This window comes from Diuraphis noxia, unplaced genomic scaffold (genome assembly GCF_037042655.1).
Source record: "Diuraphis noxia isolate RWA-SAM2 unplaced genomic scaffold, SU_Dnox_SAM2 contig0002, whole genome shotgun sequence".
NCBI lineage: Eukaryota > Metazoa > Arthropoda > Insecta > Hemiptera > Aphididae > Diuraphis > Diuraphis noxia.
This window is the reverse complement of record NW_028301712.1, coordinates 65,531,274-65,675,452: the sequence shown is the minus strand read 5'-3', so window position 1 is coordinate 65,675,452 and position 144,179 is coordinate 65,531,274. Positions and strand designations below refer to the sequence as shown.

The window sequence follows — 144,179 nt, the reverse complement described above, 5'->3', positions numbered from 1 at the left end:
GAGATTTTCGATGGCACACGAAAAATTTTCATTTGTCCATATTATATATTTATATATTTTTAAGTAAAATGCAATAAATTGCAAATATTAAAAATATATATTTCACAACGACGTATTATTGTTATCTTATCTTTACTATTATAAAATATAATTTAATCAAATCAAATAATATAAATCATTAATTATCCCGATTTATTTGATGTGCAAGATTTTGATGATAACTATCTTAATTGGATGGAATTAGAAAATTTAGAAATGCAGTTAATCGATTTGCAAACTAATCCAATTTGGATAAATAAATTTGTGAATATGCGAGAGCGTATCGAAGAATTGGAACGTCATCGAATAGGTACATAACGAAGGAACAAATTGTGGTGTTGACAACATAATATTAGAAGTATGGAATAATATTCCCGATAATTTTTATTCCATCAAAAAATTGGCAATTTCATTGTTAGCAATTTTCTCTTCAACTTATGTTTGCGAAAGTCTCTTTTCGGTATTAAATTATACACTTTCAAAGGCTAGGAACAGATTAACAGAGGAAGATTCGGCAGCTTGTATTGCCTTGCAATCAACATCATATGAACCAGACATAAAAAAGCTTTGAACCAATGTGAGGCAAAAGGTTTCTAACAAACAATAATAATAATTTTTTTACATTATTTCCATTTTTACAAAATTGTCTACATTATTATAAAATTTATAATCATTAATTTTTCGTTTGTATTTTTCAGTGTTAATAAAAATAATTATGGCACGGCTGAAATTTTTTTTTAATTATGTCATAAATTGGCTCGTTGAAAAAATCCTATCTGCCATCCATGCTCTATAGTCATTACATTGTTGTTATATTACTTATTTTCGTTGATGATAACATTGATAACCATCTATTATAATATGCATAATGCATTCATTTATCATATAAATATATGAGTACGTTAGTCGTAATATTAACTAATGTCACGGAATATATATTCTTTACATTAAGATAGTTTGGCAATTCAAAATTATATTATTATTAATAAATAATAAATTGAATTATTTCGGAATAAACGAACTGACTTAGAATATACAAAATTTACACTACTCAAGCTTCCATTATTTAAGAATATTTAGTATAATAATTAAGACAATTTATTACTAGTATACTGATATACTGTTTGTGTTTGAAAATTATTTCGTATATTTTAATTTTAAAATAGATTATAATATATTATTATCGTTACTGACACACACGCTATAGCCGACAAAAACTAACCGTCTATTTTCTAAAATTGTTTTCTGTATATTCATGCCTTTTCTTAAAATAGTGGTCACTTTGAATATTTAAAAGAGAATAATAACTTATGCTTAGTAAATTGTTCACAAAAAAATATTTTTAAAATATAAGCTACCTATCCTTTAGCTACGATTTTGCAGTAGACAGTCAACTATCACTTAGATAGTGTAAGAAAATTTGGTTTTGTTATAAGTACTTACTGTCAATTGAGACAAACAATTTTTTCGTACTTTATACTTTATTTTCTTTAATATCTAAAATATATTTTTTTGATTTGGTTACTTTAAATACTAAACTTTACTATAATTTATGCAAGGTAATATTAAATGTAATAAATTCTTTACAAAGGTTACTATATCTCTGAAATGGAATAATCTAATACTTGTAATGGAGTATGGGGTTCAATTAATTTACAAAAAGAATTAATAATATAGTTTTACATTAGCTATTTTATTAAGAAAATAATATATATAATAAAAACTATATTATTAATTTTTTTACGCCTAACTAATAAGGTACTTAGTTTATATTTAACCATTTCCTATTTTTTTTTTTTTTTTTTTTTTTTTGTTAATCAATTCGCTTCTAAATATATTTCTAAATTAGTTTTATAAATCTGATTAAAAAAAAAAAATTATTCCATTGTTGTTTATTTCTACTTGAGGTCCTATGATTTTAAATATTGGAAGTGTTTCTTTGGCAATTTAGAATCCATGTAGTAGCTTAGTTTGGCCTATTATTAGTCTGTAGTCTGTTTAAAACTGATTTCTTTTTCCTGTTTGGACTGAGGGCCAATTGCCAATTGTTGTTTTTATTTAATTATGTTTTAGGTTTTGTCTTTTTCCATCTTTGGTCCCTTTCGAATTATAACAGGTGTCTTACGCTATCTGTTTATATGTTTTATTTTATGGAAACACTATTTATTGCGTTTCCTGACAGAGTGCGCCACGATGACTGTAAATAAGCACGCTTGTAGAAGTTATAATCACTACACGTTAATTTATGTATAATATTTAAAAATTTTTGATAATAAAATAAATATAAATTAAAAATAATATATTTAAAAGTGAAAAACTAGCGAGGACAATAATTGTCGGAAATTATTTCCACTCTCCGACCAAGTAATTATCGGTGATTCAATCTTTTGTGTTTCCTTTAAATGGTTTGTATATTTTAAATTTGTTTAACTTTTATTAAAAACAATAAGAAATTAATGAATTTTAAAGCAACTAAATATGAATCCAAATATATATTTCAAATACTCATCCATTTGAAAAAAATTAAAAAGTAATATTATCTTAACATCAGCATCGCAAATATATGTACACATGTACCTACTAATAGTAACTATAACGAACGGACATAACGGGCAGTGGTGTAGACATGATTTCTGAAAGGCCGAATAAAAAAATAAAATTGACATAGCTTAATGGAAGGGGAAAATTTGAAAATTTCCCACTCAGTATTGTCTTACATATAAATAATAAGATATTAACCCATAATAAAATATAATTATAGTCATCATCGACGATTTCGACCAAATAATAAACATTACTTTGCTATGAATAAATAAAAATAAAACTATAATGGTATTCAGTATTGCCGAAATGGTCAAAATTCAATTGCTCAATAGATCATAATATAAAAAAATATTACATTATAGTGCATACACTGTATACAACGTAATGTAAGCAAAACCAAAAAAAATAAACCAATGGTAGGGGATATAAGGTGTGCTCAACTCTTATCTAGATACTTATAACATCATCATTCATCACATTAATGAGATTTATTTTATGAAAACATAAAACGTTTGGTATAGTAAATAATATTGTTTAAATTTAAAACAATGACAATTTTTTAGGGGTCCTGTTTAATATTTTTGTTTAGAAAAATGGAAATCTGAATAATTTTCAAATAGTTCCATATAAATAGTTAATACCACTTTTTATTTATTGATTAATTATTTCAATATTAGCTGAAAAATATAGAAACAAGTTTTTACCTCTAGATCATCAGATATTTTAGGTATAGTATTTTTGTAACTGTTGTAATGTATGCATGTGTAGAAAAAATTTAAAAAGTTAAATTTAAGTAAATGTTAACTTTTTAACTTTTTTAAATCAAAATTTTATTAACTTAAATTGTATCTTGAATGATTTTTATTGATATCAACTTAATAAATAACGATGAGTAACCTATATTTAAATTATAATATATATATTTTTGATACAAGTAATTAATTTTAGATTCTGAGCGGAGCGATGAATGTATTGATATTACCATGATGTGTGTTTTTTTTTGTGTGTGTCTGTCATCACGTTTTGGGGCAATAAAAGTAACTCGATTTTTGACTTCAGTACCTCGTTCGATCAGAAAGTAATTTAGTTGGTACTTTAGGGGGTCAAAAGTAAAACAAAAAAAGCGGGTAAGTGGGTATCGCTCTGCTGTATATTAGGGGGTGGGATGGACCTCTGACTAGGGTAGGTTAAATTTGAATGCAATGATTGGTATCATTGTATACGAAAAACGATTCTGAACGGAGACGGTTTATCTGTCTAGGATATATTATAGATTATAAAAAATTTTCAAATCTTAGATTTAAAAAGAAAATTTTTTATGAATATCTAGCTTAAAATAATTTGCGAATTTTCTTGATTTTTACATATGTTGTCAAAATTTTGTGTTGGTCGAAAACTGGTTTTGCGTAAAAGTTCCCATTTTTCCATCATTTTTTTTTTGTTTTTCTAGATTTTTTTAAAAACTGTTGGAAAATGTTTACTTTTGACCTCTATAATGCACCAAGGATATTCACTTTTCCATTGGAAACCACCCCCAAAGTTTGAAATTGAAGCATTATTTCGACTAGTTATGCTGTACACAGACACACAAAAAAAAAACACACATCATTGTAAAATCAATACATTCTCACTTCGTTCAGAATCTAAAATTCTTAATATTTTTCTAAATAATCGGGATAAACAAACTAAAAATTAATGGAAAAACGGGAAATTTTACGCACAATCAGTTTTCGACAGAATCGATTTTGGTTTTTGATGTAACATTAAAAAAAAATGACCATAGAAACATGAATTTTTCACCGAATGTTTATATAAGTATATTCTATCCACCATGCAATTTTCAAAAATTTAACTATTTCGACTTAATTTGAACTTTCATAGGTATTTGCAATTTTTGATCATTATTAATTTTTTTTAACTAAATATCGATAAAAATGAATTTTTTTGGTAGAAAAGCTTGAAAATTTAATACAAGGATCTTAACATATTGTTACAATAGGTAGCAGTTGAAAAATAAAATAAATTCATAGTCACAATTTTTTTTTATAAGCATTAAAATTTTAAATTTCGATGAAATACGTAAAAATCACAAAAATTCACAAATTATTTTAAGCTAGAATTTCATAAAAAATTTACTTTTTAAATATAAAATTTGAAAATTTAATACGAGATTTCTTACAAGTTTGTCAATCTTTATCACAAATAAAAAGTCCACCGGAAATTCAAATTAAATTTTTATAAGCATTTGAAATTTAAATTTTTACAACATTGGATTTTCACTTTGATAAAATTTTCAAAATACTTAAATTTGTTTTGAGCTGTTAACTGACATTTTAAATTTTCAACGTTTTTGATTTTTATGTTCTATAAATATTGATAAAAATTTATTTGTTGGGTAGAAAAGCTTGCAAATTTAATACAAGGCTTCTAACACATTGTAACAATAGCAGTAAAAAATATTAAAAATACATACGCACGATTTTTTTTTTTCATAAACATTTAAAGTGCACATTTTGACTAAAGACGTAAAAATCACGAAAATTCGCAAATTATTTTAAGATAGAAAATTCATAAAAAATTTTGTTTTTAAATTTAAGATTTGAAAATGTTTAATAATCTATAATTTATCCTAGACAGATAAACCATTTCCGCTCAGAAACGTTTTTCGTATAGGTACAATGATATAATATCATTGGATTCAAATTTAATTCCATCCATTACAGTAACCCACTTGTAACCTACTGTACAGCAGAGCGACATCCACGACTTGCCCGCTTTTTTTTTTTTTACAGTTATTTGAAGAAAAAATTATGGAGAACCTTGTGTTGGGTTATTTATCCTTAGGTACAAAACACAACAATTTTAAGAATTTTCAATCATTTGAACTTTAAATACTTATACACAATAAATATTTTTTTTTTACGATATACTAACTTTTGATAAACCTTATATTAAATTTTAAAGATATTTGGATAATCAATTGGTTTGATAGGCATTTTTAAAAAAAACTTCGAAAAATCGTCAATTTCGACTGTCTATAAATAGCTTAAAAAAAAGTATAAATATTTTGAAAATTTAATCGTAAATAGTTAACGCTCATATAAATATTTGGTGAAAATTTCAGGTATTTACAAAGATTCGTTTTTGAGTAAAATGAAAAAATCGATTTTGACGAAAACTGATTATACGTAAAAATGCACATTTTCTCGTTACTTTTTATAAGGGTATTCCTGACGCTTTTGAAAACTACTGGAAATTTTGGACTCCCCAAAGTACCAACTAGATTAATTTTCCTTTACAAAGAAAAGATAAAGTTAAAAATCAAAGCGTTATTTGTACTATAAAACGCGATGACAAACACACAAAAAAAACATACATAATTGTAAAAATCAAAACATTCCTCATTTCGTTCAGAATTAAAAATAAAATAACTTTGTTAATTGCAAAATAACATGTAATATTTTTTTTTTATTATTATTATTAATTAAGGCATCCTAGCTAGGCTCCTAGCTAGAATAGCTGTCTAAGCTTACTGATATATACAAAATGTTTACAGTTTTTTATTTTTTTTAACAATTTTTCTTTTATACATAATTGTGATATAATAATTAAATATTAAATAGGTTTAAGCTAGTAATTTTCTGGCATGATGCATTCCATATTGCGGTAGTTGGTGGTAGCTGTCATTTTCTGCGGTCGTGGGGTCTTCCTCTCTTGAGACGACAAATTTTTGGAGGGCTTTCGTGTATGTTATAGTGAACAGCACCATTTGAGTTTGTAAGTGAGTGAAAGAATCTATTTGCTATATGGTTTATGTGCTCATCGATAGTAGGGATTTTCAAGTCATTAGGCATGGCTTTGTTGCTCACAAACCAGGGAGCATCTGTTAAGATTGCGGAGTATTTTGTTTTGATAAATTTGAATTTTGTTTAAGTGGCTTTTAGCACAACTGCCCCATATAGAACTTGCGTATAAAATTAAAGGTCTCAATACTTGCTTATAAATAATAAGTGAACATTTTTTAATAATAGTAATAATAATCCTTTTTAAAATTGGAAAGAGAACCACTAATGTAATGTTAAACACATGAATGTTATGTATAACAAATTATATTTATACGTGTAAAAAAATGCTATTATACACTGAGTATTTCACATATCTATCTACGGTCATTCGTCTTGAAATAAATAAAAGAAGAAAATCGATAAATTATCTGAAATTGGTTTTGAGTAAAAATGTCCTTTTTGTTGTTTAATTTCAATAACTCAAAAACGCAAAAATAAATTGTAAATCTAAAGTCATCTCCAATACACATACTTGGACCTTGTATAAAGAAAAAAAAAATTTTCCAGATTGGAATACTTGATGATCGTTGAATCCAAATTTCAAATTTAATTTTGAGGCACCTATTCATTATTATAATATAGCTATTAATATATTTATTTATTCGTGATACTATTGTCTAACTAATTTAAAATAATACTCAAAATTATAATTTTTATTTTTTACTGATTTTCAAACTAATTTCTATATCACTAATTTTAATATCACTGTAAATGCTTAATTAAAAATTATTAATAACAACGATTTTAATAAAATACACTTTTTTATAAAATTGATTTACGCTTATAATGGGTTTTTAAAAAGGTAATTTTTTGCGCTAAAAAGTTATTTATTTTTGCATGTTTGAGTCATAGAATTTTGCGCTTATGGGCTATAGCCATTATTTTTAATTTTACTTTTTTCCAATAATGATGTAAGTATTTAGAAGTTACTATGTATTCCCATTCTTAACCTCCTCCTCATTTTCATAAGTACCGAATAAATTAATTTTCCTATAAGGTAATGGCACAAACACACACAATTATAAAATCAATACATTTATTGTTCCGCTCTGCAGAATCTAAAATGATTAAGCACAGAAATATAATGGAATATGTAGTTATGAAAATAGTTTTATATCTCGAGCGCAGGGAGAAAACTTTTATAATTTGTCATTTGCTTGTTGTATAAGTATATAAGTCGTCAATTTCATTAGCCACGACGCGACGACACCTCACAAATATTACACTTCGTGCGTAAAGGTTTGCCGCGTTCACGACAAAGGATACGACGAAAGTCCCTCGCCGAGGTCGTCATGGTAACACCGATGTGGCGTTCTCCTCCGAAAACTTTTTGGCGAGGGCCGGACTCGTGCACACCCGGGATTATAATATCATACTCTCGACCGTTGTCACGCGCATGCGCACGGGTTTATACTTTATCACACCAGACAATTTTATTCGGGGATGTCTTGCGCTGGTGTGTGTGCGCCGTGCGGTCGGCCGCCCAACGATAACATCGCTGCAGCCGCTGTGGCTCGTTCGATTTCCGCGGGCAACAGTCACGGGGTCTTTAGACTCGAAGACTTTCATCCCTCCCCACTTTCTGAATCCTTTCATTCGTCAACAATACGACTTGCGCAAACATTTTTTCCCCGTATTCTATGGGTTTCATCTTATTAAAATATTAGGTAAAGGTATAATTCTGCGTTTGAACTATGGGAAAAATATATCGTGGTACTTACTTGATGTGTTTTTCATCTTCAAGGGAAATTGAAAAATCATATAATTAGTATGTTTTTATTGATTGATATGCGTTTCGATAAAAATCAGTTATTTTATTGGTCACGATCAGAGAAAAAAAGTCATCGAACCAAATTTAGTAATATAATGTAGTCATACCTAGCTATTTAGCCATGCCTAAATGTATTATAGTTATGAAGTCATGTATACATATATATAAGATACATATAAAAAAATAAATTATTATAAAATTCGTATAATAGTTTTATAATTATAGGCTATAGATAACAGTCTTTTGAATATTACATATAACATATATAACATAGAGTACATATCTATATAGACTACATTACATAATCTATACATAGTTAATCAGAGAGTAAATTGTATTTTATCTGTCAGACTGTCACGCAACTCTAATATTATCAAAGAGATTCCAAACTCATATTTATAATATTATTATGTTTGATGTTCGCACTTCACAGTAACGCAGATTATTGATTTACTATCCAGATTATTCTTGATACAATGATATGTGAATTATAGTTCATATTGATTTCGGTCCATATAAATTAAAAAGGTTAAAACCAATTGACTATTTTTATTTTGGCATAGGCTTATATTTCAAAAAAATATCGCTTCATACAACTTAACGCCCGGTTAACTGTAATACAATAGTCGATATAACGTTATAACTTGCAATTGAATACTAAATTTTCACACTCTTATATAATAACATGGATGTGGTTTTGTGCAGTCTCTTTGGTAGATGCAGAATGCAGCTTATGATTGACAGTAGCCGCCGACGCGCGCAAACCACCCTTTGACCCTCCCGGCCATGATTGTTATAAGGGCGGCCCCGCGGTCTAGACGGTCGTAAGTTAAACGGTCGTTTATCATTGGGAGAGCCGCTGTCAGCACCGAATCCATCAACGCGGCGGAGGTGCCGGTCGTCACCGCATTTGATTTGTATCCGGTATGCCAAATTGTGGTTATATTATATAAACATAAGTAAAATCCGCCAAAAAAAGAGTATAATATCCTAAAGGTCCACGACATGATTGTAGGTACCTACTTGGGACCACTCATGATCAATAACTTCGTATTATTTTTAATTTGTATACGTTATAATAGAGCTTATAACTGTTTATTACGTATTCTAAAAGGTTATAATTTAAATGTTCAAACGTTCATCTGAAATACAGTGCAAACTGCAATGTACATTTTCCCTTTATTTCTTTATAACATAGATTTATAACTAATATTAATTATAAACTATAACTTGATCACTATAGTGGTTATACCTAATTGGTTTTGATTCAAATACGTGATTTTGAAGAACGGTGATACTTTTCTTTTTGAAATAGACTTTAAATACAGGTTTTCAAAAATAAATCGATATCTAGGTACTACGCACCATACCAGGTGTTGCTTTAAATGAAAATTATAGGCTTAGATAGACATTTTCGGCCGTGCAGTCTTCTAGTTTAAGTAGATATAACAATAATCTAAATTAAATATTAATATAAAATGATATAATAATTATGATACAAATTATAGACACGCAGCGCAGTGACCTGGCCTACCGCCGACGTTTCACAAATTATTTTCAACCCAAACCATTATGGCAATTATTATTATTATACAGTAATAATTAAGAAATTTAATTATATGAATTTTGCATATTTTTTTGGTTAATCCAGAAGATTGTTAAGTGAGATCCGTTTCACTAAAAATGCACTATTTCTATTTCATATATTTTTACATATTTGGGCATTTATATAAATAAATGCATATTTTAATATTTTGATATTTTATAGGTCATATTATTGATTTTTAAGCAATATTATTGCAATTAAACATTTTTATTGTCGGTTGTATTTGTTCTAGTCAATAAAAATTGCTAATATTTTATTACCTTTATTGACTGTCGTCGAAAAAAAAATCATATACCTATATATAAATACATATTTTAACTTTTAATTAAATTTTTTTTATTATCATATATTAATATTTTTAAGTTTATATTTTTGAGCATTCTATAATGGCACATTTTCAATACATAATACTTGCATATTTTAATAAGAACACATTTCATGGTTTTTTTAAGGCATAAAAACCCGTTCCCTAGTTATGTTTATTATGATTTCCATACCACAGTCTACGGTACTACGGTGAAACCTCCTTTAACGGATACCTCTCAATAGCGGACACCTCCAAATAACGGACGGAATTTTGGGAACGGTGAAATATGTATTCGCTGTATTTCCCTTCTTAATAGCGGACACCTCCAAATAGCGGGCGACGTTTAAGCGACTGAGAGTTTCCGGTATTTATAGGTTTCATTGTGTTGCTACTTAACTGTTACACTTCTGTAATGGCACGAATAAATAACTATCTCTTGCAGCCCTCGCCGTTTTTTAATACCTTTCACTCCATCTAGATATCCCCATCACTTTTTTCGGCTATTACCACCTTCGTAATTTTTTTTACATTTGTAAGGAAAATAATTAAAAAAGCAGGTAAGTCGTGAATGTCGCTCTGCTGTACAGTAGGTTACAAGTGGGTTAGTGTAATGGACGGAATTATATTAAGGAAAATAATTTAAAAAGCAGGTAAGTCGTGAATGTCGCTCTGCTGTACAGTAGGTTACAAGTGGGTTAGTGTAATGGACGGAATTATATTTGAATCCAATGATATCATATCATTGTATACAAAAAACGATTCTGAGCGGAGATGATTTATCTGTCTAGGATATATAATAGGTTATTAAAAATTTTCAAATCTTAGATTTAAAAAGAAAATTTTTTAGGAATTTCTAGTTTAAAATAATTTGCGAATTTTCGTGATTTTTACATATGTTGTTAAAATTCAAACTTTGAATGCTTGTAAAAAACATTGTGCCAATATTTTTCTTTAATTTTTCAACTGCTATTGTAAAAATATATTATGAGCATTGTATTAAATTTTCAAATCTTAGATATAAAAGGAAATTTTTTTATGATTTTCTAGCTTAAAATAATTTGTGAATTTTTGTAATTTTTACGTATTTTGTCAAAATTCAAACTTTGAATGCTTATAAAAAAAAATGTGACTATATACTTATTTTATTTTTCAACTGCTATTGTAACAATATGTTAGGAGCCTTGTATTAAATTTTCAAACTTTTCTACCCTACAAATAAATTTTTATCGATATTCATTTTTAAAAACTAATAATAATCGAAAATTGCATATGCCTATAAATACTTTAAAATCGCATGGTGGATAGAATATACTTATAAAAACATTCTTCGAAAATTTCATGTATCTATGGTAATGTGTTTTAAAGTTACATCAAAAACGAAATTTTAAATGAGGCATCAGTCATCATGTACTCACCTGGTTTTTAGAATGAATTCCTTGACGTAATATTATTAATTACTAAACAAATACATTTTATCGCTTTTTTTTATATACAAATAGTCTGTAAATATTAAAGTAGGTACTCATTTTTAGGTTAAACAAAATTGCGTATAAAATACAATTTATCTAGAAGCCTAAAAATGAATAATGTACAATATTCCGTTATTATCTCCATATGTAATTATCTTGAATACAGAATTTTATACCGATATTTCATATTTATAACCCAGACTTAAAAATGTCAAATAAAAAAATAAAAAACCATTTTATTTTCATGACTACAGCTATTATGGGTTGATTTAAGGTTGTATACCAAAAAATAAATCGAATTGCCGATAATAAAAAATTGTATTTGGATGTTTTTGCAATAAAAAGAATTTTGTTGTACCTATACTATAATAAAGATATTGTTTCGTTTCCCAAAGTATGAATTATATAAATTATAGCGATAACGAATATTTATTTCTCCGACCAAATCAAATTCACTAAATAAAATTTAGATTACTTAATACCAATAAGTGTTATAAAAAAGTGTATTGTTTTTCGAAATTTTATAAATTTTTACATTTATAAATATTACTGTAAATAAATGTATACATGAATGACTAATGAGTATAATTTTCATTAATATTAGATTATTAATAATTTAATTTACATAAATGTATGAGCACTTACGATGTGTCTACAATAAAAGTATTTGTAGATATCTATAAAGTTATAAATTACTTTATATTCGTCAAGTACGAACAATAATAATACAATAATCATAATTATCATCTACTCTTGAGTCTCTTAAAATACCTATTACCTGCGTATACAAAACATTAAACAATTTATAGCCAAATAAATTAGCTACAATAACGATAATAAAATAACATTGAGATTTGAATGATTGGATATACATTTTATAAAGCTATAAACGCTATAGAATTTTCAATGTTGTATGTAGGTAAATCTAATAAATCACTGAATTATTACGAAAAAATATTATTTTTCTTAATATAATAGTGACAGAGTTAAGAAAAACTCAAAACAATTTTTTTTTTATTGTTATTAACAACGGCTTAGTGGTTATAAAAACTCAACAACATAATAAGTATATAGTACATAACATTATAAATAGTATTAAGTCATAACTCAATAATTATATTTATTTAAAAAAAATAGAAATATATTTTTTACTACCCTTAAGTTTCTTATTGTGCATTCATAACAAACTCTTAAACTCTTGGGTCACTGAAAATTTCGATTAGGTATGCAAGCTGCAAAGAATAGTGCATCAAAAACATACATTATTCATGTGTATTAAAAGTTTTATGCCACACTTTGATAATTTATTTTGATTTATAACACTATATAAACATATCACTCATATAAACTAACTATATTCTACGTATATATGTATATTTATATTGATCAAAATGAAAATACTAAACAAGCCTAAGGTAATATTGGTAATAATAATAGTATTGTGAGATAATATTTCTTATTAGATACATCATATGGCCAATCATACACCAATAATACATACTCAAGTCTGAGTGTTATTCGGTGCTGAAACTAAATATCGTTTTTTAATTAAAATCGACTGAATATATATTAATAACAATCTTGAGAAAAATAAAAAAATAATTTAGCTCAAATATAGATCACAATGTATTAGTCTAACTCTAATATATTTACTATATACCTATCACAATATTAATTGTAATTATTAGTAAGTATTAAAGTTAACCTTTTTATTTCACAACATCATTTCTTTTTTTTTTTGTAATAATGCTATAATAATAAAATAGAACATTCACATTAAGTTTGAATCATTCATTGATCATGAAATAAATAAATAACTAGAGCTAAGGACTATATTATATAGTACTTATAAACCGGAAAATATGTACGCATTTATGAATTACTAAAAACAAGAAATATGAAGTTGATATTTTAAGTGTTCTAAAAACATTTATATTACGAATTTCGGTATTTATATTATACAATAAATATTAGTATAAGAAATTAAAATCAGAAGTTCACTTACAGTGTAAGACTTGAAATGTTCCAATGTATTTATACCTGATACATCGCTACATACAGTTCAGGGTTTTTATCTATATTATAATCGACCGATAATGTCAGCATCAAACTGGCTCGGTCTACCAATCGCTCATCATGATTGTCAACCGATTAAAATCGATGTGAGTCAACAATATATAGTATAATATACCTACCGCGATTAGCGTTCTACCATTTTTTTTAAATTTTTTTTACATTCAACCTTCAACTGTTCAAATGTGTACATATAATACATCCTCTTCATTTCAACAACATTTTAAACTTGAAATGTTTTAAAACATTTTCTTATTTATTTTCTCTAAATTAACTTAACTACCTACATCGAAAAATGGCAAAATATGATCTAATTTTTTTCTAATATACTCAAATATGCATTTATTTGCAATAAAGACAAAATATTCAAAAATAAAATATTCAATGTAACCACTTGTGTTATAAACTTATAAAGTACCTATACTTATACATCACTCACATTTTTATGTGACCTTTTTAAACAAACAAAAATCTATAAGTTCTCAGTCCTTGCAGTTACACAATAAAACGATGGCGATAATTCATGTTGTTGGAATAAATTATCATATTTAACATCCACAATAATTGTGAGAGAGGGAAGCTCTGAGGAGAAGAAATCCTAGCCTTAACCAAAGGCCTTAAATATTAAAAATTAATATTGAATGGAACAATGATTTTTTATATACAGTTTAGAAATCTTATACTTACTTTCGATAGTAAGTAAAATTTTTAGAGAACGTGATTTACAAAACGCTGTTTTTATACTATTATAACAACTGAAGTATGAAGACGATTACTACATTATAATCTATACGAGTATTTATTAAAATATAAGTCATGCAAATAAATATACATATATTTTTTTTTAACTTTTGCTAACGCAATTACAGACGCAATTTACAACAAATAGCAATTAACTAAGCCGGTGACCATGGTTAGTAAATTCATCATTGATTCAATTTCACCGAGAAATATCACAACGAATTCTCTGTAGTATTTATGGGGAAACTATTATTTTCGACGAATGAAAACGTAGCTACATTAGCTTTTATATATGTAAAAATATATCACAAGCCGGGTCGTTGAGCTGTTGCCAACTTTACTGTACACACGCGCAATATAACATTAAACTGAACACAGGTACTTACCTGTAGTGTATACAACTCTAAAAAATATGGATGCGCAGCATTTGCAAAAGGGTTGTGTGCTCGAATATGATACAAATACCATGCGATACCATGATTTTCGTCGTATAATAATTTTATAAGCTCTGTATTAAGGTATATATTGTATAATATGTACCCGTGTATACCACGGCGCATTCAGTCTGTATGGATATGGATTGATACCGAGTGTATACCGCTGCAGTGGTAGACTTGTCTGAGGGGTGCGAGAATTGCAACTCACCCCAGCAATTAATTTTTTCCTGTTTTTATCTACATCCAACACCTCATTTTCCTCTATATCTCTTACTTGTTCACACACTCTCTCCGTAACTGTGTGTAGCGACAGCTAGTACTACTGGATTTAAGTGGCCGACGACAGAAATATATTGTGAAACCCTAAATTACAATTGATTAATTTTATATCATAGGAGTGATTGCTATAATAAAACAAACAAAAAACAAAAACAAATATTTTGTTGTGCCTATAAATAGATAGGTATATGAGAATAAAATAGTAAAACAATTACTGGTAAATGTATACCTAATAATAAATTATAATAACAAAATTACCCGAAAACATTGTGGTTTACTCTTTTTTTTTTTTTTTTGGTTCTTGTAATAAAATCTTATGAGGAAACTTTGAAGAAAATGTTCATTCCTTATGTAGGTATTAAAGATTAAAAATCTTATGCATTACTAACAATTTCCTTACGAGGAAATTTTATCTTTTTACAAAGGTGCCACTTTAATATTTAATACAATAAATTGTTCAAAATACATGTTATAGGACTATATAGGTAGATATACCAAATTAAATTAATTTTAAATGAAAAATAAAACTTTAGGGACTGACTAAGCAGTTTCCAATGAAACATCATCATCATCATTGTACCAATAAATTGCCAACCCTTCTATAGTACTATTGAATAGTCGAATATTACCATGATTATAGATGAACTCAGAATTTGTATAGTAAATAAATAATAAATAATTTTTTTTTTATTATTATTATAAAGTGTTACAGACATACAGGGTCATTAAACTTATTGATAATACAATAGAAAATATAACATATATAATTGGTAAGCGTAAATGATTAATTACAATATTTACAACAAATTACAGTAATTTACAAATATTAATAACTAATAAGTATTTATTGTATAAATCTTACGTAATTATACTAATTTAATAAATTATTTAAAAACGAGACTCATTGACATGGAAAGAATTTTGAATCATTAAACTAAATTTAAATATTGTAATTTATAATATTTTAATAACGTAATCCGGTACGTAGGTACTCGTAGGTGTACACCAAATTAATTATTGGGAGGAAAGGTAAAGTTGTTAATCGTAGGTATCCAATATCTAACTATCCAAGGCTATATATCCCGTAGATAATATAAGATATATATTCTTATATTATCTATGATATATCCAGACAGTATAATATAGTTATTTTTAACTCAAATCAAATTTCATACTTTTTATAATTTAAATTTAATCGTAGAGATATTAAAACCGTTATTATTCAATCCACCCTCTGGCATTCCCGGAAAAATTCTATAGCCAAAATAAATTATTTTTAACCGTATTATGTAAATTTCATCGTATCCGGCCGCCATGCCTCGTGAGTCGTGACTCGTGACGCACGCAGGTCGCAGACCTCGAATCCATCATAATTTTCTGGTCGCAATCAAAGTCTATAATATTAAGTATAAATGTTAAATATATCGTTCGTACACAACGGTTACACGACGTAAGCTATATATAATATTATATCCTACAACGCTGACCTATTTTTAATTCCACTCTGTGTAAAGGTCATTTCGTAGTTACGTAAACGTGTTTCTGCGAGTAACAATTAAAACAATTATACTTAAATCGTTGTACAATTTATGTAAAATATTCGATGATGATAGTTATAAGATTTTAATTATTTTAAATATTGTTAAAATATCATGCAATTTCAGGTTTATTCGATAAAAATGTGTTGCCTGACAAATTGCGGGCAGATGGAGTTTAGCAATGAATCTGCGATGCTCGGATGCGCACATTACCTACATATTATTATATTACTAAAAACCGTATGTGGTAAATTCGTTATTGGTACATAGACCATACACACTTGGCTGGCGTGCAATAGAAATAATAAAAATATTGCTATTATACTATCGTATTTTATTAATTGTTTAAGTGACATATCTCACTGTTGCCGCTGTCGTTGGAAAACAAATTTAATCGTGAAGATCTAACGCGCACGGTTCTTAGCATATTCTAAACCGAAGATATATTATACCAAGGAAAATACCTACATATCGGGCGTAAGACCAATAAAAATAAAATAAAAACAGTGCAGCATAGCAACGAGAGTGCGATTTATTTATATATATTTATACAATTTAACTGTATGTATGTTTATATAGACGTATAATTTTCCTAGGGGTGTTTTTTATGTGTAAGAGTCTTCTATATAAGATTATATTATAGTGAGTCGTTACGGAAAATTGTAAAATTACGTACAACGTATAATGTGATTAAGACACGCAAAATTGTCAAAAACAGTACGTAGGTATATAATGTAATATATAACATGGTGCATGTTCTACATTATATAAGCCAACGTGTAGACAGAAACTATAATATTATAATATAACAAATCGAATGTTAAGTGTTGAATCGATCATAATAATAATAATATGTCAATATAGAACGTTAATATCGTTGAGACTCCAAAAAAATGTACACTTCATATATGTTTCGAACAAAAAATGTTTTATATTTTGGTTCATCGTGTAACAAAAAAGTTTCGGTGAAGTATGATAGCGCGCGTTTTACCTTTTTGGGCATACGATTGCGCGTGGTGCCGGAATAACAAAGAACATGCTTTTGAATATTCAAAAGCGTACGATTGCGCATGAAATTGGTTGCGACATTGCCAACTTATTATTAAAATATAAATAATTTATTATACTATAAAAAAATAACAGATGCTTTATATTCACACTCAGTCTACCTCATAAGCAAAAAAATATTCAATAAAAAAATAGTTATAATAAAATAGTATAAAATATTCGAATACATATCGAAAAAATATATTCATTAAAAAAATCGTTATAATAAAATGATTTATATAAAATAATTTAAATTTTAAAGCCCTGATACCTATTTCCAATTATGCCAAAATACTCAAGTAAGTTTTCTGGTGTTTTATTTTTTAAATATTCTTCGTATTGTTTACTCATAAATTCAATTTTCTTTAGTTCTTCCTTTGATTTTAGCTTGATTATTCCTTTGGAAATGGTTGATAATTTAGTGACGGTTTCTGCCTGAGTTTCCATAAGGGTACTTATAGGTACTATAAGTTATAACAACAAATGTCGGTGGATGAGCACTATTAAACTGGGCGTTATATGTTCTATGGAAACTTTCAGCCCCTACAACACGAACACAACTGACATTAAAAACTGACCAGTAAATACGTATATAGACATACAATGCGAGATCATAATTTAGATATATTCGTACATGTATGGGAATTTACAATAAAGATAAAATATTCAATATAAAAGTATGATCTAAAATATAATTACCTACTTCTTAGTGATGGAAAGTTTGTCTGGTATCGGCAATAATAAGTAATAAATAACGTCCAGATAGTCACATTCGGAATCTAGCCGAATATTTACCGTGAACCTATAATCTGTATATTTGGCAACGTTGCTGAGAAGCAAAAATAATTTAGCACGCGCAATCGTACACCTAAAAAGGTACCGTTAAGAACTGCGCGCAATCGTATTGTAGCCAAAAATTTGAGTAACAGTTTAATTCAAAAACTCGTTTCAAATTAAACAACATTTTTATGGGACACGTTCAGTTTAACATTGCATACTATTGAGTATTGATATTAAAAGGTTCGGTTCGTAGCCATAATTCTGAGTTTGACCCACCCCTAATTATTATGTTAAAAAGAAAGTTTGTATTTAATTCTCATATTTTCAATAATTTATAACGTTTAGAGTTCAGAGTTTTAAACGACAAAGTAAAATATTGATGAACAAACCTAATAATATATAGGTATATAATATCAAACAGAATACAGATAAATACGAAACATGGTTCTAACGATGTGCTAACATGAAATAACTATTAAACGGTGTAATTGGTGCTCTGAAGGAAACTCGGCAACGGAATAAAAAAAATAAGGTTTTGATAAGTACAAAAAAACCTTTGACATAGTGAGTATAATATATTTTCGGTGCCGTAACTCATAACAGTTTTATAAAACCTATATTAATTTTGTCGAGGTGCCCATTCGTTGCCGCAAAAGAGGTGGATTATAATATTGTTATAACGACAGCAATGTAATAATAATAATCACACTGTTCACTACGAAGACATTAGTCTCTCGAGGTGGCGACGGGAGACACTATGAGGTATTTAATTTTTTTCAGAAATCACCACCATCGTCTTCAAATTACCAAAGGGGTCGTCGCCCTTGGAATAGAGTTCTGAATTCTGATGCATAATATAATACTTATACGATATATATGACGTTGTATGAGTTAGATCAAAATAGGAAATTCTGGCATAAATATTAAATTATGGTTGTTTTAAAACTACATATTATACTATGCTCGAGTGATTATCCTCTGCCAAGAATCCTGTCGGAAAAACGACTTTTGTGTATATTTATAAAAAATTAATTTGATACGATTTTTATAATAAATTTGGTATACTGGGTGATTAATTAAACGTTATAGGTATTACACTTGTACACGCATTCTAGCCGTATATGTTATTATAATATAATATAGGTACCTACTATGAATGTTTTATTTATTATGTTCATTGTGTAGTGAACCGTGAATTCACACTTATATTATAATGTAATTATAAACTGTATAGAAATATGTACATAATATATTTTCGTTTGTTGTGAGCTGAAGATTTGTTTGTGTATACCTCTATGCCTCCGTTATTTTGGCGCTAACTTTTAATAATATTTACGAAAATTTTTTTCTAAATAGTAATAAACATGGCTTACATCCGCGAATTCATATACGAATATACGACATCGCTGTATAGAACTGTACACGACCCGTACGCTGCACCGAGTGTGTTTATGTACACAATCGTATTTTATACAAAATATATATATATATGATATACATAGTGCGCATTGTGCACCGGATGTATACAACCGTGCGCTATATCTTACCATTTACCAAGTACTATCTATATAACGCACAATAATAATATGATATCGATCCAAAACGAAAACGCGTAACATAATATATATGTATATGCACCGTAAAAGCCGTATACCGAAATCGCCGCGAACGGGCGAGAAGAACGGAGAGAAATGGTAAACGCGTAACACACACACACCCACATATTTATGTGAGTGTAGACCGCGCATTTACACTGCATTGGGAGTATACACACACACACACACACACACACACACATATATATATATATATATAAATGTGAAAGATTCTAGGGGTGTGAGGTTTGGGGGAAGGAAACCGGTGCGGACGGGCGGGGACGGGCAACTGTCACTGGGTCAAAATTTATGGTACGTACGCCCCAGCTGCCTGGGTATCCCGGCCAGGGGTCCCTATGCTGCCGCTGCATAACGCGCGGTGGTGTGTGTGTGCAGCGTGGAGCGCGTGTGCGACCGCGCCGCCGTCGACCCAAAACCAGTGTTATGTGACAAAACAAACACACACGCACACATAATGTTGTTATTATATAATATTTTTGTGCCGATGACTGCTGCTACTGTTATAAAGTCACTTACAAAATATTCGCATATGATAGGTATATGTACCTATATTATTATTTTAATAGATAAACGGGTCGGTATATAGGTATTTACTGAACGAATAATAATAATAATAATGTGCCTCCTAGGACAAGCGTAGATGACATTTGCGACCAGCCATGATGCATGATCAGATAATATTATTATTTTTATATAACGTATTGTACTGCTTTTACCATTTTACCTTAATGTCGACGCACAGTTGTGGAATAGTTGTGATTCGATACATACATTTTATCGAAAAACTTTGTACACAGAAAATGTGTTCGTTAGCAACTCTTATCGTGATTAATGATTTACCTTTGTAAATAAACCTACATTATTTATCTAGCTTATTGTTCATAGGTAGTGAACGTAATGTCTTAAACAAAAAATGTTAGGCTTTCACTGATACAAAATGGCATATCAATATATAATAGCTTAATTTATTAATACACTAGCTGATGTATCTTAAGCATATTTCCCATAGATTTAGGAACCTCAATCCTCTTTCCGATCTATTTTCCACTCTGAACTGTACAAAATCGAAAATATCATCCCAGTCCGTTGTTTTTAGACCGGAATACGGGTTAGTATAGGGTGATTTTTATATACGCAACAAAAGGACATCGCGATATCGTTATATACTGATATCAAATATATTAATTACGCTTGTGCACACTCGTCCTCACTATACAGCTGTAATAATACAATACATAATACGTACATAATATACATATACATTATAAAATCTATAATATCATATATCATTTTAAATTATATGTATAAATAATAACGACCGTCCATTAACATTAACCTGCGTCCTGCGCGCGTGCAAGATAAATGGGTTATCATATTTGGGAATAATAACTATTACTATTATTATTTCACCACTTTATAGCAGTTTATAATATTGTTTGCGTATCTACCTAAATAAATCATATCGACGATACTTGCCTGCTATACCAAATTTCCGAACGTCACGCGATGTCTTAAAAATTTATTCGAACTGCAAGCTGTTGATCAGGATTATTAGTAACGTTGTTACTTCTAAGGTAGATATATAAGATTTATATTATATATCTTACAATATTAAAATCCGTGATGGCGTCACGCGTCACGGATATGGAGAACGGACAGATGAATAAATTATTATCGTACACAGTGATCGAAATATTACACTCGTCACGATTGTCCGTCTATCAACTGGTTCTGCAGTATGCCTACATATTAAATTAAAATTAAACGATCTACAGTGATGAAGTTTTTGTCGTCAACGTCAGTTTATACCGTCGTGTCCGGCTCGGCGACTCCATTAACGTCTACGATGACGCCGCGGCCGTTTTTAAGCGTCGACGCTCAATTAGCAATAATATAGTTTATTATATTATGTATAGTATTGTTTCTATGAATTGTAATATTGCAAATTTTATCCATATATTATGTACGGTGAGTATAAATTCGACTATATACAGTAACTACGGTTCTTCACTGCTGCAGGGTTCAAGTTGCTATAGGTAAGTGTCACTCATGTATTATATACCTAGTCATATCGAAAAAGTTCTATACTCTTCATGTTCATATTCCATGAATCGTGGATTTTTTTCTTCATCATATTTACACATAATAACATTTACCATATTGTCGATAAATTTATATTTTATGGACGAATTAGACAATACATAATAAATTGAAAATTGAAAATAACGGTCAACATTCTCGATGCCATATGATATTCATATAGGTAGGTATTATAAATATCATATTCAAATAAAATACGATATTACAAAAATATAATGCAGTGAAGAAACTTCAATATCTGACCGAAACTAAGATATTAAAATGGCCTTTAGGCCAACCTAACCAATGAAGGAGTTGTAGCATTGAAACATTTTTCAGAAATTTGCATGCATACAATTAAAAACTTTTGTAATAAAAAAGGCGCTATCTTTTTACGCAAAATGCCCAAAATTGTAAGTACCAGAAGTACCTATATTTCTAACCTATCTCTAAACTGATTTAGCCTTTCCTTCACCCATTATACCTATGTGTCAGGATCCGGATACGACCACATTATAATATCTTCTCCCTCTTACACTAAAACTGATAATACAATTTTGAATTATGATATTATAAATATATCAAGCGTAATATTAAACTTACTGATTTTCAAATTTTATTCATGAGGAGAAAATCGAGATGACATATTTACGAAAATTCCGCTCAAATAAATTAATATTGCCGTCATGCACTCGTGCACGAGTGCAATCTACTGTATACACTGTATTGTGCATGACGCCGATCGGTTCAATGGTTGCGTTTGATAAACAAAAAAAAAAAACAGTTCTTCGTGCCTTATCACTAAATTGTAATACACAGTCATCCTCACGAGCGTGGTTAGAGAACCCATAACATTATATTTGGTTATTACAAGACTTAGCACAAAATATATTATAAATATGCATCGAATCATATTTTATTTTATTTTAAAAAATACATGCAAAAAATCTTAAAAACTATCAATACATTTTAAATAACGTATTAATAATTATTGTAATTTAAATCCTAGCTTTATATATGAATCCATATTAATCATTTATTATTAAAAATTCATTAGTACTTTTTTCATTTTTTTTTTTTTTTTTTATTGGTCTAAAGTCTATTAAGTATTAACACTATGGCCATTATAATTTTGTGGTGGGGGGATATGGTTGGGTTTGAGTAACACATGTGTTCTGTGTGTGAAGGACGAAGAATCATCGCTATAAATCCGGGTGGTCACCCATCCAGGAACTAGTGACGCCGGTCGATGCTTGACCTCAGCACACTGCGGCTAACCATTAAATCACCAAAGGCCCCATAACTCAAAAATATGATTATTATTAAAACAATTTATCATATTTTATGTATTTTATGTAATATGTTATAATATGTTTGTTTAAAAAAACTTTAAAACGTAGATATACTAAACAGATATTTTAACAAGAAAAAAGTGCATCCTTACACCATACATGCATATTTTTGATGAATTATATAAAAAAAAAATCTCCACATGATTATTCATTATAGTTTATGATTTATATCAACTTGGACATAAGGAATTCGTAGTTCATGTTAGTTTTTCATTTGCGTGCTATTGAATTATTTAGTTCTCGCATACAGCGTTTCAATTAACAAACACGATGATGAGTCGCAATTTATTTATTCGGAGACGTCGTCGCCGGTCTCGGTCAATTGTGTTTCGTTTAAAATGTTCAGTAGATACTAATTACAACATACATTGTATAATATTTAATATTTGTTTCGGGTTTTCAGCTGTCTGCTCGTTCAATAACGACGCGCATCGCTTGGATGTCATCTAATATAAATCGAAGTATAATATTCATAAACACAGTGATTCTAACACTTAGACGTAGGTACACTATTATTAGAGAATTACCGATGATACGTTATTATCATAATATACATTTAGGGTGATTTTTTTTTTACCACGAATTACTCGTTATTTCAAAAAGGATAAATGCTTAGGAAAATTGTGTTTTTTTACATGGTTTCAGGTCTGTACAAGTCCTGGTCGAAAAAAATGTATTGACAGAAAAATAGCATTGAGTATGATGCATCACCTCTACCTGAAATTTCAGTATTTGTATTATTAGATATATGACTATATTTATTATATTATTTTGATATGGGCTATGATTTTTGAAAAAGTAAAACAGCTAAATAATCAGTTTATAATATAGTATAGCCGCATACATTAGAATGCCTAAATTATTTACACAAGCATACTGCACTAAAACATAGGATTAGACTATAAATGCACATAATGGGACATGTCAATATTTGTCATAAATAACACATTGGCGTAGTATATATTGATGTCGAGCAGTTAATTGATTTAATTCGAACACATTCAATAAAGTATAGATAGGTTAGTTGATACATTTTTAACTATTGTAGGTATATAGTTAGGTACCTAATGTCAATAATAACCACAAATTTTCTATAAATAAGAAAATTATTATAAGAAGCTTATAATTTTTATTTATTTTATTCATTTGAATACAATTAATTAAAATGGATTTTTAATAACAGTAAAGTATAAACTTTTTAAAATATTATGCATATAATTAATATCATTTTTTTTACAAAATAAATATATTTGAGAATATTATAAATACATTAGAAATTAAGTTTATATTGCGTAGTTTATTCAGTAGTTCTATAAATACGATATTGATTATAATTTATAACTAATGTAAGAAAATTTTTTTTTAAATTGTAAGTTCTATAGTGGTAAATTTCTAGTGTTATTACTACAATAATCGTTTTTAATATTATCCTTAGTAATATTATTATTTATAATTGAAATTAAATAAAAATACAAAAGCTCACTAATAATTCAATAATCCTTTTTTTTTTTATTATGAAAAAGCCTCCTTGGTAACGTGACCATTGGCTTGTTTTTACACGATAATGATAATTTAAATTAAATTGTACAATTAAATACCTTTCAAAAATAAAATTATATTTTAGATGGATTCTTCGTCAGGGCCCAGTACGTCGTGAAGGTGTTCCGGTATGTTGTATTTTTGTTGGCCCCTTTTGTGTCTCTGCATTCGGTATTTCGGTAATAATATGTTTGATTGTAGTTGTAATTCCACATGTAAGGCATATTTTTGGTAGTTCTTTTTCATAAGGTGGCCATCACAGTTAAATTATATTCCACCAGGAAAATAATAAAGATTTTTAATTCAGAGCTATATATAGTATTATAATGTTCGATAATAATATAGAATCAATTCAGAAATTTTTTAGTATGTTTCCAACGTCCAATTCCTTAAAATTATTTAAAAATAAAATATCGATTCAATGCTATTATACAATAAAGTAAACCATATTATATTTTAGTACTTTATGCGACGTATTATTATTCTATAATCGATGTTGAGTAATTACTAATTACTTATTACTATAAGGTTAAATGAAACATAATACTTCTAATTAGATTATATTCTATTTAATTTATTATTTTGGTTAATTTACTGACGTAATAATTATGTCTATTGTTCAATAATGCTGACAACAGTTGCGGATATGTGTGGAGTATCCCACTTGCTGATTAATGTATGTCGCATATACGCTCAATTAGCAATTAACTATTCGACTATAAGATTGTTGAGACATGCCTAATTAAAACAATTAATACAATAAACAGTAATTTTCTTTTAAAGTTTTAACAAATATCGAAAATAGTATATGTATAAACTATAAAGCATTAAAATCATTAAAGATCAAATAATTGGTAGGTAGTAGAGAATCTGCACGGGCTGAAAATTTGTCCTAAAGAAACATTTTTTTTTTTTTTGTTAATTAACTTTTCCTGCGCTGCAGTGCTCAACTAAAAATTGTATTGATTAAGCACAGCATGGTTAAGCCCGTTATATTTTCGTCCGGCATGAACCTGGTAAAATATTTTGTGAAAAAGCTCAGTCCGAAATTTTTGTAGTTTAATTTAAGGAAAGTCCGGCCCAACCCGACCCGTGCAAGTCTTTAGTATGTAGTTTATTTATGTATGTGTAAACTTTGATTATTCTAGATATACAAATAGTATTAATTAAATAACATAAACTATTATTTATAACTATAATTTACTGTATGATGAAATATTATTTATATAAATATTATAATTCCTTACGATTCCATTAATAATCAAATTGCATGGCATTATTTTATATACCTACGCAAATTGCAATAACAATTTTTACTCAATAATAAACATTCGTGTAGTTCAAATCGATAAAAATAATTAATTTTGATTTTTATCCAACGGTTATGATTAAACCCCTCTTGTATAATTTTTAAATAACGACTGATATATAATTTAATATGAGATAAGGAATCAGTTTCTTCTTGATAGCTCATAATTTTAAATCCAGTAAGCTTAACGTAAGTATAAATAACGAATAATGATTGTAGCATAGTCATAAATAGTTTCTTTTAAAAGACGAACGTCCCCCCTCCCCCCTAGAATGATTTTCCAATTTTTTTCATAATAGTTATTTAGTATGGATTTTGTAATATTTTGTATGAATTTGTACGATAAAAATCAGAATTAATACGGATTTATTTTTTAAAGAATAGACGCAAACTTATGGGGGAGGGAAATTTGTTGTCTATTTTTCAGGAAACATGGCGAGTGAATAATATATAACTCGACTTTTTTAAGTGAAATAGTTATTTTACCACAATAATTTAAATACATATATATATATATATATATATATATATATATATATAATGAGTGTTTGTCAGCTAATACGTTTGCTATTTATAGGTCTACGATCAAAGTCTACTTGATTTTGCTTTACCTGTCTCTAAAATTCAGTTATTGACTAAAAATAATTTTAATCGTAAATTTACTACACATAATACAGTAGATTATGTTTGCTTACATTTGTTTACATTTATTCCATTGGATAGGAGCTAGGCGAAGTTTGTACTCGAAACGCCAATCGCGGTCATTTGGGCCAATATACATTATTACCTATACATAATAAACGTACAACGCGCTCATTTGCCAACGGTGACATATATTCTGTCGGCGCACGCGAACGGGAAACGCATCGTGAAAATATATTATATATTATAATATCATATTATACCGTATAGCGGTGGCGATGGTGATGCATGCGCCATTTTTTCGACTAGAGGGGAAGGGTGGTTTTTCGCGAGACGACTCGGGCTCGGTCGCGGCGGGCGTCGTTTCGCGCGCCATCGACCCGTTTTTGACGAGGAAGCAAGTGCGCCGCCGTCGTCGTCGGCGAGGCGCACCCGTGACAACCGCGGGAAAAGCGGCGGATGTGGTGGCGGGCGGTAGATTATGGTTTTTAATTTGTTCGTATAGCCATACATGCACCTATCTATAGATGCGTAGTGATACGCGAGAGGTAGTAAGCGCTTTGTAGACCCGATGGAGGTGGAGGCGGTGAATTTTTGGAGGAGGTTTATGCTAATGTGGTCGGGAGCTTGGTATAGTGGTGGTGGTGGTAGAGGCGGTGGCGTTTTTCGCGACGACAGAGGTGGCTGCAGTCACGCGAAAAGGGCGTTTTGGTGGTGTGGGGGGGGGGACTTTCGTTCTCGCCGACCCGAGAATCAGTTCAGCAGTTGTTACCTCTTGCAGAGTACCTTCACATAGGTGCATAGGTATAGGTTCACCAGTTTCCCTGTATAAACACCCGCACCTACTTACTGCATGCCACCGCGCAATGCCAAGCCGAACAACATAACCCACCCCCTTCCACGGTCGACCAGTGTTACGTCGCTCCTAGGCCCGGGATTATGATCTACAGTGCCCATAGGCCGTAAAAAATTTGGTGCCTCTATTTAAAAAAAATATTGTACACATTTCTCTACTCGATACTTGATTAAATAATAAAATATTATTTTATGTTTATTAGCCACGATATGTACATGTATATAGTATGTGAAAACAAGTAAAAACATAAAATTAAAATTAAATAAAATGTATTTTAAATTTATAAAAATATAAAATAATCATATTATAAAAAATAACGAACCATTAATTTATACTTTTCTTTTTTTTATTATTGATTACATAGATAATAAATATTAATAAGATTAATATTATATAACAATATTATATATGATTGATTATTACTATTTCAAATTTCCGATATATTTAAATAAAAATTTAAAATAACATCAGGATAGTATGCGGTGCCCTTGTCCCTAAATCCGTGGTTATGTAGGCTGAAGCCTACACTGCTTACGCCTTAATCCGGGCCTGATCACTCCCCTTCTCCGGGAAATCGGATGTGGCAGTCTAGTGGTAAGCGGGTAATTGGCTACGGTGGATTCCTGAAATCTGGATAGAATTAATAATCTGTGTTCCATCGTAGATCAATATTATTAGGTATATATGTTGACTCATTGTTGCCGTTGTCGGTGGTATAATCCTCAACATTTTCACTATCAGGAACCGACATTGTCAGTGATCCCCCGCACCTTGTCTACACTCTACATCAGCGTTTCCCAACCTTTTTGCAATGGCGACCCATACATTTAATCTTTATTAGGTACGCGACCCCCCCCCCCTCTTAAAAAAAAGTATGCCTTAAATAAATAAGATTTTTACTATAATCCATTTTATCATTGAGTTTTTTTATAAAATACAATACGAATACAATATACTGAATAATAATAACTTAATCAATAAATAAATAAAATAAATTATAAAAAAATACAAAAAATTAGTATAATAGAAAATTTAGTGTGAATATCGACTAGTCGCTAGTCATTAGCACATTTACCGATAAGATAAAAAAAATTCCATAATCATAATAACTTTACGTCATTTATTCTACAATACTAGTTATTTATACTATTTATCAATTTACGACTAAAATAGGTAACTGTAATCGTAACCGCGAGTCGCGACCCATCAAAAAAATTTCGCGACCCATGGTTTGGGAAACGCTGCTCTACATCATAGTGAGGAAGATGATGAAAATCGCAAGAAACAGTTTTTTGGAATTAATGTGTCTTAGACTGCGAGTTTGAAATTCTGAAAGTTAATACGCAGTCGTCATTCGTCATTATGTCGAGTGGATGAAATATTAAAATATAAAATTTAAGGAGCTTAATGTCTGCGTCCTGGGTTTTTAAATATTGAATCAGTAACTTTTACAACAGAAAAAAAAAATAAATAAACAGCTTGTACCTTTATTTTTTGATAGTAATATAATATGAGAGATCCCTTTTTCCACTAAACTCGTTCTTTTCGGCAAATCATACATTTTTTTAATTCAGTGATTACCTTCAAATAATTTAGGATAACTGAGTGCGCCATTAAATAGAAATATTATTGATACAAATTATTGTACCTATTTTATGGGAATACGAAAATTTAAACAATACGCGATTGCATCTAATTTGTAAAAAAGGCACCCGTTGGACGTTATTATAATATATTGATAATAATAATAAATATATTGATTGTAGAATAAAGTATAATATTATTATGTTACAATCGTAAATATATTTTTTGTACGACGAAAGTGAACGACGGAGCGGAAGAAAAACTACCACTGCAGACTATTACAGGGCCACGCTGCAGGTAAAATTATTGGTAAAGACTCTTTTTGGGGAGGATGGTGATGAAGGGGCGGCAATGTTCTCCTACGTTTCCTCTCGTCGTCGAGTAAACGCGACGAAACGCCGGGCGGCTTTACACATCTGTGACCCGAAATCCGCCGAAAAATCAATGCCCCGCCGGGTCGCGCGTATACCATACATATATATATATATATATATACTTGATCGGCGGGTGGACCGCGATTCCGCTCGTCGCAGTGCACTATTCCTGCAATTTTTCAACAACACTCGACTGTTATCGTCCGGATAGAACATCATCGTCCACATTCACCAGGACTTCTCTGCTCATCGTCCGTATATTGTGAGTGACACACACCGTCGGTACACATCTCACCGAAAGACAACAACAATATAATAATTATTATTATTATTATGATTATTAGGCAATAATAATGAATGTAACAAATAACAATCGCCTTGGACTAGAATCGGTCAATCGCGCGTATCATATTATTATTTCCGTGACGAATTTTTCGGACGTGAGTAGGGTCAGTCGCCATAATCATTTCAAACTCGGCCGCCCTACTTTTTACGCTTAAGTTGTGCCCCAGATGTCGCTAGATGTTTCGACAGAGTGTTGCAGCCGCCGATACTGGTATAATAAGAATAATATATATATATATATATAACAATATGGTGTACAGACTATGGAGGTATTAGGCATCTAGTTATCACGCTCGTCGCCACCTATATCACCACGACTGTGTTTTGATTATTAGTTTTATGTTAAGTTTGTTTTAACTTCTTTAAGATTGATATGAAAATGATATGACAATATGACATTATTGGTATAATATTACGACATCGTGCAGTCGAACTGAAAATGGAAATAGCTTTGAATTATTTTATGAGTTCATTTTATGTTTAAACCAATATTTATCGGTATTATTAACGTCAATAAATTTTAACCACAGACCATAAAAACGTATAAAAAAATATATTGAAATATGATACAGTGTACAAAAATATGATATAAATGTTAATAGTACAAATGGTTTTGAAATACTTTCGAGCAATAGTGTAATGTGTTGCCATTAGCGACGCATAAAACAGTGTTATTTTGTCCCTAGTTAATAGTTATACTATAGCACACGACGGGCATTATTTGTTTTTATCATTGTTTCGTGCGTGTTCGATATTATTATAATTTATAACGCAAGATGTAATTCTTATACGCTGCGCGTCGTGCGAGTTGTCAAACAATAATCCGAATTTAAAACATTGTTCAAAATACAATTGCGATCAAGTTTTAATTTATGTTTAATTATATTTACGTACAGGTTTAATGGTTAAACAAAATTGAAAACATGAACATTTAAAAATAAAATGACAAAAAGTACAGTGAAGGGGTCGATAATTCTAGCGAATTAAATGTATGTAGGTATTTTGTCTATTTCTCATTTTTAACGGCGTTTTATCATTGGGAAATTGTATATATATTGCCTACTTTTCTCGCCTTTGTTTCGTCAAACTTTCTCACACGATTTAAAATTTAAACCCCACGGTTAAAAATATAATTTCAATTTTATTTTTATTTTTAATATCATAACCAAGCGTCAATACTGAATCATTGATCGCTTAACAACCGATCACGTTATTTCAATATCTACATATTTTGTTAATCAAATTCTCATATTTACCACACTATACACAGTACCTATACGGTATGCTTAAAAATTACGATTGGTTAAAATAAAAACAAATAAATAACAGTGTAATACTATAACTAATAGTATACTATAACAGTACAATACATTTATACATATGTAATGTATATTGTGTTGTACACATAAACATGATATTACAAGGCATATATATATATTATGTAAATATTATCAACGCCGTAACGAAAAAGATTATAATATTATTTAAACAGATGTTCGAACAGGATATATATAGCATATAGCTGGTTTAAATTATAGTACCGTATAATTTTTATATGATTTAAGTGTTTATTAATTAAATCAAAATATTACTTAAAATATTTATTCACAGAAATCGTAAAACCCTGAATGGATAATAGTGGATAACGATGTTTGCACCATCCACAACTTATCCGTGGTGAGTATTTATTCCGTGCAAAAGGATTTGCAAGGTATGGACTGACTTCAACTGTTAATTCAACTCACTTTTAGTGAGTAAATGAAAAATAATATATTATATGGAATACGTTTTTTTTTTTTTAAACGTAGAATGAATAATAATATAATTACATTCTCTAAACGATTCTGAACTGAATTCTGTATGTAATAATATCATGTATATTATACAGTAAATTTAGCAGTTTTTGACAGTTTTATGTAATTTTCTCAAAATGAATGGTCATTTTACAATCTCTTGCAGTACACCCAGGCGAAATAGCTTTTACATCCAATTTTATACAACCATAATATTATACACTAATCCGGAGCACTTTTATTACTTCAAAGTTTTTAGTAACGGTAAAAACATAAAATATACACAATAATTACCTAATATGAATTTATTAATATTTAACCAATAACTTTAGTTTTCAGTTTTGGTTTAAAATATACCAACATTTTCGCCGCTTGTGTTTAAAATAAAAAAGTCTCAATCATTAAATTTTTATTCAATTTATAAGTGACTAAACAAATCGATGAATTATTTGTATTAGAAACATTATACTAGATGTATTTTTAGTAAAGTTGGAATATTTTACTGAGGATTTTATGAACACATCAGCAAAACACTTTTTGTTCGGCGAATATGTACTCAAACATTATTTACATCGATTTATATCAAGATAGAAGGGTGACTATAATGACTACACTGTTTATGACTAAGGGTACATATATTTTTATACCAATTACACATAGGGTAAAAATTTAGACTGTTGGGACACGTTATTCTTTGTTTAGACATGGCATCTAAATTTCAGAGAAAAACAAATATTGGTTAAATACATTATAGTTGTACGTTTAAATATTTAATTAACTTAATAAATAAGTATAGTTTTACAATAACGTATACTGCATAATGCAGTTTGCATTCAATGCAAACATTAATAATAATATTATTAATAAGCACTTCTTAACGATTTTAAAAGAAAGTCTACATTTATATTGTCAACTATAAAATACTTTTATTAAATATATTGTATACAATAATAAAAGTATAAATTGACTTGATGCTTAAAAGAAATAATTTCATATAGATAAATGTGTCTACATTTAAAAATGTAAATTTAAATTAAACCTTTTCATATTATTAACAATAGAGTATTCAGTATTTCAGTATATAAAAGGTTATATAAAAGTTAATAAAAATAAAACAATGTATATGAAGTACCTATGTATATATATATATAACAAACGATTAAAAAGACTGGCACTATTTGCGTGTAAATAGGCTATTTTGTTTTAAATAGGTTTTAGGGATATATACAATTTTAACATAATTCGAAACTACGTGATTTTTAAGAGTTTTTTTCTGATTAAAAATGTACGGACATGATACTTATTATTGACATGATAGGTACTTCGCTGGCCTCAAAGCATGTCAGTGTTACATTAGTTTCATTTATTATTAATTATAAAACTATGGTGGTGTTGAATTATCATAATATTAATTTTAAAAAATAAAAAATATTTATGTGATGGGAGCTAAGTTGACACTATACTTTAATTATTTATTAAATATAATATATTAAGTAAGATTATATTAATATTTTAGTTCTTGTAATGTATTTTAAAATTATGTTATCGTGAGATTTAAAATAATCATCATAATTCTAAACGTAGGTTTGTGTTGAAAGATGATATGTTTGCTATAAATAAATAGCATATTACAAATATTTTGATAAATATTAGTTTATCAGCTGTTGAGTTCAGCCCAAAATAATCAATTATATCATATAAAAATATTCATAGGAAAGATTAACAAATTAATTTTAAGTTAATTTATAATCATGTACTTTATTATTTGTAATTGTATATAATTCGGTTATTATTAAATTTTTCTTATAATATTACAATGCCTACTTCCTAGAATATACAAATATATTGTTAAAGAACCAAATTAAATTATATTTTATACATAAAATAACTGCAGAAAAATGTTTAGTAAGATTAAATATTATTGTAATCATTCATCAAAATTTAATGAAATTTGTGGACATTGTGTTAATATTGAATAGGACAAAACAAAAGATATATTCAGGTTTTACGCGCGTCATTTTAAAGCTACCCTTGAGTTCTATAATATTTAGAAACAAAAAAAACATCGTGACTTGCAAAGAAAACATTCCGTAATAAATAGCCACCAAAGTAAACTCGCTGCCACATTGATCTGACATTATATGAGTTACTGTTTTTCAAAATGATTGTTCGACGCTATATTTATGAAACATATAAATTATACAACAATAAATTATCTTTATTAGTTAGTCAACAGTTTCATAGTATTTATGAAAATGAGATAAAAAATTATGCCTTATTGTACACATGGATTTGCACACTGGCCACCGTCAATATAGCTTTTATTTGTTACGATGTTTTAATTAAATTCTTTAAATATTTTAATACTAAGAAAATAATGTTCCAATAACTGTCCAGATGTTGAATATCCTGGTTAAAATCTCATTGGTGAAAAAAAATAAACCTATGAATATATTGATCGGGTAAGATGAATTTCGTCTGAAAAAACAAATATTATCAGCCCCAATATTTTTTAGTGTCTGTCATCACGTTTAGGGGCAGTAAAAGTGCTTCGATTTTTTACTTCAGTGCCTCGTTCGATCAGAAAGTGAATCTAGTTGGTACTTTGGGAGGGTCAAAAGTAAAAAATCAGATTTTCTGGAGAATGGGTACCATATTTAGAAATTATTTCAAAACATAATCGAAGGTTTAGAATTGATCGAACAATATGGGAATGGGAATCTGATAAATAATCAATATTTTACAAAAAAAAAACTATTCATAAAAAATATATTTGACAACAAAATCTATTGAATAAAAAAAATTATATTTAATAACGAACTATATATTAATCAAAAATCTGTATTTGATTTAAAATACTATTCATTAAAAAAAATCTATTTTTGATAAAAATGCGTGAATTTACCTCCCCTCGATTTAAAAAGCTTATTGCGATGAAATAAGAAGTTCTAAAAACTTGTAAGATTAAATTAATTAATGAAAATAATAATTAAATACAATTAATATAAATAATGCCTCAAATTTACAATAGTTAAAAAACTAATACCCAATTAAAATTTTTAAAAATAGTGATTGCAATCTTATTGAAGTCTAATTTATGGACCATATGGAGGGAGAGCTTTTTAGATGCTAGTGGGCTACGTGAAGTTCCCCACCAAATATTATTTATAGCACCCAAATTAATGAGTTACAAATTCTAAAAAATGTGTTGCAAATTGTTACAAATGAGTTACAAGAGAATGGCGTTGGTTTGGAGTCGATCAGACAAAGTCGAGGAAGCCAACTTCACGCACATAAACCTTATGACTTGTATGGAAAATTGTTATGAATTTCTAACTCAGAATAATTTTCAAATTTGTACGAATTTTGTCAAAGTTAAATGAATTTACAATTACAGTGTTTTTTTTTTTAACTTCCACTTATTCAACTTATGAGAAACCTTGTGTTATATTTTCTATTTCTAGCTTACAATTTTTAGCTTACAATTAGATTATACATATAGTTGTGTACATAAGGGATTTTTACAAAGAAGTTTGAAAAAAAGTAAATTTTGTTAAATTATGTTATACATTTCAATGTTTTTTAAAAATGTGATTATTTTTTTGTGTCCTATAGCTTTGTATAAATTGTCTGGAATTTCGCATTCTTTTCTGGCCTCCGTCAAGACTTGGAAAATTTTTATATTGACACTAATTTAAAAAAAAAAATCCAAAATTTGATAGTCTATAGTTCTATACTCAACATGAGTCAACATTTTATGGTGTATAGAAAATACTATTGATTATCATTGAAAATCTCATGTATCTATGGTATTTTTTTTAATAGTTACACCAAAAACCAACATTAATTTGGTCAAAAACCGATTGCACAGGTGGTTTTCTGTTCTTAAGCCAATGTTTTTGAATATATTTTAATTTTTGACGTTCAGCCGTTCAGGAGCCTGTTGTAAATGATAAATACCCCTAGAAATATTTTCAATTTTGACATGTGTCTCTGACTGTATTTCATTCAACGTTTCTATTACTTAAGTATATAAAACAAAATTACAAAATAGTATATTATGTTGTAATATTGTCATATAATATGTTATCACCAAAATGCAATACGTTACAATAAAATACCTTTTAAACGACCTATGTGCAAACGATGTAAAAACCAAAAATCGAACGATGCGCAACAGTCTTATAAAAAAGTCAAAGATAACCATTAACCATATATAGTCTTGCACAAACGACAACCGCTGCCCATGCAACCATGGTTCAGAAAACTATACAAGATATGTCTAAAATCAAGATTTTAGTAATTTGAAATATTTTTTCTGTATTATTTTTTAAGTACTTACTGCGGAAAATTTGATTTTAAATACAAATACTCTACAATTTATTCAAGTCCTTTTTCAAAAGTCTTAAATACTTTTAAAGTCTATTCAAGTACTTTACAATAAGATTGTTATGGGTCAATTTTACTTGTGAGTTTTTGATGAGACAATTAGAAATAGTGCTATAACTAAATACGTATGTAGAAAAAAAAATAAGTACTCGTAATAAAGTGATAATTTCTTTTTGAGTGGGGGCTGCGGGATAATACGTGAAAGCGAAAAACGGATTTTCCTTGGAAAATAGAAAAATGTTGGATTCGACGTGAATCGTGCAAATGCATACTAATGGCATTCTAATGTTTGATTTGTGGAGGACTGGGGTAACGTTACACCAGCCCCCTAATAGATTTTTATAAATAACTCGTAAAAAAAGGTCGTGCAAATTCTTAAAATAGTCGTACAAATGCATACTAATGGCGTGCTAATTCGTGACCTAGTTTCTTGTATAAAAAGTTCGATGAAGGGGGCCAGGGTAATGTACGTAAATTCACCACCAAACGATCGGAAAATCCGAAGTCGGTAAATTGCGTCCCCCAAAAAAGGTCATAGTTATATACTATGTAAATTGCGGCCCTTGTACTTTTAAAATATACGTAAATTGCGTCCTGGGTATATTTGAAATGTACGTAAATTGCGGCCTGGGATATTCAGATTTCCGGTCGATTGTACAATTTAAAGATAAGTACAGTAAAACCTCGATAAAACGGAATCGTACGGGGCCATGAAATATTTCCATGTTAACGGGGTTTCCGTCTTCGACGGGGTTAAAAAAATTGAATTGAATTAAATTAAAGATTACGAACGACACGAACATAACGATATACGATTTGATACTGAACCAAGCAACTCAGATAATAATGTTGTATAGTGTATAATGTATACATATCGATTTTATTAGTTTTTAATATCATCGTACGAGCTTGTATATTGATTATCTATGGGTATCGACAGTACGATAATAAATTTATTACATGAAAATCATGTTGTATTTGCGTCTTAGTGAGCGTTTTCATCAACTTTCATTACAAAAATGTGTCCGTTTCCGGCTTGGCGAAGTTTCCGTCTTAGCGGGAGAAAGTTATATGTAATTTGAAACGGGACCAAAAAAATTTTCCGTAATACCAGGGATTCCGTCTTACCGAAGGTCCGTCTGAGCGAGGTTTTACTATATTAATCTTTGAATGATCGATACAGATAATAATAATATATTCACTAATATAATATATTACTAGCAGTCAGTGTGCATATTTTGATCAAAGACCTTATTTAATAACACATTTTTACTGACACATTATTACTAATTGGTAATAATATATTTTTTAATTCAAAACCAAAAAAAAGCGGGTAAGTGAGTACTGCTCTACTGTACATAAGGGGGTGGGGTGGACCTCTGACTACGGTAGGTTAAATTTGAATGCAATGATCGGTATCATTGTATACGAAAAACGATTCTGAACGGAGATGATTTGTCAGTCTAAGAATATATCTTATATATTTAAATATTGTCATATATTCTATTTTGAAACAAATATTTTATTTTTCAATTAGGACGCATTTTACATAAGGCATGGTTAATCAATTTTTCAAAAAAACGTTGCATGTAATTATCATAATTCATAATACCTTATATTATCATAGATATACATATACCTGGTTTGAGGATAAATCGTTATCGTTACCTACGCGATTTCATAAAAATTTAAAACTCAAACGCTCAAAACATTTTTCCTATAATGAAGCTTCAAATTTTCTCTATAGTTATTTGAAGCAAAACTTATATAAAACCTAACCTTTTTTTTTTTTTTTTTTTTCCGTTTTAACCGACGACGCCGCGAGATCTGCTTTCGCATTGCTTCCACGGCGCCGCCATCATTTATTGACATTATCAAATATTAATTACATTTATATAAAACCTAACCTAACCTAACCTACTTGAAGAAAAACTTATGGAAAACTCAGTGTTTAATTTTTAACCTTAGATATAAATACAAACAATTTTATGAATTTTGAACTACAAAATAATTTGCAAATATTCATGGTTTTAACGAATTTTAGTCAATATTTGAACTTTAAATGCCAATTAAAAAAAATTGTGCATATATATTCTTATAATTTTTTAATCACTATAAGAATAACTTATGAGAAATTTTGTATTAAATTTTCAAGTATTTTGATAGGGCAAAAAAAATTTTATCGACACATAAAAAAAAAATTTCCGTTGTCTATAAATACCTCAAAAAATCAGAATATTTTTAAAATTAAATCATGTAAAGAAAATGCCAATCTAAATAACTGGTAAAATTGTCAAGTATTGACTACGGCTTATACTTTTTGAATAATAACAAATGTTTAAAATCGTTTGAGGATAAATCGTTATCGTTACGCTATTTCATCAAAATTCAAAATTCAAACGCACTTAAAAGTTTTCCTATAATGATGATTCGAGTTTTCTCTATAGCTACTTGAAGGAAAACTTAGTGTTGTATTTCTAATCCTTAGTTATAAACGAAAAAATTTTATGATTTTTCAACTTCAAAATTGCTTGCAAATTTTCGCGTTTTCGACAGATTTCGTAAAAATTTGAACAATAAACGCTCTTAAAAAAAAATTGTGACAAACGATTTTTAATTTTTTTTAGCTTCAATAAAAGCAACTCATAAAGAACCTTGTATTAAATTTTCAAGTTTTTTTAGTCATTCAAAAATATTTTACCAACACTTCAAACAAAAATTCTCGTAAAGATCGAAAATTTCAGTTGTCTATAAATAACTCAAAAAAATTCAAAAACGTTTGAAAATTAAACTGTATATAGATAACATTAACGTAAACATTTGGTGAAAATTTCAAGTATTTACAGTGATTAGTTTTTGAATTACAACCATATAAAAAAATCGATTTGGTCGAAAACTGGTTTTGCGTAAAAATTCCCGTTTTATGTAATTTTTTTTTTTCTCGATTTTTTTGAAAACCGTTGGAAAATGTTAACTTTTGACCTATTATATATACCTATACCTATATTATAGATTATTAAAAATTTTCAAATCTTAGATTTAAAAAGAAAATTTTTTATGAATATCTAGCTTAAAATAATTTGCGAATTTTCTTGATTTTTACATATGTTGTCAAAATTTTGTGTTGGTCGAAAACTGGTTTTGCGTAAAAGTTCCCATTTTTCCATCATTTTTTTTTTGTTTTTCTCGATTTTTTTAAAAATTGTTGGAAAATGTTTACTTTTGACCTCTATAATGCACCAAGGATATTAACTTTTTCATCGGCAACCACCCCCAAAGTTTGAAATTGAAGCATTATTTCTACTAGTTATGCTGTACACAGACACACACAAAAAAAAACACACATCATTGTAAAATCAATAAACACTCCGTTCAGAATCTAAAATATTTGGGTAGAGAATAAAAATTATACCCAGGCCGCAATTTACGTATATATAAAATACAGCCAGGCCGCAATTTCCGTATGTGCAAAATATGCCCGGACTGCAATTTATATAAAAAATTTAAAATGGGCCGCAATTTACAGTGACCTGGAAAATCCACAACAATTGTGAGGCATTTATAACGGTGGACCCGTGGGAGGAGGTTACCTATAGAAAATATTATTAAATAATATAATCCAAATTTAAAGCTGTGCTAAGCCATCTCAACTTCACTACACCATTCAAGCTTTCCAGTCGATCACTCTCCGTAATCACCTTCGCAACTAGGTTTGTATCCCAACTCCACACTGTATGCCCTGACTCAAAAACCGAATTAGTTGACCAATTAGCCACCAAACACTATAGAACTTTTTACTCCAAACTAAATTCCCAACCTAACCTACTAGTATCGCAAATCTCATTCAATAGTCAATACTCATAAATCCCATCTATCGGCTGAAGAGAAATAATTGCAGAGATCCATTAACTAAAACACATTTTAGGTTGAGTTCCATCACTGGTTGGCACCCTTTCTCACATTATTCATGTAAAAATGTATATACATTTCACATATTTTGCTTTTTATGCTACTGTGATACAGATTGTAAAATATTCTTTATATATAAAAAAATAATAATAATAATAATTTATAAAATTTACTAAGGCCTCAAACATGTTTCTACAAAAATATAAATATAAATTTATAAGTATATTATGATGTGTGTATGGATAGATGGAATTTACAGAGTATACAAAGACGATAGTCTTATAAGTATAATATTGGAGTAATAATGATGAAAATAATGCGTACGAAATTATTCTTAACTCATATCTTAAATAATGTACCTACTTAAATCGAAAAACACGCTGCGTACAGTACATATTATGCATTGCTGTGATATAAGCCTTTATTAAGCATAGGTACACTGATGCTGCTGTTAAAAATTAATATTTTATTTTATTTTTCACTGTACAGATATTAAATGTTTTCTCTGCAAATATACTGTAAATATATGTATGAAGCAATAATAAACGATATGTATGAACCCTTAAATAATTTTAATATTCCGAGTAAATTCGTTAACTGAATATTATACAATTTTTTGCAACAAATAAAAATAAAAATAAATAAATTATACCTAAGATTTGTAAGCAAGTTTTAAATTTTACCTAAAAATGAGTTGTGGACTCATTTTATATAGTTAAATTGAATGTTGATATTTAAATATGATATGAATAACTTATGAATTAAATGGGCTTTGTGATACATAGTTGGTTGAAGATTCTACACATGTCCCCTAATAAGCAAAACATACCCACAGTTATAAAATGCTGTAGGGTACAACATTATAGGCATTATTCCAGTCAAAATCAAATAACCTGTTTTACGTTAATCTTAGCATAAATATACACAATTTTATGCATATTAACGCTTTAAATAATATTTTATACAAAATATTTAACACATAACTACCTACATAACAATAAACAGTAACGGGCATGGAAATCCTTGGTAAATTTGTCGGGAAAAAAATTGTGTACCAGAAAATATATTGGTTGAATATACAGGTAAGATATTAGAATAAATTAGCAAAATATAAATTAGAATACTTAAACGTTTTATTTAAAATTTTACTTGTAGTTAAGTACCTATAATATATTTTATTTTCATGAATGTAATTGACTTAAACTTTTAATGAAACACGATATTAAAAATTTATAATATTTAATCATCAATTACGTATTGCAGTTTATATTAATTAATTAGTGTTTTAATAAAAATTATCTCAAAATAAAACCAAATTTTTGGTATACTATACATGCCTAACCTCCTAGTCTTCTGGATAATTCTGATGAGCTAAACCAGGAATATAGGGGCTAAGTAGTTAATTAACTTAGACGAATCAGTAGTAAAATACAACTGCAATCTTCACCTACTATAGTTAACAAAGATACAAAATTCCCCTAAGCCCGAATTATCGGCTTTCACAGCGTATGACTAGTATGAGCATCCGCTGTGTATACTGAATACATGGTGGTTTTAAAATTATTTTATTTTTGTTCTGAAGTCAACATTTTTAATTTCATATACCTACCTAAAACTTAAAAATTACGTATATCTGCACTGAGTGCCAAGATAGATTATAAAATGAATAAATAAATAAATTTATAATTTAAAATACGCCATAAGTAACTAAATTATATAAAACAATAGCTGTGTAAACAAATATTCATCTACATTTACATTTAGAATATAAAAATTAAAGATAGAACGGATTATAGGCAGTTATTATATCATATGCCTATTAAAAGCATTAAATATTCCTATTTAGTCTTAACAAAAATAATCTCAAATTCATCATTGTATATTAGCGTTTAATAGACCAATAAGAAATTAAAAATATTATTTAGGAGTGATTTATTATTATACTATAATTATTATTATTTATCTAATAAAGATGTACCTAGGTACAGTTGATAAATGTGGCAAGTATTTGATGTACAGAAAAGGCGAAAAACAACTTTTTTCATATTTAGATTATTCTCACGCAGATACCTAAGTATAGATAATAATCTACACTATCTTGTCATCTTGAATATATAGTGATTTATTCACTTTAGTAAATGTACCCATAATTATAGTAGATAATACATATATTATATTTATTATATTGTATCATATCATATTATATTATATATAATAGTATAAATAGTATGTGTGTGTTTGCAAATATTTAATCCATCGAATTTTTGGTCTTGCAGATTTGGTACACTACACACTCCTCTGAGTGACCCTTTGTGTCAAGACGACAATATTCGCGCCGATCGATAGGTTATAGCCGTAGTCGACCACAGAGCGCGCTTATATGGGATGAAACCTAAACACAAGGATGCACAGCATATGCAGTCATTATGCGTTTGAATCTTATTTGAAATCTACCGACTTTACGCAAATTTTTTGAAAAAATACATAATTTATAAACCATGGTACCTATTATTACAATATATGTCAGAAAAATATATTATTATGGTTAAAGAAGAAGACTTCATAAAAAATTATACCTATACAGAGGACACATATTACGTCGTCCTAAAACCAAATTCCATCTGCAGTGGCGTAGCCAGGATTTATGAGATAGGTATGAGTGAGATGGAGGAAGTATAAATTAAACCAATTTTTTTTACAGTTTTCGTGTAATAAATACCTAATATTAATTGTACATTTGTTAGAGGAAAATATGCCAATGGGTGGGTCGAGGGTAAAACACTCAATTCTCTCACCTCGCTATGCCACTGTACATTTGCGTATGTGCGGTGTGCTTGAATATTTTATGAATAATCATTATTATGTATACCGTATACCTATATTCAAATAGATCTGCAAGGTGCCGACATAATTTTTTTTTAAATCCGCTTTTTAATTTTTTTTATACATACATAATTAGTTAATCAAAGATTTCACAAACAACCGTTTAGGCATAGTATTATTTAAATATTTATTGAGGGCGTATGAGGTTCAATAAATCACCACAATCAACAAATTTTCAATTATTTAACAGTGATCTAAATTCTAAATTGAACTTTTGGTTTATCATTTTATAGTGTTAAAAAAAAAATTCTCTATCCCTTATGTATTGGAATATATAGAACTATTAAATTTGGTTCAATTATTTCTTATCTCATCAGACATTCATACAAATTGCAAAATTAAAAAATTTCATCAACTTTACTGTAAAAGTGTAAAATCATTATTTTTCCCATGTAACACAACATTAGTTACTACTATCTTACATCCATTAAGTGAACAACCATTTACCATAGATTATATTTATAGTGTAATACCATAAACTAATAATTGTTTTGCGTTGAAATAAACAAAATAAAAAATTCTATCAACAATACAGCATCACCACAACCTCCAAATTATTTTAGTTTTAACATAATTTCACATATTTTTTTATATAACCAAATATTGTTTTCTAGGAAAGAAATTCAAAGCAAAAATGTTCTGACTAAGTCAAAAAAAAAAAAAAAATATTTACAATCAAAGGTTTATTATATTATAGAACTTTCTGGTTTTAAACTATTTTGAAAAATTATATTTACTATAGATTCTAATAAATTAATTAATTCTTACACTCTTACGATAATACTATGTGGATTTTTTGCTGACTTAAATTTAGGGGCTTCAATCTTAAGCTTTCAGCATGATTTATACTAACAAATTTATGAGGTTGGATCTAATAAAAAATAAAAATCCCCTGTAATTTTCAAAATAACAAAGAAAAACAAAAATAATACTTATGCAAACCAAATTTTAAAATCAATTTTACACCTTATTTATCGTATATTAAAGTGTTCTGGACACCATATAATTAAAAAAAAAAACATTTTGGGCTCTTTTTTGGTATAGATAAATATTGTAAATAGATGTAGGAAATATTGGCATTTTGATTTATTGACTTAATGTATTTATTTTTTTTTAGATGAAAAGCAATAAAATTTAAAACAACTTTTCTCACTTGAATAAAAAAATATTGAAAATAAATATCGACAGTTTTATTTTTTATAATTATTTTAACTTTTAATTTCGAATGTCGAAAAAATTCATAAAAAACATGTAAATTTGAAAATTATTTTTGTAGTTGAAAATTCATAATATTTTCAATTTCTATTACTCAGGATTGAAAACGGACTACATAGTTGCTCATAAGTTTTAGCAACCTAAATTCAAAAATACAAACCACAAAAATTATCTTCGTTGAAATTTTTCATTTTCTTGTTTCGTCATGCATAAGATTTGTAGGGGGGATACAGTGGAACTCATCGCCATGTATTGTATTATTATTATATAATATATTATAATGATAATAATAATATATTTACATATATATATATATATATATATATATATATATATATATATATATATATATATATATATATATATATATATATATATATATATATATATATATATATATATATATATATATATATATATATATAAATATATATAATATAAACGCAGTCCGTGCTCGTATAGTATCCCGCCCGGCAATATTATAATTGGTTATATGAACACACACATACACACCACGGCGCGTGCGCGCTCACACACGCGCAATTTAGACAATAGTAAAACCCTTTGTGGATGATTTATACCATTGAAAAATTTGCATTCCCTTTTCCTCCTTTGCCTCCCTCACTCTATCTCACTCCAATAAATATATATATATATATATATATATATAGTAACTGATGTGCAGCACTACCACTACGCGGCCCCCTCAATCTAAACATTAACTCCCCCGACACCACCGTGGCTGCTGCCAATCCAGTGCACCCCTAACGGAGATCGCATTTCGTACAACACTCACGTACATAATATCCTCGTTTCGCATATGTGTGTGTGTGTGTGTGTGTGTGCGTGTGTACAGTTTGAAGTATAAAGGGATGGCGATGACGCCGGCGTGTATGAATTCTAAAACCCGAAGCGGAGAAATTGCTTCGATTCGCTATACAGTGTGTTTCGCTGTACTCTTGTCTCCATAGAAATAACTTTTTTTTCAATACGCGAATTAAATATTTTCCAAATTCGTCACTGCAGATTAGATATATGAGGTATGAATAAAGACCGTTATTCGTCATTTTTCGTTTACCCAATATTTCAAAATCAAAACATTTTTATATGTATTCTTGTTTCTAAGATTTATATGGAGATAAGTAAGCGCAGTAAATAAACTAAATGCTTTAAAATTTACTTTGATATTGAGTTATGATAACTTTACTGTGAGTACTTCCCTATACTCGAACATAATATACTACAATTTTAAATTTGGACAAGACACTGCAGCTTGAGAAGTTTATATATTTATAATAATTAAATACGTCAATACGTATATACATATAGTAGGAAGACGGGTGTCCTACAAATTTTTACTAAATATCATATAATATATTATGTATACCTTATATGATCAAGACTAAAACTATGTGACGCCGTAGAGACCTGAGATACCCTGTATAAATTGTGTATTTTATACGACTGTCTATATTGGTGCATATAGAAAATATACCCAGAAAAACAACGATATTTCATCATCTATGTGTATAACAATACCGTTTATGTTTGAAGAGTGATGTATATATACTAACGTATATATTGTACTTTAAAATTTAAAAGCCAATATCTATTATATACCGGGCGCGCATACAATACACGTAAAGAAACTATTCCTCATAACGTATATGGTTTTCCTTATCTTTCAATGGCATAAAATCAGATGAAAACAATGTCATGATATATTTACTTTCATCCATACATACAAATATTTCTGCAGTCCTCTGCTCAATTCTGCTCGTCTGCCTATGCATTATAATATATTATTACCTACATATGCTATACCAAACACCATATTATCGAGTGCAACGGTTTTAGTGCACACGGTAGGGGTATTTTGTACCTTGTATAGAAATAAGTCTTTACTGCTATCACTGCTTTATTTTTTCCTGTAGTTTTTGCCAATATAAAAATAACATTATAGGTACTGTTATTTATGTATATTTATCAAAATTTAAAGTATCTTCTTTTTAAATTTTCCCTGGCTAAAACGGTATAGACTATAGGTAGTCAATATATTGGTTTGATTTATGTGAGACACACGATAAATAGTAATACCAATAAACCATAATACAATAGAACATGTTTACTATATACAAATATAATCCCATATTTTATATTTTTAATAATGTGAGATATGTAGGTCGTGTATACGCTTCAAAGATAGAGAAAATTGCATTCACAAATATAAATGTATAATATGTAAGTAACGTAAAACTTGAAGAATCTGTGTTTGTGTGTTAAATAATATAACGTGTATATATTATATATATATAGTAATATATTGTAGGTGTAATAAATTATTTAACACTTTAAAACTTGATGAGAATGAAGTAAAAAAAAGTTTCCAACAAACTTTTCAGTGAGCACAAAAAATAAAGGTGACATTCTGAATAAAAAAAATCCGGGATAAAACAACCAATCGCTGTTGACTCATTTCAAATTCAATTTCCGAATTATCGATTAAATCAGTCACACTATACTCGACGAACCGTGAATATTATTATTTGAGTTACAGGATTCATATATTATATCTTTTTTTTTTAGCTAGGTAAGTATTTCCACCAGACATATAATAATTTATAGATATTTGCAATTTTCAAATCGAATATTATTTACACTCTCCATTCTCCAATATCTCCTGTGGGCTGTGATCTACATTAAATTTTGCACAACGTTAAGAACGATCGGAAGTCGAATGACTACGGTAGTTTATACCTGATTAGTTAGATTTCGAAACAATAGAATCTTCAGTTACTTCACTATAATAATATATTATATCTTCAAGTTGATCTGTTTATATAAAAACATCTGAACATTCTGAACTACCTGTTATATATGCTTATGTGTGCTGGGAAAGTGGAAAATATAATATGTAAACTGTCAAAACATTTTGGGTTGATGGAAATAAACAAAACGACGAATGAGTAAAAATAACACTTCAACCGAAATGGTCGGTAAATACAGAGAGGATGAGCAAATAGTGCGAACACCTCTTTATAAAGAAAATATTTTTATAAAAATGCCAATGTATGATCTATACTTTTTTATACTTTTGTCTAACTGAACCGAAATGTACACGTTTTGCTCAACATCTATAAGTGTTATCTAGACAAATGGATATTTTCATGGGTTGTATTCAATTAGTTTATGTTGTAAGGACATTGTTGATATGTGAGTATTTTTATTGATTTTATTTATCGGTGGTGTCTTGTATAGTTACTTTTATATTGGTATATTTCTTGGTACCTAAAAACAGATAAAAAATTATCTTCATAACTACTTTTAAAAATACCATAAGTATCAAATTGAGTTGACTAAAATAATGATAAAATATACACATTTTTTTAAAATTTATCTTATTAATTAAGTTAGGTTATGCAAATGTTTAATTAATTTTAATTTTTTTCTAAACATGTAAACACATGATATATAATGAATAATGCCTATGAAAATATTACAAAAAAGTGAACAATTATTAATACATATTTTATAGTAACTATTTTCCAATACTACAATTATTTATTGTGTTAATTCAAAAAAAAAAAAAAAAAGAGGAAGAAGAATTAAAATTAAAAATATAAGTACACCAAAATATTTACTCTTAGATATTTTTTTCTTATAAGAAGTAAGAATAAAAAGGATTATTTTTTTAATAAGTTCTTAATACTTATAACATTTTCAAGAGACATGTTTAATACAGATTGTATTTACAGAAAACGTAATTATGTAGTTTTAACATCTTGAAAAATAAGTTAGTTAGGCAAAATTCTCTGAAATATAAATGTAAAATTAAATGAATTCGCCAAGACTATTGCAAGGAACAAGTTTCAGGTATGAAAAACAATAAAGAATTGTATAAAGTATACTTATATATCTCTATAGAGACACTTCCCTTCTTTTTTATTATGAATATAGACTTTTTCTAACGTTTTTAGAACAGTTTTTTTGTTCTTTACTTCACAAAGAGATTTTACTTGAAGCGTTAAAAAAAAGCAACATTTAGATAATACCTACATATTTTTATATTTTATCTAAAAAAGTTTTTTCAATGTACGTCAAACATTTGAGTTGGACACTTGCATTATGTTCATTTTTGTGTAATTAAAAACTATGAACTTACTTGTAATTTAAAAGTGCTTTTATATCATAAATTCTTTCTGATTAAAATTTTGAACCGTAAATTCGAGTGGGTAAACCCTAATATTTATTTTTGTTTAATTTTCATTCGTATTAATTCTGCTTAAGATAATTTTTGTATTGTTTGAACATTTCAGAAATATTTCCACGTTGATAAATAAAATTAAATGAACACAAAATAAATAATTCACAACAATGTTTGTACTTAAAGTATTATTTATACTCTTTATTTTAAACAAATTATAAGGTTTATAAAAATAATTACCAATATAATTGTTTTATCTTAATAAAATTTAACTATACTTTATTATAATGTTTATCTTTTTCAATCGATATAATAGCTTTAAATCTACATAAATTAGTATCGTTTAAAATAATCTTAATGAGATTCATTTTTCTTAAAAAAAATTTAAAAAAATTAAATATTTAAATAATTTAAAAATAAAAATAAATTTACTCAAAAGTATATTATGATACATACCTACTATGTTTATTTTAATAATAAAATGTATTGGAGTAAGTAGTTTCGTATTTTTGACAGATATCCTATTTTTTTATTCAAATGGGATAACATTTTTTTTTCAAATATATGATATAATATAGGTGGGTGCAAAAATTATAATGTATAATAGGTACATTATTTCTGGCAACTAGAATAAAAATAATTTTAGTTTTAAATTGTTTACAACATTACCAACACTATAACCTGACAAATATTTAAATCACATACTTTTTTTAATTAAAAATAAATTACAGATAATAACAAGTTAAAATATTAAATATTGTATTGTATAATTAATTTAACAATAATTTAAATTTACGGATTCCAACCAAATGGCACAAAATTAGAAATTAAATTTAGTTAGGCATACCTAAATATTAGTATAATAGAAAATGTAACGTACTGTATAGACAACAGCAACACGCTAACCACAACATTTAAGATAATAATATGTAATCAAAATTATTAAAAAAAAATTGGAAAAGTAAACCACTCTGTTGTACAGTTTAGTAGGTACGAGTGTAACCTCATCATTGAGTAAAGTCCAATAATTTTTGTGCACATTTTGAATTCAATGATAAATCATTGAACATGAATAACGACTCTGAGTGAAGACCTAGATTACAGCCTATATTACTGAGAAATCATTACATTCAAACAATTAAATAGACATTATGTGTGTGTGTGTTTTTTTTTTCAATAAATAATTCTCGGCGTCTATGGCCATTGGCATACAAGGAGTTTAAGGTTAATAATTTTTAAAGATACAGTATTATATAAACAAGAACAGATTATAAACTATTTATAAGATTGGTTTTAATTAAAAAGGTCATCATGTGACTTACACTGTGTGTATAAAATATAATAATATTATGTAAAAGTTGCAAGGACCTGCGAATAATATTTTTGAATTACCAATAATAGTAATAATTAAAATTGTTTTTCCTAGTTTAAATATCTAATTTCGTTTTAATTTGAACTTCAAATATCAAATGTCTATAAACAAAAATTGTGTATACACAAATATAAGATTTTTGGGTTTCAATAAGAACTACTTAAGAAATAAATCTTGTGTTAAATTGTCAGGATTTAAAGCTTTATACTTATACAAAATTGAAGATAGTTTGCAAAATATCATGGTTTTCAAGGGTTTTGTAATTATTTGAACTTTAAACTCATAGAAAAAAAATATTTATGCTCAGATTTTTTTTTAAATTCAAATAATAACAACTTATAGGAAACCTCGAATTAAATTATCAATTATCATTTATTCATTTGATACAATTAGAATGTAGCTTGCTGAAAGTAACAAATATGACAAATTAATATTATTTCGATGAAAGAAACCATCCATTTATTACACTTCCTATATGATTATTTAATCATTATAATATTCTTACAATTTTTATGAAAAATCACTACACCACTGCACTTTAAGCGTCTTGAGAGATTAACAGAATGGTATCGGAGGTTAAATTAATGATAAGGATATTCGAATGAGTTCTTAGGTCTTAGGTAGTTTTGGAATCTTTAAAAAAAAACCATTTAGATTCATCAGTTATAAACTATAGTTTTTACTATTTTTAGTTTCAGGTTTGAATATAGAGAAAAATTAAAGACGTTGGGAGATGCACTTGTTAACTTTCTTAGAGCAATATTTTGAAATGCTTGAATTTTGTTAATGTTTGATTTTGTCCCATTACATCACAGCTGCAGACTTAATAATATATGTATACATATATTGGAATATATTAGTTACAGAATTGATATCTATTTGAAGTGGTTTAAGCTGCAAATATTTCACATGCCTATCTATGTATGTACATATACAATGGTATCTGATCGCAGTTTCATGACAATCAAATGAAGTTTTCCACTAAGTATTCTAATTCCCAGCAGTACCTGGTACATTGAAATCGTTTTCAAGGTCTCGCATATACATCAAATATTCACATCTAATATGCCATAATATAACTGTATACCGCATGAACTCCGTCATCAATCTAATATTATCCCAGTAGTCGGTTAGCATTATTCTTGTTAGAATATTATATTTAAGTATTAAATTAATTTGTCTTCAACTTTTTATTTAAACTTCTACGTCAAATATATATATATAACGATTTATCACACTTTTATGTATTTATATATTATATATATTAAACTATACTGGTAGAAACCATCAGTATAAGGAGCATAAGTATACAGGAGAAAAAACCATATAATATAATAATATACGAAACGATCTTATCCATCCCTGCAGAGCCCATCACAGTGGCATTAAAGAGGTCGCTTTCAGGTTCTTGATTACATCAAGCCAATTAGCAAACCCACAAAAAACAACACAAAGGCAAAGACCAGTGCGCGTATATATTAAATATATATATATATATATATATATATATATATATATATATATATATACATGATTTCCCTTTTTTTTAGCGCCCGTTACCGCGGATGAGGACGACCTCAGAGAAAAACTCTCTCACAAAAATTCTACTACCCGACTGCCACCACAACGGCACCAAATTTCATTACCACCCCCTCACTCACCCTTTTTGTAGTCGTTGCCGAGCGCTTCGTGTATATATATATATATATATATATATATATATGTACATTATACACGCGTAGTAAAGTCTGTGTGTGTGTGTGTGTGTGATTGTGTGTACAGAGGAGCGGCTGTAGCACCGAGTGGAAGAGGGTCGAAAAGTGCGGATCGTGTGCGCGAGGGGCTCGAATATGGGATATACGCAGCAGTTGGCTCGAGAGAGGTAGGAACTAGGAACATGAGGAGAAGGTGTAAGAGTAGGAATGGGATGAAAAGGAGCAGAGGTATGGTGGTGGTATAAGAGGAGGAGGAGAAGGAAGAGGAGGAGGAGAAGAAGAAGAAGTAATTTACGAGCTTTGCATAAATATACGAGCGAGGAGGGTCAGATGATCGCGACGGTGGAGTGGTCGAGCAGCGCATTATGTAGGTTGGAGGGTGAAGGACCGAGCGTTCGGGCGGCGCGTGGTGGCTGAGCCGGTAGCAGCGGTGGTTAGCCGAACAGGACGAAGTATGTAGTGGACGAAATACGGCAAAGACCACGGTGTCGGCGAGGGTTATTTGGCGGGGTGAAATTCGGAGGGATGATTTCGGAAGGGTCGCCGATCGCAGGAAGATGCGTACAGTGGGAGTCTGCGTATGACCCCTATATGTGGCCACCAGGTGGCGCACCGATCGGAAATCGTCCTACCTCCACGCACGTCCTGCGTCCGAGAAAAGGGCGCGCCGCCGCCACGATCGATACAGCCCGACGCGCCGGGACCACCGAGCTAACCCCGAAAAAGCAACGCCCGATGTGCGATACTTCGACGACAGACTCAAAGCGGACAACACGGCTGTTCATTCACTTCAGTCTGGTCAGTGGCAGCCAGCGAGCTGGTCCTCTCTCGATCTGCTGTTGTCGCCTTCAGTGATGACTCACTCACCGGGGAACCCACTCCACTACTGCTGAAAAAAATGCTCCTACTATACAGCCGTACTGTACTGTGTATGGTAAGCATGAACACTTTTTTATTTTATTTCAATAATTTAAACAATATTTTTATTCGTTTATCTTTTTATTTTTTCTCAATATGCATTCAATTAACTTAACGTTTTATTATTTTATTATATTTTCATAAGATAGTATATTATACCAATATGTTGTACACTATTACTTATATAGTATATTTCCATGGCAATAATAATGTATTTTACATTATTAATTATATATAGTATTCGAACGCCAATAGATGAAAAATATTTTTGAACTTGTATTTTAGTTTTTGATTTTCAAAACTTATTACTTAATCGAAAACTAATATTTTGTTCGACAATCGTAATCTCACAAACATAATCCAATTATTAGTTTTAAGTATAGGATATATTACTGTAATATTGGCATATCATTAGATTTAATACACAAGATTATTATAATTTATACGAATCGAGTGCAGGTGTCCATTATAATACAAACATATTATTAAATTATATATATTTTTTATATTAATACCTATGTACATAAACGAGGGTTTGTTCATTTTTTTCTATTTGTATACTTAATATACATAACGGAAACCGGGTGGCGGTTAATAAACGTACGGATCGCGTGCGTTCGCGGAGATTAAGCGCGTCGCGAGAGAAGGGCTGCAGTTAGGGCGGTCAACAGCATGGTCACGGGCTGGTGGGTGGGTGATGAAGTGGCGTTGGGTGGTGGAAGGGGAGTACACTCGCCCGGCGCCGAGTAATTTGCATTCAGCGGCGCTCGTGCCCGATGCCGCCACCGTCGACGCCAACGCCTCGCGACACCTCCACCCCCCCCCCCCCCCCCCCCATCATCGTCGAGTATTGATCGTACGCACGATTCACCCTTTTCGGTAGACGCGGGGAGGAGTGCGGGGGCGTAGGGGTGTGTCGCGTTATACTTGCGCGCGTGTCGTGCTTTTTGTTTTTATTTCTCTATATAAACGATTTATCGTCGCGGGAGAAAGAGTAAGCGAGTGGTGGTGGTGGTCGTCGTCGTCGTCGTCATCGTTGTGTGAAAGAGAAACGGAATAATAGTAATAATACGAGAAAACGAGAATAAAAAAATTTTGCGGACCCTTCGCGTGTACGCGACCCTTTTTATTTGGCGTGCGTAATGCCGGGTGAAGGGAGAGAGTTCGTTGACACGTCGCGGTCGTGTGTAAAAAGGGGACGATGTCGATGACTAACGCAATGAAATCACGGACAGACAGCTTAGAGCTGTCGTGTGAATAACATCCGAGTGCACACGACCTATATATGTATACGAAACCGTTGTGCGTTTTAATTTTAATTTAGTTTTTTTGATTTTTATACTACGTCTTATCCTCCGCACATAATGTAGTCAAAATTTGGTGTTGTTTCGTATTGTTTCAGAGTCCCACTTGGCTGCGTGGACACTGTGCAGAGGGCCACCAATCTCCGTCTTCACACGGTGGTTTTGGAAACCGACCGTCTTCGGTGTAGTGATGCTCTACATCTACCCTGTAGATCCGAATTTGTTTGAAAAACGGCGACAAATTCGGTTCTAGAGAGGTTTGTGTGGTGCATATTCCTTACGACCAGAATTTTTATCGTCTATTCGTGGTGGCCCCGACGGCAGTTTAGTTGCTTTATATACCTATCATATATTATTGTCATTTGTATCTGTTATAATTATACACATTAAGCATGTTTATTTATGAAATAAACATTGATCATAAACGTAATTAAATTATGTTGTGTATTTTTTTTTTTAGTTATAATATTTTTGTGACTGGAAACAATTATTGTAATATACATTATGCACATACTTCGACATTTCAATTCAAACATTTTAAAATATTTATATTATAAAATTATTCGATGGTTATAACAAAAGACCATTTTAACGATAAATTTGTAAACACTATCTATAAGAAAATAATGTTTCGAATTGTAGTATTATATAAATATATGCATAAATACTTTTTGTATGAAACAATGTATTTAATCATAAGGTTTTGTAAAATTATTTTTGAATTTATATTAAATATCCTTTTATTCCATTATTTACCCATATTCTACAATAACAAAATAAAAATTTAATATAATATGTTACTTTTATTTTTGGGTGCTTTTTACAAGGTGAGCAGTGGTTAAATACGTTCGTGCCACTTGATGAAAAATATTCTAAAATGAAAGTTCATATTATTATATATAATCTTATGAGCGAGTATAATTAATATTCATTAAAAGTAACATATTATATTTCTTTTAAATATAATTTTTTGAATAAGATAAATTTCATTAATCAAATACATTCAATCAAACCATAGTTTTGATCATTGATAGTTGTATTAATACTTAATAGTATTAATAAAATTAGATTTAATAATATGTTATAATATGTTAATCTTATTTTTTGGGTACTTTTATCAAGTAGGTAATCAGTGTTTAAATACATACAAAATACATATAACTTGATGAAAAATATCCTAAAATATGCAATCTCTATATATCTTAATCGTTATATGTGTAATGAATATTTATTATAACGTATAAGGAACATAATATTATATTTAATAATATAATTTTTTGAATAGGATAAATATTATGTTTAAACATAATAACTTGTAAAGCCGCGGTATTTGAATTTATTTTAATCCCATTCAATTTTTATCCATTTATGATTCAGCCTTGAATTACCTATATACTTAATCAAAAATTCACTTTTGGAGTATGAACTAAACTGCTAGAAAAACATTTTATTAATATTCATACGAAACATGAATAATTTTATTCAGAGTATACGAAAACGTGCAGTGCATGTGATGTTTTGGAGGAAATGTAGATGTACTTTACGCATTCCAATTAATTTGATTTGTACTCCGATAATAATTTTGAAAAAATATTTGAATTTATTATGTAGTCTATTAGAAAACCTAAACAGCAGGCCAAACAGCGAGTGTAGTAAGTGTAACTGCGTAACGCAATACGCATTCACATGAAGTGTCATTAAAACTGCTAAAATCAAAATTATTTTATATTTCAGACATGAACAAGTTATTCCATCATACCATCTTAAATTTTACACAAATAATATTTTTGAAAACAGATTTGATTTTTTTGTTAATCCAACTCTGAATCATTTCATCCACACTTTTAATTAATATTATTTTTAATAATAAAATTCTCATATTATTATATTATTTTTATATATACATTTTTTTTAAATATAAATTAAAATATATTTTCAAAATTATTATCGGTGAAGGCGTAAAGATAATGGAATTGATTCAAAAAACAATAATGTGAATTCCCTTAATGTGATTACTTTTCTATAAAAAATCCGCTTATGGTACATTCATAATATATTTTTAATTTAAACTACTTATTTTAAATTGGATTTTTATTGACTTTACTACTTCATACAACTTTATCGATGACGTCATCCACAATAAACTCGATTACCCTATATACTGCAGACTCCATGCATATAATATTCCGTAGTGTCGTAGTGAGTAGTATGTATTTGTATGTTCACATGCAGCCAGCTTTTACGCGGTAAAAAAAATTTTTCTAGTGGAAATGTTCACCTCCGAGAACACCGATTTACCGCGTAACATACGGTGATTACACAAAATTGTCCGTCAATTTGCCGCTTACACGAAAATATTTACCGCATCAACCATTTTTTTATTAGATTTTCAGTTTTTTTTTTTAAATTTTTATAAAAAAAGTTTATTAAATACTTTGTTCTTTACTTGAAATATTATTTTTATAAAAATTAGTGATTTTTGATTGAAAAAATAAAAACAGAAAATCTAATAAAAAAAATAGTTGATGCGGTAAATATTTTTGTGTAAGCGACAAATAGACGGACAATTTTATGTAATCACCGTATTGTGTTACGCGGTAAATCGGTGTTCTCGGAGGCGAACATTTCCGCTTAAACAATTTTTTTCCTGCATAAAAGCTGACTGTGATTTTTTTTAAAATTTTTTCAATCAAATATCGTTAATTTTTATTTTTTTTTATCGAAAATTGAATATCATTTAATAAAATACGGATATCAGTACAGCAAACAGATGTTTATCCGTATCTACACGAGAGCTTTATTTATTTAGAAGGAATAATATCTGATCCTGATAAAGTGAAACTGTGTAATAATAGTTATTCATACCTCTTCGAACAAATACGATTATAAATAAATGGAATAGAAGTAGATAGCACACGTGTTCTTGGAATCACAAGCTCGCTGAAAGGATTCTATCTTGTACACCAGATAACTATAATTGTTACGAAAATTCTGTCTGGAATTTTAAAAATGGATCACAAATAACAAACGATAAAGGTGAATTCAGTGCTTGCATTCCATTGAAATATTGGTTAGGTCTGTTTGAAGATTATAAAAAAATATTAGTAAATTCAAGATTGGAATTAATATTAACTCGAAGTCATACTGATTTAAACGCGTTAAGCCTTAAAAGTGGTATAGCCGCTGCTTTTGGTAAAGTTGTATTAAATAAAATAATCTGGAAGGTTCCGCATATTACTGTTGATGATAAAGAAAGGTTAAAGTTATTGAAACTTGTAGAAAAAGAAAAAAGTTTGTTTATTCCTTTTAGATCTTTCGAAACTTTTGAATATCCTAAACTCGGAACTACTAAAAAGGTAGTATGGAACTTGAAAACCGCTTCAAAATTAGAAAAACCACGATTTATTATAATTGGATTACAAAAAGATCGTAAAAATACAATAACAAAAGATTGTAGTATATTCGATCATTGTAATCTAACAAACGTCAAAGTATTTCTAAACTCGATTGCATATCCGTATGATGATTTGAATTTAGATTTATCAAAAAATAATTTTACTTTATTATATATGTATACGTCGTTTCAAGAATCGCATTACGAAAAAAGTATACGGAACCCTATATTGAGTCCATCTACTTTTCTAACGAACGCACCCATAATAGTTATTGATACTTCAAAACAGAATGATTCGGCAACAGCCTCAGCAGTGGATGTTCAATTGGAAATTGAAGCATCGGAATCCCTTACAGGTGTAACTGCTTATTGTTTATTAATTCATGATCGTATTGTAGAATATTATGTACCTTTTACTAGAGAAGTAAGAAAACTTGTATAATTTTATTTAACAAAATAAAATAGTTTATTAAATAATTTGTATTCTTTACTTGAAATATTATTTTTATAAAAATTAGTGATATTTGATTGAAAAATTTAAAAAAAAAACTGAAAATTTAATAAAAAAATAGTTGATGCGGTAAATATTTTTGTATAAGTGGCAAATAGACGGACAATTTTGTGTAATCACCGTATTGTGTTACGCGGTAAATCGGTGTTCTCGGAGCGGAACATTTCCACTTGAACAATTTTTTTTACCGCGTAAAAGCTGGCTGTGAACATACAAATACATACTACCGTAGTGATATTAATTATAGACACGAGGTGGCAGTATTATACTGCCAGTATATAAAGTATAGGTACCTATACCTACCTATTGGCAGACTATACAGTATTATTATAAATTTTGTGATTATATAATTTATATTGTTTAAGAAACCTCTCAGCTGTTTCGAGTTAGCAGCTGTTCCCTTTAAGGCAAACGCTCATTTCTTTTAAAATATTAACATTTTTGGAAATATCCTCTTAACATTCAATTAGGTACAAAAGAATATTTTTGAAGAAAAAATTATGTTTTAGATATTGAAAAAATATTGATTTTACAATGATGTGTATTATTTTGATTTTTGTTTCTGAAAACACGTATTTTGCTCTTGTAAAAAAAATTCTGTGATATTAAACCAAAATGGAGCAATAATAATGGTAACGATAAAAAATGTGTGTCTTAAATTTTTAATAACTCGTGCTTATCTAATTAACTGTGCGAATATTTTCAAAAACTTTTCAACATGAGTATTTATATACTAATAAAATAATCACCCTGTATGTAAATAATGATCCAATAAACGCGGGAGTGCCCGTGTTTGTATGCGTTGTAAAATATAAATGATTATAAGAATAGATACGACTCGGCTCTATCAACACGCGTGCCGAAGTTTACGCACGCGAGCGTAGGTGGCCTAGCTTGGTACAAGTCACCGTCAAACCGTCGTTATTTTCCGGTACAGCTGTCAGGTCGGTGTGGCCGTGCGTGTACCACCGGTATACATTAGACCTATACAGTATACACCATAATATAATAACTAATAAGTGTACCTATCATAATAAGTAATTATATACATAACATTAAAATGCAAAATATACCGCAGCGAATCTTAGTCCCCCCCACACCAAAAAAAAAAAAATTAAGCATACTATGAATAAATCTTCCAACTCGCATAATATCAATTCAAAATGAATCAATAATAATTATAATAATACACAATGGATTGGCGAATTTTTTCGACACTGGAAATATGGATCAAACTGACCCAAGCACAGCAAATGTGACTTTCATCAAAAAAGGTCATAATTTTACTTAAATTTCAAAATTTGTTAGTTTCACCTCTAAATTAGTAAAATATAAAGGTAATACCTCTATAATTATAACTACAACAGTTTTGGGTTAGTGGGTTAGTCAGATAAAGTTAACTTATTATAACTTGAACTTGAAATTTAATCTTATTACCAACATTTTTAATTATACACATAAAATATCCTTAAATTTTTATTGTAACCACTAGACGTCCAATTTAAACTTTCATTTGATTATAATAAATTAATACATACATTCGATTTAGAAAATATAGCATGAATATCACCACATTTTTTTGCATTATTAATCATAAGTTTTTTTTTCTCGTACCTCTTTAGTCTTTAGCCCCACCTTTTTTGGTTTTACACTATTCACACATAATTTATATTATACATCGCAAAACGTAAATTTTCAATTGAAATTATACACAAAACACACTTCTGTCATTGATTTAAAAACTTGTTAATTTAAAAAATCCAAAAACAAAATATATACAAAAAATGATAAATTTATCAATGTTATCTCAGATTTCTAAATTATAAAATTTTTAACATGAATTAGAGAGAAAATAGTGTATACTATAAATAAAATTAGTTTAAGATATTAAAATAACAACTTTATAGGAATTTGATTTTTAATATATTTTATGCAAATTTTCAACTCTATACTTAGACTGTTATATCCCTGTTCTTTGGAAATTATCAATCATCACTATGATCCCCAAACCTGGCAAACCCCCCGACTCTCCCGAATTATACAGCCCATCAGTCTTCTTCCCCTATTTTCAAAAATGTCGAAACGAATTATCCTAAAACGCATCCTTACTACCATATAGAAGCCAGCATACCTAATACCCATTTTGGATTTCATCATAACCACTCTACAATATACCAATACACCAAGTCCATCATCTAGTGGATAAAATATCGTATATTCTTGAAAAAAAGCTTATTTGCACAGCTGCCTTCCTTGACGTATCACAGGCATTCGACAGAGTATGGCATAAAGGCCTACTCTTCAAACTCAATCTTCCGCCATACTATTTTCTATTATTTAAATCCTATTAAGAAAACAGGAATTTTGCCGTTCGGTCTGGCTTCTCCTTATCCAAAACATCACCAATCCACGCAGGGGTACCTCAAGGATCTGTAACAGCACCTCTACTCTTCAATCTATTCACCTCAGATCAACCTACCACCCCCAACGGTCCCAACACTACAACTGGTGGCATTGCCGACAACTAGGCGCTTCTAACTATCCATTCCAACCCCGAAATAGCCTCAAACCTCGTACAAAATCATCTCAAACTCTTATCAACCATGTATAAAGACTGGAGGATAAAAATTAACTAAATAAAATCCATCCACTGTACGTTCACATTAAGGCAAATAGTCTGTCCTTCCACTACCTCAAAAATGTACCTCTCACAACAACCCAAAATGTCAATACCTTGGTCTACATCTAGACCGCAGGTTAACTTGGGCAACTCACGCCCACAACAAAAGACTTATGCCTTAAATAATCGCTCTTACCAGTTAAGTTATCTCTTCAAATCTCAACACATCAACTTAAAAAAAAAAGCTACTATTATACAAACTCTTACTCAAACCGATCTGGACATACAGTATCCAACTCTAGGGTGCAGCCAAAAAGTCCAACTTAAATAAAATCCAAGTCTTCCAATCAAAATGTCTCCACCAAATAACCAAACCCCCTACTATATACCTAACGACACTACATAAAGATCTAGCCGTTTCAACAGTACAAAACGTCGCAAAAACGTTCTACAAACGCACATACTCCAAGTTCTACAGCCATCGTAATTCGTAATCCCCTTGATTTCCGAGCTATCCACCAACACTATTCCTGGTGATCCCAGAAGGCGCCTTAAACGTACCTGGTGTCATGACCTACTCATCTAAAATTATATATACCTCTACTTCCCCTTAATCTTGCATACTCTCTCTTGCTAACACATTTAAATCCTAGCCTAACATCCTAACCTTAAGTGCCTCCAATTGGTGGTTTCTTATTTGCTGTCACCTCCATCACATATGCTTATTGTAAAATAATATTTACAGATTGCGTATATGATAATATATGATTAAAAAAAAGCGTGGATATCGCTCCGTTGTACAGTAGGTTACAAATGAGTTACTGTAATGGATGGAATTAAATTTGAACCCAATGATATTATATCATTGTCTACAAAAAACGATCCTGAGCGGAGACGGTTTATCTGTCTAGGATATATTATAGATTATTAAAAAATTTCAAATCTTAGATTTAAGAAACTGAATAAGTAAGTGGATGTCACTCTGCAGTACAGTAGGTTACAAGTGGGTTACTGTATAATAGATGGAATTAAATTTGAATTCAATGATGTAATTATCATTGTCTACGAAAAACGATTCTGAGTGGAGATGGTTTATCAGTCTATGATATGTATTATACTATATTAATTATATTGTTATAATAACAACAACAAAACAAAAAAAACGTCGTCCGAAATTATTAATTAATATTATGAAATCGTGAAATCGTACGTTTTTCTCCTTTAACCGCTTTTACTTCAAAAATCGAAAAATGACCTCTCTAAAGTACCAGCTCAAGAACATTATCTTTCAGAAGAAATGCTACACTTGATACTTTTGAGCAAGTTTAGAGGGAGAAAAGGTGTATACAGAATAAAAAAGAAAAAGAAATCAAGATCATTGTAAAACCAATACATTCCTCGCTCCGCTCAGAAAAACTGACAATTTTGAATGCTTATAAAAAAAAAATTGTGACTATATATTTATTTTATTTTTCAACTGCTACTGTAAAATATGTTAGGAGCCCTTGTATTTAATTTTCAAATCGTAGATTTAAAAAGAAAAACTTTTATGAATTTCTATCTAAGATAATTTGCGAATTTTCGTAATTTTTACGTATTTAGTCAAAATTTGAACTTTAAATGCTTATAAAAAAAATCGTGCATATGTATATTTAATATTTTTCAACTGATATTGTAACAATGTGTTAGGAGCCTTGTATTAAATTTTCAAGCTTTTCTACCCAACAAACACATTTCTATCGATATATACATATATATAGAAAAAATAAAATAAAAAAGTTGAAAAATTAAAATATTATCAGTAAAAAGCTCAAAACAAATCAAAATATTTTGAAAATTATATCAAATATAGAAAATGCCTATATAAACATTCAGAGAAAATTTCAAGTATCTGTGGTCATTTGATTTAGAGTTACACTAAAATAAGAAAACCGCTAACTGATAAATCTAGTTAAAAACCAATGTTGTAAAAATTTAAATTTCAAATGCACATAAAAATTAGAATTGAATTTTTAATGGATATTTTTTGGTGATGAAGATTGACAAACTTGTAAGGAATCTTGTTTTAAATTTTAAAATCTTATATTTAAAAGGAAAATTTTTTATAAGAAAACATAAAATTTTTTAAACAAACTAAAAATTAAGGGAAAAACGAGAAATTTTACACACAATCAGTTTTCGATAAAATCGATTTCGATTTTTGATGTAACTTTAATACAAATTACCATATACATATATACACATGAAGTTTTCACCGAATATTTATATAAATATATTCTATCCACCATGATATTTTCAAAAAATGTTCACTTTATTTGAACTATTTATAGGCATATGCAATTTTCGATTATTATTAGTTTTTTTTAAATTAATATCGATCAAAATTTATTTGTTGGGTAGAAGAGATTGAAAATTTAATACAAGGCTCCTAATATATTTTTACAATAGCATTTAAAAAATATATAAATACATAGTAACAATTTTTTTTTTGAAGCATTCAAATTTTTATTTTGACAACATACGTAAAAATCACGAAAATTCGCAAATTATTTTAAGCTAGCAATTCATAAAAAATTTTCCTTTTAAATCTAAGATTTGAAAAATTGTAATAATCTATAATATATCCTAGACTGCAGATAACCCGTCGCCGCTCAGAATCGTTTTTTGTATACAATGATATAACATCATTGGATTCAAATTTAATTCCATCCATTTCAAGTAACCCACTTGTAACCTACTGTACAACAGAGCAACATCCACGACTTACCCGCTTTTTAAAAACATGAACCTTATATTTATATACGTAGATAACTTAAATTCCAAAAATGTAACGAACCCTTGTGTGGCTGTGTATAAAATACTTGTGGTTGTAAGTTATAAAGCCAAAGTATTTAATAGTTATGATAGCTTATAAGTTATTATTAATATTTGGGATAACACTAAATCATGCATAAGCAAAATATTAGGTATAGTTTATTCCCGAAATTCTGAGAAAGTCCACGTGAAAAATTTTCCAACAACATTCAGTTATTGAAATACTTGGACAGTAATAATATTATTACAATGAACCTTATTACTGTACGTCGACAGTACGTTCGATGTACCCAAAGATATTACTTGGCAGTTCGCAGTTGGTAGGTAGGTACCATATAGGACAATATGAACATTATGAACTATAAATGTTATAATATTATAGAAATAATTAATATAGAATGAATTTCTTTTTTACTGAAATCATCTGGCATCACGACGTCCAACGACATCTGCGATATAGTTACACAACTAAACTCGTTATGCGTGTTTCAGTAATAGAGAGCGCTGTAAATACAACCATTTCGAAAATAAATATTATTATTACCATACAATCACCCTACGTATGATTATTGTTGGCCATAGGTGTTATGTCGGGAGTAAAAAGGATGCACTTGCACCCCCTGGTATTTTTATGGCAGTTCAAAAGTATTATTTTGCAAACTTAGAAACCCTGAAATTAGCATAAATTTAAAGCCAAAATTTTGATGACTTTTAAATTATTAAACAAATATTTAAAATAAAAATAATTATTAGGTAATGTTGGTATCACCTATCATGTTTAATTACAATTTATAGCATTTTAACGTATGATAAAATTTTAACAGAGGTGGTTATTATCAAAAATTTTATTTTAAAATAATTAGTGACTTTTACGTTCCCATTTTTGAAGCTTATAAAGTTATAAATTATAGATAAACTTAAAATTACCTATATAGGCTATTAGACAATTATACTTATACCTTTATCATATACGACCTCGTTGGTGTCTTGGACTCTTGGTACGTATTTATTTTTATTTCGATACTAGACGGGAATTTTTTTTACCAATCTTTATAATGTTGTCTTCAATAGATATCAAACATAATATCCATAAAAGCCATAATAGATTAGATTCCAGTCAAGATTGCATGTACGAGCCACGTAATAGCTAGGATGGATTGCCCAATCTTTAAATTCAACTTACAGGCAGTTAATTCCAAATCAGCTTGAAAATGTTCTTGGGCATTTTGGTCAGCATCTTCATTTCCAAAAAAGGTATTTGAGGATTGGTATTCAAATACAATAAAATTTCAAATATTAAATACATATACTTGATCGACCAAAAACTTTTTGAGTATTTATATTTTAAATACTATTTTAATATATGTAATACAGAACATCAGCGTAATGAATAATTAAATATTCCTCCAAATACAAATCTTCATTTCAGCTTAAAATATTTGGAATTTTGGTATACAAATATGAAATAAACCATCTTTATCAAAATCTTTTTACGTAATGTGACTGCTATAATATAGTAGTTAATAGATAAAAATCGTGAACAAACAGTGTTTTTGAAATGTTTCAAACACAATATGTCACTGTGAAAATTTATCATTTTAATTTATTTTAAATAAAAAAAACTTACATTAATAAAATATGTCCAGTTTAATAGTTATTTAAAATTTGAATATATTGATAATTGGTGAAGAATTAATAATAAGCTGTCAAAATAAGTTTTCATATAGTAATTACGACAATAAATAATTATTTTTAATTAGTATTTTGTTAATAATTTTAATGTAGTCAAAACTTTCCCATAATTTCACCATGTTTAAAAATATAAAAAATACGAAAAGGGAAAAATGAAGGTAGTCTATTTGGACGTCAAAAAAATATATAAATAAATCAATAAAAAAGGCGGGTAAGTCGTGGATGTCGCTCTGCTGTACAGCAGGTTACAAGTGGGTTACTGAAATGGATGGAATTAAATTTGAATCCAATGATATTATATCATTGTATACGAAAAACGATTCTGAGCGGAGACGGTTTATCTACAGTCTAGGATATATTATAAATTATTAAAATTTTTCAAATCTTAGATTTAAAAAGAAAATTTTTTATGAATTTCTAGTTTAAAATAATTTGCGAATTTTCATGATTTTCGTGATTTTTACATAATATGTTGTAAAAATTTAAATTTTTAATGCTTGTAAAAAAAAATTAAGACAACTCATTTCATTTATTTTTCAATTTCTATTGTAAAAATATGATAGGAGCCCCATGTATTAAATTTTCAAATCTTAGATATAAAATGAAAATTGTTTATGAATTTCTAGCTTAAAATAATTTACGAATTTTCTTCATGATTTTTACGTATGTTGTCAAAATTCAAACTTTGAATGCTGGTAAAAAAAAATTATGACAATGTATTTTTTAGATTCTGAACGAAGTGATGAATGTATTGATTTTACAATGATATGTGTTTTTTTTTTTTGTGTCTGTGTACAGCATAACTAGTCGAAATAATGCTTCGATTTCAAACTTTGGGGGTGGTTGCCGATGAAAAAGTGAATATCCTTGGTGCATTATAGAGGTCAAAAGTTAACATTTTCCAACGGTTTTAAAAAAAATCGAGAAAAACAAAAAAAAAAAATTACATAAAACGGGAATTTTTACACAAAACCAATTTTCGACCAAATCGATTTTTTTATATGGTTGTAATTCAAAATCTCATCACTGTAAATACATGAAATTATCACCAAAATTTTATGTTAGTGTTATCTATATACAGTTTAATTTTCAAAAATGTTTGACTTTTTTTGAGTTATTTATAGACCACTGAAATTTTCAATTTTTTTGAGAATTTGTTTTTGAAGTGTCTGTAAAAAAATGTTGGACGACCAAAAAAATTGAAAATTTAATACAAGGTTCCTTATGAGTTGTTCTTATTGTAGCTAAAAAAAATTAAAAATCGTAAGTCCCATTTTTTTTTTATAAGCGTAGGTATCAATTTAGGTAGAAAATCTTGAAAATTTAATACAAGGCTCTTAACATATTATTACAATAGCAGTTGAAAAATAAAATAAATTCATAGGTACAATTTTTTTTTATAAACATTCAAAACATTTTGACGAAATACGTAAATATCACAAAAATTCACAAATTATTTTAAGCTAGAAATTAAAAAAAAAATTTCTTTTTTAAACTAAGATTTAAAAATTTAATATAAGATTCCTTACAAGTTTTTCAATCTTTATCACAAAAAACATGTCCGCCGGAAATGCAAATTAAATTTTTATTAGCATTTGAATTTCAAATATTGACAAAAATTCGTCAAAACCATGAATATTTGCGAATTATTTCGTAGTTCAAAATTCATAATATTGTTTGTATTTTTATCCAAGGTTATAAAATTCAACACTAAGTTTTCCATAAGTTTTGCTTCAAGTAGGTTAGGTTAGGTTAGGTTTTATATAAATGTAATTAATATTTAATAATGTCAATAAACGATGGCGGCGCCGTGGAAGCAATGCGAAAGCAGATCCCGCGGCGTCGTCGGTTAAAACGGAAAAAAAAAAAAAAAAGGTTAGGTTTTATATAAGTTTTGCTTCAAATAACTATAGAGAAAATTTGAAAAATTTGAAAAATTTGAAAAACCAAAATCGATTTTGTCGAAAAATAATTGTGCGTAAAATTTCAAGTTTTTCCCTTAATTTTTAGTTTGTTTTTCTCGATTATTTAGAAAAGTATTACTTTTGACCCCTCAACATTCCATCTAGATTCACTTTCTGATCGAACGAGGTACTGAAGTCAAAAATCGAAGCATTTTTACTGTCCCAAAACGTGATGACAGACACAAAAAAAATAAAAATAAAAACACACATCATGGTAAAATCAATACATTCATCATACACAAAATACCATAACTAGGATTCTGAACTCTCATTTTAAAATGTAATCATCAATTATTAGTAGTTTCAGCGAAGTTTTTAGTCTTGGATTGGCTCTTAAGACCATTCAAAACTCGTAGGTGTTAATTACAAATATAGTGTGAAAATAGTGCTGTCTGACGACTTCTTCCATTTCTATTAACTCTCCCAGCATTGCTCTCAAATCATTCAAGAATGAAAATTGTTAACATTCTGATAAATCATAACCTAATTATAGTATGGTATCTAGGACCAAGTCTTTAAATAGATAAATGGAAGAGAAACAAACATTTTTGTCAATATTGTAAAACTAGAATCATTTTTATACCTTGAATCAATGCACATTGCACATATTTTGTTCATTTTGATATAAAAATTTTTCTCCAAAATTATCCTGAATGTCATGATCCAAAAAGCCACAACCAAATAACAATACGTCTAAACTTCCATACCCAAAATACCTCATCCAAGAGGCTACATTCATTTATCCTTAACCTGGAAAAATATGATAAAAAAATAACCATATCTGAGACAAAAATTTACTAATTTATAAAAAAAAATAGCATTTCATTATTTAATTTGCTTTACCTTTTTAAAGTATTTGTCATTTTATTAATAATTAAATGTTTTTTAAAAGTGTTGTTTTATAACACTCTTGTAATTTCCTTTCCGACAAGACTGAGGTATTGTCCAATAATCCAAGGAACTATGAAGAGAGATATTATATTTTTATGATAGTTTAATTTGTTATTATTTTGGATGAAAATTGGTTGCGATGTTTTTAGTTTATGAATACTGCATCTCAGGTTGGTTAAAAAATCAGACATAATTAGATATGATTTATCTTTGTTATGCTAATAATTGATTGATTATAATTCTTAATAACTTATAATTCAATACTTTATAAACCCCTAGTAGCAATTTTAATAAAAAAAAAAGATGCTAAATCTATGCATTTTCTCATTTTAGTTTTTTTTTTTTTAAAAAAAATTTTTGTTTCATAAACACAGACATTATTTGAGGGTGCTAATTAGGGTGCCATGCTCCCTAAGTCCCCTATTTATCGTGGAACAGTGTAAATAGATTTGACGTCGCGTCGTGATATTATATAAATAATTTTAAATAGTTCTTTGCAGTTAATGTATGAACAAATTTGTTGTGTAAATAACTCAAAATTAAACTAAATATATTGAAAAAAAATTTGAACTAATGTAAAAAATAAAAATAAATAGGTACCTACTTTATATAACAAAAAAAATAGTGCCTACGAGTCATATTTATTACACTCTGAGCAAAGCAATGAATATTTTTATGTTACAACGATATATGTGGTTTTTTTTGTATCTGTATTCATGATAAGTATAGGGGACGGATTTATATGCCCAAAAAAAACTATGAAATATGCTCTTAAAAATATGCAATTATGCATTAAAAATGCCATAGATATTCTCGAAAATATGCACTTAAAAATGTTGATATGTGCATTTATTTCCAAAAAAAACCATAAAATATACATTATAATACAAATATGCTTTAAAACTTATATATTTATATTTATTTGATTAGTAATCGAAATAATACTCATGTTGAGCTATTTATAGGAAAATTAAATTTTCAATTTTATAAATTTTTTTAAAAATTATTATTGATAACAAAATATTTATACTCGGTCAAAAACTTGAAAATGTAATACAAGGTACTTTATTAGTTGTAAGTGCATGGAAACTAAAAAGAAATACAGAATTCACAATACATTTTTATGACCATCTGAAGTTAGAATTTTGACAAAATTCGTAAAAAAAACACAAAAATCCGCAAATTATTTTAAGTAAGATATCCATGAAAATTCTCTTTAATCTAAATTATTTAACTTAAATTATATTAAAATCTAATGTATGAACGACTATTAATTTAAATAGTATCAATCTCTATACTTTTGATATTTTATTATTTACTTATGATTATTAACTAGTTATTCATTTCTAATATGCATAATATAATGAATTGTATAGATAACATTATACTATACATATGTCTATGCATAAACATAACACATAAGTATATAATATAATGGTATTAGTTATATTAGTGTATTGATATTTCTAAAATGTATTGCATGCCTCAAATTATTAATATTTAAACATTTTATCTATCCAGGTTATCCATTAGATACGCCATTGATGACATCGCGTGCTCGTAGATTTAGTATTATTATTACTTATTATTAGATTATAATAATTAATATTGAGATATGTTTACCGCGTTGGCCTTTAGAAAAACTAAATAAAACATGATATAGCGGTCGATCTATTGTGTACAACATAAATCATAATTTATTATTGGCTATATAGACTATCGAGTATCCCGCGAGGATTTACCCATTGAGATACCGCCGAAATAATGGAGATATAAAAATTCTGGTTTTGTAATAAGACTCACAGTGATAATAACTAAAATTATTTCATATTTTAATTTATTTTAATGTTTTAGTAAAAAATTTAATAAATATATTTTTTTATTTAATTATATCCAAAAAAATTGACTATACATATATACTATATATATACATAATATAAACTATACATAGTCATGTTGTAGATGAACTTTTTTCTCCTAAAACACTTTATTTTCATTAATTTCGTGATTTTTAATTTCGAGAAAAATTGCAGATTATTTAAGACCGGAGTGTTATCACACTTGTGAGTATGTGACCCACTGCGCCGCGCGCATGCTTATGTACGGTCGGTCGAACATTTTCAGTGTGCCTAGTTATAATAATTATATTTTATTTTTTCAAAACTAGAAAAAATATTAAAAATCATGAAATTAATGAAAATAAAATTTTGAAACGTCAATATTTTCAGAAAAATAATCTCTACAAAATGTCCATCTTTAAATTTTTGGAAATAAAAAAATATATTTCTTAATTTTTTTACCAAAACATTAAAATAAATTAAAAAATGAAATAAATGTAGCTCTTATCCCCGTGAGTCTTATTACAAAGCCAGAATTTTAATATCTCCATTATTTTGTGAGTAATCGCAATGGGTGAATCCTAGCGGGACATCCTGCATAATACATCAGATATTAGATAGAGCTATGATTTTAATAACCTAAAAAATCTGAAAAAAATTACCTTAAAATAACCTAAAAATCACATAAAAAATGCCAAAAAAAATTGTAAAAAGAACTGAAACTTAAAAAAATACAAAAATGCAAAATGAAAACTACTTATTTGAACTCATAGATGATTATATCACATATTGTGCTAGAAAAGCTATATTCAGTATAATATAGTATATTATTAAAAAAAATGCAAAATAGCTCTATAGATATTACGTACCTATATAGTATTATTGTATAGCCATGTCTTAGGTTTTTATATCTAAAAAAATCTATAGTGTGTATTGTGTGCAATTGCTATGGAGATATAGGCATAATGCATGCAACATATTTTATTATATACTAAGTCGTACAATCGTATACATAATATTTACGTTTGTCTGTATATAGGTATTACGACGAAGGTGTGCGTTTCAACTTGCAAACAGCAATAATTAACGGAGAATCTACATTTTTTATTTTATTTTACTAATTTTTTTTTGTTTTGTCCATCGTCGCTACTTCTGTGTTTTTCATCATTACTATAATATATTATACAATTATTGTACCGTAAGAGGTTGACCTGTAAGGCTGTAAGCTGTAGTATTTGGTATTTCTGTCCATCGACTATCAAAATCTTAGATTAGCCATGTATAATAATATAATATGTATGTGTATGTGCGTGTATGTGTAATTAATTTAGTGTTTTAAAATATATAATTATACTTTATTATTTTAATGATATAATTTTGACTTGTGCGCGTACGACACACAAACACTTTAGTACATACCAATATAATAAACAATATATTTCATATAATCATATATACATACAGGACATGGCATAAACGTACGTGTTAAACGTCGCTCTCTCTAACATGCGATCACGACGACGACGACCGTATATTTTCTCATTCTTTATTTTTCCTCTCGTCGGCCCTTCGTTTTTTGTATTTATTTATTTATTTTTATTTTTATTTTTTTATTATTCCGTTTGTAACGTTCGTGTTTGCCGCCGTTGTGTTTAACACCAAGCGCGCAATGTACGTGTGTGCGTGTATGCATATACGTGTGTTCGTGTGTGTGTGTATACGCGCGCGAGACTACCTACACACGTATATATCAAACGACAATCATTAATCTTTTCCAGACGCACAGAATTAACTGTCAAATGCACATCGCAAACACCGAATGTGTACCACCCCACCGCACTTGCGCGGCCGGTCGCCCGTCAAGCGCCCGTGCCCGTCTCGTGGCCGCCGAGGCCGCCGCGCACAACAACCCCTCCACCGCCGCCGGACGGCTATGACGCGGACGACTACGGCGACGACGACAACGACGACGACGACGACGACGACTATTACAATACACACACACACACACACACACACACGTCACAATTGCCGCCGCCATCACCGCATTACCCGCTTTACGCTCGTCCACACATATGCACACTTACGCGGATACATACGCACGAACGTCACACAGTTGTAACGCCGCTGCGTGTGTATTTACATTATGTACGCATTGTAAATGTTTACGTGAGCGTAAATATATATCGGACGCGAATTTTGTTTTTTATTTTTCCGTACCCCCAAACAGTTTCCATATATACCGCTTTTATTATTATACATATTTATACTGTAACGATGTTCACGCCGACGTGTATAATATATGTATATATTTTATAATTTATATATAGCCGCATAGATCATATACGTCATATCATATTGTACCTACTCACAAAGTTAATTTTTTTTTAAACTATTTTACGTTTCAATATTGTCTAAAATTTATGCTCATATGTGGCCAACAAAAATGTCCTAATATCAACTTAAAGCGTCGACGATAAGAATATGTCTAGCGCTCTAATATCTGAATCCAAAAAAAAAATATATTTATGTAATTCAAATTTATTCGAAATTCTGCGGAAAGCTGAATTTAAGGGAATGGCCATCATGATGGCTATCATACTCGTAAAAACTATAATAACATAGCACAATAAACGTATCGTTATAGTATTATACTATACTATTAGTACAATCATATTACATATTTTTTTAAACCAATTGGTATTATAATTATTAGCTAATACAATTTTTTTCTATAGTAATGCAACAAATTCCATAAATAATATGATTTTAGTACAACATAATATCAGATAAAACTTAACATTAATTCAATTTTTTTCGTAGTATTAAATATATAATATAACCCAATCGAATTTCCCATATAAATTATGTAAAAGAACAAAGTAAATTATTTTCTTTATCAACAAAAAATAAATACTACTTTTTTATCTTTTAATCAAAAACCTTGTAATATTTAAGCCTCGCCAAATTATATTGTTAATGTTCCATAAATAAAGAATATATAACCTTCAAGAGACTAATCGTGACAAATCGTGCCATCTCTGTTTTAGTATACCTGCCGAGTTCCGACTCGATAATAGATATCGTTAGTATTATGTAAATAAATAACAATATAAGTAACAACATAAAATTTTCAAACAGAATCCTATATGTAAGTTTAAAAAAAATAATATATAAAGTTCTACATATAAAGTTAAACTTGTATTTAGGTTATAGGTATATTCATTCATGCAGGTAATAGGTACAATATCACTTATACTTAGGTTGTCTGAGTTATAATATCATTATAAGCGCATGAAAAATTGTAGATAATTTTAATAATAATTTAATGCATTTAGTTACTTTTTGTTAGTTATTGTTGTAATGTTGTTAATTTCGATTTATTATATATATTATGCCAATACCTTTATGGGCTATATGCTACTCTAAGGTAAGTGTATAATATAAAACTATTAATACATTTATAAATAGATACTTTTATTATATTTATAAAATAATTCAAGTTTTACCAATATAATACAGTTTCTTATGTTTTTTTTACTAGTAATATAAAACTTAACTAAAAATTATTTATATTTATCAGATTTACATATTACATGTTTACATAATTTATTTTCCTTCTTTGAGTGGGTGCTTGTGGTTAACGCAGATAGTTGAAGTCACAAAATTATAACAGATATTAAATAACAAATTAACAATTAAATGTATACAGTTAAAATATAGAGAAAGAAAAAAAGATTGGCGATAGTACATAAGATAATATAGGCCTTGTAAATATATATACCACAAATTATAAAATATGTAATGAAAATAACCATTCGAGCATAAGTTTTTATAAAATTAATTTTCCCACTTAAATAAATGTTTGTTTTTAAATTTAAAAGCATAGAATTATAATAGGTTGGTGCAAGATATTTCACAAATTTTTACTGAAAGATTTCTTAAAAGATTTTTTTAGAATTCATTTTAATCAAAATTCAGTGTACTATTAAATTATATTTATTCATTTTAGTAAATAATATTCTTATTTTATAGGTACTAGAATATAGGAATACATAACACAAATAAATATTTTTTTATTTTTGTGTGTTTATATATAATGCATATATATTATGAAGATAAGATTAATGTTTGTAACTCTGTGGTGTATATGATTTAAGTTTAAATGACATATTATATACGTTGGTATATTGTCACTTAATGGCATTTATATAATACAAATAAACATAATGTAGCATACAATAATAACATTGAGACATTTTTTTCACGGCACTATAAATCTTAAAACGGATTAACGTAGTTTATAAAATATATAAATCGATGTTTTAGTTCCGATTTACCGACATTCCTATTAAATTGCACAACAGGGAGATATTTTTCCTTTCTTTTCTTAAAGGTGTATATTATACCACTGCAGATATAATATATAGTATAACACATTTATAACGCAAAATATGACCCGGAATGAAAGGAAAAGTCCATTTGGAACCCAATGACCATTATTACATATATACGTAATGTCGACCTACTACTGCGTCACACGTGGAATTCGCACATAAACAGTATTTCTCTATTGTATGTTATGACTATCGATGCAATATATAGTAACAAATCGTTGGGAAGATGAATATTTTTTTTGCCTCTATTATTTATTTTTTTTTTCAGTAGATCTTAAGACCCTAAATCATCGCATGCGGCTATCTACAATAATACGCGATGACACAATGAAGTCAGCCCACTACCCGGGATACTGCATACTTACGATTTACGAGATGTTAAAAAGGTCACTCGAGGTAGCAACACCCATGGATATAATAATATATTACTATTATAAACTGCCATGTGCGAGGACACACAAGACGACTTAATGAAGGGATTTGCGAATCGTTGCCGTTTCCCTTCGCGCTGCGTCCGCGGGGTTTTATGGATTCGGGATGTTTTGCAAATAGCCACGATGACAATGGGTTGGACCTAAAGGTTTTGAAGAAAAAAAGGCGATATTTCAAACGAGGCGTCTCGCATACGCTTTTTTCATTTTATTTGTTATACAACTATGTACACGTCCTAATATTCCAAGTCCTAAACATTATTAACGTGATTGATTATACATAAGGGTATTATTATATTGATTTAAAAGGGATTACGATTTACGACATATTAACGAAAAAAAAAACCTATCGTTGCGAATTACATTGAACGCATTATGTCACGGTAGCTTATATATAATAATATAATGTATTATATATTATGTCATAGATGTATTAAACTGTATTATTATTGTTATCATTTTTTTTTTTTTTTTTTTTTTTTTTTTTTTTTTATGAAAATGACAGCGACAATAATAATATAATATTGTAATATCACTGTATATGGGTTTCTGCCAAGTAGTACCTATATATGATAATATTGTGTATTTTTTTATTATTTTAAAAACCATTAGTCAACATTCTACAATTATGATAGTTCAATAATTACAGTAAGTGTTGCTTATATCGAATAATATGGCTATAGATAATGTGGTGAATGGACTTACCTATAGATGGTACAATATGCTGTACGTTGGTATGTAATCTAAGTTATTATTTATTATGAATAAATTATGCATATTTTGTTTTAATAATATGATGTTATAATGTTCTATATGGTAACATAATAGCCAATAGGTAATGTGGCGTATTCATATAAATTTCAATCTGTTAACAGTCCAATTTATTGTTTATTATTGAATTTAGAATTTACATGTTATTCAATTGAGTATTTACAGAGTTTATGTTTATCACGATGAAATATGTGAATTTTAAATTTTAGTCAAGTGTAAATTCAACGTTTTTGACTATAAGTAACAATCGTCAATCGTTTTATGAAATCAAACTTATCATCAATAAAAGTTTTAAGTATGTAGGCACTAAACACTTACAAAATATCGATAATTTATACAAAAAAAATAAATTAAGCGTTAAGCAATATATATATATATCACTGTAGCACGTCCTTCTTCTAATTCAAACTATAAAGTTTAGATTATAGACACTTTGTATAAATGTATTGATTTATTCAATTGAATGTTAAGTATTAAAATTCTTTGTTAATACATTATAATATTGCAGTAAGGTGTGAATGTCATGCATTATAATTTATAATATTATACATATAATTAGGTTATAAATACCACAGGCCTACATAATACGTCACAAAAAAAAACTATTACTACTAAATTTTAAATTATTTAGTATCTTTATGCAAATTTTCGGTGAATAATTTAACGATAAACAAAATATTTAATTACTTATATTTAATATAAATAGGTTTATAATATTTATATTCATTTAGCGATAATTCATTAAGTTACAACCACTCTAGACGACAATGCATAGCCCTCCTCCCCCCCCCCCCCCCGAAATGTTGAGAAAATTATATAAAAGTCTATAAAAATCACTAAAAAATCTTAAATTGTATTATTAAAATATAAAAAGAAAATTCATCGCTATTTTTATTAGTTTTTCCTAACCTTGGTAAACCACCGCTGTGTAAAAATTGATTAGTCCCCCTCTGAATAAAAATCCTAGCTGCGCCACTGGTATAATATCAATACTCTATATTAGTATTTGAAATTTGTGAATAATAATTACTGTGTACTTTAAAAATAGTCCTGCTGTAGTGCTGTCTTACAATTAATGTTGATCTCGATAATACAGATATCAGTCATTTAAAGGCCAAAAGTTTGCCAAACTTTTGGATAAATCTTATCCACGATGTAGAGAAGATAATATAGTGTTCTTATCACTCACCAATGGGGGAAGAGGATGAATCGAGATTACCAGATTCATTTAGATATTTTTAAATCAAACATCTACAACTGTTCATAGATTGTGTCTTGCTTTTAGATTAAAAATACATGAGTGAATTGTTTTCACAGATACATATTTAAGTATCTGTACACTATACAGGAGACTATAAACACCACCTACTTGTTTGTAAAAATCATTATCTATACTCAATACTTGATTTTAAAAATAATGAATTATATTCTACATACTATTTATACTTGTTCTAAGTTGTTCCCTTGATAGGATTAAATCAATTATTTTAGAGTTATATAATTAAACAATCCATAATAATAAGCTTTAAGCAAAACAAATTTATATATTATAAGAGTTATCTATTATTATCATACACTCACACTCTCCGCCTGAAAAATATTTTATACATAATAATTCGAGTTTTACTCATCATTATTACTTCATAATTAATTTATTATTTGAGATAACTTATACGACTGTAACAATAATGAAAAATTAAAAATGTCAAAAGAAATTTCATTAAAAAATATCGTCTTGCATACTACCTAATTTTCCATTTGGTGCCTTTAAATTTAGTGGTTGCTTATTTATACAATGTATAGGTATTCTATAATATATTATGTAAGTATGCATAGATTTTTAGTTGTTCGGGATATATATATTTCGGAGTGCTGACGTTCGTCGTCCTTTGTATCTTAGTAATTTAGTATACGTCTGTATCAAATAAACGATACAAGAAAATTTTATACTCGTAAAATAATTTAAATAATTTAATAAGTAAACATAATTCGTAATTTTTGTGTTCTTTTTTTTGTCTGAAAGGTGTTACCATTACAATAGTTGACGTTTTCAAAAAAAGAAAAAGAAATAAACAAAAAAATTGTGTTGCACATAAGAAAGAAAAACTTATAATTTCCTTATTCCTGTTCATCAATTGAACATCAATATTTTTGACACCGATTGATTTCTAACGTTTTGTCGTTGTCTTTTTTTATACTGATATATCATACAATAAAAATAAAAAATAAAACGAGTAAACGACATAATATTATTAATAATTTTAGTATCACCGAGCCAATACATAGACACCAGCGCAAAATATTATTACGTAGTTTTTCACACCTTCGTGTCATTACTTATTATACGAGTACCCATTATACTTTATACCTAACTACACAGCCTGCATGATACCGAAATACTAGGCTATGGACATTCTAAAAATATAAGCGGTAATATATTCTTGGAGGAATATAATATTGTTACATATTATGTATGTATAAGTATAATGGTGAAACTGAATTTTTCAAAAAATATTAAAAATGTAAATTTCGTTAAATAGATTTTCCTATGCTTCTGGTATAATTTCTTATCAGTGACTATTCCATTTATTTTTTTTGTAGAAATACCATGGTTACCATGGCATGGTATACAGAACAGTTCGATGAAGAAAATATGAAATTTCATCTGAATATACACATCTACGAGAAACATACTAATCGCAATTTATTATTTACATTATACCAATGTAATATAATGGTAAATAATATAGTTATGCGTATTACATATTATTATTGTGACGAACCATGAACGTACATACATGCGTGATATTATCTGTAGATATATAATATTATGTATAATAATATCATATTTGCGTGCGCGTAACTATATAATATTATTACACATCGGACATGCAAAAGTAGGGTCAAGGTAATCAATTTCTCGTGATCCGGCGTTTACCGGTAGCCCGGCGTATAATAATAATAATCACAATGACGGTGTAGGCGGTCAGTGTTGACGGGGTGATTTTCAGTGCGTGTGTATTTATGTTTGCGTTCGTGTATATATAGTATTATAGAGATGATATAATATATATATATATATATTATGTTATAGGTGAAAACACGATAACTGTGTATGTGCGTGGATTACGGTCTTTATAGCCTTGTGTCCGTCCCTATCCTCTCCCGCGCTCGACCATTGTGCACATAATACGTGTGTGTGTGAGGCGCGGCTAACCCTTAATTAAATAGCACTCGGCGGCAAACTTTGCGGCTTTCGACCTTTCACCAGAAAATCTGACAAACTATAGTCCTTTTCCGACGACGTCACCTCTATACCACGGGTTTACTGCTTCACCGACAATTTATATAGAAATTACACGTGCATATAAAAATATGTTTATTATTAATATATGTGTTAGCACATGGGTTTGAGTATTCTTTAACTCAGGCACTGGCAACCCGCGGCCCTCGGAACTTTTTCCTGTGGCCCTCCAATAATTCATGGTGTTTAAAATTTTAATTTTTTAGTTTAAATTGTTATAAAATATATAAATAATATTTAATCATGACTAATGACTATTGTATAACAATGTGAGATAAGCTATGATCGAGAACGTAATCTAATCTTATATAATGTATATATCGTCGATTACGACAAATGCGTATCTGGTTATGGCCTTAGTGCAGTTCGTTTCAAAACATTCCAACGTGAAGTTTAAATTTCAACTGTTTTATAATAACCTATCAATTCAATGTCAAAAAAACGTAAAATTAGTGATGAACATCGTACATTCAACGAATCATGGACGGATTTATTTTTTTTTTATCAAAAATAAAGGTAAACTGTTATGTTTAATTTGCAAAAAAACCATTTTAACTGTAAAAGAGTATAATGTTAAACATCACTATGAAACAGAGCATAAATTAAAATTTGACACTCTCGCTAGTAATCTTAGACAGATTAAAATAATTAATTTTAAAAGTTCATTAACTAATCAACAAAATAGTTTTAAATTACAACATAATCAAAACGAATCAGGAGTACGAGCTAGCTTCGTAGTTGCTGAAATGATGGCCAAGTGTAATTGTCCATTCAACGACTCTGAGTTTATAAAAAAAATGTATGTAAGCCGTTGTAAATGAAATATGCCCTGAGAAAAAAAACAATTTGAAGACATCAGTCTCTCAGCTAGGACCTGTGTTAGACGTACCGAAGAGTTAGGAACAAATTTAATATTCAAACTGAAAGAAAAAGTTTCTAAATTTGATTGTTTTTCTATCGCAACTGACGAAAGTACTGATGTTTGTGATACTGCTCAGTTATTAATATTTATTCGAGGAATTGATTTGATAATATTTCTGAAGAATTAGCTGAATTATGTAGTTTGAAGGGAACTACAGCGGGAGAAGACTTATTTATCGAAATTGACAAAACATTTAAAAAACTTGATTTAATTTGGAACAAACTAGTTAGTGTTACTATACAGACGGTGGTAGAAATATGACTGGAATTAATAAAGGATTAATTGGGAGAATAAATGCGAAAATGGTGGAAGAAAGATATGAAGCACCTATGATATTTCATTGCATCATACACCAAGAGGCATTATGTTGCAAAGTTTTAGCATGGAAAGATGTAATGAATATTGTAGTATCGACGGTTAACTACATACGCAAAAATGCTTTGGCACATCGTCAATTTAAAATATTTTTGGAAGAATGCGATACTGAATATGGGGATGTAATATATTTTTCCGAAGTAAGGTGGTTGAGTAGAGGTGTGGTTTTGAAACGGTTTTTTATTTTGCGAAATAAAATAAATATTTTTATGTCAGAAAAAGGTAAAAATGTACCAGAATTATCAAATGAAAAGTGGGTTCTTAATCTGGCATTTTTAACTGATATAACAACTTTATTGAATGAACTGAATACGAAACTGCAAGCTAAAGACAAATTTTTGTCAGATATGTATTCAATCTGATTCAAATATAAAATCATTTCAAGTGAAATTAAAACTATTACACAAACATAATAATGAACAGCACTTGGATCATTTCGTATGTTGTAAACTTGTATTAGAATCAACCAAATCAACTTTAAATTTGGAAACTACAAAAATGAATTTTTTAAATATAGTTGAAAACCTACAAAATGAATTTTCAATAAGATTTTCTGATTTTTACGTACAAGAGAATAAAATCAAATTGTTTTAATATTTTAATTTTGTATGCGGCCCTCCATAAAAAACTGAAACAAATTATGGCCCGTGTAGGTAAAAAGGTTGCCGACCCCGACTCGGTAACGAGTTAAAGTTTAACTTAATTCGCGTTCATCGTCCTTCATACACGATTGAGATAGATTCGTATGTTATAATATGCAAAGACTAACGCATCCAATATATATAGGTACGCTGCAACGGCAGTATGGCACCATGCCAAATCGATTAAACATATACAATACCAATAGATACTTATATATTCTATATAACCACTAATAATAGGTTATTATCTACAATATACCATATCTATTTTGAAGGTAAGTACTGGGCGCATAAATTATTTATGCCTCTTATATATCTCTAATATGTATAAAAGTTATATAATATTATACTTATATATGTTACCTACACATAGTATATATATATCTAATATATACCTATAGTTAAATACATGTAGTTGCTTAAACAATTGATTATAGCCAATATATATTATTTTATCAAATTATAGAATACCTATTTACCTATCCATAATGTCTAAAACGTCAATTTTGTCCTCGTTTAATTTAAAAACAAAATTAATATAAACAATGAGCAATATTTATGGCACGAAGGGGAATAAATAAATTAGTATCATATAGGCATAATGTGTATATATATATATATACATTACCTTTATAGGTAATATATCTGGTATAGGTACTATATAAGCCTAACCTTATAAAAAGCTCTTAAAAACTTAATTAGAAAAATGTTTTTAATGATTGGATTACTCATTAATAAGAACAGACCTACACGATAACTTTAGAAATGAAATTATTAATTTCTGTAATGTTTAAGACTTTTAGTAAGTACCTATCATTACTCAGCACTAGTATTTACTATATACTTCAAAATCATATATAGGTACCTGATACATAATTTATACCACAAGATTCATTGTAGAAATTATAATAAATTATTTATAAATCGATAATTCACTTAAACGTCATATAATATAGTCGCATATTGTTTTTTAAATAAAAACCAATAATCATGTGTTCCTATATAGGTGTTATAATAAAGTCACATAAAACTATAGTTCTATTTAAAATAGTAACAAAAAATGTATACTTTTGTAAAAAAAAAAAAATGATACGAGTACTCATACAATAACTAAATTAAGACCAAACATTTAATTCTACGGTTTTAAAATAACAAAATAACAACAAATTGAGAGTGCCTATAACCGAAGAATAAACTATAATATTCCTATATAAATGTATTTAAGCATCATTAAGGAATGAAATTGAATATATGACAAACGATTGTAATAAATCAAATTATAATGATTTCATCAATACATAACGATAGAGAAGTAATGATGTATAATATGATCACAAGGCAGTCACAAAAGTTTCATATGAAATATATTTTAAGATCTGATAAGTAAATACGTATATTTATACAAATACAATGCATATTATGCATTATTCATATCATTGATATATTTATTGTACTACAATGTCTAATTCTGTTAAATAGTCTTTCGGTAGTTATACCCTGTGTAGTCTGTTTACACATAATAAGATATGATAATATTATGTCTAATAATTCAATATCTATCAGGTACCTAGAATTAATTGAAATCGAAGAACGAGAATATACATGATAAATATATATATATATATTCTGCGGTTACATATAAAGCAATTCTAACAATATGTAGTCTATATTTTTACCCGTGCCCGATCCCGATCATTTGACTAGTTAGACTATTTCTATATTATAATTTATAATTATCTACCCATTATTACAGTACCTTTACCTACAGTTGTAGGTATAATGTATAAATTATATAATACATAAATTAAGAATAGTCCATGCGTATATTTTCTCAGAAATCAGAACTAATTGTCATATGGCCATTTGAACATTTTGAGCATTAACTATTTTTGTTATCTATCAATGCATTATAATATACGATATTCGTTGACAAAATATCTCCGACCACAACGGTCTGTATTTCTGCATCATAAAACTACCCATCAGGCCAACCACGAATAAATGTTTTATTGGGATAGAAAAATCTCACTGATGACAGAATGCGTCGGTAGATTTTGCGGTCGACGACGCACCCAATATCGTTTGAAACCAATGTCCCGCGGTACTGGAAAGTGGAAATTCCACGAGCCACACTTCACCGGTGGCACTGTAGGTGGCAGGATGTGTCACAATGAGTGACGTTCGTTATTTACTGGTACCGAGGTAGAAACCTATGTATTTTATGTTGTACCACATAGCATAGGTTTTGTTAATCCCGTCATAATCAATTATGGTTGATTTAAAATTAACTGAAAATAAATTGCAGTTATATTTGTGACAGCTTATATATCATGCTGTTAGTTGACAAAAATAAAAATATTTTAACCTATCGTTACCTATTTCAAAAACCGCACGTATGGACCCCAAACTATATTATTTAGACGATAATTAATATAGAAACAAGTAATTACGATTTATAAAAAAAAAGCATTTGTTCGCTGATACGATAATAGGTACATCTCTATATTGACAACTCGCGTATGCGTATCACGTAATTGTATACTGCATCGAATAGTACCTATACTCCTGCGTTTACTAAATAACTTATTATTTGTATGTATCTTAATCGTATAATTTAATCGTAGATGGTTAATTTATGTTATCAAACATTGACATTGATAAGGAATAAGGGGTAGAAAAAAGTACCAGTGTTTGAACATTTAGAACAAGTATAATAATATTATGTCTTTGTAGTTGAATGGATGAGTGGGTGGTTACTAGTTGGTAAATTTGCTAGTGAATAATTTTTAGTTATATTAGATGAACTAATAATAACTATATTGTGATTGTTAAAAATGCGTCAAAATTCATATTAAACTTTTTTGTATATTTTAGGAAATGCACTTCCTGGGTATATCGTAGAAATTGTTGACACCCTTTGTAGAAAATCACATTGACTAGCCGCCAACCGCATTTTCCTCGCGACCACTACGCCATCTGACTCGGCGATTTCTTCAAGACTGACCTACGGCAAATAAAATATAAATAGTATGCTGCACCATGGTCAATATGGGTCAACTATATTTAAGAAAATTTAGAAAAGAAAACTTTTTTCAATATGCACATGATGTGGTAAGAAATACTCAAAATCAGGTACCTACCACAAACAAAAGTCATTCGTGGTCTACCGCAGCTTATCGTGCAGTAACCACTCCATTGTGAGATGACAGTATCATTTGATATTGATCAGTTCCAAATCTATTATTGTACTTCGTTGGTATTTGAATTGTAAATTATAAATACCTATAATAACGAGTAACGGCCAATGGCTATATTATATACGCGAACATCATTGCATCGTTTGAAATTTACTATTTGTAGAAAAATTCCGTGAGCACCTACCTATTACTATAATACTCATCTGAAACGACGCAGTGAGGTTTTCTGTTGGCTTGGTAATTTTTATGTAGGAACCATCGAAAAATTCTGTAAGTAAAACCTTCAATAATTATAATGAAGGACGATTGGATCAAAACCACTCCTCCGAAACTTTAAGACAAACAAAAAAAACTCATATCATTATTACTGTATAACTACGGCTAATACTCAATAAATAATTTTAATAAAACTAATGTATTTTTCATTTTATCTGTTATAAAATCGATGTAATAATGTTTACCTAAATCCGGCTAAATAACATACCAATACTACCACATAAAATTTTGTCCGATATTCTAAAACATCATTTAATTAAAATATTATGAGAGTTTTATAAGTTTAATATAACAAATCTGAAGGAAAAATAATACAAACATTATTGTAATACCTCATCATATTTTCATTTAATGGTGCTATATAGCCTATAGTGAGCTACATTTTGGTTTTATTATTTCACATTTCACTACCCATGTCTGTATATTTTTATTTTTGTAGTAAATGCTTTTCGAAGAAGCAACATTTTGATTTAAGATTTGTATAGAATGTATAAATCGATCACAGTCCTAAGATATAGAAATTTATGTTAAATGACTTAATAGATTTTCAGCAATATAATTCTCTAAATTAACAGTTACATAATGATTTCTATGGGTATTTTTATTTCATGTTAACATATTAACATTATTATATATAATATAGGTACTCGTGATTTCATTTAAAATGTATTTATTTAACTATTTTGAATAACCACGCCAAGTTTAAAATCATTCCCGTGCAAATAAGATGATTCATATTTATATGTACCTAACACCTATATTGTTCTAATATATCCTAATATTCGGATACGTATGTATATTAAATAGCAATACATAAATAAAATTTGTTATTTTACAGCCATGTTGGCCCACGATCAATTTTCAGATTTAATATGGTCAAAAATATTAATTATAGTAACTCCCTACTAACTGTATATAGGCATACTAGAATTAACTAATAGCAGTTTTATATTTTTATTTATTTATTCCGGCTAGAGAGCGTCACTGTTTTCCGCCAAAATCGACTTAACCGTTTATCGCCAGTAAAATAATATATATTAGAATCGGTCTTAACAACCTAATTTTAAGTATCACTGGAATACGTGTTCGTAAAATCATATATCTAATTAAAAATTGATTACCTAATTATTTTTGTATTTTGTTATTTTAAAAATCAATTATCAATTATCAATAACTCCACTTGTTTACATGGTATAAGAGGTTACCAAAATATAGAAATTGAAATTTGTAATGGTGGAAAAAATAATTATATATAAGTATTATTGTATTGGCTGTAAACAAACTTGTCGGTAAATGGTATAAGGTCGATTTTGGCGGAAAAGTAGATCACCCAGGTCAGATCAATACAATTAAAAAATTACAATAAATTAAAAATATATATTATAATATAGACTAATATATATATTACGAAGAATCATTAACATAATGATACATCCCACAAACTCTTCTAGAAAGTTCGAAATTATCTTAACAAGGTTCAGGATCGGATATACGCAAATTATTCATGATCATTGATCACCTATTGAGTAAAAATGTAATAAACTCTCGGCAATCTCTCGGTCACAACAGATCCTCAATCGTAGCTAGCTAATGTCGAGTTTATCATAAATAGCAAATCTTCAAAACAAACCATAAAAAACTGTTATAAATAAGTACAAAAATTTATTAATAATATTTTATTTATTTTAATATCATTAGAATTTAAAATTATGTTATCTTTGTATAATATGCCTAATACTTGTAGCCCGATAAAAAAAAATGGCTGATACGGGTACCAACTGATCTACAATCAATAATAAATCTAACGAAGGAACAATTTATCTTTTTAAATAATAATACAAAGGTATAATTAAAAATTGGTAACTTCTTAAATAAATAAAAAGATTTAAAAATGACATGTGTTTAAAAATTTTTAAAAAGTTTTTTAAGTGTAGTTTTTAGATAGGTGTTACTACACTTCTAGAGTTAGAATATCAGAGTTAATAAATCATAACTTAATTCATCATATTATTTGGTTTATCATACTATCCTTATTGACATTACTCCACTGGAATTATCTATACTTATAACTATTGCACATTTTAGTGAAAAATTGTGTTTTAATGCATGTACCTATATGCATCAGTTTTTGACGCATTTCGGCTTTCAGATGTGTTTTATAAAAACAACTTTAATGTTAATTATATATATTTTAATTTATGTTTTAAAACTCTTTATTTTTATATTTTAGAAATTTAATTTTACGAAAAATGCATGGTACAACTCCGCAGATATACGTATGTTGCCTTGTCATTTAATTGAAGTGCACTTGAGGGATAGGTCACTGTAATAAAACGAAACAACGAATTTTTGTAATTTTTATCGCACATCAGTAAAGTTTTATGTTTAATCAACCTATAAACAAATTTCAAAGAAGAAAATGAGACAATTAATAAATTGTTTGGCTTATAATAAAATGTTTTCATATAATAGATGACATGCATTATGCATATAAATTTAGTAGGTCGCTAGTAAAACATTGGTTGGCACCAGTTATCTGGTAAGTCACCTGATAAACGAATATCAAAATCATTTTTGTTGAATAATAAATTAGGTAAATATAATTATTTATTAAAATATTCAATATAATCTATACAGTTATTGTTTTAAGTGGGTACACTAATTATCTCGAAAAGTATTTACTTTTTTCAAAATATTTTTTTACATGGTTTCGAGTTGTTAAAAAACCAACGTTTTTATTAAAAAATTATATTTTTAAATATTTTTTATCCTTATCAATTTTTAAGTTTTTTACTTTTTTGAATGAGAACATAGAGTTTTAATTTCATATTCCAAAGCAGAATATTTTTCTAAGTATTTTGATACGTAAAAATCGAATTTAGGACGAGTAGTTTATGAGTTATATGTATTTAAAGTTTAGACAAGCGGAGTAGTGGACAAACATTTTGCGGGGTAACCCCGTACCACTCCACTCCGCTCATCAAACTTTAAATACCTATAACTCGTAAACTACTTGCCCTAAATTCAATTTTTATATAACAAATTACTTAGAAAAATATTCTGATTTGGAAATTGGAATATCAAATTAAAACTACATGTTGTCATTCAAAAAAGTAAAATACTTAAAAAATTATAGGGATAAAAAAATGTTAAAAATATAATTTTTTAATAAAAACGTTGGTTTTTTAACAACTTGAAACCATGTAAAAAAATATTTTGAAAAAAGTAAATACTTTTTGAGATAATTAGTGTAACCACTTAAAAGAATCACCCTGTATATAATATTTACAGAAAAATGGTTAGGTTAAAAAAAATGAAGTGTTTTAAAATAAATAAGCCTTCTCCTCTTCCTATTATAGTCAAATTTTCAATAATTCTTAGTAAATGTAATTTGTGTTTAGTTCTATGTAATACACGTTTTGATGTATATTCCCATTAATTTTAACTGAGTAAAACAATATATTATGTTCGGAAAAACTTTCTAAAGCTTAGGTTTATATGTCAAGCACGATACACGTCGTACTACATTATATATACGCACAGCTGTAGTCATCGCAGACATAAACGAGTTAACTATTATTGGAGTTTTTTTTTTTAAATAATATTACGTGGAATAGCAGTATGGTACCGATATAAGATATTCAATGTGCGTAGTTTACGCAAAGTTCCGTGAAAACGATTATCTATTCGGTCAAACGATATTTTGAAAAATGTTCGTCGTGATGGTAAACGAAGATGGTTATAATATGGTTGTTGTGTATCCAAATATAATACAAAATATTACAATATATTAATACCCATCATATTAGAGAGCATTGATATATCAAGCTCTATATCTGCTACTTTATTCCGAAAATTTTATCTCGACAATAACTATAATATAGTGCATTTATTTTTCTGGTGTTGAACGTACATGAAACGTTCTATAAAATATCCTCCCCGAGATGGCGATGAGAAGATGTGCTCGCGGTAAACTGAATGCCGCTGAGTCCGAATTTCTGAAGGGTGCGAAAAATTACGAGGAGCGAGACTTTACCCATGAATACGACTATATTTCTGCTACCATCACCACCACCACCATCTACTACAAGTCTACTACTACTACTACCACATACATGCTACCATCTTTACTACTGCTATACTACTACTACAACTACCACTATTATCTACTACAACTACATATTATATAATATACAATATACAGTTATACGACGTTGTCGGGGACGACTATACGACGACTACGACTACGACGACGACGCGTCTACTCTGTCGACGACGGCGGCGGTGGCGGCGGTGGCGGCGGCGGCAGCATAGCAGCAGCCGGGGAGGCGCATCATTAATCACTCGCCGCCGCCGCCACCAGCCTCTCTCTCTCTCGGTGCCACTGCCGTCGCGCCGCGGTGTATCTCTCTTTCTGGCTCAGCTGTTTGGTTTCAGATGGGACCGCCGAGCGTCTGACGGTTTTCAGAAAGAAAAAAAAGAAAAGAAAGAAAAAAACTAGAATCAAAAGGTCTCCTCCCTTCCGCCACAGCGACAGCAGTCTTCCTCTTTCTTTTTTTCTCTGCTCCCTTGTCCCCTTACCCTCTCCTCTTTTTTCTCAATCCGAGGGAATACATCCACCCTTGGTACAAGCAAGTAATGTAAACGACGTGCGCGCGAGCGCTGGTGTGCGTGTGCGTGTACCTATATAGTGATGAGCGCGCGCACCAAACTAAGTGGTAAATACCGTCGTGATCGGCGTCCCACGAGAAAAGACCTAACCCCCTGACGGTGGTATATATCTACAACTACAGAGCGACCCCGAGCCAAATAAGACGTCTCTCTTCCTCGGTTTGCACGCATCGCCGCCGTTTCACGACGATTATTTGTACAATTGTGCACCGCACCGGCATCGTGATGTAATAATAATAATAATAATAATAATAATAATAATAATAATAATAATATATCACGGTGTGATGGTGGTTGCGTAATGCGTGTATTCGATTTTACGGACGCGCCATGCATCGATCGATTAGATATTAATATTATGTATTGTAAAAATGTATAGAACTATTGGCTGTTAAATACGATTTTTTACGGATGCGTGACTGCAGTTAGAGTGTGTGAAAACGCGTTTGTTATTGACCCTACATAGACCAACGGAAAAACGCGTTTAAAAAACAGTTAGAAGGATTTTTTATAATTAAAACGATTAGAAATATTCGTGAACGTATATTAATATGTAAAACGTAATATATATATAAGTAGGTTTATTTCTAGTGCATGTAACAACTGACAAAATTTAATTACATATTTTATATTAATAAATGTTGAGTTATGAGATCTAATATTTAATAAATTCCATTTTTTTGTCATTGTTTGGCGTAGTTTTCTTTGTAGGTAAAACGCGTTTAAAAAACAGTTAGAAGGATTTTTTATAATTAAAACGATTAGAAATATTCGTGAACGTATATTAATATGTAAAACGTAATATATATATAAGTAGGTTTATTTCTAGTGCATGTAACAACTGACAAAATTTAATTACATATTTTATATTAATAAATGTTGAGTTATGAGATCTAATATTTAATAAATTCCATTTTTTTGTCATTGTTTGGCGTAGTTTTCTTTGTATATATATGTACAACTTCGAATATAGGTATATGATATAAAATGGTCTGATAAGTTATTTATTTTAATTATCCTTTCCTTTATTGCATTTTTATTGATTTCAGTTAACTTTTTTCAATAACTAGCATAAAAGTGTTATGAATGTTTAGTGGTACCTATTATGATTGGTAAAGATACACACCCACACACCTATTTATATTTTTAAATAATAATACGACACCTATGAGTGATAAATGAATAAATGCGATAATGATTACTTACTGATATGTTTTTATACGTTATGCATAATAACTGGTATATGCATATATTATGTATTCATTAAAATATAGGTATATATCACTTTAGTGATTGAGTAGCTTTAAATTTCCACTTATTTGTTTTGTATAGCTGCAGGTAACAATAAGGCAATATAAACAACCGATTGTTGTCCAAGTTAACCTTATATAGTTGGTTTATAAGTACCTACACAACTACACCTAACCGGTACTACCTATATACCAACCTGTTTAGACTATAACAAGCCCTGAGTGAAGTGTAGATGTTAAAGTAAAATCCTTAAACCACACCAAAAACATTTATGCCGTTAATTTCATTTTTGTGTAAATGAATAATATTTTAAAATGTTCATTTTAATTTATTTTATTCTTGTACTTAGTTGAATTTTGAATTTTTATACTAAACAGTTTTTTAATGTATAACCAATTTTTTCTAAACGTTATTATTATTGTTGTTTTAGTTAATTTTGTTAGAGTTTTTAATGTAATTTGTTAAGGATTTAAAGTGTTTTATAGACTTTACAAAGTTATAAAGTATTTATTATTTACCTAATTCCTAATTGGCTAATTAAATCTGTTTGTTTTTACCATTTAGTATTTTAGTTAGCTAAAATTGTAGTTCAAAAGACATATTTATATTTTAAATCGTTTTAGCGATAGGGAGTACAAGTTTTTTATAATTTATAAGGTATATCCACTCGGGGCCTTTTATAAAGTTTAAGATATTATAAACAAGTTTTAAAGTATATAATATATATATATATATTATAGTGGTGCGCTATATACGTTTAAACAAAAAAGGAGACTTTCATGGCGGGCGCAAATAGGACACTCCCATTTTATCATGTGGGTAGTATCGCAAATCGTCCCCTTGACGTGTAAACAGCAAAGAGGGAAAAATCAAAAAACGGAGGAAATTAGGGAAAAATATACTCATGCTGTGAATATACGTGTACACCATTTCGTTGTAGGTACTTAGTTTTATGTATACATTTTTTTTCAAAATCATTAATATGGTATGCCAAAAATTTGGAATAAATATAATGTTTGTTGGGTTAACATTTAACTGTTTATAATACTACATAATCGTAATAATTATTATTATTATTCATATTCGTAGAGTAATCGTATATCGTTTATTGTTTTGTCGAACGCATCGCGCTGACGCCGCTGGCTGGTATAATAAAACGTGAACTAAAAACGAATACCTACGTTGTAAGTACCCGCATAAGATTATAATTTATATTACACTTCGTGGTTTTATATAATATGATATGATAATAATATAATAAATTATTACCACGCCGGGGTTTCCTATATAAACATAATATTATAATTTTACCCTTAGTACTAGGTATATATATATATATATATATCATAAATATATTTGTATTTAATATAATAAACGGTCGTTGGTATATTATTTGCTAAGTTCATATCACTACTAATACACTATAAACGTCGTGTACGAAATTATATGGGGCACATAATCACATTTTGGTATAGTAATAATATATACTATCATAATATATGTGTGTGTGAGTGTGTGGACAGGGTGTGTGTTATACTCGGTGGTTACGGTCGCGGGTAAAGGGTGCGGTGGTGCGCACATCAAGAATCGCAACTGTCACGGTGGAGATATGACAATCCCAGGAATACGTAAAACTCTCGGGGGACCCAACGTATGAAAAATGGATTTGACGACGTCAGCGGGCTGTGCGACGGCGGTGGTGGCGCGAGGCGGTGACGGTGGAAAACCGCGGTAAAACGACTCGGGCGTCTATATAAAGCTTTTAAATCCATCCAATCCAATTTTCTTATATGAACTATATATAGTATATACACTATCACTATGTCACCGGAACGACCATTTTTCATCGCGCGAACAATGAGCAGACAACTCAATCAGCCTGATTGTACGCCTCCGGGATAAAAAAAATAATAATAAATAAATAAAGAAAAGAAAATACATATAGAATAACCTCGTGCGCAGCCCGGAAAAGTACCTATACAATATCCGCTTTTATATACATATATATATATATATATGATATAACTATAATATATTCTGCTCGAGTTCTCTGTCATATAAATTATAAATACATAACCATCGTTCGTCGCAAATCAACTATTTTTTCTAGTTATAATTTTCTTTTCTCTCAATGTTCTATATAATATTTATTATATAATATTTCAATATTCTTTAGTATTATAGTTATGTAGGTATATCTTTACGACAACAAAAAACCGACGTTTATATTTTAGAAATTACCTATTGATGGGTATTGATTTTTTCTTCGTCGATCATTAAAGGGTGTCCAATTTATTTATCCTGTTGAGTGTTTTGGTAAGTGTAAATATATGTTTATATAATATGTATCATGTTTATTAACTACACGAATGTACAATGATATTATAAACAAAAATAAACACATTGATTACCATTATCTATTTAACTGTTAAAATATTTTTAAGATTAATCTGTATATTATAACAAGTTTTAATATTTATATAATATATAGGTATTATGTAATAGTTATTTGTGTCATATTTGTTTTACAAAACCATGACTTATAACCCGAAAATTATTTGTGAAAAACTTTTTAAGACAATTCAAATGGTTCAAAAATTCGACTTATAGAATTCCGCTCAAGTTGAGAGAATCTTAACGAGCCTAGCTGGAAAATTATAACAATTCAACTGTAACAGTATAATAGATAGGTACATAGATATATTATGTATAGTGAGAAAACCACTTGATTTTGAAAAAAATTAAGCGAGGTACGTAAATGGTTAGGATATTTAATGATATGATATTTTAAATTATGGATCTATAACTCTGAATGTCAAATTTATTCAATGAGTTTGTTGTTTTCATATGACGTTTATATGAACCACAAATTTGTGAGTTTAAACAGTATAATAACAGCCAATAGGAAATAGGTACTAAAAAATGTAGTAAGTATTTTTTTTTAAATACATTTTCATAATATTATCTATATATTTATATAAACATTGTAAACTGAATAAAGCGAGATAACTACCCAAAATATTCTACAGTATCTGCAGTTTATCCACATCTTGTTCTTATATAATGTTTAATAGGTAGATTAAAAGTTGATAAAATAATATTATTTTTATTTTATAAATTGTTTAATTTTATATTAACTGTTATATAATACATAAGAAGGTTTCTTAAAAAATAAAGAATCATTCATTTTTCTCACATTTTTATTAAAAATAAGTTTTTTTTATTCATTTCCAATTGCCCCTACAGTATATGACTGTATAAATTATAATGGTTCTCATTTGCCCCAGCTCAAGTATTGATATTGCAGGGGCAAATGTAAAAATGAATGATGATTAAATGGCAACGCAAAATAATAAACTTATGAGAACCGAAGAACAATTGCCCCAGAGTTTTATCATACCCAATGAACACAAACTAAAGTATTCATTTACATTTGCCCCAAAAATATCAGGGTAAATGTAAATGGATGGGGCAATTGTAAATCCGCTATATTTAATAAAATAATTGAAATTTTTTTAAGTGTAGAAATCAAATTATAGTCCTCTGATGTGCAACTCAATGATAAGTCTAAAAGACCAAAAAAAAAAATGTATCCTAAAAGCCATAGTTTAAGGCCATGTACAAAACTTGTAAATTTAGTTTACAATTACCCCACTTGACCCTAGGTCCCTACCTATTATTTGTTTGTATAATATGTTAGTTTAACCGTCGAAACTCGGAGTTTGTGTTGCTTAAATAACGTACGTAAACGATGACAATTCAATATTTACTTTTTTTCAATAATATCATCACGCGAAATGTATAAATAATGAGACTTAAATATACAGCAAATGGATAACGGGCATAATATTATAATCGATCATCACACAGCCGTGGCCGCCGATCGATCAACTGCTAGCAGTCGATCATAATATTGGTAATGTATAAATCCGTTTTTACTGTATTTTTGACTTTTGTCAATCTAACGTTCATATAATATTATATCATAACCAAACCATATTTCCGTACACCGTATTACTACAACAGCCACTGTAAGAAGAAATCCCCATAGGAGCAATACATGCGAAGATTCACCTGCCTGGGATTATATACTATATATAGGTAGGCATATATATGTATAAATGTGTTCACAGAAACTGGTCTCTACTCGTATTATTTCTCTCTCTCTCTCCCTTTTCCTGTATGTCTCTCTATTACACACACACATGATCACTACTATTTTCCCTCAGCCAACTGTTGTGACCGCGATTTTGCCGAGTCACGCCCATGCAAACGATAGCGCAGGATCCCCACGCGGCATTCGACCATCACTATACTGATAAAGAAAATAAATAAATATGGACCAAGAATATTCAAACATGTGGGTGACTCATATTATTTCAATATAATATATACATATGATGTATATATATGCGGTGTATATATTTTACATCGTTTGAGAGATGGAGGGAGCGGGAGAGAAATTCGTAAAGGAAAAAAAAATGTAAAGAATAAAAATCAATACAGTCAATCGGGCGCGGGGGACGCGACTTTCTCTAGAAACTTAAAACGCGCCACCGCTTTCGAGCGCAAAAGAAAAGGGGAGGGATGACGTCATTTCCACTCCATCGGGTTTGTGTATTTTCGAAGGTGGTGGTGCAGGCGGCCGCCGGGAGTCGCACGCGGCCAAAAGGGGATTGATTGACAGCACAATTGGACTTGGGGAACAATAATAATAATAACGACTCTGGGGCGAAAAAAGCAATATTATTGTATGGTACCATCGCCGTCATTGCTCCCGTACATAAAAATGGGGAACCACCTAAAAAAAAAAAAAAAACAAGAATATAAAGGAGACGCGGTTTAGAGGATCGTGACGAATATTGCATATAAATAGCATAATATATTATACATACATACCTCGTGCAGTGTACGATTTGTTTCCTTTATACATTCTTATATATGTTATAATAATAGGTATAGGTACCTATGTGCATTATACTTAAAAGTATTCTATAGAAGGAATATTGTGCAATCGATTTCCCGCTGTTATTTTGTACTATTAATACTACCATAGATGTTTATTATTTAGTATTGCCTACATTTTGAATTCTATTATAGAATTATCGTGTATTATATCTCTAATATAGGTAGGTACTTTCTCTATTAATAAGTTATGATATCAAATTGGTAGTTAACAATATATTTTCACATTTTATATTGTACACATAAATTATGTTTGGATAGTCACGACATTTAAAAATTCACTGTATTTTTATTTTCTATGATAATTTTATTGATCTACTATTAGTACGTATTATTATAGACAATCAAACTCCATGTTTCAATTGGATAATTTTAATAATTTATTTCATTTTATTTAACAGCATGTATATGATCTTTATTCTTTATTAAGAAACAAATTAGTTCTTCGGTAAGTATATTATAATATTGTCAGTAAGTGTGTTGATAAAACGTTTTTGCAGCTCCGATAAATATCAATAAAAAAAATATTTTCGCTTATTATTTCTATCTTTATCCTAAAGAAAACAAATTATGAGTAAATACGACCACTCGTTAATAACCTCATTTTTTATTAAAACTTTTTTTGTAGCAGTTTCCTTAAGGTTAACAACAATCGATCACCGCTGGAATTTACGTTCCATAAATATTTACAGGGTGATATCTTTAACGTACGCAATACTCATGCGTAAGTAAATTATTGAAATTTTGGAACCAATTTAATTTATAATGAATTTATCTTAATTATATTATAACTAAGCTGCTAACTTGATGCAGGCAATTCAGCTTTAGTACAACTAAAAGTATCAAGATTCGTTAGTCCTCAAATTATATTAAATTAAATATGGCAAAAAAAATTAGTTATAGGTCTATACTTATATACTATATAGTATTATATATATAAGATTCAGACTGCTAATAAAAAACAAATCGTTTTAATGTAACTGATATTTTTATAGAAGTGGGTAAACATAATATTAACAGTTTAAAAGACAAGCAATAGCAAAAATAGCAGAATATGTTTTAATTATATATATTTATAAATTATAAATGAGACAATTTAAAATAATTATTTTTTTTAAATTTATTTTGATAGAATTAGTATAGCTTTCGATAATAAAAGTATACTTTAAGCAGTATGTTAAGTATGTACTCATACCTAAATTAATCACTATTTATTCATTATTTCATAAAATATTCTAACTCTTTATCTATCATTAAAGTTTAGTATTTAAAAGCAATAAGAAATAAGTAGGTACTATTATTATAAAAATGTTTATGAAGTATATTGAACTTAATTCGTTTTTATAAAGCAACTAGTTAATTTATCACTAAAAATTAAAAATATATAAATATAGATTCAAAATAAAAACAAGGGACAGATGAAGTAGGTATTAAGTACATATAATTTTAATGGCTGTGTTTATTTAAATTCAATGAAAATTGTTGCATAAAAAACTGGTCTAATCAAAGAGACGCCAGACTAATGATATTTCTTCCATACTAGGTATTTCTAAGGATATTTTATGATATAATTCCATATCAGCACCTATATCCGTATTTTCTTAACTTGTGGTAGGTTGAACTAATTATTTGTCCAAAACAACTAGCATATAACTTATGATACGATACCGATATACCATGTACCATAAAATAGGTATACATGAATATAAGTCTATATATGGGGTCTAGGAAAGCTTAATACAATGAAACTAAATAATTAACTAGTCTAAAATGACACAAAACATTCAAAAAGCACATAATGTTGTTGTAAAAACAATAGATATACCTTTCTCCACTTAAAAGTTTTAGTATGAGAAATCATTTATCACTATTCGAGTAATGACAATTTTTAACTACTTTATTCATACCTATTTTTTAATTTTTTTTTTTTTTTGTAAAAATGAAGTGTGACGCGACAATATTAATTTATTGTATAAAATTAATATATGTATGAAAAAATGGTTGAAAATAACGTTAATGCCGTAGCAAATATCGTAATATTTTTCATCTAAAATAACCACTAAGTATTTTAATATATTATATTATAATATACAATGAGTAAGTATATATTTTATTGTAATAATATACTTGTATAAATAATTCGATATAGTAGATAGCGCTCCACATCGTCTCTCCGTGGCACATTTTTTGTTTTCCGCGAACGATAGAACGAAATACTTTTGAAAATTGTTTCTTGATAAAGTTTTCCTCGCTGAGACGCTGCCGCCGCCGTTTCAACGAACAAGAAAATCCGATAACGACCCTTTATCCCTGCTGCTGCATTCGCCCCTCCAACCACGATTCTCACTTCGCACGTGTAATTAAGTTCTAACTTCACATTTCATTTAATCTGCCACCGCCGCTGTTTTCGTTTCACTCGTCTCCCACAAAACTTTTCAGGTCTCGTCTATCTCGTTAACCAATTGATACGCGACGTGACACTGTAAATAATATAATATAAACTTGTGTATAATATTATTACGTAGGTATATCAGCATCAGCTTATTCCGTATAGAAAACGTACTCGTGGTGTTTTCAGTGTCATGATCCGTGAGAACGGCAACTGGATAAAAAAATATTACTGCTTCTCTGCGAGAAAACCAGCATTTTAATCATTTTAATTTCATACCGTGTGTAATAAAACATGTTTTTAATGTACAGTTTTATTAATGGAATTTTATAAGCTTATAGATTTTATCAGTTAATGAACAGAGTCAACAGAAATGGTTTAAGCCTTAAAACTTCAGTCGACGTATTTTTTGTATCGTAATATTGCAAATATAATACGGTAAATAAAATAAATCAATAAAGATGTATACATCTTAAGTCTTCACCGAATTCGGAAAAATTACATGTCATAATATATAATAATAATTAACTCTGCATATACTCATATAGCTAAGATAAACGCTTTGCAGCGTCTGTGTGATATATGTGATATACCTACATACATAATACATATATGTTTATTACTTTATTAATAGTTTCGTTTCGATGTTAAATCTTAAATAAATTCTCAAAAATGTATCCTTCTATATATCAAAGCTAGTCCGGTTCGACGGGACGACCACAGATTTCCAGATTTCCCTGTGGCCTGGACTGATTCATATCCACCCTATAATTGGCCAATTTCCTATCATGACTAAAAAATTTCCCCAGTCTGAAATATCGTTCCAGTCCATCCCTGCCTAAACAATGGATAGAACACTTTCAAATGAGCTATCGGTCTGACCATCTGCCACTCGTAAACTTATTTATATATTATATACCCATGAGTTTTGGTGCTACGTACCGCACACATTATACGACATTGGACTTTAGGCAAAGTTTTTCGATGTTTTGTTTCCGATGTGTGGCAAGTGTAAACTGTAGGTACAACACAATGTCACGTATGCATTACGTAAGCCACATTTCTTATGATCACGTGAATAAATTATGATGTATGCAATACACTTTGTTGCATTTTATATAATTTTTAACGTTTCCGAAACTTACGCTGGCGTTATAAAAACGCGCTGTCTAGTGACATCGCGTGATCGTCCATATTGTCATTATATGATGTAATAATATAGTATATTGTTGTCGTATGTATATACCTACGTATACATATTTATATAGAAATAGAATATTATCTTAAAATGGGTCTTCTATATTATATACATGTACCTACCGAATATTATTCTAGCGTCGGCGTCGTCGCTTGGAGATTTTAATATAAGAATCGGGTGTGGAGCTGAAACGCGCGTTAATCGTTCCGGTCGCAAAATATAGATATACATAATACATATACTCGTATATTATGTGTTTTCAATATACCGCGAACGCATTGTTTAGTCCTTGTTAGGGCTCATATACGTGTGAGTGCGAGCATATTGTGTATAATATATTATATATAATAATATAATATATTGTGTGCGCCTTACTCTTACGATCGCTGCATGTGATGGCAAGGGGGTGTCTTATTTACGGGCAAGGGTGCGGCGTAGTGCTGTGAAGCTCGCAGAGTATATGTTATATAGGTTGCGGCCATGGAGGAAAATATTATCTACACATACATACATATAATATATGTATATTCATATAATAATAATAATATAATATAAAACGATAATGCACGGTGAAACAAAATTCTCCTCTCTTGTTACGTCGACTACGACAACGACGACGACGACGACGACGACGAAAATAAACAGAGCTCGTTCGGTGTTTTCCTTTGCCGCCCGCTGCAGCGTGTATATAAAACGCGCGCGCCGTCGTCGTGTGTAATTAATCACTCGCGCGGGCGACACTTCTTTACACCGACTATGTGTATAATACGCCGCCGCCGCTCCACCATAATATCATCCTTCTGCAGCACCATCACGTAACTATAGACGCCGCCGCCGTTAAAGATGATATTGTAACCTTTTTTTTTTTTTTTAACAATTTATATTATTATATAATACAAAATGTTTGAAAAAATAAATCGATATTTTTGAGGGTTCGTTAAAATATTATCTATATCATCTCGTAGATAATTTATATTCGACCCGCGTGTAGGTATATACGATATTATAATTTTATTATTTACGCCTACCTATATAATATAACCACTCGTTTTTAAGGATTGTGAAGTAGTCAAGTTTCACGCATCGCCCGCGAGTGCATAATAATTATTTTGAAAGTAGGCAGGTACCCAACCCCCCAAAGTGTAAAACATCACCGATCATACCTTTCGCTGCATTATTGAAACTAATAGCAGCATTCTCATGGTCTAACATAAAATATATTATGTAAACAAAAAATATTTCACTGTTCAAAATGTTCGGATGAAATGGCGATACCATTCTTCTTTTTAATACAGCCGCTTATAACTTATATTATTATGTGTAGGTTATATTTTTATAATACTTATAATCATATATGTGCTTTAATTTGCACATAGATGTATATATGAGTTAATTTAAGTACTTTTACGAATGGACAAATGAAAAGTTAAACATTTTACCTAAATAAGGATATTATACGATAATTTATTTTTAGCTATGGATATTATATTTTTTAGGATAAGCCAATATTAGATATAGGTACAATAAAAAATGCAGGTGATTCCTAATATAAAAATATACTGCTATAAACCTATTGCCTATATATCAGCTGGGAATTCAATGAGCACAGAATATATTACATTAATATAAAATTGCTCGTCATCCATATCTATTGATAAAATGTAAATATCGTTTTATAAAACGACCATATAGGTACATCTATATTTTTAGCATTCTTTACCTTGAACAATAATGAAATTCCATCATTTCACTATCCGAATAAATTTTGATCATTGATCGCCATAAAAAAGGCATGAATATCAGAATATTATGTAATCACAAAGTCGGCAACGCGCGACGTTTTAAAGCTATCAAAAAATTTGTTATAATAAACCAAAATATAGCATTGTCCGTTAATCGTTATTGGAATTAAATTAAAATACGAAATACAATAATCAGTCAAATATTTAGGATATAATTGATCATAGTATCTCACACAATACATATAAAATGTAACGCAGATATATTATATACATCATATCATATTATATGTGTAATGTTAATGCATAAAGCATGATACATTTTTCGATTATGTTATTTATACTATGATAGTACGATATATTAATATGTATAGTATAATCTAATTTAAGGTATTATACGTTTACCATATATACTCAAATAAATATTAAATCGGGTATACCTATGTATATCGTATAGTTTATATATATGAAAGTAAAATATCATGTATTATTATTATAAAAGCACTCCCACTGAAAACTCATTACAAAACTGTATTTCGCATGGATGCAACGCATATATATATATATAGTCATATAGATACCTACTACCTGTGTAGTTTAACAAATCAACTCGACTCCTGCAGGAAAAAATGACATTTTTTTCAGGTGAATATTATACTTCGTGCACAGCAGACTAATGCTCGTATTATGTACCTTACACGATGCGTAATATAACACGAAAGACATTTATACATATTTATTACAGTATTACGCGCATTATAAAGTGTCCGGGGAAGTGGTATATGATTTATATCCTCTTTAGGTTTCTGTCGGCCACACAATAGAACAAGATCACTTCGGGAACCAGCACAATTTTATTGTCGACCATTTTAACAAGTTTTGTTAGCTTACATCCGTTGCTATTAGCACAATTCGACACAATGAAGGCGCGCGTGGAGGTTATATTCTATTCGCAAAACCACGTATCCATATGTTTATTATATTATATATATGTTGCTCTGTGGAATGAGGGGGCCATAAATAAATTGAATCTTTCTGCGTATATACGCACTGTAGCGTACATAAATATCTATAATATACAATACGCCAGTTTATATGCATATTTTTATCGTATAACATAATAATATTAATATACATATAATGAACAAATTATCCGATTTTATATAAGATTTAAGGAGAAGAGGAGAACATAATATAAACCATTGTAGAAATAACGTCAACAATAGGTACGCTCTACTTACATAGAGGATATTAAATTTTGAGTGGAGTAATATATCTATTTTATATTTCATATGAAATAAAAATGCTTTTTATTATATTTTAAGAATTTAAAAATTCATTAAGTAACTTACCGAGAAACATATACTTATATTTTAAATTGTCATTTTTTTGGTAACTGTATAGATATAATAATAATGGGAGTTAGATATTTCCATCACCACTGTAGGTATCTGAAAATACTGTTTATACTTTGCACCATAATAATAAGTATCTATAAATATTCGATATTTCGATTGCTAACCTAACTTGCGAGATTTGAAGGACTCAAATGACACTAATAATTTTTAGATATTTCTAACTAAACACCCGCTTCCCTAGTCTGGTAATCATTACTAAGTTTGAACACCGATCCATTGAAATCGCGTTAATACTTATTACACAGTATTAAATATTTAAATTTATTCATTTTTGACAAAAATAATACTTTTTTATATTATTTATTCATTTAAATAAACACCTATAGTAGGCACAAGTGACAAGTATAATATATTAGTAATATACTGCAGATATAGATACATCACACGTAATAAATATAATAGCACACATAAGCTAATTTATCTAGAATAACAAGATAATACAGTTTAAGTACATAAAATATTCAATAAACGTAATACGCAATATATATATATTATATATATATATCTACTACCACTAGTTTAATTATTGACGATTTATTACAATATTATGAATGTTTTTCTTAATAGTAAATTATATTATTATGTTATTTTTTTTTATTAGTAGGGACCCACGGCAACATAAGTCATTGGGCATGATGGCAAGATAGGGGTTATTTCTGTGTATTTCTTTGTAGGTTTTTGAGTTGGTATAGGTTGTAACACGTATTTATGTATGTGTGGCAATGATATGCTGCTAAAAATCTCGGGTGATCACCCATCCTAGAACCTAGCATCTGCGGTCGGTATACGTACGCTCAGTGCGTTTCCGCAGATTGAGCGTACGACCACAAATTATAATATAATTGTTTATAAAGTAGCTTAAAAAATCAATACTGCAACATGATGTAGAAACCGTATAGAATTATGTAAATAGCTGTTAATGAAGTAAAAAACTAAAATGGAATATATGGTGTGTATTTGTTTCTCATGTCTAAACATTGTTTCAATTTTCAAAAATGTACCGGTGTAACTACTGAAATTTCAAAAAAGATATCATTAAGACTAATAAGACTAACATTATAATAGCTATACTCGTATTTTAGATATTCGTATAATTTTCGTTTTTTTTTTTTATTTTTTATAAATGATAAATAAGCCTCAACATCTTAGCTAAGACCAAGGTTTTTATTGTTTTGTTTTCATTATAAATGTTAGTAAAAATAATTGTTCCTTGTAAAACCATTTGAAAATTCAAAGTTCTTCATAACATGCGCATGTTATTAGTTCCTTCAATAATTTAATAATAAACAAATACATAGACAGAAGACACATTTTTTAAAGTCACCACTGTTTTTCGGCACTGTACTAGCTGTATGAAGTTAAAATGTTAATTAAATTAAATATATATTTTTTTTTTTCTTTATTTGTAATACACAATCTGTACACAATCGGCACAATAAGAGTATGAGCTAAGACAATAAAAAACATGAAATTATGAGCTAAGAAGCCACCCACCGATGACACTTATGTTTTTAAATTATTTGTTTTAACTTAATTATTATTATTATTATTATTAAATATTATTTTTTTTTTTATTTTTTTTTTTTGTTAGGGGTTAAGTAGGTCTCTACACCATTTACGCTTGAGGCGACGAGGGGGATTACCAGGAATGGTTAAAGAAGCCAGATTTCTTACAAGTTCGTTTGGATGATAATTGAGGCGTTGGTGAAATCGTTTGTAATAATTTTTTGCTTCTTCCTGAATTGTTTTCATATGAAGGTCTTTATGTAGGGAGTGATTTGAGACATATAGTGGAGAGTTGGTAATTTTTCTTAGAATTTTGTTTTGGAAACGTTGAATTTTATTTAGATTAGATATTTTTGCGTTGCCCCACAGCTGTAGGCCATACGTCCAAATTGGCTTTAAAAGAGATTTATAAAGAAGTAGTTTAATATTTAATTTAGAGTGTTTGTTGTTGACTATTAGGGTTTTGATTATTTGTAAACGGGAATTTAATTGAGAAGTTTTGGCTTTGATGTGGTGAGCCCAGGTTAGACGGCGGTCAAGAGTTATGCCGAGATATTTAACGTTTGGGGATGAGGGGATCATGAGTACCAAAAAGCGTTACCTCTGGGCATGGTGCTAATCTGAGTGTAAATGTAGTATGTGCTGATTTGGCTTGGTTAATTTTAAAACGCGCAAATTAAATATTTAAATGTAAAATATTAATTTTAGTTATTTTATATTTATTAAAAAAAATATTAATTGTAGAAATTATTTAAATTTAAATTTATTTAAGTTTTCCAAATTAGATGTATTAAAATTTTCTATAAATGTTTCTTCTAATAGTTTTAAAAATAATTAACTATTTTCAAACTGTATTTACACCACGAACCGCGGTATGTCGACATGATGTTATATTGACCTATAATAATAATCATATCAATCAATAGCGTATTTTAATACTACTATATAATTAATCTGATATTTTTTGCTAACATTATAAAGTTCAAGCTACCATCATATTACTTACATCAAAAAAAATTACAAATAGTAATAAATTATAATAATTAAATAATAAAGAAATAAAAGTAGATATCTTTAGAAGTAGATGCTGACAGACCGTTTCCGCTCAGAATCGTCTTTCGTATTCAATGATGCATCAAACGCGTATACCATTAAATTCAAACTCAATTAAAACAGACCCTCATCCTTTGCTATCGGCTCTAAATCGAAAAAAAAAAAAAAACTTAATACATCTACATTACAATGTCCTGCTCAATTATACGATGTAGATACACTCGAAAAATATTATTTTTATATAAATTATTGTAACAACCGATAATTAATAAGTCCTAAACCTATTTTATAGGTATATATAATATAGGTATTGATTCATTTGAATCTATTATCCCTAGTTTAATTTCTAATTTGTTTAAGTTATTTTAAACTGATATTTCTTTAAACATCGTCAACTTCTTATGTATTTATATCTTAATTTACATAGATTTTTTATATTTCACCTCAAAGGAATCTAACTACTCTAGCTTTTAACTCAGATATTTTTTCTTAAGTTTTCAATTTGTTATTCGTTTAAATTGCAAAAATTGAATAAGTAGTTTATCTTTTTTTAATAAATACATTTCTGTTACTTTATTAATTTCTATAAAACTCAATTGTATGTGTGAAATTATTTAGCGTAAGTAAACATTTCCACAAAACAATTTCAATTATTTTTGGTGAGAAAAAATCGAGACCAACAGGGTTGCCCACTTTATTTAAATAAACTTATAAACTTCAAAATAACAATTAAATTTGATCAATTTGATCAATTTGATAACTTAATAACGATAAATAAATAAAGAGACTGTGCTTACATATATACACATACATTGCCGTAACAGGAACAGGAGTATGGCCACACAAGACGGCCTTCTTCTAATCTTTTATAGAATACATTCACTGTAGTTGCGCATTGACCAAGAGATGAATGCCCTGTGTGTTTTAACAGAAGTATAGTGTTTCAATTTGACAGTTATGCTAATCTATATTTGCATTTATAATTTCGACTCACTACTTACTAGTTTTCTAGTTGTGATGACCCCGTTTTCGGCTATATTACCTAATTAATTATTGTTATCATGCTAAATTTTTGTATAGTGTTACACATTAATACTAGCTACAACATAATATATACTATATATACAGGTATACAATTTTTTTTATTTATCAATAACCGCATTAAATTGTGTATATGTAATGTAGTATACCTATTATATCGTTTTTACTGTGTATTTGTATATATTTTATTTGAAGGATGATTATTTAATAATGTGTTTTGTATATACATACATATATAGGTATACTAGCCGATACCAGTATTATATATTATATTTATGTCTATGACGCATTATACAAGCGATGACAGATCGAATTAAATCGTCACCTACTACAGCTATAGGGCTACAGCAATATAATATCATATGGGGGAATACTACGTAGGTAAACCATAAACGCAATACCTATTCGTGTGGTTGATAATTAATATTTCTAAGTCCACATACGCTGTAAACTTAATATATGGCAACCGGTGTCAACCGTGGTAATGAGAGTGCTTTTTTTTAATAACACTTAAATATAGGTATTATAAAGAGTCTAGCTTCTTCGACATTAATTATTTGGTAGAATGGAAAAATATTATGGTCTTGTTTAGTTGGGTTAAAATTAGAAATAAAAAACATGGCAATAGTATTATTTATTTAACTTGAAATGTTTAAATTTCTTTGGGATTAGATTTTTTAATCACACCTCATTATTGCAGTAAACCATAAATCCAAATATATTTGGGAAATGATTTATACATTTTTATTTATTTCTTTATATTTGTAAAATTATTGTTAATGATGAGGTTTTTATAAAATTAAGGATTAAATGTGTCTGTTGATAAAATATATTATGCGTTCATTTTCAATATTATTTTTAATTCTAAGGTTAGATTGTATAATCTAAATTCTAAATTATATTAGTTATATTACTAAACAAAATTAAATCATATTATATATTATATATAATAATTAATGTACTGTTGAATGTTATATAATACTTCATTTTATATAAAAAAATATACATATATAATATATATGTATATAATACTATTTATATAGATACTCGTAATGTTATTTGGGTAATTCTTTAATCATATCTATTTTGGATTAGATCTTGTTATTGGGCAGGAAATAGTGATATTATTCGAATATATCTTAATTTAAAATAAAATATTTATATTAATAATTATTTGCCGTTACTTGTCTGATATGTGTATATTATATATATATTTTTTTAACATTTATTAGAAAATACACAATCTGTAATAATATTTACAATAAGCATATAAGCTGAAATTACAATAATTACGAGTGCGTGAGGTGAGTAGCAACCCAGCACTCAGCAGTAACACTCGACGTATATTATATGGAAGTAATTTGTAGAATTTTTAGACTTTTGAATTTTACAATGTACCTACATTTTACATAATTTGTTATTAATATTGTTTTTGGTAGATAGGTAATGTAATATAGGCTATTTATATATAATATATTAGTATACTAAAGAACCTAAGTAGGGGGCCAAAGGCCCCTTTGACTTCCTGTTGCTGCACCCCCGACCCCAATGCTTCAATCTACTAATTTATTACAAATATGCGTATTATTATTTATAATTCAATATTCCTATTTACCTAGTGGAAGTATATATATACGATCGTCACGTAGGTACGTATATATATATATAGGGTATATAGAATAAGATGTGTTTGTATAAAATATTCACAAATTTAAGTGGTGTCATAATAAATGGAAATATATATAATATGTGTGTGTGAGAGAGTTATATCTCCCACACTGCAGGAATTGATGAGTACGATACATATCGTGAAGGATCGGACCGCGCGCGCGACCAATGATAGACGTGTCGCGAAAGCTGCTATAACGTTTCGCGCGAGAGTGATTGATTGCACGCCCATCGGAAAACGGTGGCAACGGTGGCGATGGCGATGGTGACAGGAAAAAGGGAATATAAAATAGTATAATGTATAAACGAAACGCGACGCACGCAAAAAGGGTGAGAATAATAATCATCATGATGATGATAATAACAGCGGTAGAAATATATATTATAATGTGTAAATGTGTGATGTATATAATATGTATATATATAAATGCGCGAAACCACTCTTTCTCACACACACACACACACACACACACACACACACACACATACATACACACACTCACATGCAAATACTTACACGGGGGAGAGAACGAAATGATCGACGAGTGAGTGTGTGACCAGAGTTGTGTTCGAGCTGCAGTCGATGTACTAGTCGGGTTCATTACTGTAATGAACGGTTGCGGCCGGCACGCTACAAAAACGGCAATGCAGATCGGCGGTCGAAAGGGTTTTTTCTGGTCCCTCGAGAATTATCATATACCTTCCAACATTATATATATATATATCGCTCCACACACGTACATATATATATATATGTATATCATTGTACGCTTTTAAATAGCCTGTAAGTATATATATATATATATATATATATATATATATATATATATATATATATATATATATATATATATATATATCGGTACCTATGTAATAAACGTGACTGGTCATTCATATATAAAAGTTTGTTTTTATGTATTTACCTATGCTATATATGTATAAGCACGCTTATTTAGATAGGTATATATATATTTATATAAAATATGTAGGTGATGCTGCAGATGTGTCTTTGGCTGCGAAAACGGCAATCCCGTTAATTGCTCGACGGTCTATATACAAGCGCACTGTATAGGTGTGTATATAATAATAAATGCTCTTAACGTGCTGGTCGTCATCGTTTAAAAGGATACTACATTATATATAATACCCAACGCATAATTATCTGCCACCACCCATGTTTTAATGTATATACATGTGTATACTGTATACTCAAAAACTTCAGCACACTCTTTTCCGAAGACCAGATATAAATAAAACACACACCCCACTCCAGCCATGATCATTTTGAGCGCTTAAGTTTAAGAAAATTTGCCATATAGTACTCGTATATATGCTCTAAACTTCATTAGGTTTATTTAATCTATAATGTTACACTAAACATATAGTATAATACGAGTACCTAAATTCAGTCTTATTTTATTGAATAATATTTTTTTCTTCCGTAATAATAATATATCATGTCGAAATATATCAACATAACTTCTTGTATATGCTTGATGGTTTTTTCGTTTTAATATAAGTTGAAAACTTATAGGTAGGTAGTAGGTACCTACACATTATTAATTAAACACAAACAATATATTCCTCAAATTAAAATATCATTAAATACATATTGATTTAGTACCTAGCTGTAATATCTTCTATGTAAATATAAAATATAGGAGTCTCGATTTTATGATGATATCTATCATAATATTATCAATTTTGTCAAAACAAACTATTGCACACTCGATACACCTATATACATTATCTTTATTATTTTGTATATAATGTAATTAATGTAAAAAGTTATTTTAATTATGTAGAATATAGATGCAGAAAACCTATATAATTATTACACATCTATGTAGATAATAAATTTAATATACCTACCAATAAAGGTACAAATAAAATAGTTAGTATAAATAAATATGCACATGCTAAATTATCTAATAAAGCAGCATTTAAATTACGTGCTTGTTGTCGATTGTCATATAGGGTAAATATACGTCTAATATATAGATACATATATAATTCATATTATATATTATGAAATAGTGTTATAAATAAGCTATATGTACATTATATGATATGATGTATATAAGCAAGTGACTATATTATATGTACTATGTGTATTGTGTATATATATAGTATTTATTTTTATGGTCGTTCTAGTATAACTAGAATGACGATGAAAACTGGATAAATACATATAAATACGACACGGAACATTTGTTATACAAGACTACACCGACTCCTCAAATAGGTATAATACCTATATATATATAATATATGAGTGTGTTGCGGTACTATGTAGGTTGATATATTATTATACGAGTACATCGTATACAAGAGGTTCCGGTTTACACTTTTATAGTAGTAACTGCATGATGATAGGTGTGTATACCTACATATATGTATAAAAATCGTGGGTAATCGTGTTTTACACGGATATTTGACGGCGTGTGCTGGACTTCATGGCGTCATTTACCGTCCTCTCCACGCTGTATATTATACCGCAGCTATACGCATATTTAAATTATTACAAGAAGGTAATCTATATTATAATATACTATGCACTCGCGGAACAAATCACGCACGGGCAGAAGGACGCCGGGCAGACATATTATATTGTATATAAGCGTGCACTAAAATATCATCTCGATAATATAATATATATATATAGATTTTTACAGTAAGCTATATAACTATTACAATACATTATATCCAAATATTATTATATAATATATATTTTAATTACACGCGTTTCTATAGCGTATAAGTGAACGCCTATTATATTAGAATATAGATATTAGATACACGTATTTGCAATGACGTTAAACATTATTGATACAATAATGTATATTATAGATAAAGGAGGCATATTATGTGAATATATGTAATAGGTATATTGGTGGGTTATATAGGCGTATGTATAGGGTATATTGCCGTGCTTATGGTAGAGGTGCATATTCTTATTTGCTAATGATATTAAAATATTTATTTTATAATATACCTACATATTTTATACACTTCATATCTCATTATATTACCCATACTTATATAATATGATATATGTTTAATTACTTGAAAATTATCTCAATAGTTTACATTAGATAATGTATAGAGTTATAAATTATTATAATATACCACTCTAATAAATTATGCTTTTATACGAAATGTAAAATTTGTACATATATAATAGATGGTTAGTTTTTCACAAAAAAAAAAATCAGCCTTTATACACAATAATACTTCTTGAATGTGTTGAATATTGTATTATAACTTATTAGTCCATTGCAGTCAATCACTATTATTATTATATATATATATATATACATAAACATTCATTTTAATTTATCAGTCGTAGGTAATTTTAATTTAATTCACATATATACTCGTATGTATACAATAGCTATATATATGAACATTTTATAAGTCTATTATATGATATGCAAAATAAAGCATATATAAGTATGTATAATAGGTAGGTACCTATTACCCATCTCATATTCAATGTTATAGGTTTTATCTATCAAAGCTATTAACATTTTAGTAGAAATAGGTATAATACCTAGCTGTGAGCCTTAAAATATTTTTGTTACATATACCTATATATAATATATGTACTATGTACTGTGCTTTCGTTCAATCAACTACGTGTCTATTTATAATTTATATATATAAGCTATTTCTATTATATATACCTATATAGCTAACTTTGAGACTCAGTTGTTTGATCTCCATTCACTATTTATATATTTCCTATCCAATGTAACCTAACCTAACCTAGTAACCTATATAATTTAGGTATTTATATAAAAATAAAATCGATTTTATTTTTTTGATGTAGGAAAAACTAATAATAACAGCTAGAGAACACTAAACTTTTCACCAAATATTTATATTAGCATTTTCCATATATGGTAACACTTTTGAGCTATTATTATATATAGGTATATATTTATATGGACTCGAGATATTTTTTGAATTTTGTTAATTTTTTGAAATTTATCTTGATTAAATTTTTCCACCAGGTTAAAAATAAGCTTAACAATTTAATGCAATAGATTCCTCATAAATGTATTTAATATAAGTTTAAAAATTTTACGTTTGATACACGCTATATGACACATCATCGTCGACATCATCATTGCACGAATGGGAGAGAGGAAGAATCGACATGCAGATCCAATAAGGACCGTGGCAGTTCTAAGAAGTGTGACAAGAAATGAAAAGATTTTACCGCACATAATATATTAAGGTTGTGTTAATTAAGAGTGTTCAAAATTAAAATAGGTACATACAATATATATACATAAAAATATGTTAAAGAAAGTGAAACAAAAAATCAAAATTATAAATTTTGTTTCATAATTTCAGTACACACGATTAACCGGCAATGATGGTTTCTACTATTATATCTATAACAATATATGCTCGCCAGTATCTTAAAACCATGTCGTGCTTTTTGGAACTTCCACCACCGCACTTCTTAGTCCTTACCTGACGAGATCAGTTTTACCATACTTACAAAAGTTCCTCCTATCGCCATATCTCTTGGTCCGACGTACAATAAGGCACACTTCTATACCAAACTTTCTAATCCAAACCATGACTGGCCGACCGCCTATATACCCACACAATAAACACGGTGCTGATTTCAAGGACGTAGCAGCATTTATTATATTATTATAAACTGATCTACAGACTCGTCATCTATTTATAGCTGGTCCTGATCCTATACGGCTCCTATGGCTGCTGCTGCTGTATAGTGCATACCTACCATACCTAATTATCAACGTCGAACATCACCTTTCATCCTCTATTGCTCCGAGTATTGACGGCTAAACCACAGTCGACCGTACGTGTTTTAGTGCACTACGCCGTCGTCGCGGCCCCACGAGAACCCTTTGCTGAAGGTTCGGTCGCCGCCCGGCGTCCTGCAGATCCGACAGTCCACCGCAAATCCTCTTGTTGAATTTCGTGTGCAATATGCCAGAAAGACGGTGCAGGTAATGGACATTTTCTAATTTTTCACCAGCGTTTCAAAGATTTGTACGAATTGTCCGGTTATTGCCTCTTGCAGTGATCGTGGGCCAAATAAAACTGTTGAGAAAAACGCAGCAAAAAGGCTTTAGAAAATATTACCTAATTATAATATGTTTTATATAAATAAAGAAAAATACATAATAGATTAATATTGATTTTTTTTCATAACTTATATATTTGTAATATGTACCTACCTACCTATAACTAATATAATTAATATTGCTATACAGCTACACATTCTTAATTAATGGTTATAATTTGTACAAAATACAAAGCCATTAAACGTGAAGCGAATAGCGAGTACCCACCTATGTGAAATTGTTTTCAAGAAATATCGATGGGTGAATTGGTTTTAAGATTAAACACAATCAATATAGATCATTCGTATTGTTCCATATAGGTACACTCAACAATATATTTTAATGTTATTATTGGTGCAATGTGAATAAAATATCATATTATTGTTTTTATTATTATTATTATGATTCGCGATTCATTGACGCCGAGAAAATCGGCGCGGTCGTCGCGCGGAGGACGGCAGCGTGCGCGACGTCGTTGGCGGCCTCGGCAAACATGGTAGGCGATATGGCGGCGCCCGGCGATTGGTTGACTGCCGGTCACGTGCGGGGCGTGCCTTCCGGCGTCGGTTTCCCCTCCACCAGGGTGACGGTGACGATTGCGGCGCGCACCGGCCCCGACGGCCGTCGTCACCGCCGCCGCCGCGCATCAGTATGCCCAAAACGGTGTTCCGAGTGTGTTTTCGTTTGTGTGCGCTGCCCGTAGGTATATCGTACCATATGATCGCAGGGAATAAAAAAAATCGTCTCGTCATTCGTCAGCCGTTTAATGTCGAGTGTTGTTGACTGGATCATCGTTGGAATACTTGGATATATAATAATTATATAAATACAACTCGTCGGACCACGCGTGCGTGCGAATTACCATCGTCAACGTTTCGTTCGTTTTATTTAATAATCGTTATAATATCGCCCGTATGTAACACACGTTTTTTTTTCTTTTTTTTTTTTTAAAACCCTAAGTTTGTCGGACAGCCCTTTGCCCCCGTATATCGATCACCGTCGTCGTCGTCGTATAATAGTAGTTTCGTATACTTCGTAACTCCGTACGTTTTTAACTAGGTGCAGCCGTACTCCAGGTACGCGCAGTAATTTATCGTATAATATAATATAGTGTGTGTTGTATTGAATGCGCCAACGATGAATTCGTTTCTCACGCACAACACGCTGCCGTACCATCAACCGACGCAGATGCACCAGATGATGATGGCTGAGCCCAAGTACTCGCCGCCGGACGACTACGGCAACATGCAGAACTACATGGGTTCACCAGATTTTTTCGGCAGCCCTCACCACCAGCATCACCACCACCAACATCAGCACCACCACCCCTCTCATCACGGCAATCACCTGGGCCAACAGGCACAACACGTCGGCGGTAGTGGCAGCGGTGTCGGAGGTGGCAGTGGTGGCCACCAGCAAGTGCAGGCCAGCGGTGGCGTGGGTGTCGGTAGCTCGAGTGGCCTAAACGGCGGCGGCCATTATCAGGGACACTATCAGCAACAGATCCAGGCCATGTACCCGAGCCCTGGCCAGACGCCATCGTATTACACCAGCGCGGCAACCAATTACGGCGCGTATCAGATGCACCACGGTGGACAAATGCCACTCGAGGCGCAACAACCCCCTGCATCCCTGATGCACAACGCCGTGGGGCAACAGTGCCAGGGTGGCAGCATTATACCGTCCGGGGCCGGTGGCGGCCTACAGGCGGTGGCTCTCAACGCGGTCATGTCGCACGACATCAAGGACGATTCGTCGCCATCGCCGCTGCCGTGCCACCTACAACCCAGCCCGTCATCGTCCAACCACATGTCCAACAACCCGCTGGACGGATCATGCTCTGACGACATGGATGACTGCAACACGGACACGGACGAGATGATAATGACCACCGTCAATGGGTCACCGATCATGATGGACGACAGCGAGTCTTCGGACCGGGTCATCTATCCGTGGATGAAGAAGAACCACGTGGCCGGAATGCGTAAGTCCAGATTACTTATACATATATTAGATATTAAATATTTATAAGTCTATATTGATGTTATACAACAAAGTATGCATTATCTATATTTGTAGCATTTAAGACTTTCCCAAATTTATCGATACTGGGTACAATTATTCTAATATAAATTGGTCAACGTGCTTGTATATATATACTCTATATAGCTATTATAGGTATATACCCCATCAGGGGTGGTTCCAGGAGGGGGGTCCTAGGGGTCGTGGTCATCCTCTGCAAACTCGTATTTAAAAAAATTGTTTTTTGTTAAAACAAAATGTAGGTACAAACGTAATTACTTTTAAGGTTGATGGGTAGGTGGGAATTGAGTTCACGACTTGTTTTAAAATACATCAAGTCTACTTAATATTTTATAATTACGAGTTACCATTTAGTATTCGGTCACTGTGAACTGCAAAATATCATAAGACGACGGTTTTAAGTTTAACTTTTAATTCGTAATCGATATAATTGTATAACAATATGCTCATCACGGAATATGCGTTCTCTGTTTTATACAATTATACGTCTCTATATATCTCTAATAAATATTTCAATGATGGTACCTACCTGTAATAATACGATAAATTCACGTTTACATAACTAAATATTTCAAAGCTACAACATCGAGTATATTATTACATATTTCAATGTAATATACCTGCCGCTCTTATATAATATACCTACACTACCTTGCTCCCTGCTATGGTATGTAACAATACGTTTACCATCTATTTATAGTGCAAACTATATACATGTTTCAAAAGGTCAGACGTATTTTTTTCTCACTTAATAATACGCCCCGAGTGTATCACGCAGTGCAAGTGATGCGTTTAGTGCTTACATGTGCAGGTATATACGTATGTCCATTGATACGTCATGTTCATTCATGGTGTCTGTTTTTTAGCGGTAGTTTATCGTCATTGATGCGTCCCCAGGATCTACCTGCTCATGTGTCGGGGTATTCGCAATGTCCTGTTGACATGTCGTAATACAATTGAATTGTGGTCATGAGAAGTTTGAGTTTAATAGATCACGTATTCCGTTTACATAATACACTTAACCTTATAAACGTCATTGTCGCCGAAAAGTACCTACCAATACATTATGTTTATCTAACAAAAAAACTGCGATATAAACCACCGTAACAAATTGAACAATATCACATACTGCTACAGCAAGAAGCATTATATAATCTATATTATGTTTTGGCCATTTCTCAAAAAAAAAAAAAATTGGCCACTGTCCATAATATGTATAGACACTACAGTACCACACCATAAAAACATCATCTTACCCAAAAAAAAAAAAAGGTTTTTTCTTCCTCTATTATACCTAATATATTGGCTAAATACAACTTCCTGTAATATTATACGGTTTCTTATTATATCCCTAACCCATGAATAATATCTACTAAACGATAATATCCACGTTTTGTTTTTGTTTTTTTTCGGAAACATGGAAAATTTAAATGTCTTTCTCATGCGGAATTTATGATATTATGTTAAATATTTCTAAATATTAATATTAATTGTGATAAAATATTATTATAATCATAATATAGTTGTCTTTCATACTTTCTGTCAAAATGTTGCATTATGTAATATGTATAATCTTGTAAAAGGACATTAGCCTGAAAATAAACAGTAAATAAATAGATCACAATATATTTAATCTATAATATTATTGAAAATTGTATATTCCGTTGCGCAGCTTTTTTTTGGACAACGATTATAATGACGATTTACAATTATTTTGCTTCTTGGTTTTAAATAGATAAAACTTCATCAGCATGGTACACATACCTATTCGAAATCAATGTCCCGTGGGATCATCGTATTATTCTTATATCGATTTTTAGGCCGATAATGCTGATGATTTGGACGTTTTATTGTTTGTAGGCATGGCGTCCTCGATAAGATTTGAGTAGGTACCCATATTATTATAATACTTCGAGTTTTTATAATCGGAGAGAACAACATGTATTATACCGTATAAACGCATGTGCTCTCGACGCTGCAGTGTCCGAAAGAGAGCGACCGTTGTCGTAATAGCTATAATATAATAATATGTTGTGTATAGAATATGAGATAGTCAGCGAGATAAGGCGATCGAATAGGAAACAAACGAAACAGTATTATTCGAGTTATTTTGTGTGTGTATATATATAATATATATAGTTTTATGCTGCTCTGCACGTATGGTTGACCCTGACCCCTGCTCTTGTCGGAGACTCAGCAATTAAACCGATCAGAAAGAACACAATATTGTGTGATAGGCACATATATTATATATAGGTAAGGTATATAAGAGGATAAAAATGTTTTTGAGGGATTTATATAAACATCATTGCTAAAAAAAACTCCAAGACGAAGTGACGTTGTATATATATATATTATATAATAATATGTTATGAATTTTTATGAATAATGACGTAATGCCGTTGACACAAAAACATAATACCCATCATGTGCTAAAACCTGATTTTCCTCGAGAGACAAAAAACGTTTGACAAAAAAAAACAATTTTCCAAAAATCTACTGAAACTAATTGTTAAACTTTAAAACTATATAAGATCTTAATCTGAAAAAAAATTAAGTATCTAAATAATTCAATATTTGTGGAAGTATTGAACGTTATTAATTTATTATCAATGTTATAAAACATATAGTAAGTTTTATTTTATTTTTATTTTTTACTATGCTTACATAGGAGATTTTTTGAATGATAGTTGGTGTCATATTATAAATCTATTCATACCTTCATGTAGAAGGTATTTCATAAATGATTTAGGTAATACAAACATTAGTCGTTTTATGTATTATTGTTCATTAATTCTAAAAATGAGATAGGTAGGTTAAGATGTTAACTCATTCTAGTTCATTCGTCATAAAATAATATCTTTTTTTTTTAAATATAATGATATATAATACATTATTTTGTGGTGATATAATTTATAGTGGTTTTTAAACGTTTAATATGAAACTTGGTACCTACCTTTAACCCATATATATCACTATTATAATATATATGTAATAGGTACAGTGTTCTTGACATAAGAGTTCATTTCGTCTGATAAAATAAGTAATATTATGTATAATAATATGATTGTACTAACCATAAAGATAATACTCGCTGATAATATTTACGAGCAAAATCGGTCGTGGTATACCTACATAATATTATAATATAATATACTGCAAGATACGATGGAAAACCATCATCGGCCGTCGAGACACGTGACATTGACGGAGATTTTTCGCACGCACTTGACCGTTCCTCCGTGTTTAAAGACATTGCGACCGCCCTCTCGAAACCGACGAGTCATCATGTTAGTTTCACGCGATTGTCTATCACGTTTATAATATGTTTGTACTCGTTCGTTCGTTTGTCGGCACACTCTATAGTCGATCGTCAACAGTCTGAGTAGGTATCTCGCGTGCGATGTTCACTGTATTTGGCCATATATATATAATATACTGCAGGGTTAAGTTATATAGTATTGTATTGTAATTATTATTTATACTTTGTTACGACTACATAACTGTCGTCATATTTTATAGTCACCATCATCATATTTAAGAGGTGGACGGATGATCACCAGGTTCGATTCTCTTTATATTTATAAGATTACATACTCGTAAACCATGTTAATTGGCAATTAATATAGGGTATGTATATCATTATGCACAGTGACAAAAATTTATTATGCTTTCCTCTGATCAATCGTTAATAAGAATGCAGTACCTACCTTTCTATATCATATCATTATTCCTCTTATTCTTCAATGGATTCGATTATCTTGTGCAGTATATAATATATATAACCGAAATCGGTATGACGTGATCGATATGACTTTATTGATATACGAATAAATTAGAAACCACAGCTGACCTTCTGATACAACTTTGACAATTTCACGCAAATATTTATCAATTATTAAATAACTCAATAATATTTATACCTTTACAATAACCTGCAGGTATCTAAAAACTGTAGATTTTTTTCTTTATATTATAAATTCGTATAGATATTAAATTGTGTAGATCGCATTCTATTTTAGATTCATTTAAATTCTGTTAATTTTTAATTTAGAATTCAATTCTGAAAATATACAGCATAGGTATCACTACAAATTGTACACTAGCTAAACAAATTGAGAAACAAAAATAATTAGCTTTGCGTGAAACCGTTCAAGTTTTATCGGGACGTTAGTAGTTCCTAAGTTGTAAAAGAGTACTTGTCAATCTGACGATGTGCTTGTTTTTAGTAGTATACCTTACCTATCGTATAAAAGTATAACCATAGGCTATAGTATGAAATGCAGCAGCTATACAAAACTGCCATAACTCATTGTCCTGTTTAAAAGCTTTGAATGAAACAAAAATTCAAACAAATTGCTATACACAGAAATTAGTATACATTAAATTATACTTTTTAAACTTTTATTTCATTCTTTTGTATATTTAACATGACTAAAATATTTTTTATTTCTCAACGTAACCATATCTTTGAATAATACAACTTACATTCACATGTCAATAATATTTTGATATTTTATATATGATATTAAATTAATTATAATAAATTCATAATTATATATTATGTTTTAATTCACAAAACAAATGACCACGCATTGTGGAAAAATTAATGTCAAATTGAAAAGATCATTTCATAAAATTAACAACTTTTATCAAAAGATTGATTTCGAGGAATTGGCTATGACCACTATATAGGTCACACAATAACTAGGTATGACGAAAGACGAAAATAGAAAGATGCATAGTATATAGTACCTGATATTATGCACCTTGATTTATATACACGGTGCAGTTTGCGTTCTGCAGCGCATATATCCATGTGATATGTTAGACCTTTGAATTGTTATTTTGTGTTTCATACTTTCATTTGGAATGGTTGCAAATTATAATTTTTGGCACTATAACTATAAAGAAAAATATATTACAATTATTGCAGCAGTAGGTAGCATATGAGACAACGCAAAAGCTATAGTTTATACCTATATATAAAGCTTCAACATTTATTAAGTGATATGAACCCCTAAAAATTATTAATGAAAATTCCCATTCATGAAACCATTAGTATTATGCTTCAAATATTGTATATACATATGAGTTTTTACTTATACAGTTATACCTAAAACGCTTGTATTGTATACTTTACCTGGAATATGATCGTTCTTCTGGTTGTTATATGCCAAGACGAGGTGTTTTAGGAGATAATACAATGTAAATAGTTTGAAACGTGGTCATTTGAGTTGAATCTGTATAAGGTAAAATCGAATTTACTAAAAAGAATGCATATTTAAAATGTATTATTATATTAGTTATAACTGTCTAGATTTCGTTTATAAAATAGTATTTTTAATAGAAAAACTGAACAATAATATTACAGCAGCTATACAGAAATTTGAATCGCAATAATTGGTATTATCGATAACGATCCTCATGGCACACTACTATATTTTTAACTTAAAATTACTTACGATTTTTAATTGTTATGATAATTGACTAATCAATTTTTATTTCATACATTTTGTCAGCAATTATTTACGAATTTTTTTCATTTGTCAAAACTAAATCGATTTTTCTTTTGATTGACAACAAAAACACGCATCACACAAATCCACACTGTCACATTACCACATTTAGGTGCGTGTCAAGTACCTAAACTATTTTAGTTAAATTAGTAAAATAACTAGGTACGTATACTATTAATATATAATTATACTGATTAGGAATAAGATATAGGTACCTATATATAGTAACAAACTTACAATCATTAAAATGTTAATTCTATTTTCGCTTCGAAATTCAATATAGATCAAATTATTGAATTGCTTAGTTATTTACAATCTTCATAGCCCAATAAGAGTTTGATGATTTAGTAGTTTTCTTTCATAAACATATTTTAATATCGTATAATATACTCCCTAGATAGTAGACCAGAATTAACCAAAACTATCATTACATGAATAATATATATTTTAAACCATAATCAGAGCTGTATAGTGAGATAAACCCGACCTCGCGCGGGGATTATACTTTGGGGCCCCACTATTTTAGACCACCTTTCGTTAACTTTTTCAAGTAACTGTTATTCGTCATGTTCATCAAATTCTTATTTTTTCTTTAGTTCACAAAAATAAAATTGAGTAATTCCAAATATCTGGGTCCTTATTTTTTATCAGGCACGGTGGAAATTCCTTCCATTCTTCCTCTCGTCAGATCTGATCATAATATATGTGCATACATTATACTGATACAAATTCCACATGAGAATGTATATTGTAATGCACTGTGCGTGAATCCGGTGAAAACGAAATGGTCAGTGCTTGTCGAACTATTGCTGCAGCTGAACACATCATGTGCATACGTTATGTTTACCTCTGCACGCATTTAGTTATACGTCTGGAGAAAATATTGCAATTAAAATATAGATACCTGCATTATAATATACAGTATAATGTATACACGGAAAAAAATATTTAGTTGAGTCAACCAAAATTATATTTATTTCAAATATAAAAAATAGTTGCCTGGGGGACAGCTATAAAATTAGCTCATGTTACTAATACGATTTAGTTGAACAATTATAGTTGAAATAGCAATACATATTATAGTTGAATTACTTACAGAACTATCCACAAAATAATAGCCATTTCTATTAAAATAAATAGTTAAATCTGTTATCATACTTAATAGGGCCAACTAAAGTATTTGTTTGTTTTGACTATAATATATTTAAATTATAGGAATATCTACTATTTTTATTGAATATACCAACTAAAATTATAGTTACTTTTCTAGGACATTTATATTTATTACAGCTATAATATATAGTAACAATAACTATTTTTTATTTGCAGCCCACCTCCCCCACCGCCAAAATTTATTTTTGATATTATAAACTATAAAAGCACGTGTTATCTTATATAGGTATATATTTATTGTAAGAATGTACCTCCCCCTAAACTATTATATTATGGTTGTGTAAATTAAATAAATTAAATAAATATAAGTGTACAATCAATAAAAACTTTTTATTTGAAATTATTTCCATAAAACATTGGCTTGCTTTACTGCCATTAAACAAATAATAATAGGTAAATAAAAAACATATTTTATAAAGATAATACAATAGATAGATATTAATATTATATATAGAGATACATATAACATAAACAAAAGTAAAACATTGGCTTACTGTATTGCCATTAAACAAATAAAATTTAAAAAAAAACAACATATATATGTTAATTATATATTATAATATGAACAAAAGTAAAATATTGATTTGCTTCATTGCCCTTACACAAATAATAATAGTTAAATAAAAACATATTTTATAAAGATAATACAATAGATAGATATTAATATTATATATATATAGAGATACATATAATATAAACAAAAGTAAAACATTGGCTTACTGTATTGCCATTATACAAATAAAATTTAAAAAAACATATATCTATGTAGATATAACATATAACAAATTATTTATAAGGGGATAAAAGTTAAATCTGAGCCTGATACACGGACTTCGTGTGACCTTTGATGAAATTGTTCCAAACAAATACAAACGTATTTAGGTATAGGGGTAACATTAAACGCTTGATAATGCTCATCAAAATAATTTGTTTTAAATAGTTGGCATATTGCAAATGGTAGGTTGACATCTGTAATAAAAATATGTTTTATTAATCCAAACGATGGTAACATATCTTCAATTTCACAAGCATTTATCACTATACACATATTTTTACAATTAAATACAATATTTTTTATTTTTACCCAAGAAACAAATATTATATTATCATTAGAGAAATCAAAATTATTAGTCATAAAATTAATATTACAATTATTATAAAACTGCAATGTTAACTCATTCAACTTTAAAACCCGTCCAACTTCCATATTTATTGTGTAAAAGTTATCATTTGAAGACAAAAAATTGTGAGACAGTTTTAATTGATGTTTAAGAGATAATGTATATTGTATATTTTTCCGTGAAGTAATTGCATGAGCAGTGTCTTTGAGCTCCTTATGCTTGGCTTCAAAGCGCATTGACCAAAAAAGGGCCAGTGGCCCAGATTTTTGAATTATTAATGGATAGTGAACCATATGATGATGTTTGGGTTTGAGATTAGAGCGAAATAATCTTAAATATAATTGGTGATGTTCTGAAATTAGTGTCTTAAGAAGTACTGAGTCAGATAATCTTACAGATTTACATAAAATAATATCTAGAATTTTTTTTAGTATTTTGTATAATTCCCATAAATCTGAATCTTCTGGAATAAGATCCCCGATAATTAACCCTAAATATCGTGTAAAACATAGCATTTCCGATGCTGACATTCTGATTAATCCTTGACGACGAAGGATTTCGGAAGATAATAATGTAGGTCTATTACGGATATCTGAGCCATAATTAAATGCTTCGATTCGGTTGTTTAAAGTTTCAATAGAAAAGTAATTGAAATCAAAAATCATTAGTTTTAGAATCAAACCAATATCAAATTTACAAACCCCTTCCAACATATCGTGCATTATATCTACACTGAAATTGTCTGTTACTGTGAACGAAATTAAATCATTCCATACGCAACGCTCTTTGATTCCAGTGTAAGACAAGTCATTGAGAAGAAGATCAGAAGCATAATTAATTTTATTTCTCATCATGTCATCGAGTTGTTGTCTTTGTACATGACAAACTTGTTTTGGACATCTGCAAAATCTACATGGATATTTAGCTACAAAACTTTCCGAAAATCCTAATATGGAGTGAAGACCTAGATTATCTCCAAGAATTAATCCAACAGAAAAATAAATATGATGTACTTTATCATTAATTTTTAGATCTATTCCACTAGTTTCTAAAAAGTTAAGTTCTGCTATAAGGTCTTTAAATACTAATATATTTCCATATTCTTTTTTATCATCAGTTTTAAATAAAGAAGCTAAAAAAATATTGTCTATAGAAGAAGCCAATTCAGGTGGTAAACAAGCTAATGATATATATACAGCACCTAGCTTTTGAGAACCTGAATGGGAACCCAATGGATCATTTACCTCAAAGTCATCAAAATAGACAAAAAGAGGAAATATCTTTTTACCATCATGTATTTTTAACTTTTCTTTCCATAATTCAGATTGAATGAAGCTATACATAATAGGACCTTTATATGATTGCAATGAATCAACATAACTAAGTAACATATTAAAAAAATTGGAATGTTCAAACAGTTTTTTAAATACTTGTCTTAGGGGAATCAAAGTTATTTTTACTTCTTTAGGTTCTAGTACAACAACACCGTTACGAAGTCGATCATTTAGTGTATTTGCTATTACAATTTGATTTGGTTTAATCAATAAACCAACTTCATCTAAATGTTTAAACCGCAAATACTCTGTTTGAATATTACAAAAAGGGTCAGAGAAACTTGATAGTGCATTTGAAATTGAAGATAGGTCAGAAATAACATCAGTTATATCAGTTTTTGAAATACAATCATTTATTTTTAACTGTAGTATAGATATAAATGAGCTATTAAATTGTTTTATATCATCAAGAAGGGTATCAACTTTGTTTCTAGGAATCGAACTACAGCTATACCACTTTGAAGCCAATTGAATTGCATTTTTTGTTAATAATTTATTCAGAAAATCATCAGTTATAATTATATCACTAGTTTCATTGCTATTAACTGTACCACATGTACCAGATGTACCTTCTGTAAAGTGTCTTTCTAGTGGATTTAAAAGTGAACTATTGGGATCTATTAAATTCGTTGCAGTTAAAAGTGAATCTGTTTCTAAGGAAAATGAATGGCTATTTATATGTTTTTTAAAAGAGTTTAAACTACCAAAGGTTCTAAAACAATCAGGTTCTTTACATACAAACTCTTTTATAGTTTTCACATCATGAAAAATATTTAAATGCACAAATAAATGAACGGGAATTTGAAAATGTTCATTACATACAAAACAAATGGGCATTTTAATTTTTTTTTGATAAATTATAGAAAGAGAAACTTACTACTTACAATTACTAATTATTGATATCTTTAAGTAAACTTTTAACGGACAAAAATTGTTGATCAGATTTGCTTGCAGATTGAATTCCATAAAAATATATTTGGAAGAATGTCCACACTTGCTTAGCTTCTACTGGGTACTCCAAATTCAATGTGTGAAAACTCTTGAAGCACACATCAAATGCTTTTATGACTGTTTCGAGCTTAAAATATGTATCTTCAATAACTGCGTAGTATGCAATTTCTGGCGTAGTAGAAGAACCAACAACAACCACATATGGTTGCACAGTTAATCCGAGTGAAAAGGCTCTTTCAATTTTTGCGGAATTTAGCGACTTTAGCTCATTGACATTCTAAACAATAATGAAAATTTAATTAATATTTAATAAACTTAATCAATAATTATACTAACAATTATGTTAACAATAAATGCAGCTTCCTGTTCTAATTTTGAAGGTTTGTGGTTTATACGTGTTGACGATGAACCATTTATTTTTTTAATTACAGTGGACACAGGTTGAAATAAATGTGGCAGTATATTAAATGCAGCTATATCATCATCACCTAATCAAATAAGATCAAAATAAATTATAAATTAAACATCGACAATTATTGTTAATACTATTATTATTAATAACTAGCCTAGTTTAACTGGCGTGAAAAGCTGTTGTAATAATAATTCCTCTTGAGAGCCCAAATAAGGTTTTTTAATTTTCAACATTTTTTTTAAATTTTCTTTAAAACATTCAAATTTATTGAGCAATCCCATTTCCTTTGTAGGAAACAACTGAATAAAATCAATTTCAATCTAAAATAGATAAGAAACTAAGATAGGTAATAAAATTAATTTACCTAAATTATTTTAAAATTTTAACACTTGCCAGTAAATAACCAGTTGGTTTAGTCAGACCTGGAAAAAGTTTAATGTTATTTAAGGACTGGTTAAACCTAAAATTTGATGTTTCTTTCCAAAGTTTAACTAAAGTAGTTTCGGGTTGAATATTATTTTTTAACCAATTTATAGAATCTTCAAAATCTATGACATAAATTACATAAAATATTAATATTGAGTTAATACTTATGTTTAAAATATAAAACTACCATGTTCGACAAAATTAGTATTTTCAACTGTCTCAGAATGGTTTCTTTTTTTATTTGGAGTAATTCTTTTCATTTCTTTTTTTAAATGACAATATTTGTCATACAATTTGCCTCTATTTGGAGTAATTTTGTCCCCTACTTTCAAATAAGGAATAAAATAAGTTTCCCAACTTTCAGTTGGGAACAACTCTTCAATACCTTATTAAAAAAAAAAAAAAAATAAAAAAAATAAATTAATAGTTCTTAAAAAATTAGATAATAGATAGATTGTTTTAATAAAAGTTCTTAGCATTAACACTAGGTACCATCAAGGTAGCAAAAGGTTTAAAAAAAAAAAAAATATTTTATATGGACTGTTCACCACAATTTTTTTCAATAATCCTTTTTCACTTCAAGGCAGTTTATAACAGCAAAATTAAAAAATGATGTATAATATATAGTATAATATGAAATATACCTAATATAGGTAATACCATATACTACCTATCAAAGTAATTTGAAATTTCAAATATATAATACCTTTTGCTAATTCCGTAAATTGAACCTTGTCAAGTTTTATTGTCTTTTGTATACGATCTTTAATTATTACTGATGATAATTTATTTCTCATTGATTGATTTAAATAACCACATGAACCATAGAAACTTAAAACACACTTTCCATCATGATATTGTTCCAATAAATGTTTAATGTTTGTGGTCAATGTTGATACTAATAATTAATAAATTTATAAGAAATAAGGATACATAATATAATACATAATATACATAATATTTAAAAAATATAAATACAGTTTAAATTTTGGATAAAACTATTAATGTAATTCAATTTATATACTTAACTATAATTTGGTAATTTAGATTATTTAATATAATACATTTTAGAATTATTATGCAAATGGTAGATTTATTATTCGTATTTATGAGTAAATTAAAATACTATGAATAGGTAGGTTGTCATTTTTGTAATAATTTTGTATTGATAGCTAAATAGTACTATATGTTATTCCTAAGTTAATAATTTGTAAATTCTAAGTTTTAATAACAGAAGATAGGTAGGTAATTCAAATAAAAAAAAAAATAATAATAATAATTTGTAATTTAGAAATCAGATAGTTATTTAAATATCAAAATGTATGAAATAAATTTTACCTGAAGAATATTCATTATGTTTTTTAGTAATACTCGTGTTTGAAGACACTAATGCACTATCATTTAATGAAATTTCCTCCTCAACAACATTGTTGTCAAATGGTAATAATATATTATCTGTATCTGTTACTTCAAATTCCAAATTGTCCCAATCAATTGCAGGGTGTTTTGGTTGTAATTCAATTTTTTGAACATTTAAATTCTAAAATATTAGAAGAGTTGTATGAGAAAATACAAGATAGTTACATTATTTCCTAAAAATAAATTTATCAGATAAACCAAAAACAATCTTTTCACAATTCCCCCCTCTTTTCTGAATATATAAAATAAAAAACTCCTTTAGGAGTTCATACTTTTAGATCTTTTAATTCTCCAAGTTTTTTTAAAAATACTGAGCGTTGACCAATCTTGGGAAACAATTGTGTGATCATAGTTTCAGTTAAATTTAATAATGCCATTTCATTTATTTCTTCATCTAAATAAAATATACAATTTATTATTTGAATAGGTGCTATATTAGAATAATGGTACTTTTTATGCCTAATTTAAATTAAGCTTTTAATTATGGTACCTTTAAAAACTTCAATGATTTCTGTCGAGAATCCCCATTCTTTCAATTTTGACTCTGTATATAAATCCATATCTAATATAACACTAAAAATAGATCAATTTTATAAAACAAATATTCAAAATATCATTGAAGAGAATACTTTTAAGTTTTATTAATGGGTAAATTATAATTTTTTTTTTATTTTAATAAATTTGTAGGTAGGTACATAAAAAAGAATATTATTTATAAACAATTAATAAAATCATGGCTGACTTTCAATAGTGTAACTAATACATTAGGTACCTACGTTATTATATATTTTTTTAAATACCTAGGTATTTTAATTGAGTAAGTATTTAAATAATGATTTAGGTACTTGCATTTATTGTAAGTTTAAAAAAGTGTAATGTTAAATGTTGATAAATTGATAAACTATATTTTTGTAATTAACTGATGTGTACTAACATTGATTCATAACATCACAACATTCATAAAGATATTATAATTAGTTTTACAGCATCCAATCGATGGGATAATTGATAGGATATCTAATCATGTTAAAATATGACTATTGTCTATTATGACTTAATATTTATTAAACAATTATTCTAAACTTTTAAACAGGTTAATGATATTTAAATTATATTTACATATTAGGTTTTCCTAATATTTGAAACTAAAACACTAACTTATCAATCTTAATGAGTAGGTAATGCCATTTAGACTGTAGTTATAATATAAGTATCCATATAGCCTTATATGTAGCATAATATAAATACAATAAATGTTGCGTAAGTAGCATATTTAACGAGTAGGTACAAGTTACTACTGAAGACATAGATTTTGGTAATAACTAATAACTAATAGGTAGGTATAGTAAAACAAATAAACTTACCTCAAGGCTCAAGTAGAAACTCACACTTTCTTCAAACAATTTGTTTTATAGTGTATAATTACTTATACAGATAATAGATATAGTGTTATACTTATAAACGATTACAGATCCAACTTAACTTCGGATAGTGCAATTAAAAGAAAACGCGAGAAACAATATTAGCACTATGGTAAAATAGTAAAATAGGTACACCGTTCACTCCGGTTCACAACGAAATTATTGTATTTCCTTATTAATATACCTCGATTAATACAATACGTAATGGTCGACAACGGACACACGATGTTTAAAAGCGGCATACACATCGGGAATTAGCCATGGATGTAGACATGTAGTTGGTAGGGTAGTTAGTTGGGTAGCGGTGGGGGGCGGGTAGAGGTTCGACGATAACGGAATATTTAGCTTTCTAAAAATAAACTATAATTTTGATATAAATTATAGTTGAAACGACTAATATTTATAGTAGATACAACTAAACTGTTTTTATACTAAATCTTAGCCGAGATAAATAGTAACTGTAACTAAATAATAGTAATTGTACCTATAATTTTTCAACTATGACACTTTAGTAATACTTGCTAAATTTAATTAGTAACAATAACTAAAATATAGCGATACCACCTACAATTTGAATAGCTATAATTTTATAGTAATTTTTTTTTTCCGTGTAAGTGTAAAAGTTATTCAAATACTGTACGTATAAGATACATAGATAGTTCTATACTGCTGTAGGTGGCAATGACCGCTAAAATGATGGAAAGTTGCGTATATATAGTGACTATATAGTATAATAATATACGCAACTACTATATACCTACACATCATCATACTCGAATGTGATGACGCCTAGCAGTTTTGGATTATTATTTGACCGGTACACAATAATACATAATATGATCACATTATTATGTGGTTTTTAATTATTTTCGAAAAAATTTTCATTGATTTGCTTTGCCCGTCGTTTAGGATGTTAATACGGAAGATATACAAAGAGATTATCGTCCAGCTCTGCAGTGGCTCATTCCGTCCACTATGATATCTTGATAAAGAATTTTGCAGTATATTATTATTGTAATACTGAAGCATGTTATAATTTATATCGAATCATTGCATACTTTTTAAGGATATAGTTCAACACTCTTACTACGTATTTTATATTTGTGTCTAAACAAAATGTGATTTGTTTATAATTAATTCTCTAAATACCTCAATTTCTTATTACTCCGTCAACTATTTGAAAATATGGTCTTTAAATATATTCATAATTTTCAAATATCAGATTTTTATTTACTACATTATTGAACAAAAAGCAGTGGGCTTGTGCTTGGCAAATCACCCTGAATAATATGATAAATTTATGATCACAGGCTTAATTAAAAATATTCAGTGATAGTATTATAATGTATTTTAATTTTTTTTTTATTAATATTACACAGACTCTACTACACATCACTCTATATGTTTAGTTTGTATTATTATTACTTTTAGTGCTTAAAATAATATAATGTACCTCCCAATAGTCATGATAACGAGGGTAAAGCAATAATAACAATAAAATGTATGAATATTTCACAACAATATTCTTAATGTAAATCAACTTTTCAATACTACAGTAATAATTAAATGATAATTTATACGAATTGTAAATACAATTAAATATTGCTCTTATTTGTTTAAGTAACAATCGTGTTAATTAATAATTAATAAATAAATGAAACAATTTCAATACAAATACATGCGTAGTATTTTAACATATAGCTTATAGTAATAGTTATTTTATTAAGCGCAGTTACGGGCTAATAGACGATGGCCTTATAATATGTTCAACATACTATCTTATTAATGTAAAGCTGTGATTAATTATCTCTTATAGGTACCTGCCAATTATTACAAAAATGCTTAAATATATTTTACATGGATTGTCGTATTTATTTGTAAAAATAACGAGATTGTACGTATTAATACGAACTGTTGCAACTTGAGGTCGTTATTATACCTATATCTATATTTTACATGCAATATTATAATAAAACATCATACAACGAGACGTTAACTGCTATTAGTTTACCTATCTATGCCCATGCATAAAATAAGCTTATAATATATTATACTTATTATACTTGTATAATATTAGATTATGTTGGCATGTAATAATATGTTAATGTAACGGTATATATTATATATATAGTATTTGTCAATGTTTGTCATTGAAAATTTTAATTCCTCGACGCCGTCAATCGGTAAATCACATGCAGTAATAGATGCGATGTCGCGATTTCGGTTGTTACAGCGATCTTAATTCTAGATGCGGTCTTATCGCAAGGAGATAATGAGATTTCTGCTGCTGCAGTGGCAATGATGGCGCGGCGAAGGATGTTTCCGCGATCACGATCCTCCATAAATCATTAAGCGCGATCCATTCGCGAGCGTTCGATTCGGATTTCTCGCGGCATTCGTTAAGTCTCCAAGTATTTATTCATGAAATAAACCGTACCCACCTTAAGTATAATACATATATATGTATTATATGACTTTATAGACGCGATATATATGCTGCTGCATCGACTAGATTTTAAGTCTTAAGACTATCTTGTCACGGTAATAATTGAAACCGTGACGGTATACCTGAGTACAACACCTACCTTATACGTAATATAATAATTAGGGCCTGGAATTGTATGCGTTTGCATATTTTTATTAATTAAATTAAAAAATAGCTAGGTAAGATACAAAGTTGAATCTTAACTTAATGTGTTGGTAGCAAAATTAAATGTTGCATATTTTTGCATATTTGGAACATTTTTAATTTTTATGCATATTTTAGCATTTTTCTAATATAAAATGCATATTTATGAAAAAATAGTACCTATTATGTTATTAATACTAATACTTAATGCTATGTCATATGAAAAACCCGTGGATGTAAAAGAAAAAAATTTCCTAAAAATCGAAGAGCATTTATTAATTTTAAAATGTATCCATGTCTTTTGTAGTTAACTGTAACTCTCCGTGCAGTAATTTTGAAATATTATAAGAATACACTAAATTTGTTTTATTTGATTTTTGTTCATGAATTTTTATTTAGCTGAGTGAATGTTCAAAATGCAACATACTACTGAATATATCATACAAAATATAATTATATTTTATCAAATTGGCATTTAATACATTTTTTTGTTATTAATATACCTTATTAATTATTTAATGAATTATATACATTTTTTAACTAAATAAATTTAATTAAAATGCATTTTCGTTCACATACTTTTGCATATTTTAAGTGCATATTTCAATATTTGAATGAAAATCAGCGCATATATTCATGCATATTTCATACATTTTTAGTGCATATAATTCCGGGCCCTAAATTAATAATATTGACACTCGCTAGGTGCATTTAAATCGGTACAGTGAAATATTTGCGTTTTCGAATATTGCATAGTTTTAAAAACGGTATTTTCAATTAGGTTTAATATGTTACAACTTTACCGCTACAATAATATTGTAAACCGGATCGTTAACCGCAAAATTGATTCTGATGATACCTTCAATCAATGCAAGTCTAATACAATATTATATAGGTGTACGTACGCTACTAACTGTCGCGTATTTCCATATACTAGTGACCTGAGGGTTATTTGCAGCAGTGCGGGCTACCAATATGAGCTTGAACGCGTCTGTGAGACCTATTACGAAACTAACATATTATTACTATACAACATAACAAATATTATTTGATTTTAATCGAAGTCCTTTCTCCGCGGCGCATTTCACTGAAATTTCTTTTAGGCCGTGTATCATGCAGGCGCGGCTTAAAATTATCGGGCCCCTCACGCACATTCTCGAGTATTGCACTACATAATATATGCATACATATATATATATATATATATATATGTATATATACGTGGTTTTCTCTCTCACATCAAAATTTCTGTATATATATATTTGAGCATTTTTATTTTTTTTTATTCTGCTCTTCTCTCGTAGGTCCTACAGGCGCTTTGTGGCCTTTTCCTTGTGCAGTTTTCATTCACGACACGTATTTGATTAATGGTTCAACGGGGTCAGGAGCATCTGCCGTTATACATCCGGATGGGGATGGATGAGGTGTATAGGGGGTGTACCGGGGAATACACAATATACAGGGCGCGCGCGATAGACGCAGAGAATGTGTGTGTGACGGAGAAGAGTGCGGCGGGAAACCCGTGGCGGACCGTACACGGGCGGTAAAAAGCCAAAACCTTTGTGCGCCCTTTTTCGAACCCCGTCGGAATATTGTCGAAAATTTAGCTAGTGACATGTCCTTTGAACGCTCACGCCGTGCCGCCGCAGCCATCGGCGTGTCCGCGAGAATACATTACACCCTAGAGAGAGAGACATACACACACACACACACACGCACGCACTCGCTCGCGTCCATTTGTATAAAGCTACTGTTCCTTATTCGTATGCGATTTTCTCTTTCCCCTTTTTTTTCTACATACGAACCGTTTTCACGCCGCGTTGACACGTTAAAAGAATTTATTTTTTTATTCTCCTTTTTATTTTTTAAATTGCATATACCTGGCATACTCGTGTGTACCTGCCTACCTATATAGCAGTATAGCGACAAATCGTAAGCGGCCCAAAATCAAATCGATTTAACTATCAATAAGTATTAAGTACTCTATTATATACAGTATAATATGTACCCCTTCTTTTATGGAAAAATTTAAAAATCAGATTTGTAGATGGTGTCCATAATTTAACCAATATAATATATTATATCTATACTATTAATATACCTATATTTCAGCAGAATGTTAGTTATTTCGTTCATTATCATCAATCATACCTACAGATTTCCCCTATAAGAACAATGATAGAGGATGTACGCGCGTATATATAATATTATACCTACTATTAACATTTTCTTGAACAAAACACTAATAGACTTAAAATCTGATCAGTTATAAAGTCATATATTGACATTCGCTCTCTTCGATGATTTTTAAGGTTAGAGTACTTAACATTGGGGAGCGACACTTCTTTATTTCGACCAAAAAATATTTATTTGCTCTACAGTTTACTGTTAATCGCCCTAGCAAATAATAACTTTTACTCCATTAATAATGTTTAAATATTTAAAAATTATAAGAACGATACAGATAGTTTTTAATATATGACATTGTTTGTGTTATTTTGTTTTGCTTTGAATTATTTCTGCTCTAAATAACTTTACAACCACGCTTGTAAGACTAAAATAATAAACCTTTTTAATTTGTAAGCAACGAGGCGTTTCCTGTATAGGGCGTTTTTTCTAATATACGCCCTCTCAAGGGAACGCCTCATAGTCACATTTTAACTACCTTCAATTTCATTTTTACGTTGGCGTCGTATATCTCGTACCTACATGTATATAAAACAAAACATTAATAATATTAATCCGTACCTAAAATATTTAGTCTTGTTCTAACAGTTAGTATAGAAAAAACTGAAAGTAAAATCGATAGAATAAAAATATGACAAATTGTCTCGTAATAAATTTAAGCAAAATAAGTTATTATACTACTATAATACATACATATTATTCGATATATATGTTGGGCACGGATCAATATTGCACCTAAAACAAAATTTGTATTTTATGGTCAGTATACCAATTGAGTATGCACTTATATTTTAGGTCAGAGTACCAATTGCGCTGCTTATATTTTATGCCCCTTATAGGTATACTGTTTACTATTTACCGTCAATACATCGATTTATGATACACACATTTTTTTACTAATGATCTGTGGCCAATATTCTAATAATTATGTTGAGACTTTTTTGAAACATCATTGTAACAAATAAAGTATGAATTTGAGTGATAACTATATAGACGACAACAGGTTTTCATTAACGTTACCTATTTATCCACCTAATTGGTACATTCTCCACATCACTTGTATAGTATATACAATATATTTCTTTATTTATTTATTTATTTGTGAACGGGCTTAGAGACCAAAAGTACAAAACAATATATAAAATAGAAAAATGTCAATTATGTAAAAAAAGTAAAACAAAACAAAACAAAAAGTAACCTAATGGTAAAAATAATAAAACAGACTGAAATAGTACTAATAAAGCATTATATTTATATATATAGTTTATACGGAGTAATACATGTACCATAGATACTTTTATGTGTATATATATATTATATACGAATGTACGATATTGTCAGTTTAAACTGTTTATAGTATATTGAAGTACCAATTATAGTTTTATAAATCCTGAAAATGACTGAGTACAATTGGTCTATCAACCTATTGAAACTACTGAGCGTAATTGGTATATCGACCCTAAAAATTACCAAACGAAATTGGTGTATGAAAAGATAATTTTAAGCGTAGTTGGTAACTCCCATGGATATTAACCCTTATGTCGACAAGGAACATCATGCCTCATGTTTACTATACAGCTTTATGTGTGTTTATCTCATCCACTTTTTTCAACTTTTTATCATGAAATAGGTATCCATTTCTTGAACTGTATGTAAATCAAACTTAGGTATATGTTCGTAAAAAGAACATGCCTCTATTTTATCCAATTCATGAAATGGAAATTCTTATTTTACTTTTAATAAAATAATTGTAACAGTTCCTATAAAATAGATCGAGGACCGGTCAGTATATTGTCAGTCAATATAATTGCGCAGTTATTATCAATGATCAATCAGAGGGCTTATTACATAATAATAAGCTTCACAATATAAATGCGGTTTAGTAAAAAAGTGGTATACATTTCAACAAACTAACCTGTTTTGTAAAAATTACTATAAGTTAATACCGATACTCACATTACGTGAAAACAGATTCCCGTATTTGTGCAGGGGTTGTCAGACATCCGTTGTCTCATATTTAATATATTTTTTTATTTTATATACTCCAACGTGAAACAAAACATTTCTATCGGTTTAAACTGTTTAAAGGTTCTTTTAAGTGTAAAAATTGTTGCATTATTTTTGTAATAATAGATACCTATGTATACTAATATAAAATATATTAATGATAACTGTTGTAATGATAAAAAAAACTTCTATAATTAAAAGATAATGCGATGAAACTATTTCAACTTCGCGAAAAGTGATCCGTATTAATTTAAAAATATTACTCTAAAACACAAAATGTCAAATTATAAGGGTTTTCATATCAAGAAATGGATAAACTTCAATACGTCCATCTCATGAATCTAAGTCTGAATTACACGATTTGATCCTATACCTAGTGAAGTTTACATTAAATATTTCATTAAAAATACACGATTGCACTAAGTGGATACCTACGACATATCGATTGTCACACTCAAACGTGTTGGCCTTATATCCATTATAACATATTATATATACGTATTATTATATAAATTAATATATATATATATATATATATATATATATATATATATAATACATTGATATTATATACATACATGATCCGATACTCGTATGATAGATTAGCATCGTCAGTATCGACATTGACTTTGTCGTCCTCTAAGTACCTTTAAATTATCAATGACGAATGGGGCGATTGCTGCAGGGGGCAAGCAGCGGTGGCGGCGAGACGATGTAAGATGTAGATGTTGATAAATTACAAGGGGCTGTGTGACTGTATATAATATGTTTAAGATACTGTTGCAGTGTATAAACACTACGACGAGTGCCATGCATATTATATAGTCACAATACGGTTGTGGTTGCGCGACTCTTGTACCTATACATATGAGTATTATATATTATTGCTATATACATTTTACATAATATATAGGTACCTATTATACGATAATGATGATAATAATATAATATGTATAAGAGACCCAAAGAAGGACATAAATCGCTAAATCGCACGCAATTCAATGATATATAATAATCTACCTATACACAAACATATATAATATATATATATAATATTATGATAATGTACGCGAATCAATCACGTCCGAGAAACGGCGTTTAATAATAGTCGTCGTCGTCTCGGTGTGTCCTTCGGTGTACATTAATTTTTTTACACAACACCACGCTCTGGCGTCGAATCCCCATAAACATCGTTGTGCGGCACACATATCGTGTATAGGTACTATATACTACTATTATACATTGTCCGTGACCCTCCCGTGCAGCGCAGTATATCACAATCAAAATCATAATAATAATAATATGTACAAGAACACGCCGTTATTAATAACGCGTATTATGTATAATATTATACACAATATACAATACTTATGTATATTATGAAATTGTATCATATTAAACGGCTTCAAATCATCGACAGCAAGAGGGGAAGTTTCGTATATTCGATATGACTATACACGGGTGTCGTGTGCTTGTGCGGCGATGTTAAGTAGGTACTTTATAGCCGACGATCACACACACACACGTGTATAATGCGATATACACAGTACTATATATATGTATATATTATTATTATTATTATTATATAATACAAACGGGGACGCATATAAATTATATATTATTATTACTATACACATGGGTACCTGTATGTGATACCATATACCTACACGCGTGTATATAAACGATAATGGCCACACACTCGGCTCGCGCGCGTTTCATGCGTGTGCGGTGCAGTGTGTCGTCTCGGGATCCACTTGGGCGGCGCGGAAGAGCGTGTAAAACGCGCCAACGACAATGGCAGGCGATTTATAATTTTCGGACCGCGGCGCGACCTCACCCGGCGAACGCGCCCGGACCGCCGCTGCAGCCCGCGCGAGATTAATATCGCGTTCGACAGGGCGGTCTCATTGTGCCCTTTAATGATCGCGTGTATACATTTATACATATTATTATACCCACACCGTCACACCAGCGCGTTTATATACATCCAAAACACCCATTACAGAGGTCACGTAAATTACGTGTACAGCAGGTAGGTATATAACATATATATATATATGTATAGACATCTAAGTGTGTGCACATGTCGTTGTATTATGTATTATACGTATATATGGATGATGTATGCGTACCCATTATATATTATATATATATATATATATGTACCGCGCATCGAGAACTGCGTTGTAGACGATGAGCTCTATTCATTGCTAATTTGAACATCTTTAGACCGCTATTGATATATACATACAAACGCTCTCGTGTAGGTAATATTATATAGGTGCAGGGTGAACACATATGCGTGAATGTGTGTGTGTGTGGTGTTTATATACGCACAGCAATATTATTATTGTACGTATACTGATGCAACGACACGGCCTGCAAGCTCATTTGTACCCGCCGAAGGTATATTATTATTATTATTAAGTATAAACACGCACACACGTCACATCGCGCACTGCAACGACCACCGGTGGTCATCATCGTCCTCGCTCCGCTTGCCGCTGCCTGCAGACATTATCGCATACACGCAACATAATACGCACACACGGCTCGCCGGCTGTTTTACCGTAAATTATGAAAAAGATAGGTGATAGGTCCTCGTAGACGAGTCCCGTCCGCTCCGTGCACACGTTAAAATGCTAAAATATTATTGTATTATCAATGGTCATTTTTTTATCAATACGACCTATTATTTATTTTTATTTTTGATTAATATCATATTATTTAATTTGAACATCGTTGAATCGTTATTCACTGTATTTCATCATCACGGCTAAAGATGAAAGAAGTCATACTATGTATATAAACATTGTGATTTTCATACTTTAATTTCGTGTAGGTATCCGTTTATTTTATAAGTAAAAAATTAAATTTTTTTTTTCGGATGTGTAATATTATTATTTATTATTTTATAGATTAGGTAAATATTATTTATATATAGGTACCTACATGTGTTTGCACCACGAAACTGTACCTACCCTGTTTAAAGAAATACTTAGAAAGTACTTAAGCAGTAGTTTACAAAATGTGCAGAGATTAAATGTTATACAAGCCGAATCGTAATAGTTGGAGGACGTTATTCGAAAAAGTTTTATAAACGTGCCCAGAGAGGCCGGGAGGGTAATTTTATTACATTATTATTGTTTAAGTTTTTTTTATTAATTTTTCGACAGAGTATATATTTTATACAACAACCGGCTGACGTTTAATCAATAGCCGGTAATCAAATTTTGAGCATCAAAAATTGTACTCGATCACCGTTCAAACAAACTGCTGTATATAGTGATGATAATATTTTAAGTCGTTAGGTATATTCAACTGTGTATGAAAAAACCTAAAATTCACAGCCATTTTTCACTACCACTTATTTTTAATCGTGATTGCTTGAGTTTGGTTTTTGAAATGTTTAAGTCTTTAGGTACCTTTATCATGACCAATAATACAGTGTGTAATAACCACTTTATTTAAAAACTTTTATTTCGTGTATAAATATATATATATATATAGAAATTATAAGCTAGTGATCAATAATATCATGTTGTGCAATCTCCGAAGATTAATATAATAATATAATTTTATATATAATTATTGTAGTTAAAATTTAAAAACTTAAGATTGCATTTTTATTTTGAAAAATCTATTTCTAAAATGTTTAGACAGACCTACAAACTGCGTCCGAGAAACTAAAATCTCATCAGTCTTATAATTATACCTATAATACCTATTATGCCTATAATTGGGAAATATAAATGTGTAATCGTACATTCATAATAATGATAATAATAATAATAATAATACAACACGTTTTGCATTTATTATAATAGCTGTTACTATTAAATTACCTATCCTATATTTATAAGTATATATATCATAATATATTTATCCGTTTTATCCTAATACACCTATATCGGCTTATCGTTACGCAACAGTCAATATTTTATGGTGACTGCGACGGCGGCCTCTATAAGGCTGTGGATAAAATAATAAAATAATATTATATAGATGTGATTTTTTTTCTTCTCGTCTATATAGAAGTGTTTTGCGCTCAACAACACACACACGCTCTGCACAAACTAGCACACGATCTTAACGAGCTGCAAGGCCGTCGTCATCACTGAAGTGCGTTCCTTATATATATATATATATATATATAACTGTATACCTAGTATGTTTTTTGTGTAATGAAAAGTTGATGTCGAACAACAAACACACACAAGCGCGCACGCACTCGTGTAATACTTAGATTGTGTACAATAAAGCATAAAGGTAGTAATAATAATAATAATAATAATAATAATATCAATACACACACATACCGCATAAACACATACCATATAGATAGAATAATAATATAACGGCAGCAGAAGCAGCTATTCGTCGTCGGGTGACCCGGCAACGTCGACAAACGCACCCGAGACAGCGGCGGCATATTATATTATTATTATTATTACTATCGTACTACGCGCAGACTGCTCCGGCAACGTTCCCCCATTTAAGGACCGCCGCCGCCGCCGTAACCACCACGCCCTTGTCCACGGATCGAACATGGCTCCGGCATTTCAATAATAATCATAATGATAGTAATAATGGGAAAAATATTTCGAAATTAAATGTTTGGGCGCAGAAAGACGCCGCCGCGCAATAATATTATCATGCTTGAATATGTATAGGTGTATCTGCGTATTATAATATATTATGAGAGTGTGTACCAATATTCAATCATAAATATTCATATTCTCGCATCTTGCGCGATCAAAGAGTTACTAAACATAATATGCGTAAAACAATCAACAGTTGATGATTGATATATATATGGTATCCATGAACCGTTTAGGCCATGAGATTTCTGCATTTGACTTTAATTTTTAAACTTTTAGACTTAGACGGGAAAAACAGGAACATTGTTCACATTAATTATTTTCTGTAGATACACAAAAAAAAGAAATAAGTAACTGCCTATTTCGTTTGTTAAAATATAATTAAGTAAAGTTAAATAGGTATTGACTGTTTATTTTTTATTTTATATAGGTATCTCTCATGGAAGTCGCGTATAGGACATGTATTCTGGTTTGTGCGAGACTTGAGCCAAACAGTTTTCGGCACTAATTTCTTATATACATTATTATTTTTGATAATTTAACAAGGAAATTAGTCTGTTCTATTATTATTCTATTATTACGTAGTAATAATGTAAAAGCTTATATTTCCGGATCAACTATACAAATATCCGTACCTAACCTGCAATGTCGCTCATACTCGCTTAAAATAAATTATTACATCCTTATATTATAATAATATTATCGCCAATTACCTATACATAATATTATATATCTTATAATGTATTGTGCCGAATTCTGCGCACATTAAATTCCTATAAGTTATATATAGGTACCTACATGTAAACAGTCGTCATTTGAATAGAATTGTTACCACCCAATCTCCTATTTACTATACCCATCAATTACACTTGTCACATAACAATAAAATATGTTTGGTGTAACCGTAAGTATTATAATAATATAATATACCATAAAAACTGGTATGCACAAGATATATTTTATAAAAAAGTGTTTTTAAAAACCTGCATAACATACATTCTATTGTGTTTATTACTATGTATATTCCCACAACATATCGACTGCCGATCTTTTTTTAAAGCTTATTTTAAAGGTATTTTTTCAAGTTTATATAATGATATACGTGTTGTTCGTATTCCAGTTAATATATATATACCTAAACGTATAGGTAATCGTTTTTGATGGTGTGTAAAACTTATGTTTTTTTTTCTGATTTCAGCGAACGGCGCGTATCAACCGGTGGACGTGAAGAGACAACGGACCGCTTACACTCGGTACCAGGTGCTGGAGCTGGAGAAGGAGTTCCACTTCAACAAGTACCTGACCCGGAGACGGAGGATCGAGATCGCCCATTCGTTGGTGCTGTCTGAACGACAGATCAAGATATGGTTCCAGAACCGGCGAATGAAGTACAAGAAGGACAACCATCTGCCCAACACGAAAAACGTGCGTCGGAAAAACGGAAACACGCAACCGGCAGGTAAAAAGTCCCGAGCCAAAAACAACAACAACAACAACAACAACAATAGCAACAACAATAACAACAACCATCAGCAGCCACTATGCTCGCCGTCCGGGTTGAAAATTGATTCGCACGACATGTCGCCGCAACAACAACCCGAGTTGAGGTTACAACAACAAAACGACGCCGGGTCGACGTCGATAATGGCCGCCATAATTCCGTCGTCGTCGACGTCTTCGTCTTCGTCATCGTCGGTCGCAGCTGCGTCGATCGCTGGACACAACAATCCGGCCGCAGCCATGCAGCAACAGCTTCATCAACAGCAACAACAACAACTCCAACAGCAGCAACAGCAACAGTTACAGCACTGTCTGAACCACCGCGGGCCACCGCACCTGTCCCAACACCTACAGCAACAAGGTTTGGCCATCGGAGTCGGCGCCGGCGAGTACGGCCTCACTCAGCTGTAACGGCATGTTAGCAGACCGTGAGCCGCCCGTTTTCCAAGGTATAAGTTACTTGACATAAAATTAAAATAAACGAAAAAAAAATACGAAAGTGAATAAGCGATCACCACGTTGTAATTGATACATTATATACCTAGGTACTATTTAACATAACCATATTGTCATTATACACTGCAGACACATCTTAATTTCTTCAGGCATCATATACGTCATGACCGGTGTCTTCTTTGCACTGTATACGAGTCTTTCTCCCCACGTTCAGATGATTATTATACATAGGTATATATACCTTCAAACCTTCGGGTCCAAAAGTCCCCGAGGGATCGATTGATTTTGCGTCCGTTTGACTGACACCAAACTATCCTGATTTATAACCAATACCTAGGTACTTATGATATACGCGATTGCTGCGGCCGATTTTCCATATTATACCATAATAATTGTCGTCTGTGATTATACCAAAAACGCGATGAATATTGTAGTATTGCGTGTGATGAATTTAATAATATAGTCTGCAGCATAAATTTATTAATTTGAGTTATCAGATTTATGGTCTGCAGCGGGTATATTATGTTTTAATTACATTTAAAAAAAATGCATGCCTAATTCCTATTTTGTGATCTATAATATCGTATTAAGTATTCATGCTAGCTAGACAATGGGCTTATTGAAATCTTCTGGCGAAATAATTTCCAACGCACGTTGTGTACACATAAAATATAAATCGGTTAAAATGTCTATATTTATGGGAAAAAATGTTATTTAATGTTAATATCTCTTACAATTTAGATCTTTTTTTGTCCAATCGTTTTGTTTTCGTTACGATAAAAAGATTCTATATAGGTATACTACATAATAATTTATATAATTTATAAAATAGAAGATATTATTTATGTACATGCTCATATATATGAGGCATATGAAATATATGAAGATTAAAAATTATATACAGCTCATTTGTAAATTATAAAAAAAAATGTACTATTTAAGGAATCGTATTATTATTATTATATTTTTTTTTTTTTTTTTTGTAATCTTGTAATATGTACATAAAATATAAATCACAAAAACACAAGCTCATTTATTTATTGACCTATAAAAATATATAATATATAGGTAATACTACTTACTTTATAATATTCACATTTATACTGTAATATGTTTATGTTTTTCCATGACTATGTATAAACTATAAATGAAAAGGTATTTTTTGTTTAATCGATGTCGTCGATTGATTTTAGAAAGTGTTTTTTTCTTCTTTTGTATACTCGAAGAAAAAGAAAATATTTTTAACTTGTGTATTATACTTATATATACTATGTATAATATATTATTGTATACTTTAAAGTCGCTATATATATTTTCAACCTTTATTGTTTTAAAATATGTATTTATTTTATTTTCGTTTTTCCTATACGGTATTCTGAGTCTGACGATACGTTTCAGTACATACAGTAAACAGTGTTATTATTATACAATATACTTATATTATATAATATTATATATAATTAATGTCCAAAAAAAAAATAATCCGAACATATTAATATACAGCATGGAGAAAAGCAAATTAAAACATTAATACTGTCATTAAAACAAAATAGTTTTATTTTACCAAAATACAGTATTTGGTAGTTACCTTTACCGGCTACAGGGGTGGATAAAGTTTAAAGGTTTAAAGTGACTATCGATTAGTCTGATTACATAAGACCGGCCCGGTTATTATAACTATAGCCTACCATTACTACAGACTTGCAGTCTAGTATTCCGAAATAATTTAGTCTTAATATAATATATCTTATGAGTATAACTTCAGTCTCCATGTCTTATGCGCAATACTTTTTAAAATATAACTATCCCCTGAAAATAAAAAATACTTTTTATAGAATTTTACTTTTTAACGTCCCTTTACATATTTTTTGATACATCATTAATATCAATCAGCTAAAACCGCAAAACTACTTACTAGATGATTATTAAGTAACTGTTTTATACATTGTTATTTTTAATAAGAACTGCTGTTAGATATTTTCTTATGAACAATAATAAGTTACAAATACATAATGTTATCCATAGCGTGGTTCAAAAAATAAAACTCAATCGAATTTACAGCAAAGGTCAACACTCGCTGCAGATGATCTACACATTGACAGTCCGATCAACCATTAGTATAATTTACCTACATTTTTCTGAATAAATAGATAGGTGTCTCGTGAATTAAGCACCCTTATAAGAGTACTTAGTACACCTGCAGTATCCGTTCTAAACACATCTTTTACATCGGTAAATAATTATTCCTGCAATTTCGCAAACTCTTATGATATCATGGCTGCGCTATAAAAACGTATACTAAAAAATGTATACTTAAAAATATACCTACGTGGCTTGATGCGTTCTGGACAGGGTATATTCATCTCCATTGTAGTCACTTTATACAATTCTATCTTACAACTGGACAGGTTCCAATCAAACACGATGGATTCCTGACATCACGAGCAAAGACTGCATAGTCCATTTCTCAAAACCGCGATTTGAATAATATATGCCAATGCGACGAGTACGGTACATATAAATTATAATATTATTATCATCGCAATCGAAATAACAAATGCGTATACGTAAGACATAATATTATGGATGTTCTTGTGGAAGATTCAAAATTTATTCTGACTAAGTGGATTATTCATACCATGTCTAAAAGTGGCTCATATGGTATTTTTTTATCATCCCATGCTCGTTCATAGATGATGAAATGAATAATGAAGAACAATCTATGCTTATTCCTTAGATTCTTTTTGAATATATTGTATCAATAGACAATAATATTATCTTATGGTTATCTATATTATATATGTTGTACTTGAGTAGATCCCACGGGTAGTGTATCATCGATGTAATCATGGAAACAACAGCTCCGTGTAATTATTAAACTATATCATATATGTACCACTGTACCAAATCGGAAACAGGTACAATTTTAAAACTGTTTGGGGAGTAGGTAATTAGCACCCCCGGTTTTTTCGTTGACATAGTGTCACCGATCAGAGATACGACACAGACGTGGATGGACGGGAATTCGTTGATATTAAACTTATGAATGAGGCATACA

General features: G+C 29.3%; 2 protein-coding genes, 3 long non-coding RNA genes and 1 pseudogene across 6 annotated transcripts; 5 read left to right on the top strand and 1 right to left on the bottom strand.

Annotated features, from left to right (window-relative positions):
* The first annotated feature begins 21,917 nt into the window (after positions 1 to 21,917).
* On the top strand, positions 21,918 to 24,260 carry LOC149058804 (uncharacterized). The gene is made up of 3 exons (XR_016190598.1): positions 21,918 to 22,128; positions 23,927 to 24,023; positions 24,169 to 24,260. It is a non-coding gene; the product is annotated as an uncharacterized LOC149058804 (long non-coding RNA).
* A 27,917-nt stretch (positions 24,261 to 52,177) lies between these two features.
* On the top strand, positions 52,178 to 54,782 carry LOC149058803 (uncharacterized; annotated as a pseudogene). Its single transcript, XR_016190542.1, has 2 exons — positions 52,178 to 52,586; positions 53,973 to 54,782. The product of XR_016190542.1 is annotated as an uncharacterized LOC149058803 (transcript).
* Positions 54,783 to 64,075: 9,293 nt separating this feature from the next.
* Positions 64,076 to 74,321, top strand: LOC149058802 (uncharacterized). Its single transcript, XR_016190617.1, has 3 exons — positions 64,076 to 64,211; positions 64,285 to 64,467; positions 74,264 to 74,321. It is a non-coding gene; the product is annotated as an uncharacterized LOC149058802 (long non-coding RNA).
* A 4,560-nt stretch (positions 74,322 to 78,881) lies between these two features.
* Positions 78,882 to 84,046, top strand: LOC149058801 (uncharacterized). The gene is made up of 2 exons (XR_016190489.1): positions 78,882 to 79,017; positions 83,314 to 84,046. It is a non-coding gene; the product is annotated as an uncharacterized LOC149058801 (long non-coding RNA).
* Positions 84,047 to 112,561: 28,515 nt separating this feature from the next.
* On the top strand, positions 112,562 to 141,932 carry Dfd (homeotic protein deformed). The gene is made up of 2 exons (XM_015516211.2): positions 112,562 to 113,906; positions 140,364 to 141,932. The coding sequence occupies exons 1-2, from the start codon at positions 113,060 to 113,062 to the stop codon at positions 141,074 to 141,076; spliced, it is 1,560 nt and encodes a 519-aa protein (XP_015371697.1). The 5' UTR covers positions 112,562 to 113,059; the 3' UTR covers positions 141,077 to 141,932.
* Positions 121,460 to 126,939, bottom strand: LOC149058800 (uncharacterized). Its single transcript, XM_089220419.1, has 10 exons — positions 126,811 to 126,939; positions 126,593 to 126,714; positions 126,240 to 126,441; positions 125,608 to 125,799; positions 125,089 to 125,286; positions 124,869 to 125,023; positions 124,630 to 124,795; positions 124,400 to 124,551; positions 123,997 to 124,340; positions 121,460 to 121,626 (listed from the first exon to the last, which is right to left on the bottom strand). The coding sequence occupies exons 1-9, from the start codon at positions 126,878 to 126,880 to the stop codon at positions 124,002 to 124,004; spliced, it is 1,596 nt and encodes a 531-aa protein (XP_089076545.1). The 5' UTR covers positions 126,881 to 126,939; the 3' UTR covers positions 121,460 to 121,626; positions 123,997 to 124,001.
* Positions 141,933 to 144,179: the final 2,247 nt, after the last annotated feature.

Bases quoted from the DNA above. Each gene is read 5' to 3' on its own strand.
- LOC149058800 (XM_089220419.1), bottom strand. From the start codon at position 126,880: ATGGATTTATATACAGAGTCAAAATTGAAAGAATGGGGATTCTCGACA. The intron at 125,287-125,607 runs GTATTATATATT...TTTTTTAATAAG, and splicing joins ATTTACGGAATTAGCAAAAG to GTATTGAAGAGTTGTTCCCA. The intron at 124,341-124,399 runs GTTAGTATAATT...ATTATTGTTTAG, and splicing joins CATTTATTGTTAACATAATT to AATGTCAATGAGCTAAAGTC.
- Dfd (XM_015516211.2), top strand. From the start codon at position 113,060: ATGAATTCGTTTCTCACGCACAACACGCTGCCGTACCATCAACCGACG. The intron at 113,907-140,363 runs GTAAGTCCAGAT...TTCTGATTTCAG, and splicing joins GAACCACGTGGCCGGAATGC to CGAACGGCGCGTATCAACCG.